Source organism: Ammodytes marinus (genome assembly GCF_949987685.1).
Source record: "Ammodytes marinus genome assembly, chromosome: 6".
Lineage (NCBI taxonomy): Eukaryota > Metazoa > Chordata > Actinopteri > Uranoscopiformes > Ammodytidae > Ammodytes > Ammodytes marinus.
The window spans coordinates 14,204,319-14,348,497 of NC_137235.1; the positions used below are offsets into that span (position 1 = coordinate 14,204,319).

At 40.4% G+C, this 144,179-nt stretch overlaps 7 protein-coding genes across 10 annotated transcripts in view; 4 read left to right on the forward strand and 3 right to left on the reverse strand.

Moving 5' to 3' along the window:
- Window positions 1-23,144: 23,144 nt before the first annotated feature.
- doc2g (double C2-like domains, gamma) lies at window positions 23,145-55,701 on the forward strand (the record flags this gene model as incomplete). Its single annotated transcript, XM_080028758.1, has 10 exons — window positions 23,145-23,535; window positions 24,361-24,440; window positions 26,468-26,542; window positions 32,909-33,018; window positions 39,948-40,074; window positions 40,466-40,522; window positions 41,207-41,331; window positions 50,746-50,827; window positions 51,107-51,203; window positions 55,562-55,701. The coding sequence occupies 10 exons, from the start codon at window positions 23,145-23,147 to the stop codon at window positions 55,699-55,701; spliced, it is 1,284 nt and encodes a 427-aa protein (XP_079884884.1).
- A 3,109-nt stretch (window positions 55,702-58,810) lies between these two features.
- serping1 (serpin peptidase inhibitor, clade G (C1 inhibitor), member 1) lies at window positions 58,811-64,745 on the reverse strand. Its single transcript, XM_080028790.1, has 11 exons — window positions 64,718-64,745; window positions 64,325-64,372; window positions 64,109-64,217; window positions 63,849-64,010; window positions 63,426-63,728; window positions 62,808-63,023; window positions 61,363-61,506; window positions 61,036-61,239; window positions 60,754-60,893; window positions 60,060-60,282; window positions 58,811-59,280 (listed from the first exon to the last, which is right to left on the reverse strand). Exons 2-11 carry the CDS (start codon window positions 64,370-64,372, stop codon window positions 59,033-59,035), a joined length of 1,797 nt encoding a protein of 598 aa, XP_079884916.1. The 5' UTR covers window positions 64,718-64,745; the 3' UTR covers window positions 58,811-59,032.
- A 745-nt stretch (window positions 64,746-65,490) lies between these two features.
- tmem134 (transmembrane protein 134) lies at window positions 65,491-69,516 on the forward strand. Its single transcript, XM_080029147.1, has 8 exons — window positions 65,491-65,672; window positions 66,654-66,910; window positions 66,999-67,060; window positions 67,153-67,239; window positions 67,325-67,401; window positions 68,472-68,516; window positions 68,665-68,718; window positions 68,836-69,516. Exons 2-8 carry the CDS (start codon window positions 66,698-66,700, stop codon window positions 68,916-68,918), a joined length of 621 nt encoding a protein of 206 aa, XP_079885273.1. The 5' UTR covers window positions 65,491-65,672; window positions 66,654-66,697; the 3' UTR covers window positions 68,919-69,516.
- A 589-nt stretch (window positions 69,517-70,105) lies between these two features.
- aip (aryl hydrocarbon receptor interacting protein) lies at window positions 70,106-74,920 on the forward strand (the record flags this gene model as incomplete). Of its 2 annotated transcripts, XM_080028763.1 has the most annotated exons (7): window positions 70,106-70,224; window positions 70,770-70,952; window positions 71,034-71,222; window positions 71,837-72,013; window positions 72,459-72,600; window positions 73,358-73,581; window positions 74,043-74,920. In XM_080028763.1, the coding sequence occupies exons 1-7, from the start codon at window positions 70,126-70,128 to the stop codon at window positions 74,046-74,048; spliced, it is 1,020 nt and encodes a 339-aa protein (XP_079884889.1). In that variant the 5' UTR covers window positions 70,106-70,125. The 2 variants fall into 2 exon arrangements, with proteins under 2 accessions (XP_079884889.1, XP_079884888.1); XM_080028762.1 differs by lacking the exon at window positions 74,043-74,920 and having other exon boundaries at window positions 73,358-73,596.
- A 116-nt stretch (window positions 74,921-75,036) lies between these two features.
- On the reverse strand, window positions 75,037-79,173 carry cdk2ap2 (cyclin dependent kinase 2 associated protein 2). 2 transcript variants are annotated; one of them, XM_080029146.1, is made up of 5 exons: window positions 79,113-79,173; window positions 77,465-77,623; window positions 76,999-77,090; window positions 75,946-76,066; window positions 75,037-75,734 (listed from the first exon to the last, which is right to left on the reverse strand). In XM_080029146.1, the coding sequence occupies exons 2-5, from the start codon at window positions 77,517-77,519 to the stop codon at window positions 75,667-75,669; spliced, it is 336 nt and encodes a 111-aa protein (XP_079885272.1). In that variant the 5' UTR covers window positions 77,520-77,623; window positions 79,113-79,173; the 3' UTR covers window positions 75,037-75,666. The 2 variants fall into 2 exon arrangements, with proteins under 2 accessions (XP_079885272.1, XP_079885271.1); XM_080029145.1 differs by having other exon boundaries at window positions 77,465-77,627; window positions 79,113-79,170.
- A 38,219-nt stretch (window positions 79,174-117,392) lies between these two features.
- On the reverse strand, window positions 117,393-126,194 carry LOC307252303 (G-protein coupled receptor 83-like; the record flags this gene model as incomplete). Its single annotated transcript, XM_080029940.1, has 4 exons — window positions 117,393-118,131; window positions 119,607-119,740; window positions 124,984-125,109; window positions 125,805-126,194. 4 exons carry the CDS (start codon window positions 126,192-126,194, stop codon window positions 117,393-117,395), a joined length of 1,389 nt encoding a protein of 462 aa, XP_079886066.1.
- Window positions 126,195-141,490: 15,296 nt separating this feature from the next.
- Window positions 141,491-144,179, forward strand: part of ankrd49 (ankyrin repeat domain 49) — a 7,420-nt gene continuing 4,731 nt past the window's right edge. The window contains exons 1-2 of one of the 2 annotated variants that reach the window (XM_080029134.1): window positions 141,491-141,499; window positions 142,728-142,958. In XM_080029134.1, the coding sequence (XP_079885260.1) occupies window positions 142,734-142,958 (225 nt within the window). In that variant the 5' untranslated portion in view covers window positions 141,491-141,499; window positions 142,728-142,733. Of the gene's footprint in view, window positions 141,500-142,452; window positions 142,567-142,723; window positions 142,959-144,179 lie in introns of those variants that run through there. The other variant, XM_080029133.1, reaches the window with a different exon arrangement.

Genomic DNA, 144,179 nt, shown 5'->3' on the forward strand with positions numbered 1-144,179 from the left:
TTAATAGGCCTCCGCAAAAAGGAGCAGCATACCCTAGTCCCACTGGGTTTGGGGAAAAAAATGTGCCATGACTGAGTAGTGATTGCCTTGTCTGTCACACTTGCATACAATCAGTGAGCATTTGACGCATGTTGATTGCAACACGCTTGCAGCATGTTAAGCTGTACGGGGTGAAAAAAGGGAGGCATTTTAATGTCCACGCATGATTACGATAGTGGGATTTTTGAAAGTGGACAGCATGTATACTAGTATCTGTCCATTCTGTACTGTAATGTATGCCCATCATAGAGCAAATAGTTTAATGTAAGCAGCGGTTCATATGAGGCTTTGCATTTAAGGAGAGATGCTGCAGGTGAATAGGTCAAATGTTTTACTTATCAACATGAAACGTTGGCAGTTGATAACTTATTAAAACAATTATTTTTAGTTTTACAATTTTTCAGAAATGTTTGAATAAATATGCAAAATAGGCAGTTAGGCATAACAAATTATACATACAACTCTTTAAAACCAAATTCAGTTTCTTAAAGTTCTTAAAATGCATGTCCAGCATGTTTTTAAGAACAAAATTTATCATAAATCAGACAATTAACAACATGAACAAACCCTTCTTTAATAACCAGAATTAAACCAGAATCAGAATATGCTTAGAATGATTATGGAAAGCTTGGTTGTAAGTGCTTAAGAAGTTGAGATTTTTGGATAAGAGTAGTGAAAAAAACTAATGCCTAGTTAAAATAAAATGTTGGACCATTTATGTATAGGTGAGAACGGGGGAATCTGAGGCATCGGGTAATGTGAGCCACCCCCTGTATCTAGGCAACGGAAAACATTTGTGATCATGTGAGTCAGATATATGTTTTCAAGCCCCTCTCATTTCCCCATGGCCCTGAAAAAGAGGACCTCATTGTGCTGTGGTAAGCATGTTTTTTTCACCAAAATAGGTATTTTGCATGTAAAAGTAAATTTTATTGCTGTCAACTTAATCAACTGTTGTGCCAAAGCAAATGTATTCATGTAGAAAAACTTCTATCATACGTGTTGATGAACTACCAACAAATGAAACCATGTGATGCTGATAACTGAAGATTAGCCTGAAATGCTAAGAGAGGTAGTTTTTTCTCAAATTGTGGTGGTGGGGGAAAGTGAGCCAAATGCTGTGGGGGAAAATGAGCCACTGTCTCACTTTCCCCCACCATGAGGCACAAGTTAAGTTTAGTCTTAAACATATTTTAATGTAATATTACATAACATATGTTTTATTTTAATGTCATACACATTGTAGAAAAGCCATCATGCCAAGGAAATACACCAGGAAGACGACCTGGGGCAACCACACGGAAAGAGCACCCTTTCATCTGTCCCTGTAACCTTCAGGGCTGGAATGTAGAGTAGGCCTAGTTGTAGAGTATGACAGGCTGATGTTATAATCCAGTTGGGTCTTCTCCTGTGTTCTGAGTCCCAGGCTGTTTTCGCTGGTTCTGATTTTCCTATGCTTTGGCCCCCAGACACTAGCTGGCTCTAAGGGTCCTGTGTTCTGACCCCCAGACTGTGTTCTAATCTAACTGGTTCTATCTTTCATTTGAATCTTATTAAAACCTTTTGAATTATAATATGTTGTATTTGATTTTGTTCAGAGTTACTTTCAAGTGTTTAGAAAATTTGCTTCGCTTAATTGACCAAACCCCATCATTCTTTTACTAGTCCGACATCAGTTCTGGAATGTGTGGCTAACTTTCAGGATTCTTACTGTTACAATATGTGTTGTTATGGTAGTTTCAGAGTGGAAAAAGTAAGTGGATCAGTTTACCCCACAGCTGGGGTAAAGTGAGCCACATGACAACTTTTTTAAAACAATCTTATTTTCACTGCCCTTTGTCTTGAAAAAAATCTGCTAATGCCCATTTCTAGGAAACATCCTGACTTAATGGGAAATGTGTAAATTTGAGTGATAAATCATTTTAGCCCGCTTAGAGGGGAGCAAATGTAAAAAGTGGCCCAGATTACCCCGTTCTCCCCTACTAGTATTAAGAAGAAATGTTACGGAAGCAAAACAAAATGGACCAGTGCTTGAAAAACTATGTTTCATACCTTGAGACAAGTTTGTTATTTTCACAAAATCTTGCCAAAATAATTCAAAAATACACTATCTCGTTTGTCTCTTTCACTCCCCCAAACATTAACATTGCACATGTGGCTGAAGCGAAGATATCAGGAGGACTTTTTATATTGCTTGGTCAAACATTGTTGAAGAATTGCTCTCATCTCCAGTGAGCACAACTCCAATCAGGGTAAACAAAGATACACACACACAAAAGTATACACATGCACTGCACAAGCCATTGAGCAGCACTGCGTGTCCGCAGCTCCCCTCCCTAAGTGACCAATTGCTGTCAATCATGAGGGGACATGAGCAATTTTAGATCCTAATCACGCTAATTGAAGTAATGAAATGGAGGGCCAGGTGGACTGGGCTAAAACAAACACAACTAACACAGCTGATGATGGAGAGCGGGCGGCTGCACTGGAGGCCTGCGCCGTTGAAAAGGCCTGTCTGGAGTGTTAAGGTTAAACACTAAATGGATTTTCTATATATATTTCACAAGAGCCACTGGAGTGAAGGGCGCTGAGATTCATTGTACATGTCCTACAGATTCAGAACATGCACGCACACACTCTCACACACACACACAGACACACACACACACACACACAGACACACACGTACACACACACACACACACACACAAAACAGACAGAAAATAGAAAGCACTCAGCGAGGTCTTAAGACTATCGAGGGCTGCACAAGCCTTTGACTCTGATATTCTTATTTTTAGAGAAAATATCTCCTGCATCTGGATGTGCATCAAAATACAAGGAGGGATAGATAGTATGCTTTTGGCTGATATTTGTCATAATACTTTGGAGCATATCTCAGTCTGGGTTGGAAATAATAGGTCTTGGTAAAAAGTGATTCTCACTGATTAGCACTGTTTGGCCATGTAGGCGTTGGGATGAGGAGAAGTTGCCTGTGGTGTGTGTGTGTGTGTGTGTGTGTGTGTGTGTGTGTTTGTGCGCACATAGTAATATTCATACATCTTGCTGAAACAAATTTGTGTCTAAAATTTGAAATGTGCCGGTCAGTTTGCAAATACATTCAATAGTAATGACAGTTTTAGGTAAAATCATTTCCATTCTTATTTCACGTTCTACAAAGTGGGAAGACAAAATGCTTTGTTTTTTATTGCTTTCTCAAACGACTCTCAAGGGCGTTTTGGAATCTGACAACCTTATCATCAGGACAACAGCTTGTTTCTGCGTTCCTGACCTGCTCTGCCGCTGTTTTGAAAGAAAATTCAATCTATTTCGGTGGAAACAGGTGCGGCTTTGATCGATTTGTTTTGTCAACTTCTGAGAGATCATCAGGAGATTTACGGGGAACAATGTAAAGACATTCCACTTTGATTCCACAAAATAATCAAAATCAATGCAGCATGACCATATTGTCTTTTTGAATTATTGTCGAAATATGGTACCTACATGACTTAAAATGTTACTCAGAAGAGTTTGGTCAGAGATTTCAGGCGTGTGACGAATGTGGCCTCAAGCTGCTGCTGGCCTCAAGCAGAGATGATGAGACATCTGGTAACCCAATTTCTTTCCAACTTTACACCTACCCTGCACTCGGTCAAATGTCTTGAGGCAATTTACCAGATCACAAAAGGCCTTATACAACTTCTTTCACATAGCCATCAATACTCCACTAGGCCTGTAAACAGACTTTAATGTGTGAAATTGGTTCTCCTGAAAGCAATTTAATTTATTATATCTTTTTAATTTTTTTACAGATTTTTTCACAAAAAATTATCAAAATCGAATCACTTGTTCCTTGGAAGACAACCTAAATCTAGTAAAGCAATTCCCATTAAAATATGTTGTGTAGTCTTTGAGATACCCCTCCAATTTACGGGCAAATGGGAACAAAAAGGACCTCTTGCAGGCTTAAATTTTTTTTAAACATATATAAAAACATGCGCAGCTCCACATAGATATGAGTTGAGGGGTATTTTCTTTCTATTCGCCTTGCCTTCCAGTCAGACAAACAATCAATCCCAGATGGCCAAAACCGGCCCGTGTCCGATCCATATACAACCAATAGTAATGTAATCGGGTCTGGCAGTCCATCTTATCTACACCTATGTTCACACCTCTCCACCACTTCCTCTGCCCCCACCCCCCAAGCACTGATTTCATGTCACAGCTCTGAAATGAGACTGTTGCCATCAGTATGAGTAGAGTCTAGCTGCAGCCCCGGAGAACAATACTGAGTCGGGGCGGGAGTACTGAGTCGGGCCGGGAGTACTGTGTCGGGGCTAGTAGCCTATCGGCCTGCGGTCTTTTTTATTGTTTGACGTGACCTTCTCAAGATGGCCACCGCGGTGTTCCGTTAGCCGAGTGGAGCTAGCGCCGTGGCTAATCTAATGTTCTATCTATATTCTAACCTCTCCCTGTCCCCTTTCCCTAACCCTAACCACCTAGCTGTGATGCCTGAACATAATCTAATGTTCTATATACAGGTCCTTCTCATATAATTAGCATATTGTGATAAAGTTCAATATTTTCTGTAATGTACTGATAGACATTAGACTTTCATATATTTTAGATTCATTACACACAACTGAAGTGGTTCAAGCCTTTTATTGTTTTAATATTGATGATTTTGGCAAAAAAGTAAAGAAAAACCAAAAATCCCTATCTCAAAAAATTAGCATATTTCATCTGACCAATAAAAGAAAAGTGTTTTTAATACAAAAAAGTCAACCTTCAAATAATTATGTTCAGTTATGCACTCAATACTTGGTCGGGAATCCTTTCGCAGAAATGACTGCTTCAATGCGGCGTGGCATGGAGGCAATCAGCCTGTGGCACTGCTGAGGTGTTATGGAGGCCCAGGATGCTTCGATAGCGGCCTTAAGCTCATCCACAGTGTTGGGTCTGGTGTCTCTCAACTTCCTCTTCACAATATCCCACAGATTCTCTATGGGGTGCAGGTCAGGAGAGTTGGCAGGCCAATTGAGCACAGTAATACCATGGTCAGTAAACCATTTACCAGTGGTTTTGGCACTGTGAGCAGGTGCCAGGTCTTGTTGAAAAATTAAATCTTCATCTCCATAAAGCTTTTCAGCAGATGGAAGCATGAAGTGCTCCAAAATCTCCTGATAGCTAGCTGCATTGACCCTGCCTTTGATAAAACACCGTGGACCAACACCAGCAGCTGACATGGCACCCCAGACCATCACTGACTGTGGGTACTTGACACTGGACTTCAGGCATTTTGGCATTTCCTTCTCCCCAGTCTTCCTCCAGACTCTGGCACCTTGATTTCCGAATGACATGCAAAATTTGCTTTCATCCGAAAAAAGTACTTTGCTACAGTGCTGCTTCTCTGTAGCCCAGGTCAGGCACTTCTGCCGCTGTTTCTGGTTCAAAAGTGGCTTGACCTGGGGAATGCGGCACCTGTAGCCCATTTCCTGCACACGCCTGTGCACGGTGGCTCTGGATGTTTCTACTTCAGACTCAGTCCACTGCTTCCGCAGGTCCCCCAAGGTCTGGAATCGGCCCTTCTCCACAATCCTCCTCAGGGTCCGGTCACCTCTTCTGGTTGTGCAGCGTTTTCTGCCACACTTTCTCCTTCCCACAGACTTCCCACTGAGGTGCCTTGATACAGCACTCTGGGAACAGCCTATTCGCTCAGAAATTTCTTTCTGTGTCTTACCCTCTTGCTTGAGGGTGTCAATGATGGCCTTCTGGACAGCAGTCAGGTCGGCAGTCTTACCCATGATTGCGATTTTGAGTAATGAACCAGGCTGGGAGTTTTTAAAAGCCTCAGGAATCTTTTGCAGGTGTTTAGAGTTAATTAGTTGATTCAGATGATTAGGTTAAGAGCTCGTTTAGAGTACCTTTTCATGATATGCTAATTTTTTGAGATAGGAATTTGGGGTTTTCATGAGCTTTATGCCAAAATCATCAGTATTAAAACCACAAAAGACCATTTCAGTTGGTGTGCAATGAATCTAAAATATATGAAAGTTCAATTATTATCATTACATTATGGAAAACAATCAACTTTATCACAATATGCTAATTATATGAGAAGGACCTGTATATTATAACCTCTCCCTATCCCCTTGCCCTAACCCTAACCACCCAGCTGTGATGCCTGAACTTAATCGCCAAAACAATATAATTTTCGAAATGTATTTGTATTTTCTTCCACCCCGACTCAGTACTCCCGGCCCGACTCAGTATTGTTCTCCGGGGCTGCAGCTGGATACTATTGATCAGTATTAGTCTTTGTCTCATTTACGGACATACTGTATGTGACTGTCTCATCATTTGGGACTTCATCTCCTTATTAATGCGTTGTTTCGATTCATTTCCAATTACAGCCTCTTCGTTCTTGTACTTTTGGAAGGCCAGCCTGATATCACACAGTGGAGGCTGGTTTCAATAAGTCTGTTGATGTGATTGAATTGTAGGTAGCAAGCAACAGGGCACAAATATTGAACCGAATCTGTGCGCCAGCCATCTGTAGGCGTGTGCAGGAAAATATACTCACAATCCAGCTAATGAAATATTATTATGAAGAAATGAGATGTCTGTCAGTCTCCTTGGAGTGTGAGTGGCTACCTAAAACATCCTCTGTACAAAGCGCATGCTAGCTACAAATGAACTATAGCTGATTCATCGTTGTTTTGAATTATTAAAGATTGCAGAGTAAAACAGGCTGACACGTCACTGCAAAGCATTAGATCAGCAAAATACACCTTTATGCAAGCTTACCTTCTCCAGCCACCCAAAGAAAGAAAAGAAAACAGAAGATTTTGTTCCCTGTTTATTCTATTGAACGTTATTGTTCTCAGCGTTCATCTCGGTTGATAGACACGAACTAGGATGTAATGAAGCCCAACTTAACCTGAGGATTATACAATGAAAGGTGATTATAGAGCTAAATATGTCGGGATTAGACATGTAGCTGTCCACCTCTGTCATCAGGACAAAAAGGACATTGATATTGTCTTACTACAGATATGGTGGGAGGGCTGATGAGCCATTCTTTTAATCTAGATGAATGTATATTTTATTTTGATAGACCAATCCTTCCATGTGCATATTTGTTATTGTAGGATTCTCCAACATTTATGTTATATTAAAAAGAAGTTAATACAGAACTCCCAGAGTTAAGCAAGAAAGTCACAGGTCATACAGTGACCTTATAGACTGCAACCCCAAGCAGGGGTTGCAGACAGAGCGGAAAGCACACACCGGTCCCCATGTTGAAAGACCTGGCTACAAATAAGACTATCATCTGATTCTATTAAAGGCACACTATTGCTAATAAGGCTTGATATGAGATCTGTCCCAGAGACACAAACATACACACATACACACACATGCACCCTCTTACACACACACACGAACACATGCACACACATGCACACACACACACACACACACACCCACACACACAGACCCACAGAAACACATGCACACACACACACACCCACATGCACCCACACACTCACACACACACACCCACATACACACACCCACACACGCACACACAGACACACACACACACAGATAGTATAAGAGGTAAGAACTTTCACTAGAAACGCGCCTTTATGCCCGAGGAAAAAGCTGTTGAGGAGGGCCCCCGTTTCCCCCAAGTTGAGGGTAGGCTAGATACCTAGGATAGGGTGAGATGAGATCTGAACTATTGTAATGAATAAGTACATTTGTGTTGGATAATAGAAGTTGTCTATTAAGCTGTAACCTCCGATGTCAACCTTTAATAAAGTACCCTGTTAGACCAACTCTCCTGTTCTCCGCGTCTACCTTGCCTGAAGATGCCTGTCTCCTTTTAGAAGTAAATGTTATGTTAGTGGAACAAATAATGCCCACTCGGCCACGGATAACAACACATTGTTTCACTACATTATACAGAAAAACAAAACCCACATAAGTGTAATACAAATTTCAGCCTTTGCCACATTCAATGGCTGGAATTTGCAGGACATATATGAATATATTAAAGTTTACTAATGTGAAAGTATGAAATTCATATTAGCTATAGATTGACCCACAATGATATTTTGCTCTAGATTATTAAAGACATGATTTTCATGCCTCTGTGCGGGAGAGCGCATTATATTTATAAGTTGTCCTTGCTTCCTTCCTTCCATCCGTCCGTCCGGGCCATTCTGGTGAACGCAATATCTTATGAGCTCTTTGAGGGATTCTCTTCATACTTTACACAACAACCTGACTCACTACTCTCTGACTCAAGGATGAACTGATTCGACTTTTGAGGTCAGAGGTCAAGGTCATTGTATACGCTGTATACTACTGTATATGTGTGATAAAAGCCATCTAACCAGAGAGAATAGGACGGGAGAATTCAAAGCTCAAGAGGTTAATGAACTAACAGATGTCCATTTAAGCCTGAGGTAACAAGTCCATATACTGACACATGGAATGTTCAATGTCGCCAGTACACAGTGATGTTTTTTTTTAAAGTACAAGCTGAAGGCGCTTCATCTGTCTCAGCAATGGTGGCTAAGTGTGTGTGTGTGTGTGTGTGTGTGTGTGTGTGTGTGTGTGTGTGTGTGTGTGTGTGTGTGTGTGTGTGTGTGTGTGTGTGTGTGTGTGTGTGTGTGTGTGTCTGTGTGTCTGTGTGTGTGTGTGTGTGTCTGTGTGTTGCACACATCTTTTTTTTATCTTTTCATCGTTTTGTTTCCTTCACTCCTTATTCACTGATTGACTGCTGTTTGTCAAACAAAGCATGTGCAGGGATTCATGTTCCTTCGGGCCATTCAACATTGACCGCCTTACTGTTAATGGACTGCCGACGTGTTCAGAACATGCTTGCTGTTCTTGCTGAAATAACACCTTGACCTGCACGACGTCAGAAATCTCTTTGACTTATTCTCAGTGTGGCTATATTTGTTTTTTTCTTTTTCCACTAAAAGTATATAACACATCTTCTGTCCCTCTGACCATCAAAGAAAAACAACTGCGTTGTTCCTTCTCCTTGGCATTTTAATTTGCTTTGCAGGTCAGCGGCTGAACTTTCCCTCCCTTTACTGGACAAACCTGTTGCATGACTAACGACTCATGTAAATGTCAAACCTTGCTTTAAAATGCATAAAAATGCTTAATTGCTAGATCTTCTCTGCCTTGTCATTTCAGTTGAAAATAAGCTGTCATTTACAGATGCACGAGCTGTAGTAGGGTCTACTGAAGCGACTCTCTCTTAAATAGGTAGATGATAGTTCAGGAAGTAGAGCAAAACAATTGTGTTGTGCTCATCAGAAAAAAAAGTGCAGGTGAAGCATTAATGCAATTTTTATGCTTTCCTTCCCTTGTTCACTCACTTTGTCTTCCTCCCTCTCTCCCCGTCGCTGTTCTTTGCCCATGCGAGGCAGTGCTGCAATGGGGAACTGTTGAATAACCTATTCCCCTGTGCGATCAGACACTCGCCACGCTCAAATCTGCTTAGTGCATCCAACTAAAGCCCTTATTTAACGCTTTGCTTTTTGAAGAAGAAGAAGAAGAAGAAAAAGAAGGAGGAGAGGAATAAACTTAGTTCAGCCTTTACCTTCAAAGAAAAAGACAGGGAGTGCAGTAATATTGTTGCATATCATGCACTAGTCAGCTCCCAATGGAGTGTAGACCTTTGAGTTGTTTACTTAGGTGGAAAAAACACTTTTGTATTTGCCTTGGCTTGGATTGGCTGGAAGCAGTGGTGCAGTTGTTTTCATCCACATCTTTGAAGTGTGGCCATACGTAGCAGATGCATAAGAGACATTTTATATTACATCACATTGCATTTTTAAACATTGTATTAGTACACTGGTACATAGGGCAGGACTTTGAGAAATTTGGATTGTGAGTCCTGTCTGTGGTTAGATTTATGTTACAAAAATATACTGGATAAGGTCAGTGGAAAGACCTTTCTTGAGCTTCAGGTCATTGTTCACTTTTCCTTTATTTAACCAATTATCTCTGTTGCATTAACAAGTTCCATGAAGTTGAATCATGCTTTGGTTATTCAAGGGAAAACAAATACATTGATTTCAGATTGAAGTACTACTCATATTGAACCAAATATTAAGTGACCCTGATTATAAGATGTAAAAGTATTTACGTGTATCAGTCACATAAGCGCATGCTCTACTGTCAGGCCCTTGGAAATGGAAACGGTAAAATTGATTTTTCTCAGACATAATTTCTCAGACCTTAATTATCTGTGACACCAGCCATTCTTGGCTGCCTTACTGATGACTCAGCCCACTGCTTCTGCAGTTGATGTTGGGAGATCTTTACTCATGAATTTATTTCCTCCACAGGAGTAGTGCATGCCACACAAGCCAACAGAAACTCCTGCAGGTTAAGCTGGGTACTTACAAAACACTTTAAGGACTCACTCTAAAAACAAGACATGACATACTAGCTTAGGAGTAATAGGGCTACACAAATCCATGAGACAACACTCTATGTAGGAGACACTCTTTTATATTCAAAAGATGTCATTGACCATAAATCTTTTTCCAAATATAAAAATGTTTTGTTTGTTTTCCAATGCGTTATTTTAAAAATGCCGTCTTGGAGCGGCACATTTTTCAAAACAAGTATGGATCGATACTCACGGTCTAGATACTATGTAAAAGAAAACACAAATAGGGGGATCAATAAAGTATGTGTCCAATGGGTGCTTGATAAATCCATTACCCGCCCCAATGCTGGAACAGTGTGTCATAGTTTACTGATGTGTAGATAGGCTTATTAAACATGTTTGTTATTTGGTATCAATGCAATTACTGGAAGCAGGGTGGATTTTTCCAATTTACGAATTCAGTTTACTATTGTTATCTCTGGGCCTCATGCCTGTTTTCAGGGAAGAATTCAAAAGCTTGTTAGCTTGTTGTTGATTCAATGAAAAATAAATAGTGCTTTAGGTGTGTGGGCGTAGGACAGAAAATGACAGGCTACTGGAAGGGTCCTGTGTTTAATGGTGCTTTCCCTTATTGTTGACTGATAATGTCATATCAGGAACTAATTGCCCACACTGTTGCTTCATTAAGCACAGCATGACGCTGTGCCACGGGGCATTGGCCACCCACGTCGCTTCAATCACTGCTTTTCCAATACTTTGCCGTTTTACTGCTTCATCTTCTGCTCTGCTGTTCATTCTCCTGTCATGTTCTGCATTTACGCTCCTACAGTATTATCCTGTGATGGGGGGGCATTTCTCTTTAAATTAGGAAAGGACTTTATGGGATCTGTTGGTTTTGATCATGAATTTCGTCTCTTGCTGTGGAAATTGGTCTGACATCTGCATTATAATCCACCCATGTTTTACATCAGTCCTTTCGATTTTTATTCACTTTTTCTCTGGCATAGATAATTCATGTATATCCGTCTCAGTTTCATGGTTGTTTTTATTTTCATTTATAATTTGTTTTTGCATATTGTTGCTATACTTATTAACATTTGCATTAGTTCTCTTTCATTTCATCTCTCTCTCGCTGTCTAACTCTCTCCAGTCACCTTCACACTCCTGATCTGGAGCATTTCTGGCGTTGTCTCTCTCCCCTTCCCTCTCCATCCATTCAACCCTCCATTTCACACATGCCCACTGCCCTGCCTCTGGGCCACACTTCCCTCCACCACACTTCCCTCCCCCCTCCCCCTCCCCCCTCTTTTATTTATGGGAATATGCTGATGGGGCAAACCGAGGTAAAGAGAGAGAATATTTTCTCGGTACTCAGGGTGAGAAACATAAATTGAAATAGAAAAAGGGGTAAGATGGCGGAAGAGTGAAAAGGCACACACAATTAATCACGGAGCTGTCATCTGTCCTATAAAGCAAAGCCATTCATCATCAAAAGGAGCCAAGGAAACATAAGGAGAGAGGGTGAACAAGGGAAAGGGAGAAATATGTATCACAAGATCTATGCAGGATCTAATTGGGTCAGTGGCAAATAATAATGTGGTTCTGTAAGTGCTTTGCTACGGAGTTGGAACAGCAGGCTGATTGGAGATCAGCGTCGGCAAGAGAGATTCAACCGCAAGAAATAAGGCAACCTCATGGCTAGTAAATTGAGTTGCTACGCTTTAAATCCCATAGCATGTTTTTTAAACTCGTTGTACATTTCTGTATGAAGACATGGAATTTAGATCCTGAGCAACATCTCCTTAAAGTTACAGCTCACATACACTGAAATAGTGCAGGGGGGGAGTATAAAACAAGCAAAGAATGAAATAACACTTTTAACCTGAGGGAATATCATTCTGTCAATCTGTCATTCAGTTTGACGGAGTTCATTCTTTATTTTGTACTATTGTCTGGGCATGTCACAAAACATTTCAAAACTGAAGCGTTCCGTAACGATGTGTTTGGATTTATATATATTTTTGAAAACTACACGTCTGTTTCCTTTTTGCCTGCTTGTCAGAGGTAAAGACAATTCACAGGAAGAGTTTAATGGGATCCGTCTGTGTTGGAGCAGCCTTCAGCGAGAGTGAAAGACTGATAAAACGAGGGAGAGGTGAACCTGGATGGTGATGATGGAGGTAGATGATTGCAAACGATGTGAGCGGCTGAGAAAGAGTGAAAGGCAGAGCCTGTTAGGGTTGCTTCTTGTGCGAGACCAGAGTCAATGCGTGGCTGAAGTTGGGGGACGTGACGGGTCGTGACTAGATTAATGCACCTTGACAGAGCAGCACTCTCTGCCAACACGACCAATGATGCTTCCCCCCAAGCGGAGTGATGCAGAGCACAAGCAGCACCTGTGACACCAACTGCCAACCCCGGGGGAACTTGAATGACGAGTCACCTGTTAAAAAATGCACCTGCCAATATCACAATGCCTATTACAGTAAATTCCTTATAATCCCTGCGTTTGAGATGCAATGACTATCTCTTCGCGATTCTTCTTGTGAATTCTAATATCACTCAGACACTCAAGGAAAGCTTTTGTCCTTCACATCTTGCTGTCATCAGGAGGGATCTCTATGGTTACTGCTCACTGAGATGCCTACTTCTCTTTTGGTTCCATTCCTCTCGCTCTCACTATGAAGGGTCATTCAGTAAACCATAATCCTGCAAGTAACTACTCAACAGACCTTACAGACCTCTTCAACGTGTCCCTCCATACAGTTGAAATACAAGCTGTTTGCAAAGAAGCAATTGTGCTTCCTCTTCCAAACAAATACATACAGTCCCATTTCCATTTTGACTTGTGTGTCCAAAGCCTCGCAGCAGTTAATTTTGTTGCGACTCGGCACACATTTATTTGCATTGGAGAGGGTACCAAAATAAGTGAACCGTGCCTTACCTATTTTTTTCACCCTTTCATCGGGGTATCAAGCGGTCCCCAGGGTCCCACAAGGGCGGGGCAACTCACTGCAATCTGATTGGTCGACAGAATCTTCATTTCTGTGCGAGAGATAAACCGACATGTGTAATCAAAAAGGTTGGCGTGCTGCTCTTTGTTTATTGTGTGCCCTTTTTAAAGGTATGGCTAAGAACTAAACAAAAGCAAAGTCCTGCAGCTACAACATCATAACGTTTCTGCCACGGCCAGTGCCATTTAAAAACCTCCTCTCCCAGTCACCAGGAAGTCAATAACATCCCTCAGGCTGCTAACTCACCAATTAACCTATATGCTGATGACACAATACTTTATGCTACTTTTCCTTTTCCGATACTGTTAAACTACACTGTACAACAGACTTTTTCTCAGCTCAAACTTACCCTCAACACCTTCAAAACCAAAAGCATGTGGTTCTGCAATATGGTTACAATGCCTCCTCCAGTCATCAACATTGCCACCTGGGAGGTCCACTGGTGGCAACAAAGCCAGCGCTACATGTTGGGAGACTGATGATAAATGTCATACTGTTTAGTGTATGTATGTTGATACAATATGTTTAACAAGCACACATATTGTTGGTTTTATAAAGTTTGAAGTTGTCAATTAACCATATTGAACTTGTCTAAGGACCCATTGTATGTTTAAGTATGCCACTTTGAAAGTAGTCATTTGACAGCTCATTATGGCCATGTCATTTCAACACCTGCTGAGTCACCAACTTTCCATTCAAATGTAACAAAATTATTATTTTTTTATTTAAAAAATTACCTAAGAAGCCTGCAAAATAAATGAATGTCATGTGTGATTACATCTATGACTGTTATGTTGTGCGCATTAAGATAAAGAGCTAGTTGAGCTAATACTCCAGCCGAGGTGATATTTAACCATTGAAGAAGAAGAGTGCACAAGTAGATAATTAAAAAGAATTTGGAACAAATACATACACAAGACAAAAACAAACACCAATGATGAACATAAGTACATGTATACTGCATATACTGATTTGTTCTCAAAATGAGTATAAACATCAGTTAGGCTTTTATCATACACACTTTAATAGCAAACACCCAGCTTTACATTACGTAAAACAAGTCACCCAGGATTTCATGATATGTCTGCACCTTCTTTCAAGGGCGAGCGTAGAAAATTGCGAGCAGTCCCTGTGATCTTTATCAGAAGTATGCAATTTCTCATCCTATGTAATGCCAAACGTTGAACTCTTTTTCCATGCTGTGGTGCTACAGTATGTAAATAGAGGTTTGTTTAATCTCAGAGCTAATGCTTCGCTGATACGCTGGGGAAGCTGTGGTTGTGCACTTAATGGAAAACCTGCAATGCTTTGTACTGTAGTAATGGGAGGAGATTATCTTGCCAGGCAGAAGGACTGGATGAACGCTCCGCCACAAATTGGTCGTACCCACTCAATCCTTCCCAACAGTATATATCTCTCTCTCTCTCTCTCCCCCTCCTCTCTCTCGTTCTTGGTGTTTACTATGTATACTGTATAAAACTCAAGTGTAATGATAAAGGTTTCGTCGTGGAAGCTGCAGGGACAAATGGCCAATCAATGGATTTATGGCTTGGTTATGCCTTTTTTGCAAATAATGCTGTATTACCACATATTATTTTAAAAATCCTCCATCTCCAGGTGCACTTCTTCGTCATCAGATCCCCCCCTTATGGTTTGAATCTCACAGCCCTTATTGATGGATGCTGCTGACTATTATTTACTTGTGTCAGCTCATGGGCAATGCCGCTGTGTTAAATATCCATCTGACAGGCTGTTTACCTCGGTGGAAGATCAATACTGCAGGGCCAATGTCCAGACTTCATTCTTCAAGCACAATTGATTGGGACCTGTCCCCTGAACTGGCCCAGACACGGTAAACCAGACAGATCCATGGGGTTTGTTGTCACTGTGAAGGGAGAACAGTGTCAATTAATTCTGTACCTGTCGAATGTACTTATAACACACACCCACCACATCAATCTCTCATGATGTCATCTTTCCTTTCCTGTTGAGAGTGTGTATCTCTTCAAATAACTTGTGTGTCATGTTTTAACTTCAATTAAAGAGAAATGTTTTTTGTTTGGGTATAAACTTTTATAAACCCTTTAATTCCCAAACACAAACACCTCTTTTGTGAAATTGGTTCACCAACGATGTTATCATCAGAAATCTGCAATTCTGTGTTAATCAGTCATGACCTAAACGTGTTGAGACTGCACTAAGAGCCCTCTTGGTGGAGAACCGTATGTCTCCTGGGAGCCCAGCACACGGAGAGCATCTTGACAGTTTTGGTGGTCAGCGGGTCAGCTGTGAGAGCTCTGCAGCTGTCTGATAACGCCTGCTGTGGGTTGCGCAAGCGCTCACCGATGCACAGTTGCACACGTGTGCTTTTTCATTTTCTTTTTACACCGAAAGGCTGTAGAGCTCTGTAGAAACCAACAGCATGAAAGACCATGAGAGGAATCTGTTATCTTCTGACAAAGACAGAGGTGTACTTCAGCAGCACTCCTCCTGCATCAATTTCAAGACATTTAAAGCATGGGGCCCATGTCTAATGCATCTATTTATAGATCGATAGTTTTGAATTGGCAGCTTGAGTATTAATTGATCTAATTTTAACTCAAGAAACGCTTGTGTTCTTTTTACATATTAAAGAATATACAGCATAATGGTCTGTTAACGCAATATTGATGAGGCGATGCAGAGAGTAATGGGATGAGAGAAGTAAATCATAGCGTTTACTCCACTTCTTTCTCCAGCTGATCATTAATTTAATCGACCGGGATTGATCATCTGTCTCTTTTCAACCATGGAATATGACATAGTTCTCAATTAACACTCTGATGGTTTTCCAACCAGTGATACGTCGTTAAAATGTTTTTATAATCTCTGCTGGGAAAAAAAACTGGAACAGTGGGAACTCTTCTGCTACTACGCCTGAAAAAAGGAATGTGCTCAAAATGAAGCTCAATTTTTTTTTTTTAATATTATTTGTTTATGTAAATGTCTAATCCTTTTAAGTTGTTCTTCACATGTGTTTAGCACTCCTCATACTCTTTGAAATTCCTTCTTCTGATCCTTTGCGGTTTTTCTTGTCAGGATCCAACAGATACAAATTTGAATTATGTGTAACTGTAAAACTAAAAGTATAGGTTAGTTTTGGATAGGTAGTAGGACCATTGTGTCCTTGAGCAAGGCACTTTACCCGAACTGCTCCAGGGATGCTGTAATATGGCTGACACTGCAATAGGACCCCCTCCAAAGTCTGGTACCTTGAGAGGGGATATGCGAAAAAAACAAATTCATGTGCCTTGTGTAAATTTAATATTAAAGAAAATTAAATCAACTTTATTAAGCCTAATATGCAAAACAATATAATGCAAAACAACATTGTGATAGAATAAGGCATTATTACAAAAACAAAAAAGTTAATGTTATATGGTATGGGCTAAGTAGGCTATCTTCATAGTGACTATTGAACCTCTTGTGAAAAAATTAGGTTATAAAACTTAAATAACAGCAGAATATTAGGGATACATATTTGTTCGAACTCAGACATCCATGCATATATTCCTTATCATATTTATTCATCCATTCATTCTTATGTTTACCAGCAATTTACTGCAGTGTCATCCTGCCCAGGTCCACTGTTATTGATGTATTGTTGTCTGTGTTTCATTGTATTACTGTGGCAGCTGTTACTAGGGGAGCTGCCACAGTTGGATGCAAACAGACAATCACACGCACACACACACACACACACACACACACACACACACACACAGACATGCATATAGAAACAAACACACACACACACAGACATGCATATAGAAACAAACACACACACACACACACACACACACACACACACTTGGCTGATGTTGTACATAGTCATACCCAACACAAATTGATCTGGCTGACACTGTATTTTATTTTTATTTTTATTTTTCAGCTCAGTCAACATCTTGAATTTAATTTCCTTTTTCATGTCCTTCAGCTGGTGGATATATTTTCATCCCAGGGCAATATTTCCTTTTGTGTGTGTGTTCACCGTTTTCACATCCAATTTATTCTCTATCTACTCTATACTGTACGTCTGCTTCTGTGTGTGTTTGTTTTTCTGGTGTCGCTTTGCGTTTTTTGTGTGTGTCTGCATGATGTCAGTTTGTCTCCTCATCCGTCTCACCATTTTGCACTCCAAGTCTCTCTGTCTGTCTGTCTGTCTGTCTGTCTGTCTGTCCACCCCATACACACCTCACCCACCACTGACACCAATCAAAACTCAAGCGCACACACAGACACACATGCACTTACACCTCCTTTTCCCGGGTTTCCTCAAATCTCCCCACTGCTGTGAAAGTGAGTGACAGTTCTATATGCACACTCTGCAAACCACTGACGGGGATTTAAACCAGATACGTCACAACTGGAGGGGAAGAGAAAGAGGGAGGGACGGGGAGAGGAGAGGAGGAGAGCAAACATACAGAGTCAGGGAGAGAGAGAGAGAGAGGGAGAGAGAGAGAGTGTATATTGACTCAAAGCTGGTCTGCATGCTCCTCAGTGTGTGAGAAGCAGAGGACGTGAGAGCAGGCAAGATGGAGTGCTGGCACAGATGAAGACTGTCCCTGGGTATGTGTATAGCTATATTTGTGCATCCGTGAATGGGTCTGGGAGTGTGCACATGTGCTTGCATGTGCTGGTCTCTGCATGTAAAAGGGGTTGCACCAATTGAGTTTGCAAGCCCCATGCTGCAAGTGATCATTGGTATGTGGGTACCCAAGCAGGGAATTTGGGTGTTGTTATATAAGAGCAATGTGAGTGACTCGGTGATTGTTGGTATTGAAGAAGGGACCAGGTAGTTTCGGGTCTTAATGCGTGTGTGTGTGTGTGTGTGTGTGTGTGTGTGTGTGTGTGTGTGTGTGTGTGTGTGTGTGTGTGTGTGTGTGTGTGTGTGTGTGCATCTGTGTGTGTGTTTGAGAGAGTCTGTTTACTGTAACTTAGTAGGCTATAGTGATGTGGAATGAGCTTGAGGAAATGCAAGTTTGCAACTGAGGCAAGTCTTTTTCAATTCAGATGCTGTAGATGTGTTGGCTTGGTTAACCAAAGCTTCAGTGTGCTCAGTATATAAACATGTATGTCAGTGTGTGGATAAGACAGTGTCCATATGTTTTATGATGCATGAAAGATGAGTTATAGCAATAATGAATGAGATTCTTCACCGACACTGAAGAATCACAACAGCACTGTTCGGTTAACTCTACTGAGGCAATATCAAGGCAGAATCTGTGCATTGGCAGCATGCACACCGTATATGTCAACATAAAAGATCATTTAAATACCTAATGAAAGAAAATCCTTCTAATCTGACTGTTTAAATGGCAAATCGATCTGCATTTGTCAGCAATGAAAGTTCTCTATGGTGAAGCAATTAATTTATCCGTTGATCCACGGAAAATTAATCAGCAAACATTTTCATGGAAGTTTATTTTGAATGATTGAACATCTAAGTAATTTTTCAAGCTAAATGCCAGTCATTCTGTGTTTCCAGCTTCTCAAATGGGAAGATTTGCTGCTATTGTCTGTTTCATAATTGTAATTGGAATATTTGAGACTGTTAGTCTGACAAAAGAGGCATTTTCAAGGCAACTGCTGGGGCTTTGGGAGCTTATGCAAGACAATTTTCACTATTTTCTGTCTATTTTATAAACTTACCAAACTGTATCAAATAACTGAAAAAATTAAATATCGACGTGCATCCTCAAATGACCTGCCTGTGTAACAGTGGGTGCAGTGTTGTGTTTAGTCGTGTTCTATAGTAATGGTGTATCTGGTGAATCTGCTATAGTATTTTTTCTACAGTATTTTTGGGGGTAAAGAGAGAAAAATCCATTTAAATTGACTAGTTCTTTTTGTCTTTGACAATTTAATCTAGGACAGCACCAGCAAACAAATTAAAAAAAAGTAAAACATTGTCACATCTCAGCTTGAAGCTTGCCCCCCTGATCACTGGAAACAAGCTTGTTGTTGAAATAATGACAGCGGCACCGAGGGAGTGCATAAGATAAAAATGTGTTGCCAGTCTCTCCTAATCATAGAGAGGAAAATAGGAAATGATCGCATTTGGCTCAAAAAGTTTGGATTTTGTATGGTTATTACACTTCATTGTGTGACAATATATGGTAAGGACTGAGAATGGCTTCAAATAATTTTATGTAAATATTGCTCAAGGGCTTCGCAGGCAAGTGAAAGAGAGAGATAAGAGAAGGATTTGAGTGAAGTGCAGACACACAAGTGACATCACTTGTTCCTACTTTACAGCAACACATTTGGATATTAATTTGGCACACAGACTTGGGTATGCTGCTGACACAATGTGTGAGTCACACTTGAAGTGCCAAATGTTCTGGCAAATTCTGTCTTTTTGTGAAGTCAGGTTTGCCTTAGCAGACCAAAAAAGACACATATTTCAGTTTTTCTCCAGGATGTTTCAGATGTGCTGTGAATTTCAACATATTGAAGGACTTGTCTGGAATTAAATTGAACCCCGGTGCTGCTGCTATTCAAGCTCACAGAAAGGGGAAAGTTGTAAATGTATAGGAAGCAGATGATATGACTATATCATTTGTTCTCCTCTAGTTCTAAGTCTCTCTTTCCACCCATCTGCTGTTATCCCAGCTGTGTATTAAAATATTTTATTGTAGCAAAGAATGGTCTCTAATCTTAGCCTACTGTTATTGTTCACCTTGATAGCATCCTACACATGTTTGTATATACTGTATATTTAAAAATGAAAAAAATACAGAAACATTTTAACATACACACACACACACACACACACACACACACACACACACACACACACACACACACACACACACACACACACACACACACACACACACACACACACACACACACATACATACATACATACATACATACATACATACATACATACATACATACATACATACATACATACATACATACATACATACATACATACATACATACATACATACATACATACATACATACATACATACATACATACATGCATACATGCATACATACATACTCAACAAAAATATAAACGCAACACTTTTGTTTTTGCTCCCATTTTTCATGAGATGGACTTAAAGATCTAAAATTCATTCCAGATACATAATATTACCATTTCTCTCAAACATTGTTCACAAATCTGTCTAAATGTGTGATAGTGAGCACTTCTGCTTGCTGAGATAATCCATCCCACCTCACAGATGTGCCACATCAAGATGCTGATCTGACATCATGATTAGTGCACAGGTGTGCCTTAGACTGTCCACAATAAAAGGCCACTCTGAAATGTGTATTTTTTGCTTTATTGGGGGTCTGGGGACTCAGAACCAGTCAGTATCTGGTGTGACCACCATTTGCCTCATGCAGTGCAACACATCTTCTTCGCATAGAGTTTATCAGATTGTCAATTGTGGCCTGTGGAATGTTGGTCCACTCCTCTTCAATGGCTGTGCGAAGTTGCTGGATATTAGTGGGAAGTGGTGCACGCTGTCGTATACGCCGGTCAAGCACATCCCAAACATGCTCAATGGGTGACATGTCCGGTGAGTATGCTGGCCATGCAAGAACTGGGACATTTTCAGCTTCCAAGAATTGTGTACAGATCCTTGCAACATGGGGCCGTGCATTATCTTGCTGAAACGTGAGGTGATGTTCATGGATGTATGGCACAACAATGGGCCTCCGGATCTCATCACGGTATCTCTGTGCATTCAAAATGCCATCAATAAAATGCACCTGTGTTCTTCGTCCATAACAGATGCCTGCCCATACCATAACCCCACCACCACCATGGGCCACTCGATCCACAACATTGACATCAGCAAAGCGCTCACCCACACGACGCCATACACGCTGTCTGCCATCTGCCCTGAACAATGTAAACCGAGATTCATCCGTGAAGAGAACACCTCTCCAACGTGCCAGACGCCATCGAATGTGAGCATTTGCCCACTCAAGTCTGTTATGGCGACGAGCTGGAGTCAGGTCAAGACCCCGATGAGGACGACGAGCATGCAGTTGAGCTTCCCTGAGACGGTTTCTGACAGTTTGTGCAGAAATTGTTTGGTTATGCAAACCAATTGTTTCAGCAGCTGTCTCAGTGGCTGGTCTCAGACGATCTTGGAGGTGAACCTGCTGGATGTGGAGGTCCTGGGCTGGTGTGGTTACACGTGGTCTGCGGTTGTGAGGCCGGTTGGATGTACTGCCATATTCTCTGAAACGCCTTTGGAGACGGCTTATGGTGGAGAAATGAACAGATCTGGTTGACATTCCTGCTGTCAGCATGCCAATTGCACGCTCCCTCAATGCTTGTGGCATCTGTGGCATTTTGCTGTGAGACAAAACTGCACATTTCAGGGTGGCCTTTTATTGTGGACAGTCTAAGGCACACCTGTGCACTAATCATGATGTCAAATCAGCATCTTGATGTGGCACACCTGTGAGGTGGGATGGATTATCTCAGCAAAGCAGAAGTGCTCACTATCACACATTTAGACAGATGTGTGAATAATGTTTGAGAGAAATGGTAATATTGTGTATCTGGAATGAATTTTAGATCTTTAAGTCCATCTCATGAAAAATGGGAGCAAAAACAAAAGTGTTGCGTTTATATTTTTGTTGAGTGTACATACATACATACATATTGTACATACATTCATACATACATACATACATACATACATACATACATACATACATACATACATACATACATACATACATACATACATACATATTGTACATACATACATACATATTGTACATACATACATACATATTGTACATACATACATACATACATACATACATACATACATACATATTGTACATACATACATACATACATACATATTGTACATACATACATACATATTGTACATACATACATACATACATACATACATACATACATACATACATACATACATACATACATACATACATACATACATATTGTACATACATACATACATACATACATACATACATATTGTACATACATACATACATATTGTACATACATACATACATACATACATACATACATACATACATACATACATACATACATACATACATACATACATACATACATACATACATACATACATACATACATACATACATACATACATACATATTGTACATACATTCATACATACATAGGCAAGGCAAGGCAAGGCAAGTTTATTTATATAGCACAATTCAGACACAAGGCCACTCAAAGTGCTTTACAGGGGCAAGATTATAATACATAAAACACATTATAAAACATTTAAACGCGAATAAATACATACATACATACATACATACATACATACATACATACATACATACATACATACATACATACATACATACATACATACATACATACATACATACATACATACATACATACATACATACATACATACATACATACATAGGCCTACATGAATACATGAAATAATAGGAAGAGAGAGAGAAAAAAACTGTTATTCTTGTTGTCCTTCCTCAATCATTACTCCCTGTCCCTGTCCCTCTCTGTCTCTCTCCCTCTCTGTGTCTCTCTCTCTCTCTCTGTCTCCCCCCGTGTCACCCGTTCCCTATTTGACCCTACAACACAACAGTTCCATTCGGCAGTCCACATGAGCGTCTCCAAAGCCCCGCCGCCCTCTTCCACCGCCCACCTGGCCATCCCCGCTTCCTCCACCTCCACTCCTGCCTCGTCCGCCACGTCCCCGTCGGTGCCGCGCCGCTCGGCCGCTCTGCCCCCTCCCTCGCCGGTCAAGATCTCTATGCAGGAGCACTTTGCCATCAATGTGTGCCCGGGCCCAATCCTCCCCATTCCACAGATCTCCGACTTCTTCCCACGTTTCCACGACTACCCGTGCACGCCCCCGCCCCCCAGGGAGAAAAAGATCCTAAAAGAGGAGACTTTCAACGGGGACACCGAAGGTTTAGGGTACAGGGACGTGGAGAGGAGGGAAAGCAACGACGGCGACCGGGAGGAGACAGTGGACTCTGATGATGATGAGAGTGAGTTCTAAAGGAAGGGAGACATAGTTTTATGGTGGAAAAGTTGTGTATAGTGGTGTGCGTTTGCTGTGTGTGTGTGTGTGTGTGTGTGTGTGTGTGGGGGGGGGGGGGGGGGGGGGGGGGGCATCTTTGGGAGGACCAGTTTTTTTCAAGAATCAGTGTGAGGACAATTATGGAAAGTGAGGACATTTTGTCATGAATAAGGGTTTATTTTGGGGTTGGGGTGAGGCATTTAGCTTTGACGGTTAGGGTTAGGGTAAGTGGCTAGGGAATGCATTATGTCAATGAGTGCCCTCACAAGTATAGCTTTACAAACGTGTGTGTGTGTGTGTGTGTGTGTGTGTGTGTGTGTGTGTGTGTGTGTGTGTGTGTGTAGGTTTATTCATGTGAGTGTTATTGGGTAATACAGCAAGAAAGATAACATTTTAAAACTTTAGATAGGAGACTCTTTTTTATTTTTTCCATTTGCTCAAAATGAGTTTCTGCATTCTCCTCAAAAGCACAACATATGCTTGCAGAGTAAATGGGGAGTCAAGTATTTTTCCAAAAGTGTTTGTCACTCCCACTTTACGTGACAGCGTGCTTCGCCTCCAATGATTTATTAGATAGTGCTGCTTGCAGCAGCGGGCCTGCTATTTGTCTGCCTATTCCCTGACAGTAATCAAACAAGACAGATCAATTCATATTAGTCACGGTCATGTTTTTAAGAGGCCATCTGCTTTAAATATGACTCATAACTTTTTCAGTGTGTGTGAGACTGAGCGTGTCTGTCCTTTTTAATGGCAGTTATTGCCATTAAAAAAACCTAATTGTGTTGTTTTACAGCCTACCTGGGAACGTTGGATTTCAATCTGCTCTTTGACGCGGATAACAACTGTCTGCATTGTACTATCCACAAGGCGAAGGTAAACACAAATCTTCTTCATACAAACAGAACTGTCTGTCTTATGCTGGACTTACACTAAAGGACTTTTAAAAGACTTTGAAAAGACTGAAAACTGACACCCTCTCACATCTAAAGACAATATTACACCTGAAGACAATTAGTCATTAGTTCTCAGTCACAGACTGAGCTTTTGAAAAGACAGGGGGTCTCATATTGCAAGACTACAACTAGATTCCTTTTGAAATTAAAATGATTTCCAATCCTGCCACCGGAGATTAAAAGTGATTTCAGTCGAATAAAAAGTTTTTTTTAGCAGGTAAAATGGACTGGGTATATAAACAACTATATGCCCTTATCACGTAGGCTTTGTGTCATGCATTATCACATTAAAAACTGCAAACGCGATTGTGATGATAGTTAATTAAGAAAAAGTTAATTCAATATTCTGAGCGGGGGACATCCTGTAGTTATTTGACCAAATATATTTGGTGATCTCCTCCCCAAATACTTCTCACTCCTAACCCTGTATTTGACGGTAAAGTGTTAAGGTTGCGCGTGACAGCCTGGTTCTCCAGCCGAGGCTGCTACGTAAAAGTGTCGCGACTAATGCCACTCCTCCTGCGTCGTGTTTGGTGCTGGAGAGAGTGTGACAGCGTTCACGTCATTTCGCTTGAGCCAACCCCTTAAGACTAACGATAATATCAAACCTGTTTGATAATGTCGGAACGTCAAGGCGGGAAGAAGACTGACTGAAATCGGGTCAGATGACCACCTTAAGGCCAGGACACACCGGCCCGATAATCGCCGTCGTAGAGGCTGGAGGGGGCGGGGACACGAATCTGTTTGGTGTGAGCCGTGAAAACGGTCGTCGTAGATGTCGTCGGGCTTCTTTTGCAATCGGCGGCGGGCAGTCTTTCAGTTGGAGCAATTTGATTTGTGGAGGGCTAGCGAATCAGTGAAGCCCGGAAGTGAGGCGGGTAGCACAAACAGCTAACAACAGTTAGCCATTGTTTTAATGTGTTTGTTTGTTTCGTTCAGCGAGTACTCACATGCATCAACCCTTGTTGACTGCCCGACACCATGCTCGACACTCTGCTAAAAATGGTGATCTTTATGGTCCATAAATATAAATACGTATTTCTATCTATGTTTATGGTCTAGAGAGCTTTCCCATCATTTCCGGCTTCCGTATTTTTTCGGGCCACTATACAGATTAGTGCCGACTGCTGTTATGGAGACATTACATCCCGTGCAAGCGCAGAGCGTACGGAAAGTCATCAGACGGCTTGGTGTGTTCTTTGCACTTTTTCGGCCGCGACGGGAAGACTGGAGCTGCCTGAATCGGCAGACTCCATTTTCGGGTAGTCGGACTGGTGTGTCCTGGCCTTTAGACCAAACGACTGAGATTACGGGCGCGCGCCACAACTCCAGCAAGACTCCTGTGATTTCAGTCCGACATTGATTGTCTGCGACTGGCAAGTCGCGTGAAAAGTCGTGTAGTGTAAGCACAGCATAAGTGTGCTTGCATAATCCTCCTTGAATTGCCCCAATGAATGCAAATATTATCCTGTAATGCGTTTACATTTGCACAAGATTTCATACTGCTTCCTCTCAACCTTTTTAAAAGTAACTTGAATGTCACACACCTACAGCTTCTTGTCAATTCAGAGAAAAATCATCTCATGGCAAAACGTGACGCAACTTTGATAATGCCCCGTTGCTGTGACGGACACATTTGGCATGGTCATAGTACAAGGCCACAAGGCTTGTATTACTTTTTTGGAGTACTGCCACATAATGTTAATGATGTAAATCTCGCTGACCAGTTCCCTTGAGGACAGGACGTCTAGGAGTCTAGGAGTGTTGGCATGCCAAGAAACACCCAGTGGTCTTATTGAGATGTAACAGCCAAGGAGGCCTGTCATATTCACTGTCTTTTTATGACCCTGTCATTTTTGTGAAAGGTTTGAGGGCATAATGCTACAGTATGTGTGCATTTTATGTGTGTGCTTGCTTGTGTTTATCTGTGTCTGCCTGTGTCCACAGGGACTGAAAGCCATGGACTCCAATGGGCTGGCTGATCCATACGTCAAGCTTCATCTTCTCCCCGGGGCTAGCAAGGTCACTGTTCCAACCTTACCTTATTGGCAATTAATGTAACATGATACCACACTGGGCTGTAGTAGACAATGACACTCCCTCCGGAAAGTCACATATCATACAGAAATTGCTGGGATTTTTTTTATATGTATTTACTGTGGAAGCCTAGGGAGCAGACCAGTACTAGGAAACATTTCATACATTATTTAACTAAAGAAAACAAGAAAAACAAAAAAACATTAATTGACCTTTCACTGTCTCTGTCGTTGTCAATTCTTGTTTATCAGACACCATGAAAAGGTCAGAAAAAAAGTCTTGCAAAACAAGAACAACAAAAAAAACAAAAAAACATGGCAGAGAACTTATTAAGTGTGTCTTTTTCCGTATAGTAGAGCAGGGCAGATTTTGTGTGGTCACGGCTTAACGTGGTCCATCCACTGCTCTGCTTTATCGAGCGCAAACATGTTCTGGTCTGCTGCACAACTCTTGTCTTGTGTTCAGCTCAGGCGGCAGGGAAGAAGGTTCACCACAACAGCTACCCCCCCAGATGATTTCGGCCATTTTGGCTCAAGGTTGACACAAAATGAGGCTATATGATAAGCGCCCCGGGAGAACAACCAGCCAAAATAGGTAGAATGAGGCAACTGTCTGAGGTCTAAGGTGCTAACAATAACAATGTCTGGGGGGGATTTTACGTCCTCCAGGCTTCCCCTTGTCTGTCTTCTTTCCTCTTGTTATCGCTCCCCTTACCCCACTTTCCAGCCCCCTATCTCAGTCTATATCTCACTATCTGCATGGGACCCTGTTTGACCTTGAAATACCAACAGAGAGAGAGAGCGAGAGAGAGAGAGAAGGGAGGAAAGGGAGGGAAGAGAGAGAGAGGGGAAGAGACAAATGAGGGGAGGACAGCAGCAGGTGGTTGTCATGGAAACAAGGAGGATTGTTACACTGCTCACGTCAACCGGCGAGTGTTGATGGGGGGAGAGGGGTGGTAGTGAGGTGCTGGTGGTGGTGTCGGTGGTGGGAGGGAGGGGGGGCTAGAAAGCGTCAATGAGTAGGTAAGTGCCCATGAGTCGCCTTTTGTTAAATATCCGCCACGTCACTTGAAAAGTGGGAGGATGACGGACAAACACTCACACACATAGTCTGGTCCAAATTCATTCAGACTCAGCATGCAAGCACCACAATGAATCATCTAGAACATTAAAGGGTTTCAGTTGCGGCAAATAATTGTTATTGTCAAAATACTGACAGTGGAGGCATGGCGTCTCCCGCCCGTCACCACTCATTTTTCTCATTCCTCACACTCTTCAGCTAATGCTATTGAACAAGTACAAAGTGAAGCATGACGTCTTGGGATGCCCAACGCACTATGTATTACACATGCAGCGCATCACCTTGCTTGTGTGCACAGCGCATGTTAAGGCTTTTTAGTCGCAGTCACACAAAGATGCTCCTGTAATCCATCACTCCTTTCCTATACAGTAGCTCCCTCTCTCTCATTCTCTCTCTCACACACACACACACACACACACACACACACACACACACACACACACACATGCATTGACACACCGGTGTGGCCAGCGCCTCTGTGATGTTCATTGGTATTTTTCATCTTTCTATTCCTAATTGTAGAGCACGGAAAATTCACTCCCAGCCAGACTCTTTATCTTGGCCTTGGGAAGCGGGGATCGAGATAGAAATGGGTATGAAAAAAGTTAAACTGATAAATTATTAAAGAAAAGATTAATGTAGAAAAATTAAGAAAAGGGAGAAAGAATGTGACGGACAGCTGAAGGGCTGGAAATAAAACATTTAGATACAGATGCATAACTGGGTAGAGGGAATGGAGAGGGAGTGTCAGAGTGTAGGAGGAGGGAACTGGTGAGTTAACTATTTGTAGTATATGATCAAAAGTATGTGCTCAGAAAACCAAACCAGTCAATAGGGGCTGACATTTAGTTGTGAAATAGTTGTTCTATGGAGTTGTGCTGGCACCACGTACAGCTATGAAACACTGCTGTGTGTCGTGACTCGAGCTCCTTCAGCACATTAATGAATCAAACAAACAGCACGAGTCGAAAAACACTTGTTCCCTCCATGGAGCAAGCTCATGGGCTTATTAAACCCCATATTAGGGCCATTCGAGGTTTAAAAAAAAATGGAGCCAGGGGATGGGGGTCATATTCAGAGTAACAAATCTGAGATCAAAGTCATACATTTACGAAAAAAGGAAAGTAAGGCTGATAAAAAAAAGAAAATGTGTCAGAAACGTTTGACTAAGACGTAAATATTTATTCGACTTTAATCTTGGACATTTGATCTTGAAATAAAAGCCCACCCCCAGGGTCTGTTATTTATTATCTATAATTGAAAGTCCCTCCTTTAAGATATAGTAACTTGGTAAAATTATCTTATCAAAATTATTCAGAGAGAATGGATATGCCAAACTGTCATATTATACAATATTATATTTCACGGATGTATTACATTTCCCTGATGCTGGGACATTTGCTTGCTGCCACAATGACCCGTTCATGGATCAGAGGCAGAAAATGGCTGGATGCATGGATGCATTACAAATTGTGATGTAATACTGCACAGAACCGCTTTTTATCCTTGGAAAATTTAGAAATAAGGCTATACCCCATATTTTTCTTATTGTCAGAAAATCCCATTGAAAGAAGTGAAAGAAATGTTGATCCTTGTCTCAATACTTTCACACTTCTCCATGCCAATCTGTGGCACTCAGCCCCGAGCCGAATTGTTCCAGTTGAAATGTAATCTTTCAAAATGGGTCAGTCCTTAAGAAAAATAGAAGCTGTGCACTGTGGTTCGGGAGAGTGAGCGAGACAGTTGCTGACGGGCTCATCTCTAAATATGTTCACCAACGAAGACGAGAAGGGTTTTATCCACACCAGTCAGTGAAGAAATACAGATTGGGGTCTGTTCAGTCCAAGCCGAGGAGGAAGGAAGGCGGCCGACTAGTCACAACTGTCATTGTAGAACGTAAGTGGAATTCTAATAGGCTGTGTCATGTTTTATTAAAGATAAGATTGCTGCTCTGGAGCTGCCCTTAGAACCCACTGGACATAACCCTTACCATCCTCATCGACAGTCATCTCGGGGAGTGGAGGAAGGAGCCAGTTCTAGCCCCCAGGACTCACCATTCACGCCGCCTCCAGACCAGTCTCTTCCTCCCCTTTAAAAGGCAGGGTTCTCCAGTAATACCATGCTTTTTTTCATGCTCAGGTTAATTCGTCTGACCAGTGTGAGGTCATTGCCACCCACATTGATGAGTGTTAGTTCTGACTTGTCTCATGATTGCTCTGAATCTGAGTTTTTGAAAACTCACTGGAGTTTCTTCTGAATCTGAAAAAGATCTTTAATAAAGCTGCAGCCAAATCTCTGGCTCCCCATTGTCCCTGACTGCACCATCAGCCTCCTCCTGGGCATGCTGCCACTCAAGGGTCAGCTTTATTCACTCTCCTGTTCCTGAAACTCAAGCGATGGAAAAATACATAATTGACTCCCTGGCAGCAGGTATCATCCGGCCCTCCTCATCAGCAGCCTTCTTCTCTGTGGACAAAAAGGACAAATCCCTTCATCCCTGCATTGATTGCCAGCATGTCAACAAATATCACCATCAAAAATCCAGGCCTCCCTCCCACGCATTTCCTCAGCTTTCAAACTGCTACAGACCACTGTTCTAAACTCTAATTGAGTTACTATGGGACATGCTGTTACGTAAAGTTTGTTTTTGTGCTCACAGAATGGCAAACAGCTTCTGTGCCTTCATTTCAGTGCTCTCATGGCTTTCAATCTCCAATTTTTTCTTTAATATGAGATGGATGCAGACATCCCCTAAGTCCATGCCCACTTTGAAAAATGACAACTGGTGCTTCACTTTGGCCCTTTGCTAATTCTTGGAACAAATTCAGGGCATCTGATCTGCTGTACATCTTTGATTGTCCCAGTCCTTGTGGATCCACCCCACATTTCATGTCTCCAGGTCTGGAAGAGGTGTCCAGCAGCTGATTGATCGCAGAGTTCTTATGGATTCTGGTCCGAGGCATTTTGGACCTGGCCCTGATCCCCTACTGGATACGTTTGCTCCTTCCTGCCTGTTTTGTTTGGACTTGTTCCTGCCTGTTACCTTGAGTAAACTTGAACTTTCTATTTTACCAACCTCATCTTAGAGTCAAGGTTCTTCGGTTCAAACCTGTTTTTACCAAGCCGCCACAGAAAGTCCAATATTACATCAATGCATGTGATGCAACAATGGAGATCTATATCAGGCTTTGGCTATGGGCGTAGCACCAAATTCTGGGCCCCTATACAAGAAGTCCTGATGGGCCTCCTGAGAGGTGATCATACAATACAAATGTGTAAAAGTCATGTTTGTCTAGAGTCCAAAACTCATTAGTGACTGGTCCCTCTCTGTGCAAGATAACCCCACAATATTTCCATTGATGAATGACCAAATCGTTACTTTTACATAAACCCAACCCCTGGTCTAATTACTTCTAATAACCATACACACATACAGTGTTTCTCACAGGAATTTGGGAGACTGTGGTGGGAACCCTGGACCTTCTAGGGTCCTTTTAAAGTAAAATACATCAATCTGGTGCACTTTGAGAAGAAAACTAGAACTAAATCAACTGTATCCTATGTGAGCTATTTGGTACTATTTTCTTGAATAATTCCGGAGCCAGTCAATTATTTTTTTTTTTTTTAAACAACATTGTTCGGGGCCTTTAAAGATCAGGGGCCTATATTGAGCCGGTATTTTAAAAAATGTTGATGGGCCCCCTTCTACCTTGGATTTCAGCCTGGTGCATTTTAAACACTGTGGATTGCAATTTCAACTGAAACACTATGAAGCTGTCTTGTTTTAGACTTGTTAGTGAACAATATATACAGTATATATGGAAAGCTCATAAATACTTTATTTTGGAAATGGACCAAGGTAGATGGATAGGTTGGTGGAGGGAGAAGAGTGGTAGTGAGAGTGTGGATGTGTGGAGGAAGACCTAAAATATATAGAGCAGTAATTTCTGATGAAATAGAGTGAGGGCTACCCTGATAGACCCTGTTGTAAATCATGGTCTCTCATTGAGAGAGGAAGGGTTGAGGGTGCAACCCAATCTGCAAAGATCTAAAGTTGCATCAGTAATACAACTTTTCCAGCAAACGAACAGGTGAGAGTTGCATCCTTGCAGTAAATGACAACATTACAAGAATTGATTTCTGTATTACAATTATAGAATATTTTCACAGATACATACTAAATTTGGGAATGTTATCAATACAATAAAAATATGTATATCTATTGAAGCAAACTTCTGATTTTCATTTATTTTTGTTTACCTAAAAAAACTGGTATATTATAAAATCAACAATTTTGTGTGAAAGAATTTCACTCTTTCCTCAAAGAAAATATTACGTAATTTGTGTGAAGTAACTCAAATTATTCAAACTGTAAAGGTTACAGTAAAAGTTTGTAATTTGTGTATTGTGGTTTGATGCTAGTGTTTTCAGTCTGAGTGTGTTCTGAGTGACAGTGTGTGCTATCTCAATGAGGACTGTTCATAGTGTTTGCTGCACTGAGCCTATTTTGCAGGTGAAGTGAACTGTTCAACTCCAGTGACTGTAGGTAGTGCAGACTGCAGTTAGAGTTTTTGCACATTGAGCTACAGTTTTGCCCACTGTGGTTTAGCGATCGAAAAAAACTTTAATGATGAATGTTATTAGAGCCAGAGGTTTGACCACGCAAGAATAGTGTGCAGGAATTGATGTATAGGGATTCATTGAAAATGCATTTTATTAGGATGCGAGTCTAATTGCATAAAGGGTTCTTAAACATTACAACATTTACATAAAAAGGAAATCCAAAATAGAAACTTAAACAAGATGATCAGCTGCTGATGCAACAGTGGGAAATGAGGCAGCAAGTGGCTCCTGGGCATTTCCTAACCTGGGGAGGAAAGATTTCATTTGTTATGCTGTATGTGTTGTGCAATGCAATTGGCTGCTGTGTTGTGTTTTTGTTTGAAACACAGTGCTTATATTGGAGGACTGTCTGGTGCTAATGCGCTGTCTAATGATGGAGAAAGACAGACGGACAGGTGAGGCGAGGGAACCCTGGCGTCCTCTCGCTCTCCTCTACAAAGTAGGCAGCAGATGTCTACTGTTTCCTGAGGGACAGAGATAAATTATTTTCCCCTCCCTTCTTCCTTGATCTTGTTTAGCTCCCGTTTCACACTATTTTATTCTCTTTCTGATCTGAGTTTGCTCCCTTACCTTTGAAAAGATTCCTCATCTCTCTTTTTTTCTTTTGATCCTTCCCTCTCCAATCAATGTATGTATTTCTCTTTCTAGGCAAACAAGCTACGCACAAAAACCCTGAAGAACACGCTGAACCCAGTGTGGAACGAAACGCTGATGTATCATGGCATCACATCAGCCGACATGACCACCAAAACTCTCAGGTAGGTGCCCAGTCCTGAATTTCACTCAGTCCAGCAATTAGCACTATTCCCCAGACAGCCAAATTACCAGATTATCATGTGGCGGATGACGACCCAACCTCCCAATCCTCCTGTGAAATGCCAGCAGCCGTCTATGCCTCCCAGTGGGTTTTCCAGGTAATTCATTATAGCAACCAGGCGACGCCAGCCAACTGTTCCACTTGCAGTTGCTGCGGTAACTGCTCAGGTGCTATTCTCCACCCCTTCACTGTACACAGTGCTCTCCATGTGGATTGATTGAGGTCAAGTGTAGCCATCTTGGCCCAAAATCTCTGATGCACTTGTGCCATCAAGCATGCAAATGTTGATTCCGAGAAAGAGTTTTGCATGTGTTTTTTGTTTGTGAGCGCATACGCTGCCTACAATCAGTGTCAGTTTGTCCAGCGGATTCATAATAGAGTTGGAGTTGGAAGGCATTGTTTATCCCGAGGAAATAATAGCATAGATGCATTCACATTAACCTGTATGCATGCACACACACACACACACACACACACACACACACACACACACACACACACACACAATCACACACACACACACACTCAGAAGTGCATGTACGTATGCACACAAACATTAATCTCATCTGTGCCACACACATAAATGCAGGCAGTCAGGTGTGTCTCTCCTCTTGTGTGTATGTCAAGAGCAATCACTGGCAAGAAAGAACATGCATGGCCCTTCCTCTAAATGTAGAGAAAACAGACACACACACACACACACACACACACACACACACACACACACACAAAACACACACATGCAAACAACACACGTCCTTGAGCTTTCACAAACACACATATTGGGAAATAACATTTGCTCTCCCTCCTCAAACACGCAAATACACACACATACACACACACACACATACACGTACACGCGCAAACAGCAGCTTGAGGAGATACCCTTCCGTCTAGAGGAAACCCACCTGACCTCTGTTCAAGGACATAGCCCACAGACACAAACCAGTGTGGGGGCTCTGGGATGCCAAAACGAACAGGAGGAGCGTGACCAGTGGCGAGCGAGAGATGAAGAGAGAGAGAAAGACAGAGGACACTGCGTAGAGAAAACAAAGGGCTCCTGAAAAAAAGAGTAAATGATGTCAAGTGACAGATAAGGCAAAGGAAACGGAGGTCAAGATTGAAGAAGATGACTGAATGCAGGGATGGAGAGAATCCAAGGGTCAATTGAAAGAGAGAGAGAGATAGATTGGCTCACAGAGGGTGTAGTGACATGGATAAAGTGATGAATGGGAAAATTCACTTGGCTGTGAATAAAGGGCGTGCAATGGGGAGGAGTTTACTCAAAGGGTAGTCAAAAAAACAAAGAACGAGGACATTGAGAAAATACCTTTAGACAGCGAATGTGACGCTGCCTGGCAGTGAGGAAAAGCAAGGGAAATCGACAGGGAGGGCATTACAGAGAGTAAATGTGCTCAAACTCTCACTGGATTTGTGCAGGCGCCAGCCAATAGAAAGACTTTGTACACCATAGAAAGTCAGAGAATAGAGAAACAGAGAGGGTTCCCCTGTGAGATGTTTACTAACTTGCTGAATCACGCTCCATGCATCCCAGCAGGGGGCAGAGGAAGGAATGCTGTACACTTTGATCCCAGTGCTTTATTAGCAGGAGGACCACTGCCAGACTAAAACTCTCTGTAGATCTGCCCTAAGGCATGGACAGTGGAAGTCTAAAGTTAAACGAGGCATTCAAAGCAAACACTATAGTTTATATAAATGTGTTTTGATGTGTGAACATTGATTATTTCTAATTAATTCAGAATTTTCATCCTGGTATTGTAAGCACCTATTATGTTGCAATCTTTTAGATTTCATTCCTTGAACAGCTAAGTCACATAAACAACAGAAGATGCAACTGGTTTATCAGTGCAGCCAATCAAACTATTGTTGTTTTAGTAAAGAAATCTGTCAGAAATAACTATGCCATGATTTTTGGAGTTGTATGTTTGTTGCCTGTTGCCTGCAGCTCTTTCTCTTAAAGCTCACTGTGGTTGCTCCTTCTCCTTCCATTACTTCCTTGCATAAATTAAAAATGATTAACTGATGGAAAAATTACATAACACAACAGAAACGTTAGGTTTGCATTAACAGTGACTTACAGTAATAAAGCGTTGAGATTGTGTTGAGAGAGTTAACAGTTAACAGGGAGGCTTGGATCAATTAGGTAAGATTGTGTTAGTGTATATGCATTCAACATGTCCTTAGGTGCTTAGATGGTGCTGGAATGTTGTACTCCGTCACTCCCGATAGAAAAAATACTATATGGGACAGTAATTACTGAATGTTCCTATATTGACTAACTATATATATACTACCATATATAGCATGCAAAATTGGCTTTGATGTCATGAAGGTCTTTAGTCTTTTATCTTTTATCTTTAAGCAGTTTCTCACTCCGGCCCACCATTAGAGAAAAAAATGTTTTTGGTGTTAAATCCATTCTTCTGCAGCACTCAGAACTGGAAGATAAATGCTTCAAAAATACATTTAATGTAAAGAAAGATTGACTATTTCATTTATGTGGCCATTCATTCACACGTTTTCAGTTCAAATTATTATATCCATTAGGCTGAAGCAAAAAGCACTTCTATAATTATAGAAAGGAAGGGCTCGCTCAATACAATCTTCTATAAAATGGCTTAGAGAAAAAAAACTCGGTATAAACAGTTACGGTATAACAGCATTAATTTTTTTTATATAAATATTCTGTATTCAACTGCCTTATTTCTCCGTCTGGAAACTTTATCTCTAAAGAGCACTAGAGGTCCAATCTGTCATTAAGAATCAACCAGTCATACAGTCTTATCTGACCTTCTTTGTATATATTGTATTATATTAGTTGCAAGGCTGTCTTAGGTGTTCAGGTCTTGAGTGAAATGTTTACCAAACTGGAACACATATCTCTATCTTGACAAGTTATTTCATGTGTTAATTCTTAAATTCACAATTGCCTAAATCTAAAGGAACTCTTTACTGATCTCCAGTAAGAGTCAACCCCTTTCAAAACTGAGTTAGTAAGCCGTCACTATTTTCTTCATGAAGCATGAGAAACAGCATTGGTAACACGTGCATTTATCAGTCTCCTTTGAAGTCTGAATATAAGGCAGATTGAGATGCTTTGAAGATAGCTAATTTGCAGTGAGGCCGTTTTGTGATTAATTCCAAGTTTCCTATGACTTCCTGCAGTCTGCCGCTGCCTTTGGGTTAATTTCCAAATGATTTAGAAAGCAGTGACAGTGATAATGTGGTGCCTCAATTCTCCCCCTCATCTAAATTACACACAGACTATTTTCCGCTGCATTTTAATGCGCAAAAATCTTGAAGACCCCTGTGGCTTTTATCACTAAAAGGATTATCAGGCTGCGAGGTTGATAGAGGAGATAGGGAGGGTGTGTGTGTGTGTGTGTGTGTGTGTGTGTGTGTGTGTGTGTGCATGCGTGGGTGTATGCATGCGTGGGTGTGTGTGAGAGAGAGAGAAAGGACTACTTGATGTCAGTGTCGAGTCTAGTCTCTCTCAATTTCTTCCCTCTAACTCCCTGTTCCTCTGTCAGGCTGTCATAACAGTCCTGCACTGTTCTGGGCTGTGGGGAGATAGTGACAAATATATTATACTGGCTTCCCCAGGTGAGATGTAGTCAGGCACTGATATGGTCAGGGAGGGAAAAAAAATATTTTATCAGGTGTTAGATGTCAGGGGGTGAATGGTGTTTTGGTTGGGTCTGCTTGATCGATTTTTTTTTCTACAGATGACAATGTCGGTCTGTCGGTTTGTTGGTCGGTTCACTATATTCCCAGACTGAAATCTCTCAACAACTATTGGTTGGATTGCCAATACATTTGTGTACATACATTAATGGTATCCAGTGGATGAGTCCGACAGACTTTGGTGATCCTCTCCATGTGCCACCATAGGTTAAAATGTGTAGGTAGGCCAATGATTGAAATGTTTCAACAACTACTGGGTATATTGCCATTGTGGAGCAAAAACTTATTACATTCCCACAAGCCTGAGCTGTATTGTTTGGTGATAGTTCATTTTTAATTTCTATTAGCCATGCAATTTATATTGATAATAATATCCCAATTTTAGCATATAACAAACTGTATCATTCCAAATAATGAATGTACACGAAGGCCCAAATGTAGAGCACAAAAAGTTAACCCTTTGATTACACAAATCCTTATAACCTTTAGTTACAAACAACATGGCATAATAAATTAATGCCAAGCTAAGTTGAGATTTTTTAAAGGTGCTACGAGGAACTTTTAAATATTTCTGAAACAATCACATTTTTCCTCTGATGATCACAAATTATATATAACAGCAAACGAGACCATCACCGCTAAGTTTGCTATTTTTATATTGTTTTTCTTAATGCCTTTGTCATGGGTATGCTCACCCAGGAACTACAGCTGGCGTAGTAAAAACACTACCGCTTTTGTCAAAAGGGGATGCAAGAATGAAGACAAACTGAACGTTCCTTGGAGCACCTTTAAGTATGTGTACAAAGTTTAAAATACCTATGATACCCATTTTACTTTGGTAATGGCAGTGATATTTAGAAAAACAAAAACAGCCAGAGGTCATCCTTGTTGTCATCATAGTCCATGTTTTGTTAACAGCCCCCCTCCATAATTGAGACCGATAAAGAGATACTTTCACTTCCACAGAAGCCAAGCAGGAATGATAAAAACGCCCCTGGTAATATTGTGACAGAACTCTTTGAGCGATTCCACACTAAATTTGGCTGTGCAGGTTGAACAGATTCCATGAGCATCTGTTCGTTTTTTAGAGGAAATTTAAAGCCGGATTATTGTGGGAGAGGGTGCGAGGAAACGGATGCAGGAATCACACAGGAGAAGCCAAAAGTCTGGGCGGAACTGGTGTCACATTTCACAGCAACCCCTCATCTCCTCAAAGACAGACAGCACCCATATATGACAGAGCAAAGGCATATTCATCATCTCACAGCCGTGGTCTTGAGTCAGAGTTATTCTGAAGCTTCTGCTAGAGGTACTCATCAGTTATGACTATAGGACTGGAACCAGCATGTCAAATGTCCAAATGTCACAGGGACAGGAAGATGGGAAAGGTGTGTATGTGTGTATGTGTGTTTGTGTGTGCGTGTATGGCACGGTAGAAGACTCACGGAATAGTGCGTGCGTGTGTGCGTGAGTGCGTGCGTGGGTGTGTGCGTGTGTGCGTGTGTGCGTGCATGCGCATGTGTGTGTGTGTGTGTGTGTGTGTGTGTGCGTGTGTGCGTGTGTGTGTGTGTGTGTGTGTGTGTGCGTGTGTGTGTGAGTAAAGAGAGTTAGAATGAGAGAGAGAGAGGTTGAGAATAGAGCGTGAAGAGGGAGGGAGAAATCAAAAGCAGCGACAATCCACCTGGGAATATTTGAGCACAGAGTGAATATTGTAGCAGGTGATGGGGTATGAAGACTGTTCTGCAGCAGCTGATGGAATATTCACCCTCCATCAAACATGAGCATCCCTAGTGTACAAAATCATTATACAGAACAGTAGCAATATGGCGATGTGAGATACAGATTCAGTTGTCTACTTTAAAATGGTGCAATTTAAGAAAATAGAGATTCTGTAAGGACTGATCTACAGCATATGCTGCAGGTGGAAGCAATACAGTCGTCTTTACTGAGCTGATATCCTGCTAAACAACAATGTTTGTAAAGAATTTTACTTTTTGATTTGATTTTGCCAAGAAATATCAGAATCAGAATCAGAATCATCTTTATTGGCCAGGTTTGCGTAAACAAACAAGGAATTTGACATGGTAATATACCAATAGATCCAGAACATGTTGTCTTATACAAAAATGTTACTTTAAAGGTGCAGCGATTCTGAAAGCGTGTTTACAAAATCAGTGAATATATATACTCAAGGTCCACGATAGCTACCTGTCTGTACTGTGTGCACTGAAAATAAGAACAGTTTAAATCCACATCCTAGGCTCTGTAAACAGGTATGTTGCTAGCTAGTGGGACCCCTTTGTTGACGTTACCTTTGTTTACATACACGTTTACAGAGCCTATGCTGTGAATTAACGCCGGACTTCATTTCAGTTTATTCAGAGTGTGGACAGGAAGCGGATCGTGAGAGGAGATTTCCTGATTTCGACAACAAGCATTCTCCAGAATCGCTGACTCGACCTGTAATGCTATATTTCTTACCAAAGTAGGCTATTTGTAAAAAAACTACTTCATACTAGTTTTTGAGACTGATTAACATCCTGCCCTGACTTTGGTGATCCGCTCACTAGCAAATTTTAGCACGCTAACATGCAAAACAAAGATGGCGAATATGATGAACATTGTACCTGCTTTTTCACACTCTCACTGTCAGGAGAATGGTTCTCTATATAGTCCCCTTCAATACTCACATATAGAATGTATGCACATGAATCGATAGCAGCCTTTTTCATTTGTTTTATCCCCACCTGACCACACATAACCTCGGGAAATACTGAAGGGGGAATCTAATTACATGCTTACGTAAAACAATGTCTTTTTCTCTTACTTGTTTCAATTATGACAATAAGTGTCTGACAGGGTGGCTACCAGCTGAGATAGAAATTGACGAAATCCTTTGGAAAATCTCTTTGCAGTCGCACAACTCCTCCTCATCATTCGGCGCTGCTCGTGCGAAACCACCAAAAGCCTGTGTTACCATGCAGATGGAGAGATTTGATTGTTCGGACGTGTTTTGTATATGTATATTTGGCACACATGCCTGCTTCAACGTAATCGAGTCGAGCAGATCAGCGTCTAGGATCATCTTGTAACTTATCACCTGACTCACCTGCTTCTCTCCTCTTCCTCTCTGCTCCTGTATGTGTGTCTGTGTGTGATATGAAGGCTGTGTGTGTGCGACATGGACAGACTCGGACGGAATGAATTCATTGGAGAGGTGAGAGTGGCCCTGAAAAAACTTAGAGTGGGGGAGAACAAACGCTACCATATGGGCCTGGAGAGAATTGCGCAGGTACGTGTGCATATGTGTGTTTGTGTGTGTGTGTGTGTGTGTGTGTGTGTGTGTGTGTGTGTGTGTGTGTGTGTGTGTGTGTGTGTGTGTGTGTGTGTGTGTGTGTGTGTGTGTGTGTGTGTGTGTGTGTGTGTGTGTGTGTGTGTGTGAGTTTAGCGTGTGCATGCACACAGACTTTTCACATATAAACCAAATGAATCAATTCCTGTGGACATATATATGAGATGTGTCCCATTTCCATTGAGCATGTCTGCATGGGGGCTACCAGACATTCATTTCAAATGCCACTTTACAAAGTGTTATAGATATCCACCCCAGAGGCTGTGTGGACCATAACCATTATGTCCATGCCTCTCTCTGTCTCCCTCTGTCTCCCTCTCTCTCATTTCAGAATAAAGAAATGAACAATCAAATGGTGGAGCCGGGAGCTGTCGTGGCAGAGGAGGAGGTAAAACTAACATCAGCTTTATCCTCACCGATCTTATATCACCAGTTTCAAAAACAAGGCTGCCGTAATTTCCTTTTCCATTTCCGTTTGCTTATCTTTTAAGTAATTACTGGAGTCTGTGCTCCATTTACACCATCTCCAAAGAAGAATAAAGTTTAATTAAGTTTTTTAAATGGGCAATATGTGTGGCTGAGGCATTAATTGAAATGTGAAGGTAATGCACTCCCATGACTCCAGACGGCAACATGTTGTAATGACACCACGGGCTGCCAGTTAAGGGTTTTTCTCCTCTGGTGATCCTCATCTCATTTCTCTTCATGATTTTAGAGACAGAGGGTAATAACTTTGCGTTTGTGATTCGACTCAGTTTATGGTTCAACTGGGAGATTAAAATGAGAAGGGAGCGGAGTCATTTTTCCAGATAAGGTCTTTAATTACAAGCTTTAATTTGAATACTCCTGTTGCCCAGACAGACACACACACTATATCCTATGTAGTGGAGAAATGTTGCAACATATCAGAAAAACCCATCTATTTTCCGAGCATCATTTAATGGAACTTGAGTTTTGAGAAACTTTATTGAACCCTGTGAGAGATTCCTACACTGTGTATTCACTGACATGGGAAACATCAGGTTTAAAACAGGTGCTGTGTCTGACACTGTTATTTTGTACGTGTCCCCAGCGTGGTCGCATCCTTGTGTCACTGTGCTATAACACAGAGAAGAGCAGCCTTTTGGTTGGGATCATACGCTGTGCCCATCTGGCTGCCATGGACTCCAACGGCTACTCTGACCCCTTCGTCAAAATGTAAGTCATTTCAGATATGCATGATAAACCTGGCAACCTACAAATTATACTCATGCAGCGATTTGGCATTAGCAATTTAAAATGTAATATAGTATGGCAAAAGTTTTTTTTTAATACTAGACCAGTGCAAAGTTGACATGAACAATAGTGTCATATTGCTTTTCATGCATTATGTTGTGGTCATAGTGTAAAGAAAAAGTACCACATAAAGCATTTTTCAGTCCACATACAGACTTGTTGAGTATACATATTTTGTTCCCTTGTCCACTAAGGAAACACAGAATTTGCTTTGATCTGCTTTGTGGTTTGACACAACTAATGTTAGAGAGCTCTGGATATGCTCAATGAGTCACAGCGCATAACATTTGTTCGATTTTACACGTGTCAACCTTTAACCAGCTTGACGGGATTGAGGGGGTGAGGCCAGATGCCCTGCTCTGACACCACCATGACACGACACCCACTAACATAGGGAACGCAAAAGCATGGGTGACAAAATGTAAAACTGCTATCGGCCTAATTAGCCTCACATACTCATACTAGGAACCATCATATGGAGTTGATAGCAAACATAACCCAATTCCACAATCCCTTGTTCCACCATTTTCAAAGTAAGGATTTGCTGCTTTCCTCTGAAATTAACACCATTGTAAACTGAGCATTTCAATCCAAAGACTTCATCTTTAGCTCGAGGAAATGATGTAATGCACTATTCACAAGTTTTGGACATTTCATAGAACAAACAAGGAAACAATTAATCCAAAAATAATAACAATCAATAGTTCAAACAATTGTTATTTGTGGCCGTGGACATTTTATATTCATCATATACCAAGTCAGGGCACTTCTCTCTGCCAGTGCTGGTATTTTTCGAAGTGTGAAAGACGGAGATGAGGAGAGGGAATGTGTTGAACCCTGCTCACCTGAGAGGTGTTGATAGATAAAACCTACACAGCTCAATCTCCTTTCCTTCGCCTGGTGCGCTTCAACGCCAACAGTGCAGGGAGTTAGAACGCACACACACAGAAGAACTATCCAACACCACCTCTCAGTAGTGGGAGACTTCCAGGTTACAGAAGCGTCAAAGCAGATTCTGGTTTCTGATAATTGAGACTGTGATCCAAATATCGTTGGAATACAGTTATTTAAGAGGCAATAAGATAGGATGGATAAGCTATTCTTGACTTGGTTTTGACCTCTTTGATAGATAAGCTGTTTGTTTATGGCCTGAGGACAGTGACAAAAGATTCCGAAAATGGATTAGCCAGAGTAACCCCCCCGATCCATTGTGTGTGTGCTGTTGCTTATAAAGCTGGAACATGCATCTGCCAGCAGCATGTTAGCCAATGTGCGTCATTCCGGGACTTATGCTTCACTGTTTTCTTTTGATATATATATATAATATAATACAATTATATGGGAAGGAGGTAGTTGTGTGATGTTGTTTTACTGCCACAGCGTGAGGGAGAAAGAGGTTGGGGGTCAGGTGGGACAATGAAAAAATCAGACGTAAACACTTAAGACATGCTGTATATTTCTTGCCCACAGCCAACATGTTTAATGTTTTGAAAAACCATTTCACTTGATGATATTTTCGATTGTCGATTGTAGGAGAGAGGTAGAGAGATGAAAGAAGCACAGAAAGAATACAAATAAAACTTGCTCAGACACACATGCATATATTTCTCTGCTTTCTCCTCAAGGAATTGATTTGCACCTGCACTTTAAACGTTTAAAATTGGTCTATTATGCCGCACAATGTCTTTGAGTACACTAGAAAATGACATACACGGCAGAGTGTATTTACCTCTTCCTCATCTCTCCGTCACTCTTTCTCCTGGCGGTACTAGGTGGCATTTTATTCATTTTGTTGTGTCTCCCTCCTATTGTTCTTTACACCGGCTTTTGTTCCCAGGGTGTCTATCATAGAGAGCCTTGTTTACCTCGTGTCAGCGGTTGGTTTGCAGAGTATACACTTTTACCAATACATTTAATACTGGCATAGGTGAATTGGATCTCTAGAGTATAACTGAGCAATTAAGTTAACGTAAGGAATTAATTTGCCTAGCTAGCCTTCTGGCCTTCGTCACTACAAGAGCGGGTGTAACGCCAACAATCCTCTTGAGGAATCTGTAGTTAAATCTTATTTTGATGCTAGTCTCTCTTTATCCCTGCCTTGTGCGTGTGCGTGCGTGCGTGCGTGCCTGTGTGCGTGCCTGCGTGTGTTTGTTCGTTCGTATGTGTGTGTGTGTGTGTGTCTTGCATTTGTCCATAGGGTTGTTCCAATTGGTTCTGCTTCTTTCTGTGAATCTTAATTAGCCTGTGTAAGCAATTCAAGTTACACAAGGATCAGAATTATCTCAGAGCTAATTTGTCTTCCATTTTGAAAGGACAAATGAACGTTTAAGGACCAAATGAGTTTACATCCTTGCGAAGAACCCACACTCCTCTTCCTCTTCCAAACCCATTATGCCAAAACACTTAAACAAATTATTCTGTCAGGGAAAGGACATGTGAAGGCAGAAAAAAAGAGCAAAACATCACAGATATTTCCTGCTGACCAAGCACACATGCCAAGCTTTACAGTTTTGTTCTCTCTCTATCTCTCTCTGTCTTGCTTGAACGCTCGTGTGAAGTGAAACTCGTGACTCCTCTCTGCAGCAGACATATATTTAGCTCCATTCTCCCATTGTCACTCATTTTTCTTTTGCTTTATATTGTTACTGTTGTGGTTTTTTTGCATGTGTCATAACATTGGCTCCCGTTTTTAAAAAAAACTCTTCTCTTCCTGCCACTTTTACTTTATTCATTCATAGGGATGCTCTGGTTCTTCTGTGTTTCTCACCCTTACCCAAATGTGCTGTCAGGATGGTTTTAGGTTCCAAATTCATATGACTCTGGCAGCTACAGAGGTGTCAAGTTGTCACAGGATGAAGTTATTTGCTTCCAATGACAAAAAGGACAAACACGGACAAGAAATGAGAAAAAAAATGTAATTGTGTACTCACCAAACGTGATTCTTTTTGTTGTTTAGCTTGTGATCAGCCCTGTCCGGTTACAAGACAGAATTTGCTTTCAATTGATTTCATTTGTACGTTGAAAACAGCGTGAGCAAATCCATCAATCAAGAAGTTTAAACAAACAATAAAAAGACAAATGACCTAAAAGATTAGGTTCCATTCCTATGTTCACTCGATGTTAACCCCAATTAATGCTATCAGCATGACATACACAATTTGTGACTATTCGTAACTGGATGTGTTTTGTTTGTAGATAACTGTATTTTCATCAATCCTATTTATACTTTTTTTAATGTAAAAAAAAACTCTTCTTCTTAATATAGTGAGTTAGCCATACTATTCTCTAGTGCTTTTGTAGACCCCATATTGTGTTATGTTTGGAAGCTGTGTGTGTTGACTGTCCATGTGCAAGTCAGCATCTGTCAGCATTCCTATTGAAATAACCAACCTTTATTCACAGTAGGCATTTTGAAGCTCACCCAAAGCTAATGTGAGGCAACAGAAGCAAGGGAACTCGGCTGTAATGAAGGATATGACATAACATAAAGAGAATTTAACTTTTTATTTTTTAAATGTTTGAATATACCCCACTTGATTTGCCTGACTGAGATTGCTTACGCCTCAAACAAGCTTTTGCCTGAAGCATATTCACAGAGCAGGGATTTAAGATTTGTACCTCATTGTGTAATCACTCTAGAAAGGGATTCCTTTATGGCCAATATATAGACGTAATAATTACAGTGACTAATAACTGAATATACATATGCATGGGTGCATGGGTAATTTATTAGTGAGAGACAGACTTAAATAATTAGAGCCTATACTTAAAAGAAAAAATCTTCATGGATACAAATAGGGGAGAACGGGGTAATCTGAGACACTTTTTACATTTGCTCCCCTCTAAGCGAGCTAAAATGATTTATCACTCAAATGTACACATTTCCCATTAATTCAGGATGTTTCCTAGAAATGGGCATTAGCAGATTTTTTTCAAGACAAAGGGCAGTGAAAATAAGATTGTTTTAAAAAAAGTTGTCATGTGGCTCACTTTACCCCAGCTGTGGGGTAAACTGATCCACTTACTTTTTCCAATCTGAAACTACTATAACAACACATATTAAAACAGTAAGAATCCTGAAAGCTAGCCACACATTCCAGAACTAATGTCGGACTAGTAAAAGAATGATGGGGTTTGGTCAATTAAGCAAAGCAAATTTTCTAAACACTTGAAAGTAACTCTGAACAAAATCAAATACAACATATTATAATTCAAAAGGTTTTAATAAGATTCAAAAGGAAAGATAGAACCAGTTAGATTAGAACACAGTCTGGGGGTCAGAACACAGGACCCTTAGAGCCAGCTAGTGTCTTGGGGTCAAAGCATAGGAATATCAGAACCAGCGAGAACAGCCTGGGACACAGGAGAAGACCCAACTGGATTATAACATCAGCCTGTCATACTCTACAATTCGGCCTACTCTACATTCCAGCCCTGAAGGTTACAGGGACAGATGAGAGGGTGCTCTTTCCGTGTGGTTGCCCCAGGTCGTCTTCCTGGTGTATTTCCTTGGCATGATGGCTTTTCTACAATGTGTATGACATTAAAATAAAACATATGTCATGTAATATTACATTAAAATATGTTTAAGACTAAAATTAACTTGTGCCTCATGGTGGGGGAAAGTGAGACAGTGGCTCACTTTCCCCCACAGCATTTGGCTCACTTTCCCCCACCACCACAATTTGAGAAAAAACTCCCTCTCTTAGCATTTCAGGCTAATCTTCAATTATCAGCATCACATGGTTTCATTTGTTGGTAGTTCATCAACACGTATGATAGAAGTTTTTCTATATGAATACATTTGCTTTGGCACAACAGTTGATTAAGTTGACAGCAAGAAAATTTACTTTTACATGCAAAATACCTATTTTGGTGAAAAAAACATGCTTACCACAGCACTATGAGGTCCTCTCTTTCAGGGCCATGGGGAAATGGGCTTGAAAACATATATCTCACATGACCACAAATGTTTTCCGTTGCCTAGATACAGGGGGTGGCTCACATTACCCGATGCCTCAGATTCCCCCGTTCTCACCTATACATAAATGGTCCAACATTTTATTTTAACTAGGCATTAGTTTTTTTCACTACTCTTATCCAAAAATCTCAACTTCTTAAGCACTTACAACCAAGCTTTCCATAATCATTCTAAGCATATTCTGATTCTGGTTTAATTCTGGTTATTAAAGAAGGGTTTGTTCATGTTGTTAATTGTCTGATTTATGATACATTTTGTTCTTAAAAACATGCTGGAAATGCATTTTAAGAACTTTAAGAAACTGAATTTGGTTTTAAAGAGTTGTATGTATAATTTGTTATGCCTAACTGCCTATTTTGCATATTACCCGATGCCTCAGATTCCCCCGTTCTCCCCTATGTACTACTTAATATAAACTACAACATTATTTACGATAAAAAGAGACTAACATGTTTTATAGACAAGCCCTCTGCTGACTAAAGTGGAGACAGCATAGTTAGAGATGTAACAACAAAGTTATTATCACCTGCAATACAAAGGTAACACAGTATGTCCTGCAACAAATACAATGTTGCTAATTTTAATATGTGTGTGTTATTGCTCAGACCGATATTTTGATGCATTTGTAGTATAGCCACATTTTATTTGAATGAGCTATGAGTAGTCGTTCCTGTTATTTTGTCCACACCTTATATTTTATTCCGTGAGTTATTACATATTTCATAATAAACAAAGTTAGTATCTAAACATCTTCAATTACCATTATAAAATGTACATAATAGTGTGGTTGATGTGTATAGCACAGCTAGTGAGTTAAGTGCATTTTACAGTGAACAAACTACTTTCTAGAAACACTTGTGAAAAACAGAAGGGATAATCCTCCCCTATCTCTATGGACCAGCCTGCCATGGTTAGAATTTGTAATCACAATGCATTTTCTATGGTAATGTGGCCATAGTTTGACTGCTGCTGAGTGCAATCGTTTTATTTATATGCTATCATTATTATGAACGTTGCTGCCAAATGATGTTTTGTTATTCTGGGAAGTGGAATCCCCTGAACTGCTTCAGAGCCATATGTAAAATGGGATTAGGCACAGCTAAATCTGAGATGTCCCGCTAGGATGTCACCTCACCCTCTTACTGGTCTGATAAAGGTTTTGTTTGGCTGCCCCCCTCAATTGATTCCTTTCTCCCTTCCTTTTTTTTGTGAAGGCACTCAGAGCATGTTATATGTGTCAGCTATTTTGGAGGATAGATGCTTAATAGCTTTTGCAGGAACCAGCCTTTTAGCATGCAATAAATAAAAAGAAACAGAGCCTGCGACAAGCAAAAAGAAGTTGTATAGTAATATGTCCTCAACTGATTGGCATGACCTTGAACAACAAGGTGCTGTAAGCGGAATGGTTCTTTTAGCTAACTTCCTGTCTGTTACTGCAGTTAGTAGTCCCCTCGTTATCTAGCACCATCTCAGATAAGTAATTGTGATAAAAGATGATAAAAACCATCAAAACAGACATTGGGAAGGATTTTTACCTGCTCCGCCATTGTAGGCGCATAAACATTCACCCATCTTGTCCTCTAGCGTGCACTGACAGTGAGACCACGAGTGAGACGGGTGTCGGTTTGTAGTGTTCTCTCTTGTGATTGGATATTAATTTCGGGATCCCCGGAAAGTTTATTTGCCGATTACATGCAGATGCGGCTGACTGAGAGATCGGCTTTATGAAACACGCACATTATGACACACTGTATGCATAAAGAGCGATTTAACACTTATATTAACATAAATAAATCGCTTACTTCACCTTTAAGAGTCACACCGGTGGTTTGGTACCAAAGAATAACTTCAAGAGTTGTGTGGGCATATGTCCTTCTAGAGGTTATTTCACTTTAAGAGGAGAGAGCTGTTAATATCTCTAAATAATACGTTTCTGGCTCACAGATTAGCCAAATTTAATCGTGCATCATTTGAACGAATTTGACCGCTGCACCATTTGTTTGTACCAGACGTTAGCTGTAAGTTAGCTAGCAGCACGTGCAGTGACCGTGACTTTAGCCCAATCATTTCATATAATAAAAAGGGATATTTTCAGCAATGACATACATCTAGTGGTGATACCACCTTACTTCAATCTCAATATATCAATTCCTCCTCCACCTGTTCCTTCCCCTCCTCCATCCCTCCAGCACGTGCAGTGACCGTGACTTTGGCAATTTGCGCCATCGTGGCGGAATTGGTGTCTACTTGTGTCCATTGGCTTTTTATGCTCGGCCTCTAAAATTCTTATTGTGTTTTGTATGCACACACAGTAAATGCCTGGACACAACACAATTTTGAATAAAACGTGTTATGAGACAGGAATCAATGGTGGAATAGGAATCTTTGGAGAAAAAGTATTCTGCTCCCATATACAACTGATCTGAGCTAAGCTACTTTTATTATTTTTATCATGAGTAGGTCCAGCTCACCGGATGTAGGAGATTGGGCTGGCAACCGATTCTGTCGCCAAACTCCTCCCCTCCTCTTCCAGGTTTTAGCCTATACCGTTTATGCTCCGCGCAGAACGAAAGACAAAAGAACTTGTGCACATGTGTTTGCTCAGCTGCAGCGCCAATAGTATAGCATCTAGTAGCTCCTAGACGTTATATACAATAAATGTTGCTGTACACACACGTGCACGCACAGTAACAGAGAAAGCTATCCCAATTTCCGCAATTGATAAGTGAAACCGGTCCATAGTTTTCCCTTAAACTCCAATTATTTAGATATTTGTAAACGATGCTTTCAGATGAGCAAAAGTGGATACAGAAGATACATCACTATAGACATATTATAATACAAGGACATTTCTGACCCGTTAGCAACTACAATTGCTGGTAATTTGAAATTGCTCTGTACAGCCTATACACTGCAGGACAATGGTTCCCAACCTTTTGAGATTGCACCCCTTTGAAACAAATGAATGTCTATACGATTTCTCTTCACAGGTATTAATCTTAAATTTACACATCATTTTGAGAATAGAGGAAAGAGTTTTAGTTCCTAATACTTTTACAGTAACTATCTTTTGATCCCTCGGTTTCAGTTTGCCAACCTTTGGCTGATCAAAGTTTGGAACCAAATAATGCTGTAAACATCTGGGCTTTAGGCTATATTAGGCTGTAAGTTTAAGACATAGCCTAACCGTGTGATTTTGCATCTTGTAGTTGTTGACAACAAGTGGATGGACTGACATTGCCATTTTTATGATAAATACAGCTTTAGCCCAATCATTTCATATAATAAAAAGGGATATTTTCAGCAATGACATACATCTAGTGGTGACACCACCTTACTTCAATCTCAATATATCACTTCCTCCTCCACCTGTTCCTTCCCCTCCTCCATCCCTCCATCTTTCACTCGCTCTAATTCCGGCTCTGCAGTGACAACCCCAAGCCCATCTCATGCATCAACTGTCAGGCCAGGATACGTCACTGGCGGGGGGGAGGGTGTGTGGGAGTGGCTGTAAGGTGGTGCTGGAAGAGTAAGATCTCTCACTGCCTGAGCCATTTTGACTCGGAATTTATGCTGATGATGACTCCCATTGCCCTCCAGCGATCCTTCTGTTGCTTTTTTGCTGGAGCGTTTAGTCCTCAAACTGGCATGATTATGATCTCGCTGGTCTGCTGTTCCCTCTCTCTCTCTTTCTGTGTTTCTTTTGCTCTCTCATTGTCCCCGCTTTTAGTGAAAAGACATTTGGATCAAAATTATCTCAGAAAGGGATTTTGCAAGCGTCACTGTCTCCCTTTGATTTGGCAATTCAGCAAAGTTGGATGTCACAACAGGGCAAAAAAATGTTTTAAAGTAATTGTTAAATTACCTTGATCTCGGAAATTACCGTTATTTTTGCTTGAAAGGGTAACCAATTAACATCCAAAGGCTTCAAACAAAGTTGAGCCTGAGAAATAGTTTAAAATTTCAGGAAAATAATGCTAATTGGTTTTCTTTCTGAAGGGTAGATGGGAAGTCCGACACTGCTTTCATATCTGTAAGTAAATATATCAAAGTCGCAAGCAGTTAGCTTAGCTTAGCATAATGACTGGAAAAACAGGGTAGCAGCTAGTGCCTGGGTCTGTCAGGGTCTGGCCAAATATTTAAAAAAATCAAGGATTTATTCCAAGCTAACCGGTTGTTTGCTAACGTTTTACTTTTTAATTCTATTCTAACAATTTGCCTGAACTAACTAATGCAAATAGAGTAAAAAAAATGATATGTGTTATCCTGTGGCTGGATACGTCCTTAATAATATATAATGATCCCCCTGCTGTACACCCTCTTTAGCTTTTGCTCTTCTTTTCTCTCTTTCTCAGCACCCTGCAGCCAGACATGGGTAAAAAGTCAAAGAACAAGACTACAGTGAAGAAAAAGACTCTCAACCCCGAATTCAATGAGGTACAATGTATCTCCTGCATTACAAATATCCACAGCACAACTGATGACTTCTTTGATTTACGTACTCATGTGCTCAAAAAGTTAATCTATTGTGTAGGCCTTACAGATGTTTAGATGAGCATGGCAATTGAGCATACCTTTCACCTTTCCTTGAATGTGCTTCCAGCCTCAATCGGCATGATTTCGACTGGAAATGCAATTACAAAATCAGTTCCTTTCAACCCTCGTGTTTATGAATCATTTATATGAATATGCTCTTGTTTTGCATCACCTACACAGGAGTTTTCATATGAAGTGGCCCCTGACCAGCTGGCAAAGAAAACCCTGGAGATCTCTGTGTGGGACTACGACTTGGGAATGAGCAACGACTTTATAGGTAGGCTGAGAAAAACTCAGTTGTGGAAGGGAGAAAGGAGTGGAGTGTGGGGGGAGGGGGAGCAGCAAAGTAGATGACTGTACCAGAGTGTTTGAATGAAAGTGGTGCAATTGCAGAAAAAGCTGAAAAACCAGGCCGAGTGTGGGCGGAGAGAGGAATAATAAAAAAGAAACGGAGACATGAGGGGTAATTATGGCGCTTGTGGAGAACGATTGAAGGAGCAAAGGAGTTTGAATGGAGAGGGAAATGGAGAGGCTTCAGAACGAGGAAGACATTCTCCCTGGATCCCAATCCCTCATGGAGCAGGCACATGAGATCGCTGCTGCTTTGTCAGGAGGATGCTACATGCCTCGGCATGGCGTGATGTGTATATTATAGCACATGGTAGCTTAGGGAGTAATGGGGATCTAGTGGGGAGGCAAAGTGAGAATAATTTGTAAGCTTGAAGGCCCTGAAGATCAAAGCGTTTTACTCCGTGAAATGTGTGTGCGTGTGTAGTAGCCGACTGTTTCCCCATGGCGACAAAGACAAAGGACTTTAGACTGGACTCTTTAAATCAGTGTTCCAAGTTTATTGCAGGAGTTTCCAGAAGACATACAGAGGACTTGGTGGTAGCATAAGCAAGGAGGGCTGTCCCCCAAAAGCTAGCTAGCCCACACCTGTGCGTAGTCTTATATCAAACCCTTGGCATGCTGGTACTCCCTAAAATAGGCATATGGTTTCATATCACAGGTCCCAGCAACAGATGATGTTTATCTATTAAAAGGTTGTTTTCGTCTCTCACAGTGACCTCTAACATTTAAAGGCCTTTGCTCAGCAAACTCTGGTATTAACCATTCAAAATCCACCACACGTGCATGTGTGCGTGAGGCAGCTGCACACACATGTGGATGTTAGTGGGTTGGTGGGAGACGCACCCGGTGTTTAGATAAGCCCAGTGAGTTATGAGCCTCGCTGGGAGAAAAGGCCATCGGTCTAACGTATAGCTTCAGATAACAGCCATTCCCCTGACCATTATCATTACAGGTCTAGCCAGTTATGTTAATTGGGGCTGACACAAAAATGACACTGACACAAAAAGAAGAATGGAAAAGCCAGTTGATAAAGAGCAAAACACAATAACAAGTGTCTATTAAGCTTGGCAGAAGATATATGGATGTCACATGATAAAATGTGTGATCTCAGTGATACATGGAGGAACTAACGGAACAATGAGAGAAAAACTGTGTGGGCAAAAGTACACAGAAAACCACAGGCAATAAATCAAGCTGGTGATTCTTAAAAAATAAATTGATACACATGGAGAGACAGGGGGAAGTTTATTTTGCCATGAACCAAATCTGAACCTCTGATTTTCACTTAGCCATTGTTGTGTTGTACATTTATTTAATGTCACCTTACAGTAAAAACTGTAAAACTCTATAGAAAACGGTTATGGTTGTATTTGGTAGTCTTTGACTGCCGTAAGCGACATATGGTAAAAAAGAAATTAATGAATTTTATTCAGAAAGATCTGTCATGACAACTTGCTACTATTCATTTCTGAGACATTGATTCCTCCTAAAAGCAAACATGGCAAGTTCAATCCCAGCGGGCAACTTTAGGAGTATTTCATTCCCTTTCCAACCTTACACTGAAGGTAAAATGCTCCAAAAACAGATTGGAATAAAATAAACAATAACAATTGTGTTATTGCTGATAAGCATTTAATGGCAATGTGTGATCCTTTTGGATTAAGAGCAGTAGTGGACCATGAGAAGTTCAATCAGCCAGATCAACAGGTTTTGTCTTGAAGGAGGGTACGGTGTAGGAGACACATAAAGTAGCAGCAGAATGTCAGAGCTTGCAGTTTGACAAACAAGCCTTGTTAGCTCTTTGCTGTCATTTTCCAAGGCTCTGTAAGAAGGCAGTATTGCCAAAATACCACATTTAAAACTTCACGCCCCATTAACTGAGCAATCACAGCCAAGGGAATGGCTTTGTAATAACCTCGCTGTGACAACTGCCTGCCTCTCTATGTCTAACATCTGCCTCCCCAGTAACGCCTCCCATCACCCCAGCTCACTTTCACCTCAGTCATTTCCTACTTCTCTGCATATTTATTCACCCAGTGCTCTTTCAAAAAATCTTTCCTCATCTAAATCTCTTTCTTGTTAAAGGGGGGGGGGGGCTTTTCTCTGCCTTGAGGAAGTTGTCTCAATGTCAGCTTGCTCACATCATTGCTCAAATAACAATTATCTTTATTAGAACCAATGTCGACATCATTGCCGAATCTCTGCATATTGCAAATTAGATAATATCAGTCAGTCTATTTTTTGTTCTGATTCCACCTCAAGTAAAATGTCAAGTACTTGTTATTTACTATATTAGATTACAATAAATTATACTTTGAAATATGCATCTACATTTCTTAGGGAAATATTGTACTTTATACCCACTACTTATATCTACTACTTTCAACCCTCTTATTATCTTTGGGGTCAATTTGACCTAAAAAAAATATATATAACTGTTTTGAGGCCCAAAAAGGTGAAATTATCCAATATTTCAAATAACTAGAGAATAGAGGAAAGTCAAAGGACAATCTTCTTTCCTCTCCCGTTACAATCATCTCATGACTCTTTAGATTGATCTGGGATTGATTTTAGGAACCACTTAGCTGTGCTAATCAACTTTAACTAATGCAGTTTTTTTTACTCCACTTCGACCAACTACATGCCAACATGCTACATGCATTAGTGCATAATGTAAGATATAGTACACTGTAAACGATTTCTGTTGTTTTCACAGTAATATTACTGTAATGTCATCAGTTTCTTACTGTAGTTGCGTTATGCAGTAAACTGTCGATTTGGTTGTTTTCACAGTAATATTACTGTTATGCCACGAGTATCTTACTGTATTTTAGTTATACAGTACATTAATGTCGATTCGCAAAGCTTTCTGGGAAATATTGCGCTACTGTCAATCTAAATACAGTAATAATAACCAGTAAAAATAAACCGCAAGCCTCTATCTTTAAATCACAGACGGTCCAGTAAAACAAATTACAGTACCACTGTACTACTATAATTTGTTCAACAGTAGTTTTACTGTGGTAGGAAATACATCAACTACTGGATACTTGTTGCCAGTCAGTTACTGTTAATTTAACAGTAAATAGTTTACAGTGTACTATACTGTATAAGTCACAGGGGCAACACAACTGCAGAGGTTCAACATAGAATGGAGTTGTTGTTTTTTACATTGTTGTATGAGTACTTCTACTTAAAGGTGGAGCTGGTGATTCTGGATAATGCTTTTTGTCAAAACACTTTGTGTCAAAATCACAAGGTGGTGTAAGTTTCATGTATGTAAGACTTTCCTAGTGGGAGATAGTGACCCTAGCCTAACCCTAGCACTTCAGGAAATGAGTGGAGGTCAATGTAAATAGCCCAGGGTTAGGGTTGACTTAGGGTTATGAAAATCAATTTCTCTTCATCTTATAATCAAATCCTTTGGTGTGTATAGTTGTAGGGCTGATGCTAAGTTATCTGATCGGGGTGAGATATTCAATGATTTTAACATAAAGTGATTTTGACAACAATCATTCTCCAGACAGGCTGACTCCACCTTTAAAGAGGACCTATTATACTACTTTTCTGGTCTTAATTTCTTGTTTTACACTGCTATAGAGCAACCTGACACGAATCACATCACAAAAAACTATGTAGATTTTCGGGAAGCTCTTTCTCTTATTTTGGCGATCCAGCACATCCTGTCAACACTTGAGTGTGTGTGCTTCGGCAATCTCCGCTCCCTCCGCCTGTGCATCGGCCATCTCCGCTACCCTCACCCCCCCCCCCCCCCCCTCCTGCAAACCCCACTCCGTTGTGATTGGTTACCTTCCTTCCGGAACACTTTCAGTGGCGGGAAGCGCGAGCATGGACCTATAAGGGCGCGAGGCAGACGCGAACAGGGAAGTGACAGCATTACCATACATGGAAACATCCGCGTGGTCACGTCACCAATTTTTATGCGACGTCACGAATTATGAAAGGGTAGACCGCTTTGAAGACGTGACTTCTCGACTGGCTAGAATAGTGTTTAGTGCTCTGCACAGACACCCCAGACGGTCTGCAGGGAATACGTCGAAATGCATGTAAGTCATTATTTGATAATTTAGTATGGTTAAGCATGACTATGAATCATCATAACAACGTTTATAGGTCATAAAAGTCAAAAAGCATCATAGGTCCTCTTTAAGTAAAGGGTATTTGTGCTTCTTCCAGCACCAGACCTTCTTTCTTTCATTCCACAGCAACAGATTCCCATCACCTGCTGATTCTTCTTCTCTGTCTGTTCCTCTCTGTTTGCAGGAGGAGTGGAGCTGGGCATCAATGCGAGTGGACAGAGACTCAAACATTGGTTCGAGTGTCTCAAAAACAAAGGGAAGAAAGTGGAGTATTGGCATACGCTCACACAGCAAGGAGCCCCGACCAGTGACAAACCGGACTAGATTATACAAGACCTTAGTGCATACAAACATACACACACATACACAAACATGCACTTCTCTCAGAAAGAAAGCAGAGACCAAGTAAAGCAGTAATACAGTAAGAGAAAAGGATAAAACATGCAATAATAATGATGTTCAAATGAAATCCGTCATCAAACGTTAATAATTACAGCACCGAGTATTAGTATACGATAGTCATACTAATATTAGCGATGGTAACAATGTGTAATCTGAATACATTTTTTGTAATGTATTTTTTCTAAAGATGAACCAAATTGTGACGATGTCCTCATTAAAGTGTTGACGTAAAAGAAAAAAAAAACAGTACCCTACTCACAAAATTGTGCTTTAGACCTTACTGTATCGTGGATGTCGCTCATATTCTGTCATTCAAAATGTACACCTCTATGAAGAGATTTGAGACTCAATGTGCTCAACGTTCATTCAGTGAAAGGGGCCAAAAGGGTGAAGACACCCCCTAGTGACTCATAATGTGGTATATCGTTACAGGAGCAGGGATGTTTATGAAAGCGGTGATTCTGTCCTGAGAAGTGTTGATCTGATGCAAAACAACACACCGTATTATAAAAGCACAAAAACTATCCATTTGGTGGATTTGTACCTTTACCGTTTCAGTGTTCTTGTTCTTATGTCTTTTCATTGCCTTTCGGTGGGAGTGGCTTTCCATACATCTTCATATCAGACATTAACGTGTCCACATACATGTGTGTGTGTGAGTGTGTGTGGGTGTGTGTGTGTGTGTGTGTGTGTTAGGGCTATGAGAACATGAGTGCCTACATTTTAAGTCTGTGCAGCGTGTGTCCGTGCGCATTCGCGTCATGCCCCGTTTCGGAATGTCTCCATCCAACCTCAGAAGCACAGAGGTGTGAAGAATAACAAGAGGGACACGTAGGAGATAGATATCCCCTAAAGCCACTACCACCACCACAGGCGTCAGTGGTGCGAGTGTCCCTGGCTGGAGGATGAGCTGTCAATCATGTGTAGCCAGACCCATTCTCTCTCTCTCTCTCTCTCTCTCTCTCTCTCTCTCTCTCTCTCTCTCTCTCTCTCTCTCTCTCCATTGCCAGTCAGTCATAGAGCAACTTAAAGAATGGATTATATCTGGAAACATAACCTCTGACCGCTTGTTTTGACATTCCTTGGATGGGAAAGTTTTGTCCGTGGCATGCAGAAACGGATATTGCTTTCCGAGGTTTTTTTCCGTTGGTTCCTTTGCTGTGCTGCAGCATTTTGACCCAGAGATTTTAACGGGATCCGAGCGAGTTCTATTCAGCAGCTCCAATTCTTCTTCTCCGATAGAAGTCAGAGACGATGCAACATTTTCTCCCTGCTGGGAAACATCACAGCAGTAATATGTTAACACCCTAAAGCTTGACAAACAAAATCTCCCTGTAATCGACGTTGTAGAATTTCAGACACAGTCCTTTTAGAGGATGTAAAGAAATTTAGCTGAAACCTATGTTGACCATTAGAAGGAGTCATTGCTGTGATTCATGATTCCATTCATCCCATTACTTCTGGCCTATTAAATACCAGGTCTAATTGTGGCATGTATTTTACTCTCCTCTGGACAGGAGACAAGACCAGTGGGACTACCATGTCCATGTCTATTGCCTGCTGAGAACGTAAGTGTGCAGTTAGTTCAAATGCAGACATAGGGACCCCCCCCCCCCCTCAACAGTTTAATCTCAGGAGGGGATGTGGGATTACACCTTGCCCGGAGATACATCTGTCAGCAGGGGGCCGTGGATAATCACACACCAGGTTTCAAGATATTGTAAAAGTTACGCCAGACTGCACACTTAACCTACACGCGTAGTGTGTGTCTATATGCACATCCCGGCATTGTGTAGGCTAGACCATCGCAGAGTTGTCTCAAACGCCTGCCCCGGATATCAAATGTACTCCCCCGGTTAATCTATCTCTACTGCTCTGACCAAACACTGGTTCACAGAAGCATACCTATAGCAGGTCGGTTGCCTCCGGGAGTTTTCTAACTGTTCAATCGATCCGGCTGCTCATATTCTTGGTGTCCTTCAACAACCTTGTGTGTCTCATCGTTGACTGCAAAACAATGGTTTCTTTCAGTAGTGAATTAGGTTCCGGATAAAAAAAAAGGGCTTGAAAGCGTTGGAACTAAACTATGTGTGATAACAATGAGCTGAGTATCTCAGCTCACTGTTACCATTTTCAGTTAGACCTTTAAGAGGGAGGATGTTGGCTATATTCTGTACTTTTTTCTATGCACATCAAAGCTCCCAGCACATCAGCAGTGGGATAATCAAACCAAACCAACAACATGATCCCGTTATCCAGGCTATCAGAGATGCGTTTCTGGGTATGTTCAGTACTTTGATTGAGGCTATGCTGGGTGACAGTGATCTACTGGAGTTCACATACAGTATCTGTCTGGATGGTCACTTGTTTCCTATCTCTGGATCTGTTGGGTTTTGTTTACAGTCGCCAAATGTTTGTGAGTCCTGTCTATTGACTCCGCTTTGCTTATGTAATCATTTTAACTGCAATACAGCTGCATGTTTAGCAATCACTGTCAGCTTGTATAATAGAGTGCAACCTTAGCTGATCATTCTGAATGCTGATGTGTTTACAGCCTATGCCATCCATTCAGTCTCTTACCGTCAGTGCGTATTTGTCTGTTTGTGAATACGATGATTCAGGGTATTTTTTTGCTCAGTTGCTGTGCTTTTGAGAAATAAAAACAAACAAAAAAACCTTTACTGTCACAGATTTTGACACTTGTCTTCCTTAAATTGTTATCAGAGGTAATGGTGCAAGAGGGCACGGGCAAATGAGATGGGAATTCACTAATGCAGTTCCTGTGTATTCACTGTCGTCAATCACAGTGTGTCTGCCATCCTGTGGTGGGTTTGTGTAACTACTTCTCAAAATAAATTGAAGTTGTTTCAGTGGCGTCTGTCTTCCTTTTAAATGACCCGCAAGATCCCTGTTGAGAAGAAAATACAAGACAGGTAGCACATGTGTTGTTCTAAGACATGTTTATTCATCCTAGAAAAATAATCCACAATCAAGCCTGAATATGTTTTTGTGAGGAACACTGCTCCCTTTAGTAACTACTTAAAGCAACACTGATACTGATTTTTTTTTTAAGAGCAAAGAGATAATTCAATTACTTGCATTTCGATTCAAAACAGACAGCCTTGGTTCGTCACATCTTTGTTTCTCTCCTGCTCATCTGCCTATGTTACATTTCCACTCCCTCCATCTCTATTTCCTGTATCTTTTCTCTCTCTCTCTCTCTCTTACTCTCTCGCTCTCTCTCTAACTCTCCTCATGGGTCAGTCACTCTGCCAATAAAGAGTGGCACATTGGCGTGGTCGCTCCACAGCAGCAGGACGAAAGGCCGCAGGGCAGAGAAGGAGGGATATGATCGAGAGAAGGACATGGAGGTGGCAGCTCCGGCCTCCACTCCGTGCTCAGTCAGTGCGAGGAAAGCTCTGTGTCTGGCATCGTCCAGGAGCAGCTTCTCTTCAGAAAGGAGGCCACACAGGTTGGGGTTCTCGAAGAGTGAAGACAGTCCTGGTTGGGGGGGAAAAAAGTGTGATGTGTGAAGAAAGAACTTTGTGGGGGAAAAGCAATAGGGAAAGCAAAGTAGGTGGATCACAAACAGGGATAACAAGGAGCAGATGAGACATTAAGGTGCAGTGTGTACTGAAAGTGTATTTTGGTGCCTTCCAGTGGTGAAAGTTCTAGATGGCAACGCTCCCTGTCTAACACTGGTGCTGGGTCATGATTCCTATAAAGAATTTAAAAAAAAACATGATATGTTTTGAATGTGCAGAAAGTTTTGAAAAATCCAAGAGAAAACATAGTGTGGCTCAATCCAGGATGCCTACTGCATTATAGTCCTTTATAATTGTTTCACCAGGAACCTGAATGTTGTCTTTTCCTTTACAAGACATTTCCACAATAAATTGACACAGAAAAGGCACAGAAAACCGAAACAGAAAAATCCACCAGAATACAGGAAATTAAGGGAGCACCCCCATATCCACAACCTATAATTTGTCCCCCAAAATATGTAAACAAAACCTTGCCTATGCCCCTGTATGTACGCAGGTTATATACCTAGATATGTTGTTTGATTTTTGGATTAAAAAGAAGGCATGTCAGTAAGCGCCATGTCTGGCCCTTAGTGTGATTATCATGTCGTTATTCGGCCCTTTGTGAAAATGAGTTTGATACCCTTGCTTTACACACTGCACCTTTAATGGCCGCTTTAAGCCGTAAATTAAATAATTTTGGGGTTTTTAATAAGATGAACTCAACAGAAAAAAGAACGTGAGAAATGGACAAACCTAATTTCTTGATGAGTATGTTCAGGTCTGGCTGAACATCCAGCTTGATTTGGGGCAGAGCGACCTCAACAGTCTCAGGAGCCATTGTTTTAAATTGTTCTATCATTTGACGCACAGCGGTGTCTGTCATCTTCTCCTCCACCTGCTGCAGGTCAGTCAATGTGTGGGAGCGAGGCAGCAGGATGTAAAGACTGCTGTTTCCCGTGAGAGCAAATCTTGCCACCTTTTGGTAAAAATAAAAATGAAAAAAATAGATCCATGTTTTACTGTACAGTGTAACACTGTGGAGGGCCTGCCTATATTTTTACTTTATTTTCAGCAGATTTGCACAATTTAAAGTATGTTAAATTAGCTACTAGGAAAATCATGGCTGTATATACCAATGAATGTACACATTACTATCACTGGGTTTAATAGAGAAAACTGAAAACATGACGATTCTCAGGTATGTTCTGTTACATGGAGCATTTTTTTTTCTATTGACTTCACACTGAATATAAAGATATGTGTGTCATGTCTGCCATGACTCAGAGGAGTATGATCTACTATAAGCAACTTCATATTACCCGGTGTCTATGCTTCCAGTCTTGTACTCTGTGCCCCTCCTCCAACTCTCCACACAGTTTGAAAACCTCTGCTGTGAATGGGGATGTGAATGAGTGAATTAAGATGGGTTTTAGGCTCTTTTCGTTACCTGTGCCTTTAGGTCAACCACATAGTTCATGGCCATCGGGTATTTCTGGTGATGAAGGAGCGGGACCTTCACCAGTTCACCATCAATTTTGTTGAAAAGTCCCTTCTTTGGTTTCGGGTTAAACTTGACCTTCCACTGACCTGAGGCGTGCACACACACACACACACACACACACACACACACACACACACACACACACACACACACACACACACAAGGATTATTAGTTTCCACTGTTGTCACATGCACATGCTGACACACAAGTGCTCACCGTTTACTGACCGCTAAAGGAGACAGCGTTGAGCAGGATCAGCTTTGTGCCGGGTGATACGGAGTCAACCAAATGTTTGATTTTATTGTTAGTCTTATTTGCCACCCAGCTGTTGATCATCTGTGTGCTCTCCTCTCCTGTTTCCAGCAGCTTTGAGGGCTCAGAGTCATAGAACTGAATGGACTGTCTGGTGAAGGACTCACTCAGATTCATTACTGATGAAAGAAGACAGAGAAACCATGATGAGCCGAGAAGCACTCAGAATCTCTGCGTCTATCTCTTTCACTACATTTTTCATTTGCAGAGGAGCTATTTTTGTATGCAAGATTGTTATTTACACGGGCTATAGTAGATCTGAGATGCCATCTGCAAGGAGCCGGACAGCTTCTCTCTCAGCTTCTTCATCTGGAAGTGAACACAGTGGAAGTCCTGAGGCACACAGACCGCCCTTGCAATGGCTTTGCGTGTATTATCCCTTGCACCTGAAGGTAACAGCGTGAAGAAAAAAGGCGTAATATACAAAGGCTGTCATTTAGAGGGATGTGGAGAGCTGCAAGGTACATCTGACATTTAGGTAATTGAAAACTGCTGTGACATTTCAAACTGAGAAATGTTTTTATGTAACTTCCATATACGTCATAGAATGCACAAACAATGGCTTTTATCTATGTTTCTCTCATTACCAAAAAAAAACCAGCAACTATCTGTCCCTAGATATCTGAACCTGTCTGTGGCAATCGGTTGAGTCCATTGATTCCCACTGAAAGCATGAAGGGATAAGATCATGAATAAATCATTACTTTTTTTAAAAAGGCTTAATTGCTTTTAGCTTACATTTCCTCAATGGGAGGAATTTGTGTTTTGAATAGGAAGATCAGGAACTACTTTCTGCAGTGCATTCGGTGCACCAGCATTGACCTCTTATGAATAACACATTCTTTATTTCCCTTAAAGGTGAAATGAGCGATATATTTATGTTAATATACTTGTTAAAACACTCTATATTCATACATTGATCACTCATATAGTGTGCACGCTTCATAACACAGGCCTCTCAGTCACCCACTCTGCATGTAATCGGCAAATAAACTTTTCTGGGATCCCACAACCTGATATCCAGTCAAAAGAGAGAACGCTACAAACCGGCACGTGCGACAGAGGGGTGAATGTGTATGCGCCTACAATGGCGGAGCAGGTAAAAGTCCTTCCCAATGTCTGTTTTGATGGTTTTTATCATGTGTTATCGTACTTATGGATCTGAGATGATGCTAGATAACTCGCTGCTTGAAGACCGCAGTGCATTAATGTGGTGTCGTAGGGACGAGGGAGGGGACTGCTAACTGCAGTAACTGACAGGAAGTTAGCTAAAAGTACCATTTCGCTCACAGCACCTCTAAGTGTGTTTATGTCTTTATCTGATAAACATTGCTTTGTACTGTAAATGTAGTTGTGTTTCTAACATTGTACCTCCTTTACCGTCACTGATGGTATGTTTATAATGCAGCTTGTATTGAGTTTGTTGGTTTGCTCTCCAACCTGACTAATCCTATAATACTTGATCATATAGAAAGACGAATATGTTTTCTTAGTTGTTGGTGCATTTTCAGGTCTGTGGCCCAGAGGAATCAGATAAGGTATATCCGATTCTTTACACATGGGCAGAACTCATTGTTGTCTTTGGTGTTTTTGTGGGTTTGTAGAGAATAAGCAACATATACATTATGAGCAGAACTTACAAATATTTAAGAATAAGCAATACACTGCATATAAAAATGCTTCATACCTAATAACAAATGGGACAGTGCCCCACTGATACTGATAGGAGAGAAGAGCACGTTTCCAGAGGGTTGTGATTCTCGGATGTAAGAATACAGCTTCATGGAAAACTCTGCCATGGATTCCTGCAACACTGGTTCCCCTGTGCGACTGCTCTTGTCCTGGCAGGGCTCCCATGCTGCGGTGAAGCCTTTGCACGTGTGAGGAACCAGGGTAGGAGCAACTGAAAGAAAGTTAAGCTTGTAAATGTAAAACAAACTACTTGTTATAACATTACCTTAAAGGTGCTACAAGGATTTTTTAAACATGATCATAAATGACATGTAACAGCAAACGAGACCATCAGTGCAAAGAATGCTATAATTGTATATAGTTTTTCTTAATGCCTTTGTCATGGGTCCCTCACCCTGGAACTATAGCTGGCATAGTAAAAAGTACACTACCGCTTTTGTCCAAAGGGGGTGCAATAATTGACAGAAGCTGAAAGTTCCTCGGAGCACCTTTAACATGGTTTATGAATAGAATTGTTTTAGCTCATTCTGAGCCTACTGGTCTCATAATGGATCCACATTACATGGATTGTGTGGTAAAATTGGCATTATGTAGAAAAAGTTGCAGAACCTACCTTCAACAGTAATGTTTATAATACTCATCTTATTCCCTCCAGCAGATTCACAATGGTACATTCCAGAGTCCTCCATGACAGTGTCCCTGAGTATGATGGTCTGATCTCGGTCAAGTGGATAAAGCAGTTCTGCTCTCCCTTCATTAACTGTTGAATTTTCGCCAGGATCTAGCCACATCTCTTTGCCAACACCAGTGTCTTTGAACCAAAATGCATTGGCCACGATTTGGCTGGAAACTTGGAAATAGCACGGGAGGTGAACAGTGGAGCCTTCCACTATCTTAATGGTGAAGACATTTAAAGCTGGAGAGCGAGAGACAGAAACTCTCTTTTAGGTTCAAACTTTTTCTTGAATCTACCCCAAATTCAAAATGATCCACTGTGTTTGTGTCCATAAAACAATGCATGTCCACTATTCCTTACCAACAACGTTTACTTTATATGACCTTATCATCTCCATGTTGTTCTCCAGTACCAAACACGTATACTCCCCATCGTGGGCAGCAGTTACAGGATGTATAGAGATTTGCAAGCCATTATTTTGAACTGTGGTCGAGCCAGGCCACTGAGCACTTATATCTTTACCTGCATTCAGAAAAAGATCAGATTCAAAACAATATACAACTGTGTACATTTGCATTTGAGTGAGGATAGTGGTGGTAGCTGTGATAATAAAATAAGACCATTGAATTTCCAGGTGATGGATGCTCCGGTGAAGTCGCTCAGAAATGAGAGACAGGGCAGCTCCAGCGTGGAACCATGTATCACGTGGACATCTGTGCATGAACAAAGCTAAGCAGAAACACAGATGAGGTGTAAGTCGTTACGTCAACTCATTCATGGATTTGGTTGATATCAGTCATTCTGCCTGAGCTACAAGGAGCTGAATTCTACATTACCTCAAACATGAGCCGCAGCAAGAGGCAAAATATGATCTGAAGACTCATCTAAAACAAAGCAGCAGAGCAAAGGGAGCAAAGGGAGATGTTTTAACTTGATAGAGTTTGTTTAGCCAGTGGGGATTTCAACAGGAATATGGCACCAAGCCTGAATAAAATCAATATGTGGCGCAATATGTGATGTTCCTCACTTTTAAAACATTCTGAACGAAAATGTATGTACAGCTAACAGCTTCCATTTGCTATGAGGACACTCTTGTCAGAACTTAATTCCACAAAGAAACTTCACATGGGTAAAGTAGTGTTGTTTATAACCATCATGCATAATATAATGTAAAAAATACTGCTTAGTTGTTAATCAACAGAGTCAGACAATCTTTTCTTTACTCACACCTTCAATTTCCAAATGTATCCAAATTCAGTCACCAGTTGTTGCTGTTGTTGTTTTAAAAAAAAGATTTTTTCTGACACATCCAGCTAATCTTCAATGCACCTGCCACCTCTGACTGCCTGCACTAAACTGCAACCAACAGTGACACATCTCTGATTGTTGGTTATGAGATGTTTGTTTGCATAATGCAGGCCTTCTGACTTTCTGGAAATCACATGATTTCACATATTGGCACCACACACCAATCGGGCGTTTCACTTTGGCTATTTTTTATTTGCATAGGCTACTAAAATCTTTTTGCCTAATGTGTTACTCATAATTAGATTGATAGTGGACTGTAACAGGGGTTTTAAGGGTTTTTTCCACATAGATTACAAGCCCCTTTACTGTTTCAAAATAACTACCATTTAAATTGTATTTTAACTTTTAAATAGGGGCTATCAATTACAGTAAAAACAGTAAACAATCAGCTGGCCATGAGTTGTATTTTGATACAATTCTAACCACCTCACTTTCTAATTTTAACATTTCAAATATATTTCCCCGATTAGAATTAGGCCTATAAGCTTCTCATAAATAAATGCAGTTATGTAACTTCTTATGGGGTAATTTCACAGTGTGTTGGTATGGATGGATGTGAATAACTCGGCTTAGTGTGTTGCCTGAGTGTGTTGCCTGAGCCAAAGTAAACCGGTCGACCGCTCGATACTCAGCTTAATGGCCTTACTCCCGGAGGAGATCTTATGGCGTAATCAGTCGTGTGCAATCGAAAAAAGAGAAAGAGACTCGAAACTTTTCCTTAAGCATTTGTCGTATCATAAACAAAACAAAGAGTGGTAGAACGTCTTCTAGTCTTTTTTAAAGAATTACTAGAGAGTCTTCCAGCATGTGACCAGTCTCCGAATACCGCGGAGTCGAGTTCTTCCCCTGGAGAGAAAAAAAAATGTTCTGAAGACAGTAAGTTTTCCTCTTGGTCATCTGATCGACTAGCGGAAAGAGCACAGACAATGGCAGAGAGCAACAACACAGCTACATGTAGCTGCTGATTTTCACGCTATACTCTGACTCCATGGCTTTATTCGCTATGTTTAGTCTCAGCCAAAGTGACTGACTTTGTTGTATGCCTATAGTTAAGATTACTGGACCTTCTAACTAATAGGTGCACGCGTACGTTTAATGTTAAAAGAGAAACCCTTTTGGTAAACAAATAAAAATTATTAATAATAATACTTACACAGTGTAGCCTACTTAACTGTTCAGCTCCACAACCCTTGCGGTACCTGAGCAAGGGATGTTTCCGCTAAAAGGTAGCCTACTAAACTGAAAATCGTAAAATACCTTGATTAGCCTAGCCTATAGGCTTAATAAAACCTTAATTGGCTATCTATTTTTTTAGATAATTTACAAATACATGTCATGATCTCATATGGTCACGCTGTGACATCAAAGTGATACATGATGATGATGATTAGGCCTATTGGCTATTTAGTTGAATATTTTGACCTTAACATAAACAAATAAAAAAAACATAAACTTTCTTCAGTGTTTCAAAAAAGTCATGTTTCATGTGACAATAAACATTTGGGCAACATCTTCCATAACTCAAAAGTAATAGATGCCATTTTTTTTTTTCAAAGTAAGTTTACAAAACATATTTTCTGGGGCCCTGCTGCTGTAAACAACAACAGTGTAACATAACTTTTCAGGAAGCTTTCTAACTTCAAACACTGTTCCAGGGATCACATTTTCCTGTGAGGAAAGTTTTTATTCAGTTATGAGAATATAACTCCGAACATTTTTCAAATCTCTGACACACCAAAGGTCACATAGTGCATCTTTAAGCTATAGAAGCGCAACCCCGACAATAAAATGTCTTTCATAGCTGTGAAGACATGTTGCATTGGTTGTTGTTTACTTTTTTTCACTCTGGACCCACAGTGAGCATCGATCTACGGGACCCCAGGGTGTGAGAGGCGATCACTATGGCAGCGCAGTTCAGTATCGATGACGCCTTCGTGTTGGAGGGAGACGAGGAAGGAGCCGTGTCTGATGGAGAGGCAGAGGGATGGAAGAACAAAGACCGGGACAGAGAAGGAGGAGAGATGACATTCGGTCCTCTAACTTTCTCTAAAAATCAGGGCCATCCTTCGCCTGCTGCCGCTGGCTCCCTAGAGCAAAGTAACCTGAAGTATCAGGTACACATACGCCCACTGGTGTGCATTATTATGAGGCTATGCGTTGTTTACTGGAAACTGCAACTCCTTCTATCGTCTGTCTTTTTAGAATCTGGAAAATGAAGACGTCTTGGGCAGAAATTCCTCTTTCAATAACTTCTTCAAAATCAGGTGGGTCCTGTAGGTCGGACTATTGATGTGACTTTTTGCTTCCAAAAACTTTTGAATTTCAGATAAAGTCTGTTTCTTTGCTCTCTCTACAGTGACCCTGCGACTCTTTCATACTGCAGCTCTCAGTGGTCATTCAGCACCTTGAGTTCAGTCACACAGCTTTCTGCGCACTGCTGCGGGTGAGTTCAAACAACTCATGCACAAAAACACACAAACAACATCGAAACACAGTTGCATTAAATAGATTAAAAATGTGTTGCTCAGGTGGGTGTCCCATCCGCTGGTGAAGAAAAACAGAAGGGTCGTTCTTGCCTCATTCCTTCTCCTCATCACTGGAGTTGGTAAGCAGAGTTATTTACTTCTTACTTATTACCCAGGGAACAAAGGGGTTTTACAGGCAAAGATTCATGATGATATCGATAAGTTTAAAGGTGCTGTAAGCGGAATGGTTCTTTTAGCTAACTTCCTGTCAGTTACTGCAGTTAGCAGTCCCCTCGCTCGTCCCTACGTCACTACATTAATGCACTGCGGTCTTCAAGCAGCGAGTTATCTAGCATCATCTCAGATCCATAAGTGTGATAAAACATGATAAAAACCATCCAAACAGACATTGGGAAGGATTTTTACCTGCTCCGCCATTGTAGGCGCATAAACATTCACCCATCTGTCGCTCTGTCGCGTGCACCGGCAGTGAGACCATGAGTGAGACGGGTGCCGGTTTGTACCATTCTCTCTTGTGATTGGATATCAATTTCGGGATCCTCCAATAAGTTTATTTACCGATTACATGCTGACTGAGAGATCGGCTTTATGAAACGCGCACATTATGAAAGTGATCACTGTATGAATAAAGAGCAATTTAACACTTATATTAACATAAATAAACCGCTTACTTCACCTTTAACATTCTAAATGTTACCCTTGCCTTAAACCGTGGCACAGATTTGCAATTTGGCCCCCTGTAGCTTTCCAGTGGGTAGTTGAGCAGGTTGTCCACCCAGGTTCTGATCCTTGAAGGTCCTAGATATCATTTCTGATGAACAACAACCTTTTACAACATCACACTGTTTTCCTATTGAAAAGGGTGTTTTGTCCCTGTGTAAAATGTTTAAAATTACATTTAAATCGATCTATTCATGTTTAAACAGAACAACACATTATGCTTCATAACAAACTGTTCATGAGCTCCCTTATCTCCAAATCAACATAATGCTTTGAAGAGTTTTGCAAGTTTTAACCACGTAGTTTGTTCAGTGTTGTGTCATTCAGTGACATGTGTGGCAAACTGAACTTTGCCCCATTGTTGATCCTTTTGACAGTTATCTGATTTTATGAAAAAAACATGTTTAAAGAATATAATATATAAAATGTGTTTCTCGCACTAATGTGCTTTTGTATTGTTCGTTTGCAGCTCTTATTTTCACGGGTGTCGTCATACAGCTGAGTCCAAATGCAGGTAAGGACACAAAATAATGTAGGAAAACTTTAGGATTTCCGTGTCCAGAGATGACACAATAAGTCTGTTATTGCAGGTGTTGTGTAGTCTGTGTGGTTGCATTGATTAGTGTCATTGTGGGTTGTAACAACTGAAACTCTCCTTTCAGGTGTTTCAAGTGCTATTTTCTTTATCCCTGGATTTCTTCTCTTCATACCTGGGGGTAAATTGATTAATTTGGTTCCAAGAACATTTGTTTTGCCTGATCCCGGCCTATAACCAGTGAATTCATGAATTGCTTTGTTGACATATACAGTGTGTTTTTCTGCTTTTCCCTTAGTGTACCATGTCATATACATCAGCTGTGCTGTCCGTGGAAGAAGAGGCTTCAAACTGTTCTACCTACCTTATTTTGAAAAATGACATTTTATGGTCTTCTACATTTTCACTATATTTTCTTTGTTTACTCTCTTAAAATGAATTGTATTTTGTCACTTGTATAGTCCTGTGTTTGTTTTTCCTTGTCATTGTAATGACCACTACTATTTCAACCACTCAGTGCCTCGACTATGTTTCCACTACATGAACTGACATCAAATCAAATCAGTTTTATTTGTATAGACCCAAATCACAAATACATTTGTCTCAGTGGGCTTTACATTTCATACAATATGATATATGATACAATATGACACCCTGCCCTTACACCCTTAGCTCGGCTGCGAAAAAACTCCCAGTAAAAACCCTTTACCGGGAATAAAAAAAAATGAAGAAATCTCAGGGAGAGTCGACAGAGTAAGGGATCCCTCTCCCAGGACGGACATACTGCAATAGATGTCATAAGTAGAGAAAATCACGAAGGAATTTGATCATTGACCAGGTGATTACATGGTAATACTAAGTAAAGTGCAAATAGTGTGGATTCAGGAAGACTTCATTGCTGTATGTGTACACAACAAAGAAGGATAATGGTCTTGCCTGTGTTTTCTATATTGTGTGAATAATGACTGTGAAATTACAATAAAACTTGTACATTTAACTTTGTGTCAGTGAAGAGAGTTTTCAAAACGAGGGGTGGACATTTCTTATGTTGTATTTCAATGTTATAAGCAAACCTTTTAAATCCATGTGACTTCATACCACTAGAAGTTAACAAGAAAATCCTTCTAATGCACTAATTCATAAGCTAACCATAGATTTTGTTTTATAAAAAATACTTCATAAAGTATGCCTAACTAAGTTACTTTTCATATTATTGAATGAATAGTATTACAATACACGTGGAATGTATTGATATAGCATGAAATTAACGTGCGGAAAGCACCTACAAATTGTAGGCTACTTATGTAGGCTACTTGAAATAAAAGCTATAGGCCTAGTTAACTACTCAATTGTAGCATATAAGCCGTGAGTTAAGATTTGATTATGTCAAGCCCATGAACTGGTTTGTCGTGCACAACAGTATGTTAGTGGTAAAAACAAAAAATGTATCGCAGCCCCTCCGCATCTGATATATTGACACTTCAGCAGTCCACATGTTGAGGGCGCTCTGAGGCCTGAAGTGGTGTGTCACGAAACGAAGGGCTTCGGCAAACCTCGTCATTTGTCGTTAACTGAGACTCGTTCAAGGATGGAGGAAGAGGCACGCAAGCTTCTCGAAGAAGGAATAGGAAAGAAATTGATCAGCCCTGGTAAAGGGGAATTGTCGACCTTTCCCAATGGAACAAAGGTAAAACTGCAGTCCCTGAGGTCGGACTAGTTGAGTCCAGTACTCGGAAATAGTTTAAGAAATGCGACGAAGCTCGTTAGCTAATGCTATCAACAGCTACATATTGGAAAACAACACACCGAGACGCTGTCAGTTATTACTGTTGCACCAAATGTATGTTGTTTGTATAGAGACACAGAATGCAACTTCGTGACTTATTCTGCTTTTGTGGTGATATAACCTTGGGTTTTATTCGGGCCGTTTTTAGTCGTGCTAGCCGGGATTTTTTTCCTCATATTTTTTTTCATCTGATGGAAAGTACGGAGGCGGGACAGGATGGCGTGTGTTTATGAACGCGATTGGACGACATACAGTGTCAATAAAATTTACATTGTTGTGATTGGTCAGAATATGATAAGGGTGTAGATGAATTTCAGGGTTTATGTGAGTATCGGAGATTGTTTTTTTGTTTCTAGTAAACAAAATCCGCTACATTGTTATTTTAACCGAATGGTTCTATTGAGACGTGTTTAATGTCCGTGTTCACCCTATCTCTGTATAACCAGGTGGTGTTCCACTATCGCACCAGCATGTGCGATGGCACAGTACTGGACGACTCCAGATCCATGGGGGGGAACAACAAACCCATGGAGCTCATCTTGGGCAAAAAGTTTAAACTAGCTGCGTGGGAGAGAGTGGTCATCACCATGAGAGAAGGCGAAATGTCGGAATTTACCTGTGACACTAAGGTTAGTGAGCTGACTATATGGGATGTGATAGGGCAGCAGTCGTCTTTCTTTTGCATTGACCACTTGTGTTAACCCCCTCAGCACACAGCACTGTACCCGCTGGTGTCTCAGTCTCTGAGAAACATCAGTGCTGGTAAGGATCCCCTGGAAGGCCAGAGGCATTGCTGTGGGATCGCCCAGATCCACTCCCATCACTCTCTAGGTCACAAGGACCTGGATCAGCTTCAAGCCAGTCCACAGCCTCTGGTCTTCACCATCGAGCTGCTGCAGGTACGCATGTTACTTTGATTCTTTTCTGTTCCAGCACCAACACAATACCATGAGGTTTTGGATACCAATTACTTTTCTGGTGTGTTATTTAGAGAAAATTATTTAACTTTTTTTTTCTTCAATACGGATATTTTATTTTACAAAAGCAGCAAAAGCTCCAAATATGAAATGTTGTAACAAAAACTTTGTTGTGCAAGAACCTCTCTCTCTAAATTAAAGGTGGTGTCAGCGATTCCGGAGAACGCTTGTTGTCAAAGGCAGTGAATACATCCTCATATCCACTATCTCTTTTTCTACGCACACGCAGTAGGGACCGGCAGTGGGACAGTGATGAGATATTTACTGATTTAGACATGATAAAAACATATTGACAACAAGCATTCTCTGGGAATAGCGCATAGTTTCTAAGCCTCACACTATGTCCGGAATCATTGCAGGTATACAGTATTGTAATGGACTGTAATAGACTATGGAAGTGTAACTCAAAAACTTTTACAGTAATATACTGTACGTATAAGAAAGGGCTACTTTGTGCAACCAAAAGCATTTGCAGTTTTACCCTCCTACAGTGTGAGCCCAGCTAACACTGCTCTCCAATCTCTTTCTCTGCTCAGGTTCTGCCTCCAGGATCATACCAGCTTGACGTGTGGGCTATGACCGACGAAGAGAAACTGGGCCTGGTGCCACAGATCCACGAGGAGGGCAACATGCTTTTCAAACAGGGCCAAATCAAGGAAGCCACAGAGAAGTACTACAACGGCATCGCCTGCCTCAAAAACCTACAGATGAAGGTTAGGGCACAGTTAAATACAAGCGAGGGTCCAGTTTTTTTGTATCCATTTTCTTTGGTATTAAAGGTGCATTATGTAACTTTGGGGGGTGTCACAAAAATGAGAATTTTCGAAGGTATATTCTCATAATTTATGTACAAACTTTACTCGGAGGAAAATAGGATCGCTCAAACACTGTTAACACCACTGTTAACAACAAGCTACCTTAAAAGTTACTGTTTCACAGTTGTTGTTGACAGCAGGATGGCCAACAGTTTTGTTTGATTTATGATGATAGAACGATTCAATACTAAGAATTACATATAGAGAAAATAGGGTTTGTAAACTAACGGCAGGCTCTACAAATGTAAACAAATCCCCTTCCCCTGAAACTGCATAGTGCACATGCACCTTTAATACTTAATTTGGCAACAACATTCCCTAACTTCTCTGTCACTTCTTCCAGGAGCATCCTGGAGATGAAGCATGGGTAAAGTTGGACCAAATGATCACGCCACTGCTCCTCAACTACTGCCAGTGTAAGCTGCTCCAGGGCCAGTACTACGAGGTCATCGAGCACTGTACATCTGTGATCTTTAAATATGAGGGTGAGGCTTTGTTGTTGGAACTGTACAAGAACCAATAGCTTTCTGTTGCTCCTACAGATTGTCATGTTCGAAAAGTTAGTTGTCTATTTGGGATTGGTGCGTTTGACCTGTTGTGATGTTAGTGAAGAAAACACTGCTTCTTCGACTGACAGCAACCTCCACAACCATCAAATGAGGGATTATCTTTTGAAGGAATGATGTTCATCCCTTCACTGGAGTTTATAGAACAGTGGTCACCCAATACTGAACTATGATTATAAGGACATACAAAAAAAAACAATAACTGTGTTTATCCATCCGCACAACTACTTTTTTCGGGTGTAATTTTTTTTTTTAGTGCATGATATGATCATTTGGGTCTTTGATTTACTTAATTTATAAAAACGTAAAACAGATAAGTATACTGTAATACAGTGTCTAAACAATGCTGCCAATCACAAACCTTTTTTGGAGGCTTAATAATCTGCATTATCCTGAAAGCTATCGTTGTATAATAGAATATATCTCTATTGTCTACCGGGGTTGAAATGTGTCTTTGACTCACCAACCGAGCCAGACATGAAACAAAACAATAAAACTGTAATTCCACAGTTAAATGGCATAAAGTCTGTTGTCACAGGTTTGTTTAGCCCCATCTGCTGGTAGTTGCTTATCATATTAGACTGTTGATATAAAGATGTGCTTGGTCTCGTTTCCAATTTGCATTGATAAGAATTTAAAGAATTTGAATGAATCTTCCATGTCTCCGACCTCCCAGATAATGTGAAGGCCTTCTACAAGCGTGCAAAGGCCCACGCTGCAGTGTGGAATGAGGCGGAGGCTCGGGCGGACTTTGCCAAGGTGCTGGACCTGGACCCCTCTCTGGAACTGTCCGTTGCCAAAGAGCTGAGGATCATGGAGGAGAAAATTCGCACCAAAGAAAAGGAGGAAAAGGGTCGTTACAAAGGCCTGTTCAATGCGCAACCTGCCACTGCCACTACAGTCAGTCTACTTTGAATTGTTATTTTTTTAATTAAAATGGGAGAAGTAAGTGATATGGTCCTTTTTAGCTAACTTCCTGTCAGTGACTGCAGTTAGCGGTCCTCTCCCTCGTCCCTACACCATGAACACACAGCCGTCTTCGTGAAATAGCGCCGCGATGGAGAGCAGTGGGTCATCGTTCCCGGGCACAGCGACCCACCTCTTTATTGCGCTCTGTCTACTGATTGGATAAAAACGAGCGGGATACTCAAAATTGTATCTGGCAATTACGGCAAAGCTGAATTACTGGGAGACCTGTGTTTTGAATTGCGCATACTGTTTAAGTGATTGCTATATGAATATAGCGTGATTAAACACGTATATTAACAAAAAATATCACTTACTTCTTTAATAGCAACATATTTTTTTATTTATTTATTGTAACAAGAGATTAATGAAATATCTGCTGTTCTTTTTCACAGGGTTGAATCTCCCACAGTGAATTGGAAAAAGAGGATGCCTGTGAATTTCAAAATGGAGGAGACACAGTAGACACTGCTGATGATTCCATTTTGCCCGTGCGCCCAAGCCAAGCACTCTACCACGATAACACGCAGAAACATACCCACGCACTGTCTGGTACACACCAAGGCACCAACAATTGATGCATATAGAGAAAGGTGCCATTTGCATTCCTGCTTATTCCTCTCTGGTTAATTGCAAAAATCCAGACTTATTGATTAGGACACGCTGACATCATTTATCATTATTTACCCAGAGGGAGCTCTGATTATTTTCTTACCTTTTTCTAAATGTTCTTCTTGGTGAATAACTTGCTCAAAGTAATTGGCTCCCTACATACTGTTACCACCTTTGCACCATTTTTCACAGGATTTGCTGCCATGGTATTGCAATTTTCACAAACAACCTTTTCAATGATTCCGGACAGAAATCGTTTTGTTTTTGGTTCCAAGGGACATCACATACTCACATGCACTGCACACCTCTGCATTGCACCAACAAGACCCTCTCCTTCTCCATCTTGGTCACAGCAGCAGCACTGGAATAAGCAGGAGACCATTTTATCCTGGTAGATAAGACACCAGTGGGAAACTGTTTGTGACAATCAATATTGAACACTGATGGACTTGTAGTCTCTTTGCTTTCTATTATGTACCTCTTTCATATGTTAAAAATACTACAATTATGTTTTTGTCAAGATGTACCCAGCAAAACACTTTGTATCGTCTTCAATTGCTTAGAAAGAGTGACTCACTGTTCTAAGTGTGAAGCAGTGGGTCGATAGCCCAACGTGTGAGATGTTGTGATTATGTAACTGCAAATAAATGTATTTACCCCAGCCCCCCCAGCATATAATTGACTAGGTGATAATCAGAAAAAATGTCTTATCCTAGTTCTTTAGCAATCCATAAATCATGTTTCAATAACAGGAGCACCCACCGACAGTGTTTTTTATGTTATTTAATTAAGATATACATACTGAACTGCAAAAATCTGGTTTACAAAATTTCCATACTAACAAATTGACTTAAGATGTACAGAGTTCTTGAGAAACATCTCATTTGTGTTTACACTGAAAGTATGATGAAATCAAAGCAATGGTCAATGGAAATGGGGGTACAGCCAAGATGCTCAGATTAACAAAAACACAATCAGTGGTTTAATATTGAAGTTCAGGATAGAAACTTGAGCTCAGGTGCAGTTGGAACATCTATGTCATTGTTTTCAAAAACAAACTTTCTTGGTCAATTGCAAATATTCCCTTAAATATTCCCATCCATTTTCTTAAGGTTTTTACCCACAGTTCTACTTAAAAATGTGGTGAAAATCGCCACACATTTCAATTCAAAAGAGATACAAAACTGCTTTTTGCATAAACCTCACAGGTCACAGAAAGTGTGTTATTAAAATGGTGGTGTAAGGGAATGCAGTGAATAGGGAAAACAAGAAGTACATAAATCACCTATAAAACGCCAGCGAGGAAAGTGCAACAGGTGGGAAGATATAAAATGGTGGTAAAACAGACAGTCTTGATGAGAACAGGCTTCTACAGAGAGTGAGGGGTGAAGGGACCTTTCCAAAGGGTTATGTGCGGGCGCTCCTCTCAGTCTCTGCCAGACACTCCCTGACCAGTGCACGGGCATGGATAATACCTGAGAACAACAGACATAAGGTGCAGGGAGGCTGGTAAATCCACAATTTGACGTCAATGAGATAAACGCAAAATATCTTTAGCAGCAATTGCTTCCTTGTCTGAGTTAACCTCCACTACAGAAATAGAATGCATCCAAAGCAATAATGGTTGCCAGTGTTACCGAATTGTCTCAGACAGATAGCGGGTATGTGTATGTGAGGAAAATATACCTCTCTTTAGCCTCTCCATAGCGCTCTTGCTCCCAGCGTATGTAGGCCTGATCTCACGGCTCATCTCCTCAATGACAGACAGAAGTTCACTGTAGGTGGACCCCTGAGACACTTTGACAGGCTGTTTGAGTAGGTTCACAGACATGAAGGGTTTGGGGAGAGGGAAAAAAGATCTGTCAAGACTGGTCACAGCTGGAAATCCACATCACAAGTTCAGACAAAGAAAAAGTGAAAATATAGACTAACAATATGACATGGATATTTAATCAAATTGATACAAAGTAGAAATGCAGCAGCAACACTGTGAGTTTTTATCTTATTTTAGATGCACTTCAATCAAGCAAGAGTCAGACACCCTTTACCCACCCCAATATATATATATTTATTCAAATTAAAGATAAATGTTAATTATCAGCTGTGTGTACAGAACACCCGATTCAAAAATGGAAGACTTTATAGAATACGTGGGAGAATTACTTTCACAGGCAAATCAAAAGAAGATATTTATCTGTGGGGATACAAACATTGATTTACTAAAAAAAAAAAAAAAAAAACACTCATTCACTGACTGAAGAATTTGTAAATACACTGCATGTTATGGGCCTGCAGCCGAGGTCAGCAGACAGACTGACTGTTTTGAATACTTTTGCAGATGTGTTTAGACTACCAGAGAAGAAATGGACAAGGCCATATCACTATCTGCATTGTCACAGGCAGAGAGGAAAATGGAAAGCATGTCTGGTGTACACTGTCAATGAATAAGGAGACCTAAAATTGTCTGTGTATTGGAATGCATTTTTTTTAACTATCAGTAGCTGTGTATCTGAATCTTATGGCAGTGGGGGCGGGACCTGATAAGCCTTTGGCTTCTCCTGCCACCCTTCGGACGATAACACAAAGTAATATGTGTGAATATGCAAAGAGAAAATTGTGTATTGTGTGTAATTGTCCGGAAGAATAATAATAAATAAATAAATACCTGCATTGGCCACACAGTCAGAGCTTATTCGCTGTAGTGTGTTGTTGTGCGATTGCTGGTTTGTGTAGACATACCTGAACAAAGCCCATAGAGGGTGGGCCAAAGTCACTGAAAGCCGGCCTAAAGTTGGATGACGAGGGCAGGGATGGAGAGGGCACGGAAGACCCTGGACAGAAAGAGTAGAATAGAAGCAATAGTAGCTGTGACTACCATCACAAGCACAACAATAAGAAAAACGACTTCTGAAAGATTTGATCTAATCTAAGAATAAGGTTCCCTCACACAAATAAACCAGAACAAAGCGGACCCGGGTTTGTTTCCAGCCTGCGGTCGTTCTCTGCATGTCACTCCCCTCTCTGCCCCATTTCAACTCTCTACACTAAAAATGCCAAAAAAAAAATCTAAAAAAAAAAAAAAAGACTTGACCAGAATTATTTCCAATTGCCCTGATATAAAACATTTTATATGCGATATAATGTAGAGAAAAGACAACTGGCCTGAAAATGCAAATACAACATGGCGGCTGTGTGGAGTAGGAACCTGGAGGTGTGTGGTTGGAGCCAGAAGGCGCTGGAGCGATGGGTTTGTAACTCATGGCGATGTCAGCGGGAAGCTCTCCGTACGACGACGTGCCACTTCCCTCGGTCCCGTCAACCCGGTGCTTATACAGCTTTACTGGTGGTTATGAGCTCCTGAGAGCTGGCTGGTGCAAACACAAACACAAATAAACAAGGAGAATGTATCAAATTCATATTCGTCTTCAGAACAAAAAGGGGAAGCAAGGGGGCGCCCTTAGCTCAGTTGGTAGGGCGTCGGCCAGCAGCGGACCTGGGTTCGATTCCAGCCCACGGTCGTTCTCTACATGTCACTCCCCTCTCTGACCCATTTCAACTCTGTCTCTACACTATCAATAAAGCATAAAAATGCAAAAAAAAAATCTAAAAAAATAAAAAACGGTAAGCAAAAGGTTTGCAATTATCAAAGCAGTGCATTATTTCAGAACCAAGTATGTTAGTTGATTGCACTCTGCCTTTAATTAGGTTCAGGCATCACAGCTGGGTGGTTAAGGTAAGGGGACAGGGAGAGGTTAGAATAGGATTGACACACACCCAATCTCACACACAGAAATACTATTCTCTATTATATTGTTGGATTACTTAGAAATGTGGGACCAACAGCTGTGTGAACATAGAAGCGCTCCCGAACAGCCAATAGCAACGGTGGAAACTTATTGTATTTCTCAGTTTCTGACTTTTTTAATTTTTTTACACATGTCTTTTCCCTAACAAAACACACCAATATAATAATCTGTATTCTGTACAGTTCTTTGTTATGATGTTGTGCCTTTTAAGATTGTTGTAGAGGAGACATAAAACCAAAGGGAGGGAAATATGGAGCATAGTCAGTCATGACAATCAATTTTAACATTTGAACAGCCACGGGAAGATTAAAGATTGAAGTTTAAATTTGTCCTCAGAATGTCATGCAACACCAGCTGCAAGCGTTTAAATATCATTACAATTCATGATAGCAATTAGTTGTTAATGACTTCCTAGTAGGTAGCCTAGTTTAAGTAGCAGCACCAAAACCAATTACATTAGACATCAAGACTTCCGTTCCCTTGTACAGTCTGTGTACAAAACAAATGAACCGTCGGAGGTCATCTGGAAGCAATCCCAGTGTCTTTACTAATCTATGAATGCATTTAGTTACAATGCACCACAAAGCATCATCATTTTATACAGTGCACACTTACTCCACGCTATAATGCAGACGACAGAGGTTTGCAAAGAGCAACAGTTCATCCTTACAGCTAGAAAAGCAGACAATGTTCACTTGTCATTCAAATCTGTTTCTTGTGTTTTGGGTCCACAAAAACCTTTCCGAGGTCGGAAGTCTGAATGTGATCAGCATAAAAGGCATTACGTAACAGAACCAGACGTGCCGAATGAATCAAAAGCTCACGTTAGCTTAAGAGGAAGGTGCCAGCAGGCTAACCATTACTTGGTGATGCTAGCTAGATAAGCTAGCTTTTCACCGGTTAGCATAACAACATAAGTGGAGATCAGGGAAACATTATCGAAACAGCGCTGATATTCTACACATACACAGTGAACGATATAAAGGTTATCTACACGTGAGACCATCGAGAATAGCATAAATGACCCCAAGAGCGTTGTGTTTTTACCTTTATAGAGACTTAAATCCGCTGTGGGACGGAAGACCTGGCTCTTCCACCGAGTCTGCGCAGAAGAGATGCGTAGTGTTCTTTTGTTTTTTTAGTTTAAGAGGGATACGATTGGATGATGGAGTAGGTTTGATGACTACTGCTCCAAACGTGTTATCAATCACTTAATCATTCATTGCGATCAGTAAACATTATTTAAAAAAGTAAGAAACGTACTTCCATAGTCAGTTCACTGGTACTGAACTATACTTTTGGCAATATAGTGTAGGCCTATATTATCCATATCTACCAACAGTCATTTGAAGGAGAGAGAGAAAATGTAGACTTTGACGAAGACTACTCTCTTCATGAGCCTCAGAGATAATAATAATAATAATAATAATACTACTACTACTACTATTATTATTATTAATAATAATAATAATAATAATAATAATAATAATAATAATAATAATAATAATAATAATAATAATAATAATACAAAAATATATAATAATAATTATTATTATTATATTATTATTATTATTATTATTATTATTATTATTATTATTATATTTTTTTGTATTATTATTATTATTATTATTATTATTATTATTATTATTATTATTATTATTATTATTATTATTATTATTATTATTGTTTTTGTTATTATTATTATTATTATTATTATTATTATTATTAGTATTATTATTATTATTATTATTATTATTATTGTTGTTATTAATATAATAATATTTGCAACCAAAGTTGTATTCTTCATGATCACATTTAAAACATTTTAAAGGTCTCATATTATGCACTTTTCTGTAAATTTCATATTGTCTTAGAATTCTCTAATACTTATTTTTTAGATGTTCGCTGAAAAACCCTCTCATATCATTTATTGTAGCAAGCCTCTTTACCCTGATTTTCCACTCATCTCAGGATGGCCTATTTTGGTGTGTGTCTTTAAAACAAATTAGTTGCTTCTCCCCTAACTGCATAACTACACAAGTAGCTTCCTATCTTTTGTCTTATTAAAACCAAGGCAGTATAAGAATGCTGAGGGTAATATAAATAGGTGAGTATGAGCTAAAGCTGGATGCTACTCCAGAAGCTAGATGCTACACAACACTATCAGGCAAATAACCATTGAGAACATTCCTTTTAGTTTCACCGTTTGAATAACTACACAAGTAGCTTCCTATCCTTTATCTTGTTATAAACGAGGCATTATTAGACTGCTGTGGGTAAGATAAATGTGAATTATGAGCAAAAGGCTTCTGTGTTGGTTTATGCAACATTCAGCATGCCTTGCTGTAGGCTACTACAGGCAGGCGGCAGGCGGTCGCTTAGAGGGAAAAACAATATGGCTGTCGCTCGAAATAGGGGTGGGCTTAAAATAGACTATTGCGAGGTGGAAGTTCCTGGTTATTAATGTGGGAGGTGGCTTCCCCGTTCCTGACATCAGAAACGGCGAGAATTCCGACTTGAGTATATTGGGGAGGTTTTCATAAAGGGGGAGGGGGAGAAAAGGAGAGTTTTTTTTAAATCCAGATCCATTACAGGGCTTTTTATTTAACATGACTAGAGTAGTGTTCCTTGTTTTGCACTGAAGGGTAGCATGTACTGCACAGTGAATGAGCAACCTTCATGTTTATCACAAGAATGCGACAAATGAGAGACATGTGTCATCTAATCCTTTGCACTGGCAGACTGAAAGCTTTGTAGGCAACATCAGGAGACATCTCATGTTTTTAGGACATGATGGGATTCATCCTTTTAAGCCTGCAGGGTTTTAGATGATTAATGTTTTTCATGTTATGTTATTTACCAATACTCAAACACACACACAGTGTCACACACACACACACACACTACTCAGGCTACCCTATATTCGTATACAGTATACCCCTAATCGTCCAATAGGGGTTGGAATTATGTGTTTGTGTGTTCATGACATATTTTTGGGCAGATATCGTTTTTCATGCCAAATGTTGTTAAGGATTGTAGGAGCATGTAACACATTTTCCATGTGTGGACGATAAAGTTTTGTCTTTTCTTATTTGGTTATGAAAAAAGTATTTTTTTATTTTTATTTGAGATCAACGCAAAATAACAAAAGGAGAAGCCAGTTGAGGTGGTTGGGGCATCTGGTACTAGGGAGGTGTTTTAGACAAGTTCAGCTGGGAGGAGGCCTTGAGAATATTCGATCCAACCTTGGATAAACAGTTGATGATGAGTGAGTGAGTGACAAAATAAGTTAACAAATTTGTTTTCACAATTATCTTCATTGCTTTGCAAATATTATGACATATTTGATATAGTTTTAAATCTGATTTTACATACGTTGTACTGTTTCTAAGCTACAGCCCTAACCAGCGTATAGATATAGACAGTGACAATCTGTATCCACCAGGATGATAACCAAGAAAAAACATGGAGGTATCTTGTTCTTTCACTATATATAGGCTGCGATTGATTTATAATCCTAGCTCAGCACGAAATACCATAATACAAATTATCTACATCAGCTGTAACAGAGAAGAGAGCAGACCACCACACGTAGTGAGGCAGAAGTGATTATTGAGTCGGATTATTTTTGTGTGACTCTATACTTGTTTTTTTAATAAAACCTTTGAACACTCCGTCACTCAGAGCTGGAAAATGTCACATTTCAGGGATTCAACGTTAATGCATTTCTGAGATCAAAGAGAACAAACCCACACTATAATCTTGTCAATTAAAGTGTTCTCTAGGCTCAGGATGAGAACATCTTTCAGAAGGATTGAAGCAGAGTTCCTGTTCTGAGAGCCAAGTGTTATGGGTGAAGCACTCAAACCTCACTAATATCTGGTACTTAAAGCTGTACTATGTTAGCTTTTAGATTTTAAAAATAAAGTTTTTTTACATTGTTTTTCACAGGCTCTTTTTCCACAATAACCATTCCACTTCTTCTCTAAATACGATTGTGTCGCTGCATGCTCTACTCTCTACATTGATGTAGGCACTCAGGAAGTGAGTGACAGAAGTGACAGACCAACATAAAAACGAAAACATGCTTTGGATAACTATTCGGCTATTTATTTAGACATGGCAGAAGAAGTAATAAAAAGAAAGGAAACGTGCCCGAAAGGACGAACAGAATAAGATAATCTGTATAGGTTTTGGCTTTGAAAAGTGGAGTAAAGGTTTGGTTTATAACGATCTCCACCGGACCTTGAAACTTGGGGCCGTGGACCAGGGGTCCCTTAGCCAGAGATACTGATAGTAACTTTTCATGTTGCATAGTCAAAGAGCTCAGTCACTGATGTCAATAACAGGGTCCAAAAAGGAATAGCCTAAATATAAGGATACTCATTAAAATTGAACAAGATAGAAATCATCAGGCCCCTCAACTAGTATTCTGTATGTGTGAAGGGCCTTGAAGGCCCCCTCACACATACAGAAATAAGCTTTCTATGTGTGAATTATAAATTGTTCATAAAAAGTAGCTATCCACCCTTTATCTTTTGAAATGGGCCCCTCCATCATAGCACATGGGTCTGCAGACCAATCTACTGTTTTTACAGTTGCAAAGTAAAGAGTGCTGCCTGTTTAAGAATACAATCCTGCATCTCAGGATTTGATATAGCCTCTAAAACTTCCTCTTAAAGTGCACCAGATTGATGCATTTTACTTTAAAAAGGTAAAAAAATCCGGGGGGGCATGCCCCCGGACCACCCAGCAAGGTACAGGGTCCCTCCCACAGTATCCCAAAATCCTGTGGGAAACACTGACTTCCTTAATATGTTGTTGCCATTAATTGTATGTATCTATGTGGAAAAGTCATTGTACCTGACTGGATAAGGGACGAGTGGGGGGCCCTTTAAGAGTTTGTGCCCAGGGGCCCATTATCTCATAATCCGTCTATACCGTGAACCAAGTATTTGCTGAGTCCTATTGCATCCCTATCTCTGTTGCAAAATACACTCCGAACACCACAGTTAAACAGTACAGCTTTAAATCCACAAGCAGATCTATTTTATTTATTTTATTAATTAATTCAGCAGTTCACGCTCAGTCATTGAATCACTGAGCGGTGTAGTTGTTTGCTTGAGCAGTATCACCTTTGACTCGAACAGCGATGCACAAATGTGAGCGATTTACAGGTTAGTAAGTTAATTCAGTATACTGTATGTTCAGCAGTGTCTCGTCCATTTTCTAAACCATTAGAGAAGGGAGAAAGGTAACAGGGGTAGCTGACTGTGACTCTACATTACTGAAGGGCTGAGGTCGTGCTATGGCAAATGAGTCTGTGCTCAGGTCAGCGAGGGAGTCTGACAAATTGAAAATCTTCTGAAGCCTCGACCTGACCTAATGATTCTTAAAATAGTACTGTAATATAGAGTGACGAGAAGGGACACAACAGAATTAGTGAGTAACAGCCAGCCTCTGATAAGAAAATAAATGATACAGGGAAAAAGCAGGCATGTTGAAGAAGCGTGACGGCTGATACAATACTTGGAACAAAGTTTCAAAATAAATAAGCAAAGTCTTGTCACAGTGTCATGAGGTTGACAGTGGTTCCGAGAGACCGATTATCCCCCATGGTTTGTTGTTGATGAGGCAGCCAGGACTTAGAGCATTATGCATATAGCTGAAATGGCCTGGAGAGAAGAATTAGTGAAAATAGTTTTTTTTTCTCCAATAGTTTTATTTGTTGTCCCCTTTGTGGCTGTTTCTTAAAGTGTTTGCAGAGTTTATTATCCTGGATGGTGTACAGAGAAGAAACATGCCCTGGGTGAGTGCAATGGAGGATGGAACATAAACAAAGGGAACAGCAGTAGGCTGGCTCGATATTCAAATGTGGTTCAGAAGTCTTATCCCTCCCGTTGAGTTCCGGTCAAATTTATCAACAACTCTATGAAACCTGACAGACAGCTAAATCCATCTGAATCATCATGAAATAGCTAACTAGAGAATGTTACTGGTGGACTGGTTGTAGATGTATTACTGCACTATGGTAAACAGTGGCCATCCATCATGATGTCCGCTATTTAGTTCTACAGAAGTAAATAATCATTGCTGGCTAACCTATAGAGGAGGAGAGATAAATTAACAGAAAGAATGTATTGTTTCAGGCAGTGGACATGAGATGGTTATGGAACAAATAGTCCAGAGGAGGCAGATGGACATGGTTTTAGAGCTATTGTTGTCCAATTTTTGTTCTGAAAACTTCTTAAAACTTAAATGAAATCTTTTCCAGGTGGAAATGTCCCTGGACTACAAGCAGGCTCTATTTTTGGACCTTGCTATTTCTAAAACCTATATCTGCAAACGGGTCTTGCCAGCTTGAAACACAAAACAAAAACAGGACCCAGAAACTGAAGCAGCAGTTAATTAGTTAAATCATTAATTTAATTATTCACATCTTCCCTCAATGAGAAAATAAATTACCTCAAGAAAAAGCAAGCGTTTTGAGGACACATAATGCTGTATGAAAAAGAAGGGTTTCAAGTTATACATAGTTAATTAAATATAAACCGAGGAAACAGCAGCAGGCTGATCAATGATCAATGCAGTTCAATAGATACAAAAAATAAATGTATATATTCTGTATGTACATACAGTTTATGTAATAAATGTTTTGCTTGTCATTCCCGGATCATGAAACAGAGATAAAGTATCATTATTACACAGAAATAAATACCCGCCAGACTGTGACTTTTGAAGAGAAAAAAGCCCTGATTTCAATCAACAAACACAAATAAAGTTAAACATTTTCTCTATTTTCTGCAGAACAATGGTGGATAAAAGTAATCAGCTCTTTTGCACACATAAAGGTAGCAATATACCCATGAAAATGTACTGAAATACAAACACATTTCCTGCATTCAAAATGATGAAATTTGAAAAGTAATTGGGAGCTGCAGCTGTCCGATTAGCGAGTGCAGTAAAAACATGTAATACTTCCTATAAGACTAGTATAAAATGGAAACATGGCTGACCGTGACAAAATGCTCTTTCTTTGGAAAATCTAAAGATGTGAGTTTGAATGGAACCGAATAAGTGCTCACTGACATCAAACCCACCACCCACCCCAACCATGAATAACATGGTGTTACATGTTATGACCATGTTATGACCATGAATTCCTACATTCATCAGATTTCCAAAGAACCAATATAACATTTTAGGAAAAAAACTTTAAAAATGTACATTTTGAAACAAGAACAGGGTGTTGAAAATAAGATATTAGTCCCAGTGAATTTCTTATAAATTAGCCCTCTGCTTTTCCCTCATGAAAAAGGCTTAATGGTGGTCCGACTGCTTTTAAGAGCACTAAATTAGCAAATAGGCTATGCTTATACATACTTTAGCATTTGAGAGCAACACTACCCTTTTTGCACATTGAATGCACTGAGGCACTTTTGTAAGAATGGACCTTTGTGTTCGAAAACGTTATCAGCAGGAACCTCATTCAACAACTTCACGAAAAACCTTTTACCAGAATATGACAGCGAAGGTATATTGTCAATCAGGCTTTCTTTATTGTGGCGATTCTTTGCTAGCAAGAAAATGCAGCTCTAAAATTAGCCAGCACTTCATTGACATTTTTCTCTGCGGGGCAGGACCACAACTGGACTGAAAACACATTATCTCTGAATGCTAACTACAGGGTAAAACCTTGTTTTTTCCATAAATACGTTATACTGTATAAGGCAAAATCCCTTTCCTCCTTTTTCAGTTACTTTATCTCTACTTTTCTCTTCTGTTATCAGTGTCAGGTAAGTTATTAAAAAAACATTAATAAGCATCTTCATAATCAATAATGTAATCAATGAGGGGGGTGCACGTCCATAAGATTCAATTCAGTTAATTCATTTATATGTACAGTTGTAAAGATCCAGGGTCTTTCATCACCATGGTCAAGTTCATTGATGCTGCCCGTTCCATTGACAGAAAATCCATTAAGTCCTTTAACCAATTTTCAACGTTAAAGCAATGGGGTTTATGTATTTTCCAATTCAGCATAATAATTCAATTTACTGACAAAAAGGCCAAAGCGATGATGCGTTGACTGAATATTTTCTACTCTACTGCCTAGAAGGCAAATTGGTGGGCAGAGTGGCATTTCACTTCAGAACAGAAGTCAAATTAGAGATTGCATCCTTCAAAAACTCTTCCCTGAGGGGCATTGCCACATTAGGTGTATCAGTGTTCCTGCCTCTCCACAAACATGCCAAAACAAATGAGAGAGGCAAATGTCCATTTTCTTTAAACTTGTTTGTGTCTTCTGTGTACAATTTTTATTTGAAGAATTTGATATCTTACACATTTGGATAAAGCTATTTTTTTTGTAACAGTATCTCACTGTGCATTAGTCAGAGGTATGCCTAAGTCGTTCTCCCATAGGTGTTTGCGATTTGGCATTCTGTCCACATGCAAACAACACGCATTCTGTCCACACGCAAACCGGAAACATCTGCCCAAAGTGGAGATTTTGGGAAAACTCACTTTTGACCATATTCATAGGGACAGGGAAACCAAATTTGTTGGGAAACGCTGGCGTCGTGATCTAATTCTGCACACAGCAATTGCTGTTTACATCAAATCATGTGTTGAGCTGCCAGGTTGAATGTTAAACCCGTTGTTAGCGAAGTTTCTCACAGTTTCCGAGTAGGAATTCTGACCTCAGTGGGAGTCCGGTTTAAATTTCCGACTTGGAACTCAGAAACTCCCACTTCCAAGTTCAACTGGAATGAAATACACCTTGTAAAATAATAACATCTATTTGCAACCGAAACGCATCCAAGACCATTCAAAACTATAAAGCAGTCCTCTCAACTCTCTGACGCATTGTCAAGGGAACCCACATACTTTATCATCCTATAATAAAGGGCTTCAGCAGTCTTAAAAAGGGAACACTGAAAGTGAGTAACTGCTAGTGCAAAGAGATTTGAAATTCAAAGAGGGACAAAGACTGCAAATTAGCTAAAGCTAGACGTCTTATATGCATCACATTTTCCCATTTTTTTGTGGCAATGTTGTATGTATTGTCCCTGTCAAATAAAATTTTATTATTATTATTATTATTATATTCCTGGCGTGTGTTACGCGCTCCCACCTTTCTGCTCCTCCCTCCTCTTGCCTCCTCCACTCTCTCTCTCTCAGGTGTTCTGGGGCCTGATTGGCGGCAGGTGCTCCTGCTCCTGTGGAGCTTAAAGGCGTGGCCTGGGCGGCTGGCTGTCTCTCACTCAGCGCGAAATGCTCACGGCTGCTGACCTGCGCCATACTGCTGCTGCTTGCTGCCTTATTGTTTAGTTAATGGAGGGCTGTTAGGTTGTGTTCTTTTGTTTTGTTCGTAGCTTTAGAGGGGCCGGGGTATAGTTTAGTTGGAGGAAGACCTGGGCAATAATGCAGTCCAACTGTGGCTGTCCCAGGCTTCCTCCCGTTTACCCTTTTTCTTTTACAGCCCTCCGGTTGAGTTGAGTTGTGGGATTGATTTAATAAAGTACCTTATGGTTTAAACGTTGATTCATGGTTTCGTCTGGGTTTATCTAATGTTTACTGGCCGGTTAACGAGCCTGGTATGGCCGGCCGTAACAGCGTGCATTAAAATAAACAGCAAGTATCATCTGTGCAATACAGGAGACTAAATCTGGGAAGGTCTGAAACCCCTTACACTTTTATTTTAGGGTGCATGAGTACACGAAGAGCAGACCCATCATTTGCTGAGTGTATTCAATTGTTGGTAGAATACAAACGTGCACCGCTGAGACAATCAACGTTACAGAGACTGATCAGTGTTTTGTTTTGAGCAGTGCCGGAAGGATTGGCACTGTTCAGAGGTTTCTGTTTAGGATTTGAACACACCAAGGAGACCTTACTCAATCATTTGATTGGATTAAAAATGCTGGCATCCATCATCTTTTTAACTATGAAATCCCTCAGGCTTTATGAGGCATTGGCTACACAGAATACTATACAAGTAAAATGGTTAGCTTCGGCCTCTTAAGGGAATTTGTTGCTTATGACAAAAGATACCGTGACTTGATGACAACAAAAAACTCAATCATAGCTACAACACCATTGGGTATTGTTGTGTCTTAGCGTTCAAAGTAATGCGTCATATGTCGACAATCAATCGCCTTTATCACACCGTTGAAGGCCGAAACAATACTTTGCCTGTAGGACGCAAAAGTACGTATGATTTATGATTAATACAGATTTCCAGAAAAGAAACCACAGATTCCAAGACATGGTCACAGAGTTAAAGCTAGAGAAAGTATATTATAAGACCGTTCCACATACCATACAAATTGCATCGTCCACTGTGTCTGAATTGTTCTGTTTAAAAGTTAAGCGTGGAGGTAGCATACCTTTGCAACAGAATGCATTCATACCGAATCAATTTCAAAGTAATATTTACAGTCTGACCTTGGTCACCAAGCTGCAATCTCTCTGTTCACTACAAACACTGACATTGCATGCTACGAAACGCTTCTCTTTTGTTTGCCGACAATTCCTTTCTCCAACATTAAGTGACATGAATAATATATCTGCCGAATGGTCTTTGAGATCACGCAAGACAGCCTGTGTAAGAATGGAAGATTATAGACAGATGTTGTTTATGGAAATATATCCAATCAAGAAAGTAAGAATATCCTGACCCTTAGCAAATATTGCAAGAGAATTCTGGTTCTGAAATTCTGAAATGCGAACAAAACTTTGGTTTTGCATACATTAAAGAAGACATAAAAAAGATTCACTATAGTGTGGGTAAATGATCATAACAGGCTCAATGTACTGACACAGAGGCACCACTCATGCCCACTCCTACCCACACAGCACTCATACTAAACTGTAGTCAATGGATCTTTTTTTATTTCTTCTTTAATGTAGGCAAAAGCAAAGTGTGTTCGCATTTCATATATTAACTCATTTCATTCAATAGTTGGAGGAGACCAAAATCGTAGCTAAAAAAGAGTGAATACAGGACTTGCATTTGCTAGGTGGCCAAAAACAAACTCCGTTTGACTAAATAACAATGACCATTGTTACCCAAGTGCCCAAATAAATCTGTTATTGCTGTTGGGGACAACTGTGAGGGAAGAGGTTGTTGCGACAATGGCATTATTAATGATTATAAAGGTATTTATTTAGAATATGCAATCGAAAAGTTATTTCGGTTATTTTTCTAATGAAACGCTCAAAGGCTAAATTTGGTCATGAAAGGTGCTTCGCCTCATCTGCCTGCTATAGTGTCCGGAGAATAACTTCTGCGGTAATGCATATTTTGTGCATTGATTGGACAATCAATGCACAAAATCTAGATGTTGGACAAAAGCAGAGTCAATTTGTTTTTAAATTTTGAAAACAAAACAAGTGTCCAACTGCCTGAAGCTTTTCCTAATCACAGTTCAAATTTGATCAATAACCCATAGAAAATTAATTTTCTACACTGTTTTTTCCAAGGGAATGTCTAGCCGTTTCCTAAAATACCAGCTGGAGACTCCAAAAGGACACTTTTGGTCCATGGCACATGAAATGTAACTGTGTAAAAAATGTATTTTCTATGGGTTATTGATCATATTTGAACTGTGATTAGGAAAGGCTTCAGGCAGTTGGACACTTGTTTTGTTTTCAAAATTTAAAAACAAATTGACTTTGTTTTCTTCCAACATCTAGATTTTGGGGCTTTGCAGATATGCAAATTTACGCATCATTAGTAAGATATTGATGATTTTTCATATTTATTTAAACATTTTGGAAAATACTGTAATACAAAAAGTTTTTGTTTTAATGTCAGTAATCAACTGGCAAAGTTTCATAATGATATCTATAAGTTCAAAAAATTCCCCATTAGCCCATCCCCATTCACTTAAACAGTGGTTCTGATTTGCTATGTCGGCCTGCTGTAGCTTTCCAGCAGCTTGTTGACAAGTTTGTCCACCCAGGTTGTGATCGTGGAAGGTCCTAGATGTCATTTTTGGTGAACAACCTTTTACAACGCTCCATGTCCATAAAATCACTTTGCCCCCTGGGTATCCCCTTTTAAGATCCATATCATCCCACTCACTCTTTAAAAAGCAGCTTAAAAAACATCTTATCTTTTTGTGAATCTTCTAATCACCTCCTGTCCTCTCCATTGCTTTTTTCTTTTTCTTTCTAATTTTTTCATTATCTTTGACATGTATTTATCAAATTTTTTTCCATCTATTTTTGATTATTTTGAGTATTTATGTACCTTGTCTCCTTAATTTCTAGAGTTTATTTGTTAGCCTGAATATGATTTCATTGTGATTATTGATAGGGGTGGAACTCTGTACAAGCCCATTGGGCTTCGTTCCCTCCTTGCACCATTAATTGTTAATGTGTGCTAAATAAATAAACTAAACCTACGTGTTCAGAAAAACCTGTGACAACCTGCGATTTTCTTCACTTAAAAAGGATGCTGCTCATCCACATATTGTCAGGTCCGCAACATAGGAGAGTCCTAGAGTACATCTACCCACCTATAGAGATATCACATACATGTAGCAGGTAGAGCATACAAAACAGGTAAATCCTTTAACATTATTATGCAGGTAGAGCATACAAAACAGGTAAATCCTTTAACATTATTATGAAAAACGATGCAAGAACAGAGAAAGAGAAAGATGGAATTCAAGAGAGTTTCAAAGTAGTATAGGCACTCTGCAGGATGATGAGCACATGTAGTAAAATGGAATGGAACATGAGTGTTATGGCAAACTGAGTGCTGGAAGAGGTAGGGAAAAAAAACAGAAGAAAACAAGTGAACAGGTTCAGACAGCTGCAACGCCAACGCAGCTCAGACAATTTTTCAAGCAACAGGGCGACAAAGACTATAGTGCACAGTGCTATGAGTTACGTATACCTGAATGACTGAAAGGACATCATTGAAGCAGAATAACAAACAACACAAACCCAGGAGCTGTGTCCCAGTTCAGGGACTCTTATAGGTTATCAATATGCTTATGTGTCCTATGCATGGTAGGGACGTTATCGGCCTGTGTCATAGAAGGCATATTGACATTGACAAAAATGAATTTCGATTGAATTCCCTTCAGCTTCTCCAGTGTTAAGGATCCCTGCATTGCTCATGCTCACTGCCACACTGACAATGTGGATTCTGTACAAAGCATGTCAACTAGGGATGGCCATTTAGAATTTTTTCTTTAACCGGTTAACCACATAAAATTAACGGTTATTAACCGGTTAACCGTTAAGATTTAATGTAGCCTATTTATAGTGAAATACATGCAACATTATAGCAGGGCTCCCGACCTTTTTTTGTTCCAAGGACCTGCATATTAATTTAAAAACAATTCAGGGACCAGTAGCCAATTTAAATGCCTACATTTTGACATTCACACGGCACCTTGTCCATTGTGAGAAGAGGTCTAGTATGCGAATGTAGGAGCATAAAGTGAAATAAGTGACTGAAAAGGGACATTTACACACACACACAGGCTTAGGGGTTGGGTAGCCTACCAAAACCCGGTGCTAAGTAGTGCTGAGCACGGGGCAACATTTTGAAAGACCGTAGTATTGATAAGCTCTGACGTTATCAGTACTGCATAACGGTACTTTACGCTTTTGTTTATGACAGATTTTCGCTATTCATCCTCGCACACAAGCATGGCAGACCTCTCTGTGTCTGTGCAGGGGCACAGACACAGTCTGTCACTCTCTCACAGTCACTGAGACGGTGATAGATACAGCATCCACCTCAAGAAGGCTAATGCTAGCACTATATTAAGCTAGCGGGAGCCCACGCTGTTAATTAAATTATACAAACACATGGCAGGGGAGTGCTGTGACCATAAGTTGTGACTGGCTATCTTTCTGGGAGCGTACCATGGACCTATTATAAAGTTGAGCGTAGCCTACACGACTCTTTTCATTCTTTACCAACAGTTGGTATTCTTACATCCGGTTTAGCGATATCAAAATAAGAGTACGGATTTCAGAGAAATTTCAATGATTTAATTTTTTTTAACCGTTTAACCTTTAGTATTAACCGGTTAAAGATCTTGGGTAACGCTTTATATTAAGGTTCTTGTTATAAGCCTTAGTTAATAGGTAATAAGGACCTTATAAGATGCTTATTAACATCAGTTTGTGTTAATAAGACTATATTTAAGTGTTAATAATAACACAATAAACATGTTTACTGTGTGATTATAAGACTTGTATAAGCACTTATGAGAAACTTCTTAACTATTTATTGATTGCTTAATAGCATTAATGAAAGTCTCATGAGTTTCTGATAGCTGTTAATAAAAGCGTTACAAACCCATGTATTGAGTCTTACTAACTTACCTATTATGTCATAGTTAAACCTTTACTAAGGATTGTTTGTTGCTTTATGAAGGTGAACACACCTTTATTATTTGTTTATTAGCAGTTAACTATGTTCTAAGAACGATGCTTATTAAGGTTAATAAGTCCTTTATTAAACAGGTAATAATGCATTTCGAAGGTACCTGATCTAAAGCGAGAACAATGCTTATTAAGGCCAATAAGTCCTTTATTAAACAGGTAATAATGCATTTTGAAGGTACCTGATCTAAAGCGAGAACAATGTTTATTAAGGTAAGTCCTTTATTAAACAGGTAATAATGCATTTTGAAGGTACTGGATCTAAAGCGAGAACAATGCTTATTAAGGTTAATAAATCCTTTAACATACACTTTTTAACAGTTAATAAGTACTATATCTTGTCAAGGTGGATACAATGTGAATTAAAAAAAACTACATGTAAATACAATGTTACAGAGGTGAAGCACAAAAACTTACTTTTAAAGAAAAAAAAACACTTAACAATTTTACTAAATGTAAAAAAATAAATACCTTTGTAAAATAAAAATGCTGCCTGACATCAATTCAAGTGTCCAATGATTAAGACTATTAATTTAAAATATTAAATGAATAAGACAATTAAACGAGTAGAGCAAAAAAAACTTCCATCAAACAATAATAAAAAAAAAACTCTGTTGTAGGTAAAACAATATAAAACGACGTGGGGTTGTATGAGTTGCTTCTGCATATTGAATCTGTAACCTTATGGAGATGGCAATCCTCACTAGAGGAATTTGGGCGAGACGTTGCTGTATCAGAAGTCAGCATTATACTGTTGCAGATAGGACAAGCAGAAAACCACATACAACTATATAGATCAGGGGTGGCCAACCAGTCAGAGACAAAGAGCCACATTTTTTACTGTGTTACTGCAAAGAGCCACATCGTACACACGGGTACACACAGTGGCAAAGGTGGGCCACAGAGTTAGAGTGGGGTGGCCATCGCACACCTGAATGAATAGCATGTGATATGCTGTACAACCAATTCAAAGATGATTTATAATCCCAAATGCCCAAATCATGTTAGTATCCATTGTAATGTTTGTCAGAAAACTAAACCCCTGAAGGGGGGTCTGGGTGCATCCCCCCCAGAAGATTTTTTTGTGTTTTTAACATGTAATCTAAGCATTCTGGTGCATTCTCGCGAAGATAATAAAGGAAAAAGTCAATATTTATTTCAGCTCAGATGAATAGTAAAATTAGCAAGACAACATAACTTGCTAGCAGCCAGATGCCTAACAACTGGACAGAGGGACGGATGACCACTAGCTTTTGACCAAATATCTTGCTAAAAAAATAAACATTTATTTATGAAAGTCTGCCCTTGCTAAGAACATGTTACACTTGCTAACTACAAACTTTAATTTTTTTATTCAGATTTCAAAAATCTGCGGGGACACGTGCCTATACACGTGCATGGGTGGCACGCATGTCACAAGCACACTTATGCTGTTTTCAAGACCTTTGCTGACCAGAGACCAGTTCTAGTGGCCACAGTCCTACCATTAATTTAGTAATTGAAAATTGCAAACTGATCTCATATCAGTGGATTGGAGTGTTTGTGTGATGAACTTGGCAACTACCTATCAAAAAAAGTTAAGAAAGAAAAAATAATACATATCATCTCTGAACTAGGATACATATCAGGAAAAAAATGTAATTAAAAAAATAAAATGAAAATAAAAAATAACATTTGAACTGGGGGGGGGGGCACTGGAGTGGCCAGTAAGATTTCAGGGGGGGGGGCTTTTTTATTTTCGCGGGGAGCTTGCACATGCATGCACCAGCATTATTTATTAATAAAAAATAAATAAATAAAAAAATTTAAAAAAAAAGGGGCCCCACACTAGGACTTGAAACGGGCCCCCAGATCGTTAAGGCCGCCCCTGTGATAATGACAGGACTGGACTAAAGACGACAGGGCAGTCATTTTCAACAATGAACATTGTGTGCACTGCCTCACACACAAACTCTCAGTTCAACCAAGTCCACAAACAAAAATGTAACAATTTAAAATAGCGTTTTTCTCTTACTATGCATGTTGCTTTGTGGGACTTACTTTTAGCATGGAGAGAGCTGAAGTGGCGCTGAAGATTTGAAGCCTTGAAATGCGCAAATGACACCTGGCATATAAGGCAGAATGGCTTGGCATAACGTTCAACAAAAAATATGAACTCTCCCACTCTGTTTCGGAGCGAACTTGACACAAATAGTTTACTCACGGAAAACCTCTCTCCAAGCTGAGCGGGCAGTTTTATGTTGCGTCCGCACCAAACGTTTGCGAACGTTATGTTGCGTCCTCAATTAAACATTTGCGAACAGGCATACACATAGGGCCTACACATTAATAAAATAAAACATGAAATAATAGACAACATGTAAAACGAACGTAAGAGCCGCATGAAACGTTTGCGAACATGCACACACATAGGCCCAGACAAAAAAAAAAGTATAAAAAAAATATATATATTATCACATAATTTGATATGAACTGAAGAGCCGCACGAAGCTGGGCAAAGAGCCGCATGCGGCTCGCGAGCCGCGGGTTGGCCACCCCTGATATAGATGCTAACCCAGTGGCTCTCAAACTTGTTTTGTCATTCCCCACTTTGGAGGTGGGAATATTTTCAAGTCCCACCGTTCCACGATTGTGTCAACAAAATAGTAAGAAAATTGGTCAGTCTTAAAAGTTTAAAATGTATTGAAATAAAATCAAGTAATACAATTCAAAAATAGATAATTTAAAAAAAAAAGCCTTCTTCTGCTGGCCCCCTCTGCAACAGTATAATGCTGACTTCTGTTATACTTCCTATTCCTCTTCCCATCGTCTGAGGAGGAGTCAGAGGAGTCAGACGACAACGGACTTGAGCCCCAGGGGAAGGTTGAGTCAGGCTGGTCTTTCTTGTTACTGTATAAAGACAACACAAAGAAACATTGATCACAATTAGACAGATAGCAGACAGGTTATACTAAGCATTTAAGTGATTTGGACATGGAATCTGCAAAAAGGGGTGCAGTATCAAAGTAAATTTAGTCTGTAATGGTGACAATTGTTGGAAAAAAGTAAATATTTTCTTTCATTCAGATAGTTGTCCCTTCAAGAAATCTCTCTCCGTTGTCAGGTCTTTTATTTTTACATCCTGGCATTCTAATTTAAACCTGGCCAGCTCATGTTTATATTTCTGTAGACCCAGTTTGGCAGTTAGGACAATTTGGGCAGCATCTGGGTCAGCACAGAAATAACCATTCAGCATTACTTTGCCCCTTCCTGACAAGCTAGCATGACACAACTGTTAATAGATACGTTTGGTTGCAGTTTTTATGATAGTGTAAGCTAAACGTTAGCTCAAAAAAGAAGCTCACCAAAGCTTCTGAAAGAAAGTAATGTAAGCTAGGCAAACAACTAGCAAGCTAGAACCAGCTAACGTTACTATAGCATTACATTCTTAAACTTACCAGAAGAGTCATCCTCCAGTTCGGACCTCACCCTCTTATTTTTCAGAGACCTGGTTTGGGGTGCTGACCGTGCTGACGACTCCGACATGTTCTCCTTACTTTCGTGAAACACTTTGTCAAGCATGGCCGTCAAGCTGGCGTCAAGCCATCAGCGACTTGCATACACGGAACTTCCGGTTTTACAACTACCTTCAAAATAAAAGCCCTTTAAGGATCTGATTTGAGGCACAAAACCGATCATACCAGTCATATTCATCATAGATTGTGAAAAATATACTACGTTCTCGGGGCATCTCATTTTAACACTCACTCAACATGTGTGCGCACACATAGAGGTGAAAGAATCACTTCAGAGCAAAAACAAATATATTATGCACTCATTATGCTAGATGCAAAAAGACAACATTTTGGAAAGAGGGATGAAAATCAGTGACTTTAGCCAACTAAGATATGGCGCTGCAAACCAAACTCAGAAAACTCATTTTTGAAGGTACTTCAACAAGAAAAACATTAAAGCTAATCAAATACCTTCACCGCTCTAACATTGTATTTACATGTCGTTTTTCTAATTCTCATTGTATCCTCCTTGACAAGATATAGTACTTATTAACTGTTATTAAGTGTTTAATAAAAGACTTATTAACCTTAATAAGCATTGTTCATAGAGCATAGTTAACTGTTATTAATTGATTAATAAAGATGTGGTTACCTTCATAAAGCAACAAACAATGCTTAGTAAAGGTTTAACAATGACATAATAGGCAAGTTAGTAAGACTCAATAAATAGGTTTGTAATGCTTTTATTAACAGCTATCAGAAACTCATTAGACTTTTATTAATGATATTAAGCGATCAATTAATATTTAAGAAGTGTCTTATAAGTGCTTATAAAAGTCTTATAATCACACTGTCAACATGTTTATTATGTTATTATTAACACTTATATATAGTCTTATTAACACAAATTAATGTTAATAAGCATCTAATAAGGTCCTTATTACCTATTTACTAAGGCTTATAACAAGAACCTTAATATAAAGCGTTACCAGATCGGGTAATAGGAAAATTAGGCAATCGTGATACGTTAATAGTAGCATTAGGTTTTATTCAATCATACAGCAAGGATCTCCGCGGAGAGGTCACTAATACAGACACAGAGATTGTGTGTGCAAGAGTGACGAATTCTTCCTTAAAACGTCATGTATTTAAGGGACATTTGCTCCCCAGGGGCGGAGGCGTCTAACAATGGTTCGAAGGGGAGACAGGTAGAGAGGCAGACAGTTCTAATGTACATAACTTAACCATAGGAGGAGTTTGGGCATAGGACAATAGGAGAGCAGACAGAGTAATTGTGCATAAGTTAACCATAGGAGGAGTTTGGGCATAGGACAATTAGTCCATGAGCCAGCGGGGTTGATCGGTATCATTTTGGGGACAATTGCTATCATGGTTTTTTGACAAGGTATAAACCCCTAGTACTAGAAAAATCACGATAGCAGTGACGGGTTGGTAGCGAAATCACTTTTTTCAGCTCATGAAGTTACTAACCCCCTAAGATAAATTGCGTTTTTTGGATCCGGTGTATATCTGGTTTAGGCTCATGGTAGGGATATTGTACATATTCTGTAATATGATGCTTGGTATCACTGGAAAGGGGACCTTTGAGGCTTTCATTTAAGCCCAATACTGAATCTGTCTGACAAACACAGAGGTCACAAGACCTCTTTAAACCAGAAATATAACACATTTTCTCACAAGTTCCGCCGAAACAGTATGCTTTCTTTCATTCCTGTTGAATGAAAGAACACCAGGGACACAAAACTCAACAACTTCAGTACTCAAGGCACTCTGATGATTCAGAAAATGTATAATATACCCATACTATTTATTTGTGAGAGGTGATTATGAGCCTTAAATTAGACTTGTGCAACCAGTACAAGTCTTCAAAATAGAATGGAGTGGATAGAATGGACAAATAGGGAGCCCTATTAGTCCAGCAGATATCTGAATGCATTTAGCTTTTTTTGATACAAACATGAGCTCTGGCACACTGTTAGAGCATGCCCTAAGGAAGATTTTTGGCTATAGGGCCATCGCCAATTTATCCTATGGTTGCTATGGCAATTATTTAAAAAAATGGCCGCCATTTGCTGTTACAGTATCAGTAGCTTGGGTTGTAGAGCACCTAGGATCTTGATTATGGTGTCTAATCCTACATTTTCAAGGATGAAAAAGGCAGTGGTGCTATTTCAAACATGCTAGAAAGTGCCCAACTTCATATATCTGGTATTCAGGGAACAAAATTATGGTAAAACCTTCAAATAGTAGCGGAGTTATGCGTATTTTCATGAAATACAGAATCAGTTCATGAGTTGTGTTCCTTACAGCTCTGGAAAAAATTGAGAGACCACTCCAAAAGTTCAGTGTCTCTTGTTTTACTCTTTAAAGGCATATGTTTGAGTAAAGTGAACATTTTGATTTTATAATATAAACTACCAGCACTGACAACATTTCTACCAAATTCAAAATAAAAATATTGTCATTTAGAGCATTTACAATGAGTGAAAAATCCAGACTGGTCTCTTAATTTTTTCCACGACTGTATATACTTACAAGTAAATATATATTTCAAAGCCTGACCAATACATCGGTTTAGCCTGTTTGAGAGGTGTAATTGCTATTTTATCCATGTAACCTACTCTGAGTAATTCAACATTGCTCTAGGTTCCGAAGGAGAAAAAAATTAATTAATTAATAAAAAATTACCACAATGAAAGTACCAGGCAAGGTAAGTTGCAAGCAGTAACTTTTACTCATAAAGTTGTAGGTAACACCCAAAACACATATGCATATTCATCATTTGAACATACAAAATTGGCCTAATTCTACTTGTACAAGAATGAGGAATGCTAAACTACATACAAACATATCTGGCATTCAGGGAATTAAATCACAATAAAACCATCATCACATTTATAATTGTTTCTGAAAACACAGTCCACCAGAGTGGCAAAGGGAACTATACTGAAGTGCTGCCTTGACACATTAGCAATGTCCACTGCACCACTTTTTACATCCACAGCAGAGGAGTTTGCGACAGGCCTGGGTCCCTCCTGGAAGTGTTGTCCAACCATCATCTGTCCCTAACAGTGACAAGCTTGATAGGCAGCTGTCTTGTGTACTGAATCAGTGCTGCTAGTGTTGGGGGGAGTCCCTCAATTGATGTTCCTTTCTGGGTGAAGAGCTGCTTCGTGCCTGATTGACAGATCCCTGGCTGCTGCTGCGGTCATATAGCAATACAACAAATCGCTCCAGAGGCTCCATCCAGTTGTCTATGGAGTCAGGTGTGGCAGCAAAGGCACATAAAGTTATAGTGACATCTTCAAAGCTCCTCCATGTATATGCAGTTTTCTTACCCCTGCCACCAAAAGATGACTCTGTGTCACATCCAGTAAAGGCATGGAACCCCGGCAAGGCGATACATCGTTCTGGACCTAGTGCCCTTGCCATCTTGTGAGCTGCTAAATGCCGAAACTCTTTCCAGCTCCAAAGGCAACCCACAGCTCATTGATGTTGAGAGAGTGGGCTGCAGTTCCTGCCAGCACTAACACATCTTTGTCAACTGTGCGTATTGATACACTGTTATACCCTTCCTTCACAGCATCTCCAAGGTGCAGTAGGATGCGGGTATCAGCCTTCTCATGTGTGAATGGTGCAAGACCTTCTACATCTCGAGGCTGAGTGCAGAGGACTTCAGCATGATGGGTGCTAATCACTTTTTTTCAGTGTTGAGGGATTTCAGGGTAGCAAGGAAGGAGAACAGTTCAGCCTTGTTGTCATCAATGCGAAAAAACTCTGGCCAGTTTCCAGGAATGGCACTCGACGGCTCAACTCTTCTACAAACTCCCCTTCCTCTCTTGCTGCGTGTTTTAGGCCTGTAGACTGTCAGGGAACTATTGATCCCACACAACATCACTCTGTTGACATGCTCCAGCTTAGACAGGATGTATGGTGAGAACACCTTCTGTGCATATTCAGAAAAGGTCTCAGCAGCACCAGGTCGTAGCATGTTCACGAGAGCAGCCCCATCAAGTATGTTGACCTGTACTATGGAGTTGGATTTGTTCTGTTGTGATGGAATCAGGTTCTCCAAACAGCCCACCAAGTCTTGGTTCCAGTTCTTAGCTTGCCCATTTGTTACGATGCCGGCGGACACGCCTGGTTTTCTTGCAAAACAAACTCAACCAGACTTCCATCACACATCTATACAATATAAAGCTGAGAGAACTGGGAGCAGTCACTCTTCAGGGATGAGAGCTGTTGGGACCTGGACTTCTCTCGGACTGGAGGCCGGCTGAATAAAGGGAGGCTGTTCCTTTTGATGGGATCTTTGACTGCTAAAGTAAATAACCAAGGCACGATCTTGGTCAGGGCATCTATATAGAGCTGGAAGTTGGCCTCTCTTATTGATCAAACATATATATCATTAACTCTATTTCCAGCTGCAGGACAATGGACCAGAAGTGGAATGGGGGACATGACAAAGCTCTTTCACTGCACCAATCTTCCAAGGACATAGGATTATTTCCCTCCTCCTGGTCATTTATGTAATCAGTGCAAGCCCTCTGCAGGAGAAGATATAGGCTGCTGGCTGTGACCTGATGAGCAAGGCGGGTGGGTGTCACGTGACAGGCTTTCAGAAAGGAATCGGCTGTCCCTTTTGTAGCAACTCCAGCTTGCAGAAGTGCTCTTGTCCACCCGCTACCCTCCAAGATGTGTCATCTTTATGTGGAACCCACCAAACATGAGAATAAAGTTATCTTCACCATGAGTTGCTGGTCAAGTCCACTGGATTTGTTTTGCCACTGCGTACAGAGGTTGATCCAGAGTGTTGATTGTTACCTGACCAGGACTAAGAATCTCCACTGCCTTCTTCACCACATTCAAAAATGGCGAATCATGGCGACAAGATTTGGCTTGGTCATAGAAAAGGGGAAGTAGAGAAGTGAATGTGACACTGCTCTTTGGTATTGCATTTGGTAGTTGAAGGCATGCGTGGTATGCAGCCCATGAGATGGGTTCATCCCCTTGGAGGGTGTCAGTGGCCAGCACAGTTTTCATCTGCTCGAGCCACTTGTGAAATAAACAAGTGCAGTGGGTGATGCTGTATTTATTCATTAGGGGTGAAGTAGTTTCATTAGTGTGATAGTAGTCCTTGTGTTTAACGGGCACAAGCATACTAGTAAAATGTAACATACCTGTATTCTTTCTGCATGGCTTGAGGCATCAGCTGACAGTCTACTTTGTTGGGACCCTCAACCTTTGGTATAGGTATCCATTTGACTACTTCACACATCCTTTCCAATAACTGTCACAGGACCAGTTACAGACATTTTAACGGAGAACCACTGACAGTGGATTGATTAACCGGAAGTGATCACAAAACAGACCGACTAAAAGGACTATTGACAACACTCATTTATTTTGAATTGCCCATATTTTTATGTTCAAATGATGAATATATGTGTTTTGGGTGTTACCTACAACTTTATGAGTAAAAGTTGCTGCTTGCAACTTACCTTTGCCTGGTACTTTCATTGTGGTAATTGTTTATATCACTTAGCTCCTTCGGAACCTAGAGTAATGTTGACTTACTCAGAGTGGGTTACACGGATAAAATAGCAATTACACCTATCAAACAGGCTAAACCGATGTATTGGTCAGGCTTTGAAATAGATATTTACTTGTAAGCATATAAGGTCAGCACACAACTCATGAACTGATTCTGTATTTCATGAAAATATGCATAACTCCGCTACTATTTGAAGGTTTTACCATAATTTTGTTCCCTGAATGCCAGATATATGAAGTTGGGCACTTTCTAGCATGTTTGAAATAGCACCACTGCCTTTTTCATCCTTGAAAATGTAGGATTAGACACCATAATCAAGATCCTAGGTGCTCTACAACCCAAGCTACAAGATACTATAACAGCAAATGGCGGCCATTTTTTAAAATGATTGCCATAGCAACCATAGGATAAATTGGCGATGGCCCTATAGCCAAAAATCTTCCTTAGGGCATGCTCTAACAGTGTGCCAGAGCTCATGTTTGTATAAAAAAAAGCTAAATGCATTCAGATATCTGCTGGACTAATAGGGCTCCCTATTTGTCCATTCTATCCACTCCATTCTATTTTGAAGACTTGTGCTGGTTGCACAAGTCTAATTTAAGGCTCATAATCACCTCTCACAAATAAATAGTATGGGTATATTATACATTTTCTGAATCATCAGAGTGCCTTGAGTACTGAAGTTGTTGAGTTTTGTGTCCCTGGTGTTGTTTCATGCCACAGGAATAAAAGAAGGCATACAGTTTAGGCGGAACTTGTGAAAAAACGTGTTATATTTCTGGTTTAAAGAAGTCATGTGACCACTGTGTTTGTCAGACAGACCCAGTACTGGGCTTAAATGAAAGCCTTAAAGGTCCCCTTTCCAGTGATACCAAGCATCATATTATGAAATATCAACAATATCCCTACCATGAGACTAAACCAGATATACACTGGATTCCAAAAACGCAATTTATCTTAGGGGGTTAGTAACTTCATACGCTGAAAAAAGTGATTTCGCTACCAACCCGTTACTGCTATCGTGATTTTTCTAGTACTAGGGGTTTATACCTTGACAAAAATCAGTATGAGCCTTTGTCCCCAAAATGATACCGATGGCCCAAATTTGGGGCCCTGGCTCATGGACTAAATAGGAGAGCAGACAGAGTAATTGTGCATAAGTTAAACATAGGCGTGGCTGTCCGAGTGGTCTGTTGGGTATCTACATTTCAGTTTACAGAGTTTACAAACAACATGCAATATATTCAATTACACTTATAAGTCTATATAAAACAATGGTTAAGTAAGCATTCCAATATCTGAGTCCAGAGATATATCATATGCAAAATCTGCTACCACAATCTTCTTAACGGTTAACCATGGACATCCCTAATGTCAACCTAATGTCACTAATGAATTATCCACTGTGGTTGCAGGGGGATAGAGTTGAGGAACGCATGCTGTCAGAAATAACCATATTTTCTACAGTACCATTTTTTTTAAAATAATTTTACTATCTTACACATTGAATTGACATCTACATATTTGAACTTAATTCTTAAAGCTATACTTTGTACTTGTTTTCATATAAATTAATGGCCTTCACCATTACAGCCATCGCCAAACCAGTTGACCGGGTATGAAAGTATCATGGAAAGTATCATCTCCCTCTTGCTAAAGTCAAAGCACCATGCTTATACAGCTAGCTAAGCATGGATAACAGTGCCGGTGTTACACATGTGTTACAACTTACCCCGGCACTGTTATCCATTGGAATCAATGCACATAGAGACAATTAATTTACTAGCGAGAGGAGACACACACTCACTCACAAACACATACACTCACACACATACTGTACAGTCACTCACTCAATCACTCACTCACTCAAACACTCACTCACTCACACACACACACACACACACACACACACACACACACACACGATGCATGTCACTATCTTCATTAATATCTAATTCTCTAATATTAATAATAATTTAAGAATATGTTTTGGTGAATCTATTTTCAAACCTACCCTGTTGTTTATGCTTATCAATAAATGGGCCTATCAAATTAAGTCTCATTGTTTTTTTTGCATTTTGTATACCTGTTACATCCTACCCCAGTAGGTGTTACAAACCACCCTGGTAGTGGGGTAGGTTGTAACAACGGTAAAATTGTATTTGTCATAGTGCTGTCAAACGATTAAAATATTTAATCGCGATTAATCGCATTAATGTCATAGTTAACTCGCGATTAATCGCATTTGTATCTATTCTAGCCTGAATGTCCCTTGATTTCTTTTTGTCCCATTATTTTTTCTCATTTTAATGCTCTTATCACACCCATTCTAATTATGATACTTTAGAAGAAATACACTGAACCACAACGGCGCAATTACACCATTTTAATTCAGTGTACCTCCTCCAAAACATCACAATTTGCAATTCAGTGCAACAATGTAAACCCCCCCACCCCTAGAACAGCATTCACAAACATAATTGGAACTTCTTTTTTTATTTAAAAACCAACCCATAAAACAACATAGGGTATATAAAACAAATTAGTATTAAGGCTAAATTAAACTGGTTGTTGTAGGCCTAAATGTTTTGGGAGTCTTTCATCCACGGCTTATTTCAGACTGTGTGTGGAGTGGACACACTATACGCCTGTGAGCAGGTGGTTGCCATGGCGCTGCTGCAGCCGAGGCTTCAGTCGCCCTTCGTAGCAAAAATTAAAGTGAAAATGAATGACTGCTGGCTGCCACTAACATTCATGGAGGTTTTGGTGTGCGCACAGGGTTGTAAGTAGGACTTTTGCAAATTACAGGCTTTCTTTCCTGTTCTTTTCCGCGAAGTCCCAGTCACACACGGAAGACGATAGCCTACTAGTGAAAGTCGCGCAGCTGAGCTAGGAAGTGCTAGGTTCCGGTTTCTGCTTCAAAATAAAAGTCAGAATTGACTTGACGTTTTGCCGTTTTGCCAGTTAAATGATTTTAATGTGAAATTACGCTGTAGGACATGTTCCGTTTGAATTGACAGTAACTTAAATGCGAGCCATATGTATAGTTTGTGGTGTTTCAGTTGTTCTAACATTACTAGTTGATGCAACAGCATGTGAAAAAAACACAACGTTTCCTAGGCCATGACGAGCGTTAATCGCGCGATAAAAAAATTGACGCCGTTAAAATGGGTTTGCATTAACGCCGTTAATAACGTGTTAAACTGACAGCACTAATTTGTCATAATCTCACAAATTCCGTGATATAGTTGAGGAAATTTAAATGGTTGCCACTTGTAGTAGACAAATATGGGTACTTTGCCTAAAAGAACTGTAGCTTTAAAAAAAATGGTAGTTCAAGTGCTGAGGAAAAAAGTGTTACTTTCATACCCGGTCTCCCCTATAGTCGATTAACCCTATGAGCTTCACAAAACTCTCTCTGTGATTCTCAGTTTGGCAGTGCTTACAAACTGGTGTGGCCCCCTGACACTGGCACAGGAGCTCAGAAAAATCAAGAGTCAAGAAGTGGTCATGAGAGGTTTCAGTTGTTGATTTTACTGCTGAAAATAAAACTGGACATAAAGCAGGAGGTATAAAATCCATGTGCGATCACTGAAGGCTTACTTTATGTAGATGCGCCGGCAGTGTTGTTGTCAACATTTTTTTATTAAAAAATGCATATGACCATTGATATTTTTTAATCCTGCTCCTGTTCAATTAATAGCTCAAAGTTTCCAGATCAGTCATTGTAACACAAGGTGCTTTCTGGTATGTGAGTCTTCGAGATGAATAATAATCAGAAATCAAATCTTAACAAATATGCATACTGAGAGGGAGAGTCTTATTGTGTTGACAGTCGCATTGCCATGTTGAAGTCACCTGTATGTGTTTGTGAGCATGTGCCTTCATGTCCTTTCTCTACGGTCAACATCTCAACTACAGTATTTCACTCGCCGTTTGTCTTATCTTGCCTTCATTTGTATAGTGAAGTGTATTTGAAGGTTGCATTCATACCTCCATGTTCTCTTGACTTGTAACATTTAATTTGGTTACTATGGTGATTGCCTCAGCGACTAGTACGTGTATTGCATAAGTATAGGTGCTTCACAGTCATAACTGTAATGCCCAGAAGTGAATATTGTGTGACTGACTCAAATTAAGATTCCGATGAATAAATAAATTCAAAGCTTTTATGAGAAATTACCTATTATTATTAGGTCTTAATGTTCAACTTAACTCTTTCTGAAATGTCTTGTTTCGTTTTCAGGAAGTGGTGTATCACACAAATCTTGGCCCTGTACACATACAGCTTGTGTGTGCAGTGGGGCCCCCATCTCCTTTTAATACTAATCCGTTGTAGAATCCTGTACAAAAAGGCTCAATCAACAAGCTAACACATGCACCTGTCCTGGTAATTCGAGACATAATCAGTAATGAATTCAAGCAGGTCTGCACCTGAACTCCTCATCCTGCTGCCTTGACATTCTGCCCACAGGCTTCTTTAAAACTGTTTTTAGCTGTATGGCCTCAGATGTTCTACAAATTGTCAACATGTCCCTTCAGACAGGTGTATTCCCACAGGCCCTGAAAACAGCAGTCATCAAGCCACTCCTAAAAAAGAACAATCTAGATACATCACTCATGAAAAAGTATAGGCCCATATCTAACCTACCATTTTTAAGTAAAATCATTGAAAAAGCTGTTTATCAACAGCTAAATAACTACTTAGCAAAGAACAACTGCTTTGATGTTTTCCAGTCAGGATTTCGACAACACCACAGCACTGAGACTGCTCTGGTTAATGTCTTCAATGACATCCATTTAAACACAGACAGTGGCAAAAGTTCTGTCTTAGTTTTACTAGATCTCAGTGCCGCTTTTGACACAGTTGACCACAGCATATTACTAGATCGACTAGCAAACTGGGTTGGACTTTCTGGAACTGTACTAAGCTGGTTTGAATCCTACTTAAAGGATAGAGACTACTGTCAAGTTATCTGGGGTTGATGTTAAACGTGCCTGCCACACTTGACATGGCAGGGATGGAAGAGAGGACGCAGGACAACTCAAATCTTTATCCGTAGTTTTTATTTCACATGAATTTGCAACATGCCTTTTAAATTAGGATTTGTGATTAGGTTGAAAACCTTTAGTAACAAAAGAGAACAATTAAATCAAATTAGTTCTCAACAAACAATCAAAATGCATAATCTAACATTTAATTTAAATCCAAAATAAATCAGTAAGATATTTACCACAATTATATAATTACAAATTAAAAAATAAATCGCCGTTAATCTCTTGTTCCTCTTATTTTAGCGCGGATGTATACCTGGCCGAATTGCACTGTAGTGCACGAGTCAGAACGAGTCCGACTTCGCACCTGTGTAGCCTACCACATCAAACGTAACGTGCTGACATGGATGCAGCTAGGAAGCCGCCGGGTTTGCTTCAGGGAAAATGTATTTTTAAGAAGCTTCCCAATGGAAACCTCGACAAGACCAAGGTTGTTTGCACCTTGTGCAATGCGGAATTGGTTTACTGTAGGAGTTCTAACAGTCTGTGCTCTCGGAAGCGGCCGGGGCATGCGTGTGTGCAATGGGAGAGCTTTGTGTGGAGAGAAAAAAAAGAGGCAAGGGAAATCGCCAAAGCCAATGCATAGCCTCGACTCATTAAAGGTTGAAAATCACTGAATTACACAACATGTAGGTTAGGCTATGGCTTAAGGCTATGGAAATCATTATGGAAACAATATTTTTTTTTATCAGTGATATCTCAGCTGATCTCGTTGCTATAGAGACCACGTCCGTCCGCTTTGTTTGACAACTGACAGAGCTGCCAAGTCTCACCCTTTTGGCCGTGAGACACACTCATATCAACCAGCTCACACTCTCACACGCTAGCCTACAACTCAAATTTCTCACGCGGAGAAGTTAATCCCCAAAATAACGATTGTTTTGCGGGACTTTTATTTTGACAGTCTTATATTGAAAAGCTAACGGACATGAGTTCCGTGACATCCTCTTTCTGCACGCAAGTTAACTTGATGCATTAGGTGTGCACCTGCACAGGAGATGAGCCCCTGGTCTGATGCGCCACCTGGCTTGAGAAACACGTTCTCAAAGACTTACTTTGAGTCATTATTTAGGGAGCACACACATATTATGAATGAATTCAAATGAGCCATTTTAATCTAGATTAATCTAGATTAATTCCAAAATTAATCTAGATTAATCTAGATTAAAAAAATTAATCTATGCCCACCTCTAAATATTATACAATATTCACCATGAAATACATTACATTATTTATGAATTAATCTATTTAATCAGTAGGTATATATATATATATATATATCACAGTGCATTTTTGGCATAAATGATCTCCCATACAAACATTTCCACCATATGCGCCTCCAACAAATGTGCCCAGGACGTCACTAAGGACGACTGCGCCGCCCGATGCGCTCTCACATAAAAGACGTGAAAAAGTGCCAGACCCCTGCGCACTATGCAAATTATACTTTGGTGCAAAAACAGAAAATACATACCAATGCGTGCTCTTGCGTTCTCCCGTGCACAAACCCTTCACCTCCCGACCGGAAACAGCAGACCTTTATTAACTCACCCGTGCGCCTCACCTCACGTGCTGCAATCAAGCTAAGTGCCGCCCGGTGTGATCACAAATGAAAAGAGTTTTGTACACAGGAAACCCGCCACCACTGATATGTTTTAAGCACCACAAAATCTAAATCTAAATGTGACTTTTGTATTAACAACTACTATGTGATGTGTCAATAGGCAATTTCACATCTGAGCGGACAAATATTGAATGCGGAGTCCCCCAAGGTTCCATTCTTGGGCCTCTTCTGTTTAACATCTACATGCTCCCACTAGCTCAGATTATGAATAAGAACAAATTATGCTACCATAATTATGCAGACAACACACAAATTTACATAACCATATCACCAGGAGACTACAGTCTGATACAGGCACTGAGTAAGTGCATTGAACAAATCAATGATTGGATGTGCCAAAATTTCCTTCAATTAAACAACGACAAAACTGAAGTAATTGTCTTTGGTGCCCAGAGCCGGCCCGAGGCATAAGCGAACTAAGCGGCCGCTTAGGGCCCCCGACTGCCTGGGGGGCCCCCTAAAAAAAAAAAGAAAAAAAAATATTTTTTTATTTTTTTAGTTTGTGTGTTTGATATTAACATCATACTATGCAAATGTGAGTTATCATACAAAAAAAGGAATAAAATGTTTTGGTCTAGAATAATTAATAGCCTAAAAATGTAATCAGTTCATCTGGGAGGAAATCCGAAATTATCTGATCATGTCACGTTCACATCCATGCACAGTGTGTATTGAGTTTATTTAAAAACAATTGTTGCCCATGCACTGTGTATGTGCAGCCTTGTCTGTGGAAAAAAAGATACAGTAGCTGGACAACAGAGTTCTTCTGCTTCGTTCCTCACACTGCATTTAAATGCATTCACTATATTACAGAGAAATATGTCCCGTAAAAGAAAAAGTGCTCCAAGCCCAACCCATAATATTTTATTTTATATTAACATTTTTATGGAAAATCCATGTGTCCTTCTTCAATAGCTTCTAATTCATCTGACCCAGTGTCTCCAAATTATTTGTTCACACAAAATTTCTCAGAATTAGCCTCTTTATTTTCCTCTCAAAGTGCACCAGATTCATGCATTTCACTTTAAAAAGGTTAAAAAAATCTCCCGGGGGGGCATACCCCCGGACCCCCCTACGAGGGTCTGAATCTCGGCTGTCTAATATTTTCGCACAGCCGCACAGTGGAGGCACTAGCGGAAAACACTGGGTGTGTGAATGATATTTAACAAAGATCTATAGTTTCAGCAGCGCTAACATTGGAGAGGGGCCCCCTAATCATATTTCGCTTAGGGCCCCCTGAAGGCTTGGGCCGGCTCTGTTGGTGCCAAAGATGAACAATTAAAAGTCAGCGCACAGCTTACATCCGTTATGTTAGAAACCACACCCCAAGCCAGAAAGCTTGATGTTGTCCTAGACTCCGACTTGAATTTCAAGAAACACATTGAATCAATTAATAAATCAGCCTACTACCACCTAAAAAACATATCAAGAATTAAAGGGCTTATGTCTCAGCAAGATTTAGAAAAACTTATCCATGCATTTATCTTTAGTAGACTTGACTACTGTAACAGTGTCCTTGCTGGCCTTCCAAAAAAATCTATCAGACAGCTTCAGCTAATTCAGAACGCTGCTGCTCGAGTCCTCACTAGGACCAAAAAAGTGGATCACATTACCCCAGTTCTGAGGTCTTTACACTGGCTTCCAGTCACTCAAAGAATTGATTTCAAAATACTGATGTTGGTTTATAAAGCATTAAATGGTTTAGGGCCAAAATACATTACTGATATGCTGATACGTTACGAACCGTCCAGAGCCCTTAGGTCGTCTGGGACAGGGAGAAGCAGCTTTTAGTTATTATGCACCAAAAATCTGGAACAAACTCCCAGAAAACTTGAGGTCTGCTGCAACTCTCAGTTCTTTTAAATCGAGTTTGAAGACTTTTTTGTTTCCATTTTAACCTGGAATTTTTATTTTATTTTTATTTTATTTGTAAATCACTTTGAGTGGCCTTGTGTCTGAATTGTGCTATATAAATAAACTTGCCTTGCCTTGCCTTGTCTTGCCTTGCACAATCAAAATCTCATCAAATGTCAGCCCTGTTTCTGCCAAGCCCCAACCTCAGCGATTTTTACCAGCATCAAATAAGGAAGTGACCTACAACTGTAATAACCAGAAAGTGCCACTGGGGGTGGCGCCAAGACGAGCAGTTTTTCTTTGACTCACTTGTTAGATAGGCCGTTTTTAAAGTCTTATTAAACCTATTTACAGCCTGGGCCACAAAACCATTTTAGTCTGTATGTTTAGGTCATATCTCCATGACAACACTGAGGGGGGGTGAATCTTTTTGGCCCACGATAGTTTTTATTCTTTTGGAGGTTAAAATGTATTGGCGCAATCTCTTGAGTGACAGCTCTCCGCCCGTTGTCCCTCACTTTGCCTCGGAGGTATACGTCAGCTATCTCCCTCCCCCCGACGTGACGTCGATTCCCCTTTTCGGCAAGAGGAGTGAGGCGGAGTAAAAATCTCACAAGATGGCGACGCGCACAAACCAGGATTATTGGATGCCGTGTGAATAACTGAGGTCAGCCCGTATGCTACATCCATATTATTTACTATCTATGGTTTCTGCACTTACTGTAATTACCGAGTAAAGCTTTCACCATGAGCTTTTACAACATATATCACATTATCTACTATCCATAATTTTACATCATGTTTTTGTCGTAGTGCGTCATTGTGCTTAAGACACAGGTGGGAATTCAATGGATTAATTTAATGATGAGAGGCAACTGACCGCACTAGTTGACTTTTTTATTTGCAGAATTAAGGTGAACACATTTCCAAAAAGTGCTGGTCCAGTCATTTGTAATGTAGAGGTAGCATTATACAAAATAAGTAGAATAGAGTCTTATTTAGGCCTACTATTATTTAAAAACTTGAAAAACACAAGAAGATTATATTCTAAAACACTTTGAGGAAGTTGAAACACCTTTCTTTTAAAATGTGTCGAATTATAACCATTATAACAAAGATGTCAAGCTTGGTCGTGGCATTTTCATAATGGCCAAATGTGCAGCAGTCCTTGCACAATTAAATGAAGGCTGATTCATTCTCAGAACGTGGTATCATCCCTTCAGATTATAGAAATACCACGTTCAAGGTTATCCCTTCAGGCTATTGAATAGGCGGCCCGCGGGCCGCCTATTCAATAGCCCTGTTTTAGACCATCTATTTGGCATGACGCACATTTGCAGTTCAACTCATGCTGCAATAATTTCAAGCATATTATCGGGTAAAATAATCGCCGGCAGCTCTTTTGAAAGAGCAGTTCAGTGGATTGCTTGATTCTTCTGTCAAGTTTGGAACATGTAATTGCTGCAGGCATTGTTTGATTCAAAGTGGGGTTGCAGGGAGATGCTAACCTGGCACCACCCACCTACCTACTTAGGCTCAATTTTAATTTCCTTCAGTAGTCAGTCTGGGTCCGCGGTATATTTGCGGGTTTTCTCCTGCAGATTTTTTGCCTGTCCAATCAGCGAGCAGAGGGAACAATGACGTGCACCAGTTTCAGTTGCAGACATAGATAGTAATATCATATCTATATATGCAGATGCCGGTGCATGACATTCGTCAAGACCAAACGTTATGCGATTGGTTGGCAGATCCAGAGTGGCACTGGGCAGATCCAATAGTTTTAAACTTCAACAGACACCCGCCTTCAAGTGAGTTTACGTTTGTCAATTGAGCGATTCCAGACCTTCTGTGAAAATGAAATGAAGTGCAATGGTCTGGTAGGACCAGGCTAGGGATATGCAATCGTCCCATCTTAAAGAACCCGGTTATGCCCCCCATGTCCATTACAGTTCAATAAAGAACGCAACTTTTTTATTTAATTTCCAACATAGGCTATGCTTGGTCACATATTAAGATAAATGAATATTAGCATTAATCAGTTATAAGAACCAGAACTATCGGCTGGCACTTATATGCATCCAGGAGGCATACAATTGCCGAATGGGGAAAGTACAGTGGTGGTAGGCAATGCTTTATTAAAAAAAGTAAAGCACCTAAGAAGTGACAGTCAATCTTTGTTTTATTGAAATAGTCAAGTATCACAAAAAACAGTGGGCTTTACAATATGTACAGCAGAAGAACCTCTGTGGACGCTAAGCCTCATTTTTCTTATTCTTAAAGAAACCTGCTTCCTTACTTGTGCATTCTGGTCTGCCTACCTACCTCAACCCATAACTGCCTGTAAGCCTCTCCATTTAAAAAAAACAAAACACTGATATTCTCCTGCCTCTGCATTAAGGTCCATTCCATGTGGCTGTGCTATATGCCTCAGTTATGAACGGAAATGCCAAATCATCTCTTGTAAAAAAAACTTGCTGCACCTTTCCAGCTCATGTCACCCCAAACAGCATTATTATTCAAACTGTTTTACACTGAAGAGAGAGGACACTATGTTTTGGACATAACAGATGAACGTGTGCATCCACACACACAGCGCTTAGTTCTTCCTCCACTAGCCACACAAATTCCTGTCAGTTTATGATACCACGTCTGCAACATCTTATCATCCGTGCCAGGTTTTTCTTCATATTGGAGCTGTCACTCAGGCTTACAGCAACAGGGCAAATTGCACAAGTGTATCTGAAAGTTGTATACACAGCAGCTCTCAATAAGCGTACTGTTGGTTCAGTGTGTTCGAAGAGGAAAAAGAAGCCAGTTAGGGACCCACCAATGTTTCTAGCTCTACTTTTCTCACCAGCAGCAGTATGTCTCATTAAATCTTGTATTGTAATCTCTTCTCTCTTTTTTTAACATTGAGGTTGAATTGCTGATTCAAAGCTGTTTTTCCCCAGCACCTGTTAAGAATCAGAGCAGTTGTTGGATGTGGCTTTTTTTGACAGGCAAAAATAAAGGAAATAAAGGGTATTCTAAACCAATTATGAGAACCAAGTTTGTTTTTATTTAATATATTCTATTGACAATATTATATATATTATTTGAACATTCACAAATGAAGGCAAAATATTACAAACACAGAAAAACACGCTTAAATGGTTACACAAGGTTCCCCGACCCCTTTACTGCTGGTAGATGAAACATATACACATTGATCATTTCCTCTGTTGCCCTGAGGCAACAAACAACCAAAGCATTAATTACAGTGAGAGAAATGTCACTTTTTCTTTTACATAACAGTGTACATGTACACACATTTCACTATTTTGACTTTCTTACACATAGAATAAGTAACAAATAACACTCTCAACAATATATTTTCAGTATCTTTTACTGCCTTCCATGCTTACACTTTATAAATGACGCTGAGGTCTCCCATTCCATTTAATACAACAATGTTGCCTTGAACCACCCTGGAGTCTTGCCCTTCAAAGTTGAATATATCTAAAACAAATTGTTCAACCTCAAAATCATTAGTTTCCAAATGTGTTGTGATTGTGCTATTTGGCGTTTGATTAATGCACACGTTTCTATCTAATGTCGTTCTGCTGTAAATAATCACTTGCTGTATGTGAACAAAGACACAGAATCACAAGTTTTTTAATCAACAGTTGTTATGACTTTCTTTCTTTTTTGTCCTGTATGTTGTGATGTTACACCAAATGTTCCTCCCCTGGTCTACAGCAGATGCATTAGTATTACCATAAGAGTAACTTTAATTAACTGTTAGTGGTAAATTAATTGCTATTGAAAGTTAGTTAATGAGTATAAGCCTTAAATTTTTTTTTTAACCTTTATTTATACAGGTATATCCCATTGAGTCCGAAGACTCTTTTGCAAGGGAGACCTGTTCCCATTTACACGTTACCATTCACACTCACATTCATACACCGATAGCAGGCTAACTATCGACATTCACACGAGGCAAGGTGGGTGAAGTGTCTTGCTCAAGGACACAACAACTATGACACAGGTGGCAGGGCGGGGATCGAACCTCCAACCCTTTGATCATCGGCCGACCCACTCTACCAACTGAGCCACAGTCACCCCGAAACGGTATTAACGGTTAGTAAATGCTTGGTTAGAAATTGACTATGCATTGTTAAATAATGCTTACCCTTCTGTTATGTTATGGGTCAAATGGACCCGTTTCAAAGTTTGAAGATCTAGGAAAAATAGTTAAAAGTATTTTTTCAGTATGAAACTTCTTCTGCTTGCCTTAATTAGTGTAATCAACATATAATATGAAAATAATTCATCTCACATATTTGCAACCACCCCCTGCATGTTTATATCACTTAGATACTGTTCGGGTCAATTTGACCCAGCAGTAAAACTGGAGGTAAAAGGGTGTCAGAAATGTAAGACTATTTCTTTCTTTACAACTGTGAGACATATTTCACCCAAATCACACACACAATCACACACACACACACACACACACACACACACACACACACACACACACACACACACACAGTTGCAAGTGTTATGACTTTTGACGGGAACCATTTATGTTCCCGCAGGAAAACTCCACCCACATTCAGTGGACACTCAACAGGGGAGGGGAAAAACATATAAAAGATTATCTGCATGGGAGTCCAACCAACATTACACTCTGTCAGGCAGACCTTTACAAAATGAGTAGCAGAAGCAAAAGGATGACCGTCCAGAAGGCTCTGGAAGTCATCATTGATCATGACAGTGAAATAGAGGAGGATGTGTCTGAAGACGAAGACGATCTAGAGCTAAATTCTGATTCTAATGATTCTGATTTTGAACCAGATGAGTGAATTGCTATTCCTCCAAGCAAGACATTCATGTCAAAAAATTGTGAAATACAGTGGTCTTCATCCTCAAATATGCGTCAGGCAAAACTGTCTGCAGAAAACATAACAAAGACAGTGCCAGGGCCCACTAGGATGGCACTGACTCGTGTGACTGAGATCCTGAGGGACCAACGAAAAATGAATAAATAAACATAATGTAAAAAGGGTAGGCGCAATAAGCTAAGGCTTCAGCCTACACCTTTTCGATCAATACTATTTATAAGAAATTAATATATAAATTACGATGACAACTTTGTGTTATTTTGTGTGTTTTTTATTATTTTATTTTCTTAACTTGTGTAAGTGATGTTGTGAATATGTTTTGATCGAAATAAATAAACTAAACTAAACTAAACTGGAATCAAGTCAGCTTTTGAGCTGGTTATGCCAGATTCAATAGAAAATCATTCTGGAAATGACTAATCTAGAAGGGAGGTGTGTTTTTGGGGAGAAGTGGAAGGAGCTGGACATAACACTTTTAGATGCGTATTTGGGGCTCCTCATCCTGGCTGGGGTCGAAGGATGAATCTACAGCCAGTATGTGGGATGCAGAGACAGGCAGGGCTATATTTCAAGCCACAATGTCTCTGGAGACTGTTCACATTTTCTCCAGAGTTTCAAAAGTAGTAAAGTGGTGAAACATAAAAAAATAAAGTTTGAACTTTTTTTTTTTTTATGAAAAACGAGTGAATTATCTTTATTGAACCATTACCTTTTAGAGGTAAGGAACACCATTACACTAAATATTGATAGAATAGTTAGTAATGGAGTTGGTAATGACATGTTCACACTGCTTGTTTTTTTTGGTTTAGGACATCTTTTGGATGATTAAACATGCACCGGGTCAAATTGACCCGGGAACACCATTGCTGCTCCTGACAAATGAACATAACAGGAGGGTTAAGCGTTAACTAAGCACAACGGTTAGTTAATGTTTAGTTAATGCTCATTGAGCAGTAACTAAGCAGTTATTAACGACAAGTAAACGCTTAGTTACTGCTAATTAAGAATGAACTAAGCATTGTAAAGTGTTACCGTTGACTTTCACTCCAGATAATACCCTCTAATACTTTTATTATATACTTTTTAACATACTTTTACACTTTTTTTCTTCTTCCAATTCTTTCCAATTCAAGTCATCCAGGTATACGATTATTTTGCTATGTGCACAACATTTATCAAAGAAGCTGGATAAAAACACTGGACTTATGTTAAATTGATGCACCCGCAAGCTTTTAGCAAGCTTTTTACACAGTCAACCAAAATTAAACGTAAAATATTACATCACCAACAGGGACAATATTACCTTGGTATTAGCATAGAAACTGATCAAACTGCACATCATCTGATTGACCGAAGGCACCAACTGTAGTGTATGTTTCTTGTACTGTATGTCCCTCTATGCGAGTTAACTGTGGTAAAACTGTGGTATTTTGCTCTGGGACAAATTGTGTATTGCAGTGAATTATAGTGCTTTGTTGAAAAAAAGTAAATGAGAGCAAAAGCTACATCACGTCCATCAACATCACTCTAATGATGTTTTCGTAAGCGGCAAATCAATGAAAAGGCTTTGCTGCAACTTGCTGCTGTTTGTGTGTGTGTGTGTGTGTGTGTGTGTGTTTGCAGTGCGCCTGTGTGTGTGTGTGTGTGAGTGTGCGCGTAGTGTGTACGTCTGTGTGAATGAATTAAACAAAAATTACACACAAGAAATGTTGCTCCAGTCAGTGTATTGTGCTATCATTGCTTTGTTTGCAGACGTGGGTCATAGAAAAAGTCCCATTGTGAGGTTTTTGTCCTATATTTCTAACTCTGTGTTCTTTTTGTCAAAGAATCTCCATATCAGTGGACCTCTCTCACCGTTCCGGACTGATGATGAATATAGAATACATAACAAAGAAGATATAACACTTAACGACTTGTCAACTGAGGGGCTACATTAGTCTGCAGTACACCGAGTAATACTGTTCAATGTGAAATGTCACCTACACTGCTGCATTATGCATACTCTGCAACGCTGTGGCTGTGCTCGAATCAAATAGAAACAGACAAAGTGTGTGAGCAGCACGACGAAAAAACAAACTTCTCATCTTACTTATCCAACCAACATGGAGATGCAAAGTGCACAGAACAGCTGTTAAAAAGGAGCTTGAGGTGTAATTGGTTCTGTGGGCCAAGGCCTTGCACAAACGTTGCACCAAAAAAAGGGGATAAAAAAGAAAACTGTGAAAAATAAAAATCTGTACAGTGTCATGAGTACAGTGTCTTCAATGTTAAAGCCATCGCTGAAGCCTGCTCCTCTCGCTCTGCTGCTGGTAAAATCCTGTATAGCCTTTACTATCCCTGTGGGATTTTCACATTTCCTGTCCCTGTGATAGAATCCCCAAAAGCAGGATTAAGAACCTAATATATACAACCTGTTTGCAGTCAACTCACGGCCACGATGGGGTCCACTGAGAGGATGTCAGTTCTCCCCGTGATGAGGACCTGTCTGGCAGTGAAGAGCACGTGTGTCTCTTTAAGGTTCTGGGACTGACTGGAGGAGGCTTGACTCTGCTGTGAAGAGGAGGCCTGGCCCTGGGAGAGGCTGCCCTGCCCCGGCATGGAGAAGTCATGGTGGCGGTTGTCGGGCCAGGCCACCCTGCGGCGAGGCGGGCAGGGGGGCGCAGCGGGGGGGCCGCGCTCGGGCTCAGACCCCCCAACCACGGCCCTCCGCTTCCTCCTGCACATGTCCAGGAGCTGCCGCAGCTCCTGGCGGAAGGTGGGGTTGAGGCAGCAGTAGATGAAGGGGTTGTAGCAGGTGGAGCTCATGGCCAGCCAGTGGAAGCAGAAGTACAGGGCGTTGGAGGAGTGGATGGCCTGGCTGGACAGCAGCACCACGTAGCAGTTGAGGGGGAACCAGCAGACGGCAAACACCCCGACCACCAGCAGCAGCATGGCCAGGGTCCGCCGCCGCTTCCTCCTCTGTGCGGCGTGCTGAGCCGTGGTGGTGTCTCCGATGGAGTTGTGGCGCCACAGCCGGCAAGCCACCGTGACGTAGGACGCAGTGATGATGAGGAGAGGCAGCATGTAGAGCAGTGTGAAGGTCAGCAGGTCAATATACTGCCAATAGACGTCTGAGGGCTCCGGGAAGTCCGGGACACACAGACTGCGCTCCTTTTCCTTACTGGACAAGGACAATGATTACAGGACAGAGGAAAGCAGGAAAGACAAGACGGATTGGTTAATGGGGTGAAACGTTTTTTGGTCATAATATGGCAGAAAATAGTGTAATTAATACCCATTTGACTGAAGCCCTAGTTGATATATTCAAATTGTGTATTTTCAAAAGTGATTTTTTTTTTTAAATAGTCGGTTAAGCATTATACTGTATATGAGTCATGACCAAAAACGAAATCAGATCCTCACATCTCAGCAGATGGATTAACAAAGTCTCAGAAAATCTTTGAAAACTATCAAAATAACTATGGTAAACCCTGATGTTCTCAAAATAGAACAATCAACTAATCGTTTGGACTGTAAAGGCATTCAGAGGACATGAGAGAGGGAAACCAATCATATTAAGATCCTGTCAATCTTTGTTTTAGCCCTACGATTGAGCAATCCACCCACCATGTCTACTACATCCGGCCTACATTTTTAGTGTTGAAAACAGCATCCTATTTGGGGCGATTCTGACCCATAATCCAGTGTGAACCTGAAGTGACGTCACATCCATACGAAAACAAACAGGGATGCGACGGATATAAAAGCAAGAGGCAAGATCAAGGCGCAATGTTATGATGAAATAAATAAGTAAAAGTATGTCCCAATTGTAGCATACTGCATCCTAACTAGATTATTTTTATCGTCAGATGTAGTATGTAGAATAGAAAAAATAAAGAGTATGCAATTCGGAACGCAGGGTAAGACGTAGGGGTGGGAATCTCTTGGCACCTCACAATTCGATTAGATTCCGATTCAGAGGTCAACGATTCGATCCAAAATCGATTATCAATGCATCTCGATGCAAATTTTACGTACATACCCATGTGTGACTTTCAAAAATATATTTACATACACATCTGAGTTTGCTACTCAGAGTTTGCTAATCACTTCCTACTTTTGTAATGATCATTAAACACAATCAACAGATGAATTGCCTTCTCTAATATTGTATTAGAGAAAAAGCTTTTCTTGTCACAAATATGGCTTTCTATGAACATAGCAATAATCAATGCAGCTTGCATTTCAACACAATATGGAAGTATGTAAAAACTAAACCGATTCAGTTTAATTTTCTTTCTACTCTTGTAAATCATGTTTCTATAGAATTTCTATTTTATTATCTTCTATGTCGTTTCAACACATTGTGCAAAATGTTGAAAATATATAAATGTTGAAAATATATATTTTCTAAATTTCGATTAATAACTTATCTGAATCGATTCGGAATTGTTCGAGAGAGAATCGCGATGCATCGGAGAATCGATTATTTTTCCCACCTCTAGTAAGACGTGCGGGATGCCCTATATGGTCTATCTTCATACAGCATTAGCCTACACTCAATCAAGATGGAGTCTAGTGCCTTGTTGCTAACCTCAATAAATAGCACCCCAAACCAATCACTCTCTTCTTATTGTACAGTATGAAATAGTTTACCTGTATGTGAAAGTCAGGAGTTTTTGGTAGATTGCATGTGGGAGGGAGAAGACGCTGGCCATCATCCAGATAACAGCAACCCAAACACCACCTTGTGCCAGGGACATGCGAGGTCTCAAAGGATGTAGTATCACCTGAAAACACACACATCAAAGGAAATGCTGTATCAAAACATGAAATGAATACTTTTGTGTAACTGATTTGCAGTGTTTGGAATAATGCCGTTTAAAATAACGGCGTTAGGTAACGCCGTTCTTTTTTCAGTAACGGCGTAATCTAACTAATTACTTTTTCCGTTGTTACAACGCCGTTATCGTTACTGAACGTTAAATGCGGTGCGTTACTATGAATTGATTGAATAAACTGTGTAATCCGAAAGCACCCCTGGCTCCATACTACACAAACTGCTAGAAATGAGACCGGCGGGTTAACAACAAGACAAGCGATTGTTATTTCTTATTGTTTTAAGATGTGTTTTATTCAGTGTGGATGACATTATAACTGTCAGTTAGCGCCGTCACGTCAGTCAGCCGGAGCGCCTGTTTAGTGAAGTTTCTTTTTCTTTCTCTCTCTGTTGTGTGAGTGCGTGTGCGTTGCCGCAGTAACCACCTATCAATCCACGGTTGAAACGTGCTCTCCCTGAGTTTGTTTGCATCGCCCTTGTGAGTAAGTGCATGGAGTTTCCCGATCTCTATAAATTATAATTTATGCACGTTATTAAACAGCCGCGATTCGCCGGTTGCAACAGCTGTTTAGCGTGTCATCATTAGCCGAATATTGCTACTGTTATTTTCCTGGGATCTGTATGCTGCTGTGCATGTTAAAGAAGGAAATAGGCTAAACATAGGATAAATCCTTACTCCTCCTCTCATCGTCTCATGCTTCATAGTCTGACGTTTTTGGCCTTCAGTGATAGCAGATCAGCACGGTACATTCAGCAGTTTCCTCTACTACTTTTGTTGAGAACGAAATAGGCCTACTTGAAGTGCAGGATAAACCTCTTGCTGTCTGTTGATGTGCAATAAATATTGAAGGTTCTGTAGCCTACAAGTAGGCCTACCTGTCTGTTCTACTCATTTCAACTGACTTGTGAAAACTGCTCAGAAAAATCCAAATTTGTTGACAATTTTTATTTATTTTTTTTACAGTAGGCTAACGCAAATAGTTACTTTCCCTGGTAACTAGTTACTTCTATTATAAAATAATTCAGTTACTAACTCAGTTACTTTTTGGAAAAAGTAGTGAGTAACTATAACTAATTACTTTTTTAAAGTAACGTTCCCAACACTGCTGATTTGTCCCGCAGAGTGTTAACAACTGAAATTCAATTGAAATTGATTTTTTTTGAACAAGTAAATAAAACATTTAAAAATAAGCAATAATTAAACAATAAAATAAATAGATGAAACAATTGGACAGTAACAATAAAGTCATATTTACAAACAATGAAAACCACAAATGATAATAAACTGTCTAACACTTGCTTGACCTGTTCGAAAAGGGGTGAGATGAAGAACATTTATTTAATCTCACCCCTTCTCCCTAAATTATTTTTCCATAATGGGTTATCAGCTTCCTAATTACTGATATAAAATTTAAAAAAATATATTATTAATATACATTACATTAGTAATCAATAGTTTAAATTCGTTACCAATTATGTATTTATCTAATAATATTGTTGTATTTATCTAATAATATTGTCTTATAAATAAAATAATAATAAATATCTTTCATAAATATAAATTAAATTGTCCCCTTAAATTATAACCCCTCTCACGATCACTGAACAACTTTTGAATGTTTAAAGGTAATATGTTCATTTTAGCCTTAAACATTATCTGTGTGGTTTGAAATTCCACAAGATCTGTGAATTTTAACAATTTTGAAGGTATAAATAATGGGTTAGAGTGATCCAGATACATTGTGAATAATGCATATTGCTTTTTTTGGAGAATAGTTAATGTAACAAAGTTTTTTAGACTTCCGTACAGTAACCAATGTATGGTAAGGCGAGTGAACAGTAGAGAATACGGAGTGATGTTTGATCTAGAACCTGTTTTACTTTGTTTAATACACAAATGCTTCTTGATAGTTTTGATTGCATGCACGTGTGTAACGTGTGATTTCCAGCTGAATCTATCGTCTATTATAACCCCAAGAAATTTATTTTTGTAAACTCTTTCAATTTCAACTCCATTTATCTTTATATGTATTTGTGTGTTCATTCTAAAGTTACCAAATAACATTATTTTTGTTTTGCTTAAGTGTAATGATAGTTTGTTTTTTATCAAACCATGTTTTTATTTTGCTTATTTCTTTAGTATAATTTGAACAATAGGGAAAGATATTTTTCTGTGACAAGAAGAAAAACCGCAATGCATTATTTATGCTGCTGTTTTTTGCCTTGCTTGTGTTGTCTGTGCTGTATTAACCCCCTTTATGCTGGTATATCACAAGATGAAGGTCCTTATATGTTTGTTTACTGTAAATGTTTGTTCTGTTTAGTACTGATTTGTGGCTTCGCAGAGGGAACACAACGGCCCTGCTGCACTGACTCGGTCAATCAAAGAAAATCAAAAAAACTGCTGCCTGTGCCTGTTCCTTTGAGTGCAATGGGAAAATCCATTCTAGGTACGATGAGGCTTCTTTAAAACTTTTTTTAGCTGCATGGATGTTCAAGAAATTGTCAACATGTCCGTTCGCACAGGTGTATTCTCACAGGCTCTGAAAACAGCAGTCATCAAGCCACTCTTAAGAAAGAAGAATAATACATCACTCATGAACAAGTATAGGCCCATATCTAACCTTCCATTTTTAAGTCAAATCATCGAAAAAGCTATTTATCAACAGCTAAATAACTACTTAGCAATGAACAACTGCTTAGATGTCTTCCAGTCAGGTTTTCGACAACACCACAGCACTGAGACCGCTCAGGTTAAGGTCCTCGATGACATCCACTTAAACACTCAGCGTGTTTCCATGGCACAACTAGATTGGATTAAGACATATATCGAACTAGACACTCGAACGGACCGTGTCACTTGTCTGAGTATACATGGCCTTTCAGGAATCGGATAAATGTCCGATGCATGGCTGTCTCCACTATGCTAGGTGGCGCTGTAGCCCTTTCAACCATGCTTTCAACAAGTGGTTATAGAGCCACGTCCGGTTCCCTTCCGACAATAACCCATGGTGTAGCCTATAACGCGCAGGCACACAAGCACAGAACGAGAAGTCCGATATGCGATATCCGATCCCTGTATACATGCAGAGAGAATGCCGACAATGAACGAGTTATCTAGGTGTTCTTATCCGACTTCTCTTGTCCGTTATTGTCCCGATTTGTGTGCGAAGTAGATTGGATAAAGGTATTTACATGCAGTTTAAAAGTCCTGTTGAAGTCTTATTCGTTTAGTTACCTGATTATGAGTCTGCATGTTAACGCACTGACAGACAGTGGCAAAAGTTCTGTCTTAGTTTTACTGGATCTCAGTGCTGCTTTCGACACAGTTGACCACAACATATTACAAGACCGACTTGCAAACTGGGTTGGACTTTCTGGAACTGTACTAAACTGGTTTGAATCTGCCCTTGACAGAGACCCCGTTTCCAATTGGCATTAACATCTGATTTTTGTCATCTGACCACATGAATACAGCTCTAACTACAGGTGGAAACACTCTCAAGACGCATTGAGGTCGGATCACAAAAACCACATTCGGAGGTGGTTTACGTCGCTTGTGTCCAATGTGTCCGCATTCAAATAGAAGTGGAAACAGCAATGTGACTCTTGTCCACATTAGGGACCTACTACTCAACTGCCGCCCCCTGTCTGAGTGGAAATACGTTGAAAATGCATCACTGGCGTTCATGCAGCTTTTATAGAAGCCGCATAAACGTTAGTTGCATCCGCCAGTATTGCAAATGACAAGCTTTCTGTCATCTGTTTTCATTTCACTGCGTAAATCTGAAAACACGGAAATCGCTGCTATTGACTGACTTACTGTTCTTATCTGCTTAAAAATAAAGTCAACTCGCGGTTGGCTAGTAGCAGGCTTTTAATGTGAAGGCGCACAGGAAATATTCTGTTCCCACATGCAGTAATTAATATAGAAAGCCGTGTAATGGTGGTAGTGACAAGAGTGTATCAGAGACAGAAGTTAGAAAAGCCGCCCGGCGAGCACTCATCTTTCACCAGCCAAAGTGGCGTAATAACTTACTCGCCTAAGAGTTTTTAGTTTTATATACCATCTATGATATTTACCTGCATTTGGCGAATGTAGAGCCCTCTAAGCAGTGGTGTGCATCACTCCTCCTTGTCTAAATGAGACAGTAGCCTATCTCGTCAACCTAGACTTGTAATTATCTTCGCACGTGATGCATTTTAATAGCAAATGCAATTAAAACTGTGGCACTGTACAGCCCTGTATGTTTACTTGTTTGAACCCCACCGGTTAAAAACTCCAATGCAAACTGAAATTATGCACGTGTTGATTTACATACAGAGCAGGTAAATGCAATCCGATCATAAGTAGACAAAGAAATCACATGTGAAAAGACAAGTGTGAACACACGGACTGAGAGCTGGCCACCTTAAATCGGATTACCAAAATCACATCATAATCCCAGGCGGAAACAGGGCCAGAGACTACACGGTAATATGTATCTATAGGCAATTTCACATCTGAGCGAACAAATATTGCATGCAGGGTCCCCCAAGGTTCCATACTTTGCCTCTTCTGTTTAAGATATACATGCTCCTGCTAGTTCAGTTTATGAATAAGAACAAATTATGTTACCATAATTATGCAGACGACACCCAAATTTACATAACCAGGGGCCTCATTTATAAAGGTGTGTGTAGAAACTTTCCCAAAACATTGCGTTCGAAAAAAAAAAAATTAAGGTTTATAAAACTGTGCGGCGCACAGTTGCACGCAATCTTCCCTTTATAATTACCCACCTGCGGTGAATTGTGCGTGGACGATCTCCGCCACGTGTCCTCCCACTTCACCTCCCAATTTCATCCCACAATCTACCATGGATGGTAAATGCTAAACAACTCCTGAATATGGTGAAGCTCTTATATTCACAATAGGTACGCTTATACATATAATTGATTAAAAATATTGGGTACCAAGCATTTCACAGTAATATTTGTGTGTGTTTCCGATGTCTGAGCTTTATTTTGTGGTGTTGCCATTAAGTGTCGAGTCGGGAAAACCTTGCAGGAGCTCTACACATGGTCGGAAGTTGGCGTGGGAATACACACACTTCTTCACAGTGGAGCGTTCTGAAAATCACACAGTGAGGTCTGAAATTGTCCATGCAAGGGCAGCAGAGCATCTATGATTCTTCAGCAAATGAGACCAACCTGTCGCCTGTCCAGTGCGATGGCGGTGAGCGTGAGAGTGGAGACATGCAGGGAGCAGTACTGTACAAAGCGGCTGACGTGACACATCATCCTCCCGAACACCCAGGTACTGTTTACAAATCGGACCTGAGGGAAAACAACACACAGCCGATCGAGTATCCATATCAATTTGACAACCTCATTAAGGTGACTCCAGGCTTGAGATGCCTGTAACAAATTATACAATTTGATCAATTGTTACAGTCAAAAGCCTGAACTTGACAGTGTCAGTGAATGTCTCACCTCTCAAGTGGCATGTCTCTAAATTCATCTATCTCCTTGAACCAGGGAACCGATGTCCCAACCATTCCCTGGTTCTGGGAGATAGTTAGATATAAGATGTATTATAAATGCATTCATTTTCTGAATACAGAAATGACAGAAATGGCGCCATCATTACACATATTGTAATATACAAACTGTCTTGGATCAACTACAGAAGTGATGAAATAGTGTTTATTAATGAAATGGAAAGAACATCTATGTTGAACTACTACACCATTTGACTTGAGTGTGTTAACAGGTACTGGGGGTGATGGTAGGCCTAGGCTACTACTGCATATGTGGAAAAGTTTGAATTATTATTGGACTAAACACATGATATTTAAGAACTGCAGGTAGGCTAAGGTTTGGGTGACTCCATGCAGCGCTGAGTAGACATTTCTAAAACATTTTCCATCCGTATTTTTGGCGCTTGGTTCAGTTAATAGTACAACAACTGCTCGTAAGAGTAAAAACTGTTGAAAAAAAAGAAAGAAAGAAAAAAAAGGGGGAAATCTTACCAGGGTGAAAGGTGTGTTGAGAACAGTGATGAATATATCAGCCACAGCCAAGTTCATAATGAATAAGCTGGTGGCGGACTGGGTGCGTTTGTTTTTCACCACCACATGACACACCAGCGTGTTCCCGAATAGCGAGATCACAATGATCAACGAGTACGCTGCCACCAGCAGCGCCTTCACGCTCCAGTCCTGCGACTCCCCGTCGCGCCGCTTCTTACTGGCCAGAGAGCGCCAGTCCTCCAGCATGCCTTCGTCAAAGTCCACGAGGAAAAAGCCAGACGTCCTGTTGTCCAACTGCCCCGAAACGTTGAGTAAATGCTCAGTGTAGGAAAACAGCCCCTCTCCCAGAAGTGAGGAGCCGTTTGGTGTGTGTCCCGCGGCGGTTCCCATCCAGAACAAAACAGAAAACCAAACACACGCAGCTTTCATTTTATCACTGTTTCCTTTCTTTTTAGGATAGTGGAGAGAGGAGGAATGTTGCTGAGGAGATGTGGAGATGCTGCAGCAAGCAACAGGTTGAGGGATGCGACTGAATAGCGCAGCAGCAAGTGCAGGCGTAGAGAGAGACAGAGAGAGTGAGTGAGTGAGTGGGTGAGGGCATCACTGGAAAAGCAGTTGTAATCCCGAGTTTAACACACACACACACACACACATATATATATATATATATATACAGGTCCTTCTCATATAATTAGCATATTGTGATAAAGTTGATTATTTTCCATAATGTAATGATAATAATTGAACTTTCATATATTTTACATTCATTGCACACCAACTGAAATATTTCAGGTCTTTTGTTGTTTTAATACTGATGATTTTGGCATACAGCTCATGAAAACCCCAAATTCCTATGTCAAAAAATTTGCATATCATGAAAAGGTACTCTAAACGAACTCTTAACCTAATCATCTGAATCAACTAATTAACTCTAAACACCTGCAAAAGATTCCTGAGGCTTTTAAAAACTCCCAGCCTGGTTCATTACTCAAAACCGCAATCATGGGTAAGACTGCCGACCTGACTGCTGTCCAGAAGGCCATCATTGACACCCTCAAGCAAGAGGGTAAGACACAGAAAGAAATTTCTGAGCGAATAGGCTGTTCCCAGAGTGCTGTATCAAGGTACCTCAGTGGGAAGTCTGTGGGAAGGAAAAAGTGTGGCAGAAAACGCTGCACAACCAGAAGAGGTGACCGGACCCTGAGGAGGATTGTGGAGAAGGGCCGATTCCAGACCTTGGGGCACCTGCGGAAGCAGTGGACTGAGTCTGGAGTAGAAACATCCAGAGCCACCGTGCACAGGCGTGTGCAGGAAATGGGCTACAGGTGCCGCATTCCCCAGGTCAAGCCACTTTTGAACCAGAAACAGCGGCAGAAGCGCCTGACCTGGGCTACAGAGAAGCAGCACTGGACTGTTGCTCAGTGGTCCAAAGTACTTTTTTCGGATGAAAGCAAATGTTGCATGTCATTCGGAAATCAAGGTGCCGGAGTCTGGAGGAAGACTGGGGAGAAGGCCAGAATGCCAAAATGCCTGAAGTCCAGTGTCAAGTACCCACAGTCAGTGATGGTCTGGGGTGCCATGTCAGCTGCTGGTGTTGGTCCACTGTGTTTTATCAAAGGCAGGGTCAATGCAGCTAGCTATCAGGAGATTTCAGCACTTCATGCTTCCATCTGCTGAAAAGCTTTATGGAGATGAAGATTTCATTTTTCAACAAGACCTGGCACCTGCTCACAGTGCCAAAACCACTGGTAAATGGTTTACTGACCATGGTATTACTGTGCTCAATTGGCCTGCCAACTCTCCTGACATGAACCCCATAGAGAATCTGTGGGATATTGTGAAGAGGAAGTTGAGAGACACCAGACCCCACACTGTGGATGAGCTTAAGGCCGCTATCGAAGCATCCTGGGCCTCCATAACACCTCAGCAGTGCCACAGGCTGATTGCCTCCATGCCACGCCGCATTGAAGCAGTCATTTCTGCGAAAGGATTCCCGACCAAGTATTGAGTGCATAACTGAACATAATTATTTGAAGGTTGACTTTTTTGTATTAAAAACACTTTTCTTTTATTGGTCGGATGAAATATGCAAATTTTTTGAGATAGGGATTTTTGGTTTTTCTTTACTTTTTTGCCAAAATCATCAATATTAAAACAATAAAAGGCTTGAACTACTTCAGTTGTGTGTAATGAATCTAAAATATATGAAAGTCTAATGTTTATCAGTACATTACAGAAAATATTGAACTTTATCACAATATGCTAATTATATGAGAAGGACCTGTATATACTGTATATATAATCCGTCACGCCCACTGATGGCTTTTCTGAGCGCGTAATCCAGGACTATGATGAAGAGAAAGGGGGCTAGTGTATCCCCTTGCATTACTCCAGCCAGGATATCAAACTCCTCAGTGTTGCCGTCTGGGGTAACCACCTTGGACCTTGTTCCTGCGTGCATGGTAGGTTGGGAGGAACACCATAGGCCTTAAGGATCTTCACCATCGGATCGAATCAAATGCCTTTTTGAAGTCGATAAAGCACAGTACAGCTGTCAGGTTATCCTTCTTCACCTCCTCGATCATTCTCCTTAGTGCCAGGATCTGGGCTGTGGTGGTTCTCCCCTCGCAAAAGCCATTCTGGTTCTCCCTCAGGTGACGGTCGATGGCGCTCCTGATCCTGTTTAGTATCATGCGGTTGTATATTTTTGCCGTGATACATGTCAGGCTGATGCCCCGGTAGTTGTCTGGCTTTGAGAGGTCTCCTGATTTAGGCACTGGGATGATGTTGGAGAGAGACCATACTTCAGGCAGTTTGTTTTGCAGTAGCGCTAGGTTGGAAAACTCCAGCATGATGTCATTGAGGTCACAGTTCTTTAAAACCTCTGGGGGTATGCCATCTGGCCCGGCACTTTTTCCAGCTCTCACTGTGGCTTTCGTCCGGGCTAGCTCAGTGACAGTGAATGGACCATCCTCGATGTCTAGGTTCTGGAGGACTGGTGGAATTTCTTCCTCTGTCCCATCTGCGGTTGAGCCAAGAAGGCTTCGGAAGTGGTTGAACCAGGTTGCCATCCTCTCCTCAGGGCTGTGACCTTCAACCTGTCCCTCCTTTGTCCTTTTCCGCCCAGTCATTTCATTGATGACCCTCCAGGCTTCCCCATAGGCCTACTGTTTTTCGCCTTGCGGAGCCTGCACCCTTCGCACCTTCTCCATCAGTTCCTCAGTTCCAGGAGGCGGGTGTCTGTTGAAGTTTAAAACTATTGGATCTGCCCAGTGCCACTCTGGATCAGCCAACCAATCGCATAACGTTTGGTCGCAAAATTCAACTGAAACTAGAGCGCGACTTTGACGTCATCGTTCTCAGCCACTTGCCCTGTTCTCTGATTGGACGGCCAGAAATTTTCCTCAGCTAGAACACGTGAATTCACCGCAGCCCCAGACTGACTAATGAAGTGAAAATGAAATTTGAGCGGAAGCAGGTAGGCGGGCGGAGCCAGGCTACCCTTGTATCTGTTTGCTAAAAGAAGTAGAACAATATTAGCCTGGCACCGCCCACCTTCTGCTCAATTTTCATTTCACTTCAGTAGTCAGTCTGGGGATGCGGTATATTCATGTGTTCCTGCTAAGCCCGGTATTTGGCTGTCCAATCAGCGAACAGAGGGAGTGGCTGAGAACGATGACGTCGAGGTTGTGCGCCATTTCCAGTTGTAGTCAGAGGAAGAACAGGAAGACAATGGATAAGGATACGAGAGAAGCTATTTAGTCTGTTGTGGCAAGACAAAATACACTCGAAAAGTGGGAGAATATACAATAGAATCAAGCCGGGAGTCTCTGGCCGATCAGTGGCCGGCGCCAACGTCACCTTTTAGCATCGGCTCAGCTCTCTTGGAACCTAGAGCGAGGCGATACCAAAAAAACAGCCACTAGCAGGTGCCAGGTACCATGATTGTGCGATGGAAACGCCAAAAATGCGAGTTGAGTTGAGTCGAGTTGAGCTGATGTGTGTGTGTGTGTGTGTGTTGGTGTGTGTGTGTGTGTGTGTGTGTACGTGTGTGTGTGTGTGTGTGCAGTGCAGTGGAAAAGCGCCATTAGTCACATACTGTGGCTGCTGCGGCCAGCGCTGTTCACTCATATGTTCGCAATGCGGGGGGTGGGGCTTTAAATATAGCAACTGCTGGTTTGACCAGGCAAAAACGAGAGACGGCTGGCTTGACCACAGTCGTTCCACGACTCGATGGCTCGACCTCTGTCAGATCTAGCATAACCGAGCTGACCCGGTCCGAGCCACACTGCTCAGGGAAACAAGTAAGCCTTTGATGATCATGCATGGATTTTATTTCTTCTGCTGTACATCTTAGTTATTTCCTTGCAGTAAAATCAACATCTGAAACACTTTGTGGGCTCTTCTTGAGCTCTTGCGCCATGGAAGTGTCGGGGGATGACACCAGTTTGTAACCGCTGCCATATTGAGAGTTTTGTGGAGCTGAAAGGCTTAATCAACTTTATGTCAACTCATTTGGCAATGGCTTGAATGTAAAAGACATCAAATGAAAGAGTTATGCACTATAGCTTTAAGTATTGTTATCTGATGGCAATCTTACTCACTGTAATATGGTACCAGACTTGTTCTGTTAGAGTTATACAGTATGTTCTGATGTGACATCACCACACACTGTGTGTTGTATGTACGGAAAAGGCACCTGTATGATTTAGGCCTATGTATGAATAGCCACCGCCAACGTTTGTAGGAGGAGGTGTAAAATGATGAAGTCGGCTGTGTTTACCTTCTAGAATAAATCTGCCTGCTTGAAGGCTAAAGAGGAAGAATGACTGAACTCTTGCTCAATCCCCGTATGCATGGGGAGTAAAAGGTGAGGATTGCACACCCATGCTCAACAGTTTTTTTTTGGCTTACACCCTTGAGAGAGAAACGTGGTCAGTAAGTTTAAGAAGAAAAACAATACTTAAAGGGAATATGAGGAACTTTTAAATGCTCAGGTCTATTTTTTACTCTGATTGTTATTACTTGTCACAGCGAGCGACCATCAGCGAAACAAACACTATTTTTATATTATTATTAACCCTCATACAAACTTTTCGTCATACAGTAGCTCAGGTGCTTTACCAAATTTATCTTGAATTTGTCAATCGATTTGTCCCCAATGTCTTCATATAATTGTTTTCTGATTCCATTTTAATTTGTGCTTTTTAAAAATACAAATGTATCGGGGTCAATTTGACCCCAGTCAAAACCGCCCTAAACCACCTCTGCAATAGATGGAACTATTTATTGAGGTCATGTTGGCCATTTATCCTAATTTAAAGTCTCACACACCATTGGGGGGGTTAGGGGAACTCTGTCAGTCATTTTAAATGAGACTGACACAGATCTGTAGAATGCGATGTTTCTCCTTCTGTCACATGACAATATGAACTGAGCATAGCATGAACCACATGTTGACACCATTCATTTTACATTTTGAACAAATTGAAAGTTCATACTGTCCTTATTGACAGGGGATCATACTGAAACCAAGGCCAGTCTCTACTTCTGTACTGAAAAACACATGCAATTTAGGCATTTTGGAAGTATGAACTATGGCGGGTTAATTATTATTCTATATTTGGGTCAAAATGACTCTGGAAGATCTCAACACTGAAATAACTTAAAACTAAATTAAACCAGATTAAAACGAGGGTAAACAAGTGTTTAAGTAGATTGTACTAGGGATAAAAGCTGCTATTTGCATTAAAGTGTATAATACAAAATGCAAATTAAATGTTTCCTCAAATAACAATTATCGTTTTTAATTGATACATTAATTACATAGCTCAGAAGGTTTTGAGAAGAAAAAAGTAAACATTTTGCTATGATGGTTGTTTCTTTTACTACTTTATGCCTGGGGTCACCAGGGACCACGTCGGTAGTCCATGTATGTAAAATATGCCTCGTTTCCATCGAGTAGAGCGGGTCGAGTCGGAGCGCTTCGGTCCGGTTATTTTGGCTTTCCATTTGCCAAAAGTTGGGTAGGGTACGGATATAAGCCTAACCGCTCTAAGCCTAACCGCTCTAAGCCGCTCCCATTTTCGATACTCCTCCGTTGGGTTACCAGCCGCCTGAAAGGGTGCCGAAAAGGTGGAGCTACACACTGCTGTCCGTTGATTGGTCGAAAGAATAATTTCCGCCGTATGTAGTCACCTCTGTAAGAGTGAAGAGAATCTTGTGTTTTGGCGAAAATGTGAGCGCAGCACTGTTTATTGTGTGGTGTTTTTCCTCGTCATTAAATTAATCAGGTAGCCCACTGTGTCCCACTGCTACGATGTCATGTAGCTGCCGCAGCCAGCGCTGTTCGCTCACTGTCTCTGTCGGCTTGCACCGAGCTGTCTCTATGCATTTACCGGCGTGATACGCTCACAACACGGGGGGAATAAAAAAAGATGGTTTGACCAAGCAAAAACGAGAGACCGCTGGCTTGACCACAGCCTGATAGTTTGACCAAACCCCAACCACAGCGAGTTCTACCAGCATCCAATGCGGAAGTGACAAAAATTGCAGTGAACCCGAGTGGCCACTAATAATAATAATAATGGATTGGATTTATATAGTGCTTTATTTCCTAGGAACTCAAAGCGCTTTACAGGGTTCCAGGTTCCATTTATTCAGACACAGTCTGAATGTGGTGGTAAACTACGATAGTAGCCAGAGCTGCCCTGGGGCAGACTGACGGAACTTCAGCCATGCTTCCGTCACGGAAGCATGGCTGCGCCAACGGCCCCTCCGACCACCACCTCAAACGTACAGCAGTCATACACATTCATACGAGGCTAGGTGGGTGAAGTGTCTTGCCCAAGGACACAACAACCATGACATAGGTAGCGGGGCGGGAATCGAACCGCCAACCCTTGGATCATTGGCCAACCAGCTCCACCACCTGAGCCACAGTCGCCCCAATTGAAAGAGTCACATAATATAAATATCTCAGCATCTGGTTGGATGATAAACTCACTTTTAATTTTCATATAAAAAATCTTGTTTGTCGACTACGGCAAAAAATTGGCTATTTTTATAGGAACAAAACCACCTTCCCTTTATTTAGTAGGAAAAGGATTACCGAGGCAGTTTTCATGTCTGTCCTTGATTACGGTGATGTGGTTTATCGGCACGCATCACATTCATGTCTTAAACTCCTAGACTCTGTGTTTCACTCTGCTTTGGTTCATCACCGGAGATGCTTATGACACACACCATTGTCTTTTATATGAAAAGGTAAGGTGGTCATCTCTTTAAAGAAAGACGTGACCGGGAAGCTTCCTCGTTACAGTCATATGAAAAAGTTTGGGAACCCCTCTCAGCCGGCATTATAATTGACTCTGCTTTCACAAAAAAAATATAAAAGTGGTTGTCTTTAATTTACCAGGAACAGTTAAGTACTGGGATGTTTTCCAAACAAATATTTTTTGAAAAGCAGTATTTGGTTGTATGAAATAAAATAAAATGTGAAAAACTGGCTGTGCAAAAATATGGGTACCCTTGTGGTTTTGTTGATTTTAATGCCTGTAACAGCATGTAAAACTGATGACTTTAAACACAAAGTTGGTTGGATTATGTTGTTAAGCCTTGAACCAGGGTCACCCCTCAATTGGTCTCTCGAGGATAAATAAAAGTTAAATGAAATGAAAATGAAAAATTGTCTGTTTAATCATGAGAACATGTATTTTAGGTGCCTAAATGCAAGTTGCACTTCTCTTTGACTCTCTGCTGAAGTGAGACAGAATGGGATCATCAAAACAGCTCCCAAAAGATCTGAAAAACAAAGATTGTTCATTGTCATGGTTTAGGGGAAGGCTAAAAGAAGCTTTTCCAAAGGTTTCAATTGTCAATTTCGACTGTAGGGAACGTTGTCAGGAAATGGAAGGACACAGGCATAGTGGCAGTTAAACCCAGGCATGGCAGACCAAGAAAAAAACAGGAGCGGCATAGGTGGAGGATTGTGAGAATGGTTGCACACAACCCACAGATCACCTCCAAAGACCTGCAAGAACATCTGGCTGCAGATGGTGCATCTGTACATCGTTCAACAATTCAGCGCAATTTGCACCAAAACATCTGCTTTTTATAAAGACCAAATAACTTAATTTTTGTCTCATCAGTCCAAAGCATTTTCTTCCAATATGAATCTGGCTTGTCAAAATGAGCTTTTGCATACTCCATGCAACTGTATCTGTGGCGTGGGCGCAGAAAGGGCTTCCTTCTCATCACCTGGCCATACAGATGTTTTGGTGCAAATTGCACTGATTTGTTGAACGATGTACAGATACACAATCTGCAGCCAGATGTTCTTGCAGGTCTTTGGAGATGATCTTTGGGTTGTGAGCAACCATTCTCACAATCCGCCGCATATGCCGCTCTTGTACTTTTCTTGGTCTGCTAGACCTGGGTTTAACTGCAACTGTGCCTGTGTCCTTCCATTCCCTGACAACGTTCCTTACAGTAGAAATTGACAATTGAAACCTTTGGGAAAGCTTCTTGTAGCCTTCCCCTAAACCATGATAATGAATAATCTTTGTTTTTAAGATCTTTTGGGAGCAGTTTTGATGATCCCATTCTGTCTCACTTCAGCAGAGAGTCAAAGAGAAGTGCAACTTGCATTTAGGCACCTAAAATACATTTTCTCATGATTAAACAGACCTTTCTATGAGGTTCAAGGCTTAACAACATAATCCAACCAAATTTGTGTTTAAATTCATCAGTTTTACATGCTGTTACAGGCATTAAAATCAACAAAACCACAAGGGTACCCATATTTTTGCACAGCCAGTTTTTCACATTTTATTTTATTTCATACAACCAAATACTGCTTTTCAAAAAATCTTTGTTTGGAAAACATCCCAGTACTTAGCTGTTCCTGGTAAATTAAAGACATACCACTTTTATATTTTTTTTGTGAAAGCAGAGTCAATTATAACGCCGGCTGAGAGGGGTTCCCAAACTTTTTCATATGACTGTATTTAACAGAAATGCTGCACATTTCAGATGGGCTTTATCAGACCCGCTCCACTGACATGCTTATGCTCCACAAGCCCGGTCTGAGCTGGGAAAGACAGCTTTTAGCTTGCCTATTAGGCCATATTGTACTTTTACCAATTTTATTTTATTTCCAGCCACTCTAGCCACTAAGGGCAGCTTTCAAAACAGAGCAATTTCTCATGGATTCCCATGTTAAATATGCCGTTTTCACAGCATTATTAGTTCATATCTCCATGACAACACTGAGGGGGGTGAATTTTTTTAGCAGGCTAGTTTTTATTAGCCTGGCTCCGCCCGCCTACCTACTTCCGCCCAAATTTCATTTTCCCTTCAGTAGTCAGTCTGGGGCTGCGCTGCGGTGAATTCACGTGTTTGAGCTCAGGAAAATTTCCGGCCGTCCAATCAGCGAACAGAGCGAGTGGCTGAGAACGATGACGTCGAGGTCGCGCTCCAGTTTCAGTTGAATTCTGCGACCAAACGTTATGCGATTGGTTGGCTGATCCAGAGTGGCACTGGGCAGATCCAATAGTTTTAAACTTCAACAGACACCCGCCTCCAAGCGAGTGAACGTTTGCCAAATAGAGCAGTTCCAGACCTTCTGTACAAATGAAATGAAGTACGATGGTCTGGTATCATCCATTCTGAAAGAGTTGACCAGCAGCTACAAAATACTTATTTAAAGCTAAGCTAATCTCTTTTTGATCACTGAGAGTGTGATCATTTAATTTTATCTGAGTGGGAACTGTGCTAGAATTGTTTTTATTATAGTTCACAGCTTTCCAAAATAGTGCAGGGTTCGAATAGCAGTTGGAAGTCAAGGTGATACTCAGATTTAGCTTTCCTAATCATGGTTGTGCATCTATTTCTGAGTTGGTTAAAAACAGTCCAATTGGAATTTTCTCCAGAGCGTCTAGCTAGAGACCAGGCTTTATTTATCTCGGAAAATAAGTCGGACAGTTCATTTGTGAACCAGGGGTTTGATCAATTTTTTACCCTGTGCTTTTTAAGGGGTGCATGCTTGTTTATAATTGAGGTGAAAGTTTTGATGAAATAGTCTAAGGCTAACTCAACATCCGAAATGTCTGTAGTGAGTTGAATGTCACTATGACGGAGATCACTTAAAAAGGCTTGCTGATTAAAACCTTTAAAATTACGCTTAATAATGATTTTAGGTTGAGATCTTTTTAAATTAATACTTCTGATACAGGCCACCGGGCAGTGATCACTAACCCCTAACTCAAAGACACAAGCAGAACTATTTTATTTATTTTATTTGATAAGATTAGTTTGATTAAAGTTAATTTTGCTGGGTTTTTTAGATTGGGTCTTATGGGCTCAGTTATTAATTGTGTAAGATTAACATTGCTACAGATTTCTTTGAAAGATTCAGAGGCACCAGAAAGCCAGTCAACGTTAAAATCACCCATCACAATTACCTCTCTTTTTACATAACTGGAGAGCATATGTGCTAGATCGTTTACGGAGCTAGTTACAGCTGAAGGGGCAGGGCTGCCTTTACCTGCCACTAGGCCCTTGGGCTGAGAGGTTTCGTAGGCCCCCCCGGGCGGCGGTCTTACAATACAGATGCGTTAAAGCCATGTTTGTCTACACCACAATATCTCTATTGATGAAATAAATAATCACTTAAGGTAACATGTACTTAAGCCCCTTCCTGGTGTAACGACTTTTAATAACCAAACACACATGGTTGGTCACAGTGTTTTTCCAAGTTATTGAGGAGACTGCGGTGGGGACCCAGGACCTTCTAGGGGGGTCCGGGGGCATGCCCCCCCGGAAGAAAAATTTGAACCTTTAGGGTAAAATGCATCAATCTGGTGCACTTTGAGAAGAAAACTAAGGCTAAATCAAGTGTGTCCTATGTGAGCTATTTTCTGGAATCATTTGGAGACACAGAAATACCAAAAAGCAGAAACAAAAATATACAGGTTTAACAAATCCAGTCAGTCAGCATTCCATTTTTTTTTAATAATCCCTCATCCCAAAGCTACTTCTCTCTTTGAATTCTTCGTTTTGTTTTTAATGGCTCAACTCAATAAAGGCCTTTGATCTGCATTGCCCCGAACGATGTTATTTAAACAAAAATGTACTGGTGAATGATAGCCCCCTTGATCTTCATAGGCCAAAAATAATGTGATTTTTTTTTCTTTACTGGTTCATGATGGGCCCCTGATCTCAGTACGCCCCCCCCCCCATATGAAGATTAGGGGCCTATCATGAGCCAGTCAATAATTTATTTTTTTAAATGACAATGTTTGGGCCTTCTTAGATCAGGGGCCTATATTGAGATGAGACAGTAAAAAAATAGAAAAATATATATATATTTTTTTTTGAGTGGCCCCTGATCTTCGTAGGCCCTGGGGCTTCAGCCCAGGTAAGCCCGTGCATAAAGGCGGCCCTGTGAAGGGGGCCTATACACACCAATTACAACAATACAACCATTTGACGATAAAGATAATTCTAGCGCGATGAATTCAAAGTAATTAGGAACAGAGACAGCATGTAAAAGTGTCACAGAATAACGGGATTTTACATTGACAGCCACTCCCCCACCCCTTGCGTTTCTGTCTATTCTGAATAATTTATATTCATTCATTAAATAATGTGACAGTTACATATACATAACCTCATTGAGATGCATCTACCGTCTCTCTTTCAATCTTCCAAAACAAATGGACACACTAGAACAGATCTACCCCTTTTGTCCAAAGAGGCCGCTAGAATAAACAAAAACCGAAAATACCTTGTACGCACTTTAATAAGTCCCTAATGGGGAAACCAAATTTACATTATGTTATTGTACAGTTTATATATATTGCCCACAGGCAGCCCTGCAACAAGACCTTCAAATGTATAGGAGAGATATCAGAGTGATGGTGTTTCCCATAGGGAGTGCCCCGAGCAGACTAGAGTTCGGTCCCTTGCTCAAGGGTATTTCAGCAGCGAACCGGGAGTACGGGCTCTTCTCCAACTTCCGTTCCACACCTAGAGACGGTTTCCATGATGTACTTGAACCAGTGACCCTCAACTTCCCAACCCAACTCCCGATGGTCTGAGCTATATAATATTCAGCAAAGGCCCAAATGCACACTACTTAATTTTCACTTCAACTTCAATCCAGCTCAGCGCAAACCAGGCACAAATTGATTGGGGCGAGGAGATTAGATTGGTTGGGTGAATAAAAAGGTTTGGCATAATGTTCATACAAGGAAATCAAAATAGATCAGCCCAAGTCTGCAAGTCTATCCAATCACAGTTTTAATGTCGTTGTTAACAAATAATTAATCAAACTTGATGAGCTTGGGTATAAATATTGAGATCCTTACAAAGACTTTTTTAAGGCTCATTGTGGCTTCATTCCTTGATCTTGTATATTATTTCTTCCATCGCAAAGAACGGGTTTAAACCAGAGGAATTAGTTGTTGTAGTCAGGAGGCTAAAATCTTCATGACATCCCAAGGATATACATAATGTTGCCTGTAGGACGATAGCTTAACCATCAGTGAGCATCTTAAGTGTCATCAGTCTCTTTAAATTAGGTGCACATATGATGCAACACTTGTTTACTTATCTGCTTATCCTTTGAGTGGGGAAAAACTGACACTATAGATCAGCAGTGGCAATACAGCAATATTAATATGGGTTTAAGTCTTGAGTTTACTAGCAGAAGCACGACCAAGCATCAAATGACTAAGCCACGCAGACCCATGTCTTACCCATGACAAGAATAATGAAATACAGAGAGATTGTGTTTACTATTACAATGCTTGTCTTATCCAACACAGACTGGAGATGTGACTCCTGCAGTGACCCATTTGTGATGCCTGTTTCTATTGCAGAAGAAGCTTTTGTTCATTTTTCAATTGTTGTGCCACTTCTTAATGTAACCAGGATCAAATTGTGCTATAGCTGCAGCTAAAAGAAAACATAATTTTAAATTGTTTTAAATGTTTGGAGTGCTTTTGCATCTTATGTAATGTATCTATTATGGTTTATGCATTAGTTTCTAATGTGTATTATGTATTTTAATCTTGCCCCTGTAAAGCACTTTGAATGGCCTTGTGTCTGAATTGTGCTATATAAATAAACGTGCCTTGCCTTGCTTAGTTCTACTAATTGGTCTGCAAGGGGGCTATAGAGGCAGAGAGAAGATTTGGTCACACTTTCACTTTATGACGGGATATTTTCCATAAAATACATTTAACTCAAAAGAATTAAAGCTGTCCATGATTATTACTGATTCCTTGTTTATTTGAACATTACCAAAATCCGACAGAGGGTCTTATTGATGACCACATAAATACGGTTGAAAACCAATCACATCTTGGTTTGCAGTTTTCCATGTGTGAGTAGCCAAGCCTACTGAGATGAAAACACTTATTTACTTGGTAGGCAACAGAAACATATGCAGAGTACAATTTTCAATATTACATATCTTGTGGTAGGCCCTATCTTAGGTCCAGTTCTTTTCACAATTTATATAAATAACATTGTTTCATCGCTAAAAAACTGTCACGCCCATCTATACGCTGACGACACAGTACTGTATTGCATTTCCGATTCGGTGCACCAATCTATTGAGAACCTACAAAGCTCTTTTAATACTCTGCAGGACTGTCTAGTAGACCTCAGGCTTGTTCTTAATACAGACAAAACCAAATATATGTGTTTCTCCAGAGCAAGAACTACAAATTTTAATGATTTTAATGTTTTTACAAAGAATGGATTTTTAATTGAAAGAGTCACAGAGTACAAATATCTCGGCATCTGGTTAGATGATAAACTCACTTTTAATTTCCATATAAAAAATCTTGTTTGTCAACTACGACAAAAAATTGGCTATTTTTATAGGAACAAAACCACCTTCCCTTTATTTAGTAGGAAAATGATTATTGAGGCAGTTTTTATGTCTGTCCTTGATTACGGTGATGTGGTTTACCGGCATGCATCTCATTCATGTCTTAAACTCCTAGACTCTGTTTTTCACTCTGCTTTAAGGTTCATCACAGGAGATGCTTATGACACACACCATTGTCTTTTATATGAAAAGGTTGGGTGGTACTCCCTTAAAGAGAGACGTGATGCACATTGGCATATTTTTATTTACAAAGCCTTGACCGGGAAGCTTCCTCGTTATTTAACAGAAATGTTGCAAATTTCAGATGGGCTTTATCAGTCCCACTCCACTGACATGCTCATGCTTTATGTCCCACAAGCCCGGTCTGAGCTGGGAAAGACAGCTTTTAGCTTCAGTGCCCCCGACTCCTGGAACAACTTACAGCAACAAATTAAACTAAATACCTTCATATCCTTTAATCAATTTAAACAAACTATCTTAAATCTGCCAAACTCTACCTGTAACTGTTTTAATTAGGCTATATTGTACTTTCACCCATTTAATTTCATTTTAATTGCTGCCACTCTTCACCACTATGTAAATGTTTCAATTGTTTTTTTGTTTTTTGTTTTTTCTTCTCTTCACCTGTTGTTGTGTATTTGATGTATTTGCATTGAATATTGTGTATGCATTGTTGTTTTTCCTTGGAATTTGTTTGAACTCGACACCATTGAAAATTAGGGTTACCCCTCAATTGGTCTCTCGAGGATAAATAAAAGTTAAATGAAATGAAAATGAAAAATCTTGCAAGGTATGCCATTTTCCAACCAATCCAGCCAACGGAGAGAGTGCACTTGCTGCCAATGATGCAAATTGCGTTCTGAATCTGTTGAATGTTGTTACACTTGAGTCTCCCTCAGCAGTCTGAACAAAGGATTCTGTATCCTCTTGAATTGTGAGTGTTTTAGTGGATGCATGATTGTATAGGACATATAGTCTTAATTTAACACTAAGAATTCCCTCTTGATATAGCCTAAAGTATCTGTCCTTGTTATGCTGTTTTCTGCCAGAAATCACAAAGGATTTGTTTTGATGGAATTAACATCGATAAGAGCTCGTTCATTCAGGTAAGATAATATAACAATGTATTGTCTGTTTGCGAGGAAATTTGTCTTGCATCACAAGCTCCAACAATTATACATGACAGAAACATGAAGACATTGAAGAACAAAACAGGCAACATTAAAAACATACATAATATGAATAATAGCCTACATTTGGTGGGGGGCCTGCCGTGTAGGCCTACGAGTGGTCAAATATAATCTAGGGGTGATAGTCACTTCTTTGCCCAGTGCTGATTCAGCAGTGATGTAGACAAGGGAACAAATTCATATATTGTTCTTTCTGCACTCTGGAACCCCATAGCGCCTCCCGGAGGGCAGGAGTTGGGAAAGGTGGGTCCAGATTTATTTTGTCAGCCAATATGACTGTGCATGATGCTGCCTTGATTAAAAGCGTTCTCTACTGAGTGGCCCGTCGATTTAGAAAATATTCCCAGGAGCCGCAAAATCCCGGTTTAAATGCATGCTCAATGTTCAATGCAAATAAATGACTGGTAGGAGGCAAAACTATAGCGGATTCAACGTCTGGACTACCGAGAATGAAGCCTAAGAAGAAGACGTCAGCGGAAGCGGTGAGTTCTGGGTAGTGATGTCTTCTAACATGTACTCTTCACTGAAACCAACGCAGGAACAACTACGTATCCCTTTGGTCTTCATAAAGTTGACTATGGTTTGTTATTAAAGGCAGGAAGGTAAGAGTGATATTATTTTAGCTTTTGTATCATGTTTTATATCTTACTGTAGTTATATCTCCCGAGTGATTTAGAATGGTCGTTGTTTTGACATTTGAAAAAGTAGCCTATTAGTGTCAACCATAGACCGTAAAAAAAAATGTGTCAACGTAAATGGACTTATAGCTTCACAGGTCTTGCTACATTAGTTACAGACCTAACAAACTAACGCTTTAGCCTAATATTCAACCATGCTACTACCACAGCCCTGCTGTAAAACGCTCTTTGATGGTTATAATGTCCCGTTTTCCTTCAGTCTGTTTCGAGAGATGTTGATGCACTAGAGTTAGTTTTGAAGAATTCCGTTTGTAATGCTGTCGCACTGTAAATCGTGATGCTGACAGGTGCGTCTACAGGGTTTCTACGTATCCTTAACAAGTCAAAAAAGGCATTGAATAACTTAATCTAAAAATAAGGCATTATTGCCGTGAACCAATCCTTCAAACTTATTAAACGATTTAAAACACATACTGTACATGCAGCTTCTTGAGGATGAAACATCACATTTGGAGCAAAGTAAGATCCCTTTGGAATTTGTCGATGCAAAATAAGTATTGAATCCCAGACTGTAAGACCTTGGTAATGAATCTTGCACTGGGCATTTCAAGCTCTTCGAAAAGGACAATTCTTTCAATTTAAAAACTTAAATACAACAAAGACAACTGAACTCTTGAATATGTTCCTGTTGCACCTGGCACTCACAGCCGTGGTGGCTATATAGTGAAGTGCTGGTTGCCTTGAATACAAATAGGCCTTTATATAATGTACATTGCATCATAAAACAGCTTAACTAAAATCATGACGTTCTGTGCCCATACTTTAAAGGGCCACTCATCTGACAATATTCAGAATCGAGTGAGAAGATGAAAGCTGAGTAATACATCCCAAGGCAATTCAGCTTTTCAGGGACAGCGTGGATATTTAAAATGCTTTCTGATGTGTGCACCAGAGAGACTCAATAGAAAAATATGCAAAAGCTCATTGAAATGACCAATGGGCCTTTGTGTCCAATTCAATTTGGAGGCAAGGTAAGAGGATTAAAAGTTAATGTGACATTCCTTTAAATCGGTAAATGTTCAACCATCCGTACCATCTCCAATTGTAATGTCTTCTCAGTTAGCTAGATCAGTAGCTCTTTCTAATTTCCCTGTCTTGTTTTCCTATGTGTTGTATTCTCTGATGAAGACAGCAAGTGATGGAGTTTCCTGAAGACTTCAACCAGCTTGAGCTGCTGAATACACACGGACACCTGATCCCCCGAGGGGCCAGCAGCCTGTGGACGGGAAGCAAAGAGGAGCAGGAAGAGGTGGAGGAGGACGAGGAGGACGGGAACCACAGTGAGGAGTGGTATCTAAAGAAAGAAGAAACTCTCAAAGACAGACCAAAGGAGCTCATTTTGTGGGCGGCGGAAAACAATCGCGTAAGTGATGCTTTGTTCTGGTACCACCCTCAGTCAGAACTTAAACTTTACATGGGTCGCCCCAATAGTGCACTGATAAACCATCAACCCACACAGCTTACTATTCTGATGTAGGTCATCCTTTGTCTGTCTCTCCCAACCTGGAAAAACAGGCTAAAAATACCAGTAACATTCATCAAGCCAAGGGCCCAAGGCCGCACTTTACAAAAAATATTCACACTTTTTTTTTCATGAGCACAAGCTCAGCACAGCAGTCCGTCTAGCAGCTCTGTTAACATTTGAAAGGAATCTTAACTTTGTGCAAAAGTTTAAACCTGAACAGTATCACATGCATTAGAATTCCAGTGTTAAACTGCTAACTAGCAAGTTGCAATGTAAACCATTGATTACATAAAAAACAATAGCATCTGCAGTATAAAATGTACACAGTATGGTGGACACGGCATCATTAGTGAAAATAAATATATACAGGTCCTTCTCATATAATTAGCATATTGTGATAAAGTTCAATATTTTCTGTAATGTACTGATAAACATTAGACTTTCATATATTTTAGATTCATTACACACAACTGAAGTAGTTCAAGCCTTTTATTGTTTTAATATTGATGATTTTGGCAAAAAAGTAAAGAAAAACCAAAAATCCCTATCTCCAAAAATTAGCATATTTCATCCAACCAATAAAAGAAAAGTGTTTTTAATACAAAAAAGTCAACCTTCAAATAATTATGTTCAGTTATGCACTCAATACTTGGTCGGGAATCCTTTCGCAGAAATGACTGCTTCAATGCGGCGTGGCATGGAGGCAATCAGCCTGTGGCACTGCTGCGGTGTTATGGAGGCCCAGGATGCTTCGATAGCGGCCTTAAGCTCATCCACAGTGTTGGGTCTGGTGTCTCTCAACTTCCTCTTCACAATATCCCACAGATTCTCTATGGGGTTCAGGTCAGGAGAGTTGGCAGGCCAATTGAGCACAGTAATACCATGGTCAGTAAACCATTTACCAGTGGTTTTGGCACTGTGAGCAGGTGCCAGGTCTTGTTGAAAAATTAAATCTTCATCTCCATAAAGCTTTTCAGCAGATGGAAGCATGAAGTGCTCCAAAATCTCCTGATAGCTAGCTGCATTGACCCTGCCTTTGATAAAACACAGTGGACCAACACCAGCAGCTGACATGGCACCCCAGACCATCACTGACTGTGGGTACTTGACACTGGACTT

Bases quoted from the DNA above. Each gene is read 5' to 3' on its own strand.
- serping1 (XM_080028790.1), bottom strand. From the start codon at position 64,372: ATGAGTCTTCAGATCATATTTTGCCTCTTGCTGCGGCTCATGTTTGAG. The intron at 61,507-62,807 runs GTATGAAGCATT...TGTTACCTTCAG, and splicing joins ACTGTCCCATTTGTTATTAG to GTGCAAGGGATAATACACGC. The intron at 59,281-60,059 runs GTTTGTCCATTT...CCCCCCAACCAG, and splicing joins CATACTCATCAAGAAATTAG to GACTGTCTTCACTCTTCGAG.
- tmem134 (XM_080029147.1), top strand. From the start codon at position 66,698: ATGGCAGCGCAGTTCAGTATCGATGACGCCTTCGTGTTGGAGGGAGAC. The intron at 67,061-67,152 runs GTGGGTCCTGTA...CTCTCTCTACAG, and splicing joins AATAACTTCTTCAAAATCAG to TGACCCTGCGACTCTTTCAT. The intron at 68,719-68,835 runs GTAAATTGATTA...CTTTTCCCTTAG, and splicing joins TCTTCTCTTCATACCTGGGG to TGTACCATGTCATATACATC.
- cdk2ap2 (XM_080029146.1), bottom strand. From the start codon at position 77,519: ATGAGTTACAAACCCATCGCTCCAGCGCCTTCTGGCTCCAACCACACA. The intron at 76,067-76,998 runs GTATGTCTACAC...CTACTCAAACAG, and splicing joins CCTCTATGGGCTTTGTTCAG to CCTGTCAAAGTGTCTCAGGG. The intron at 75,735-75,945 runs GTATATTTTCCT...TGTTGTTCTCAG, and splicing joins TATGGAGAGGCTAAAGAGAG to GTATTATCCATGCCCGTGCA.